We start from the raw sequence: 124,171 nt of genomic DNA on the forward strand, positions 1-124,171 counted from the left end.
ACGACCCTGGACCCACTTGTCCATGGATTTTATCGTAGATCTTCCGGTCTCCCGTGGCAATACAGTCGTTCTCATGGTTGTTGACCGATTCTCGAAGATGTCGCATTGCATTCCCTTGAAAAAACTACCAACTTCCCAGGAACTTGCAACAATTTTTGGTCGGGAGATCTTTCGTTTGCATGGGTTACCCAAAGTGATAGTCTCAGATAGGGGTAGCCAGTTCGTGTCCAGATTTTGGAGAGCTTTTTGTACGCAAATGGGAATTCAGCTTTCCTTCTCCTCGGCCTACCACCCGCAATCCAATGGTGCAGCGGAACGAGCTAACCAAACACTGGAACAGTTTCTGCGTTGCTACATTTCTGACCACCAGAACAACTGGTCTGATCTGCTACCCTGGGCAGAGTTTGCCCACAATAGTGCGATTAATGCCTCCTCCCGGCTATCCCCATTCCTGGCAAACTATGGGTTTCAACCGTCCATGTTGCCTGATACGTTCTTGCCACAGGAGATACCGGCATTGGAGGAACATCTCAGGGAACTCCGTTCCACTTGGGTGCAGGTTCAGAGTTCTTTGCAACGCGCAATGCAGAACTACAAACTCCAGGCCGACCGCAGACGCCTTCCTGCACCTACCTATCAGGTCGGAGAGAGGGTCTGGCTGTCTTCCCGCAACCTACGCCTCCGTGTTCCCTCACAAAAACTGGCACCCCGATACGTTGGGCCATTTCGTATACTTCGAAGGGTTAACCCTGTAGCTTACGCACTTGACCTTCCTGCTAACATGCGCATCTAAAATGTTTTCCATGTTTCCCTCTTGAAACCGTTGGTTTGTAATCGCTACACCACCTCAGTGCCACGTCCACGTCCTGTTCTGATTGACAATCATGAGGAATATGAAATACGCAGCATCATTGACTCACGGGTCTTCAGAGGACAGATCCAATACTTGGTGCACTGGAAAGGATACGGTCCAGAGGAACGCTCCTGGGTTCCAGCCTCTGATGTCCATGCACCATCCCTCCTTCGTTCATATCACGCCCGCTTCCCCATGAAGCCCGGACCCACCAACAGAGATGGGGGGAGTCGTTGAGGGGGAGGTACTGTCAGGGTTTCTTTGCTGTTTTAAACAGCAACCCTTTTCTGTTTCAGTGATTGAGTTTCAGCTGCAATTACTATGAGCTCCTTCTGCTTGTTGCCACGGTTACTCACCTGTGAGTAGTAATCAACCCTGCTGCTAATCAGTTCTGCCTATTTAAGCAGCTAAGCCCAGAACCTCCTTGCCCTTGCGTGTTTCCTGTTTCCCAGAAGTCTCCTTGTTCCTGTGTTTCCTGTTTGCTCCTGGTTCCTGACTCCGGCCTTGTTCCTGACTCCGCTGCTCTCCGTGCTCCTGATCCTGGCTTGTCTGACTACCCGCTCTGGTGACTGACCCCTGCTTGATTCCTGGACTTTGCTTTTGTTTATTATTTGTTATTTATTAATAAAGGTGTGTTTGCATCTACTTCTGTCTCTGTCTGGTTCCTGGTCCCTGACACCAGTGGAGTTATCACTAGGCTGTAATGTAAACAATGCATTTTCTCTGAAAAGACAGTGTTTGCCGCAAAAAGCCTGAAGGTAATGATTTTTGTCTGAACTGCAATTCTTCCTAAAACAAATGTCCAAGTCTATAATTCAGTTATTTATTTGGTTAAAATCTAGGGGTTTTCACTAGATGGTTCTAGATGGTCCGCTTTGAAAAAATTACCTAATTTCACTGTTAACATTCAACCAAATTTACAAGAGTATAAGCAAGGTTTGTGAGGCAATAGTAGCCTAGAATGGGCAAAAGGAGGTCTGTCCTGCCCTGTCCCATGACTCCTCCATGTTTGGCATCAGATATATTGCCATATCCTAGTACAATCCATGTAATACTCAGTAGAGAACTCTAAGTACCTCAATAATACCATGAGGATCAGGCAAGGGAGTTGCTAGGTGGCTAAAAGACCAGGAGCTTCAGCCCAAGAATATATTTTATGGGTGCTCTCACATATATTAATGTAAGCCCCTCCCAAAACCCTAAATGTGTGTTATGAATCACATTCTGATCACTGAATGAATCAGCAAATTATTTAGTGAAGTCAGAGAATGATATATAAAGCATATATGAATATACATTTTTAAACCTCACACCTGCGGTATTAACTCCACAGCATGCTGTATTAACCCTAAAGGCACAGCATTAACCCCAAACTTGCTGCTTTAAACCTGCGCCCTTAGCATTAAACTCTACCCCACCAGTAATACCTCCACATTGTGCTGTGTTATTAACTCCAAATATAGTTTATTAAAGTAGCTCTACAACAAATGCTATAATCGAAGGAGTTATTTCTCTCCCTGAATATCACAGGGGATTCAGGACTTACAATGAAATCAGACACCAGGTATTTTAGGAACCCACTTAAGGGCTCCAACCAAAGTCACTGACTCCCCAAGGAATGCATCTTGGGCAAGAATTTAAAATATATGCTCTATTAACCACATGGCATTGGTAAAAGCTTACAAATGTTCCTCCTCCATTATCATATGTCTCATCCATTTATTTCCATGTTACATAACTGTTGCAATCAGCTCCTAACTCAGCTCGTTGACAGATATCTGACTGTGATATGGATCATGAAGAGTCATCTCTGGTCAATAGATGCATCTTACAAAATAAGGGAAATTTGTGTCTGTTAATACAGGATGGCAAACCACAGGTTTTAGCTAAAACTTGCTAGCTCCACAAAGATTTTCATCTGAACAAGAATCAGTTGCTCACACTACTTTGTGAGTAATGGTTTCAATAATGAAATAAAATCATCCGTTTCCTGTTTTCATCAAACAAGCAAAAGGTTTCCACTAAAATTGTATTAACAAGTTCTAAGAGGATCAAGTGCTTTTGATCAAATCTCTCTTTAAAAGTCTTTTAAATATAATACGTACTGTGGTGTATATGTACCACCATGTACAACTCATGCAAACTCAAGTATATATTATAGCAAGCCTTTGTTTATATTGCCTGGTCCCTAGTAGACGGGGGTCTAAGCATTTACTGTATGTCTCTTTACTATTAGTCAACAGATCTGATACTCATACCACTCACGTTAGAAGGATGCAAGGCCAAACAAAACTCTGGGTTTTAAACCCATGATCTTTTGACTAAACACCAGCAGCAGATGCTCCACAATGATATCTCATCTGAGGGTAACTTTGGATTGATGATTTTCAAACATAAATACCAGTCTGATTATGTGTGCCCATCGCATTTTACACATTGGAAACATTGGACGTACTTGAAAACCAGAGTAATCTGAATGTACCTTTCCTGGTTAAAAACTTTGTTAATATTATTGTTTTCAATGAAATGTATTGACTGTAAGAACACATTGGCCCCTGGGGAAAAAAATAAACTGTTGCGCAGAACAGTCTTTGAAGACTGTCTACACTCATTACACAACGCGAACAACGGAAAAGTGAGAAAAGTAAGGACTGGTCCTAGCTAGGTGACTGTATTCTAGACCAAATCATAGTTGTTCCAATACAAAAAGAGAAGTCCTGCGCTTAAGCTGCAAGGACTACAACACACATCAGCCCCAATATATAGTAAAAACCAAAGAAAAGAAAATGTTACTTGCGCTTTTTCCTTAATCCCTATGTATATTTAGACAAATGGAGGTCATTTAGTTGCTCCAATGGCCATTGGAGGGATGCCCGCCTGCCAACGTCAAGGCAGACCCCCCCTAAGCGGGTCCTAACACTGACCCTTCAGCCTGCTTCCTTGAGCTTCTGGCAAAGATATCTCTAATGAGACAGAAAGGGGTATTTTTTATATACACCCCTTTACTTATTAACCCTTAATAGGGAACACATGGGATGGGTAGCAGCATTGTAACCAGGCTGTGTGATACAAAGTAAATACAAATACAAAAAGAGAAGTCCTGCGCTTAAGCTGCAAGGACTACAACACACATCAGCCCCAATATATAGTAAAAACCAAAGAAAAGAAAATGTTACTTGCGCTTTTTCCTTAATCCCTATGTATATTTAGACAAATGGAGGTCATTTAGTTGCTCCAATGGCCATTGGAGGGATGCCCGCCTGCCAACGTCAAAGCAGACCCCCCCTAAGCGGGTCCTAACACTGACCCTTCAGCCTGCTTCCTTGAGCTTCTGGCAAAGATATCTCTAATGAGACAGAAAGGGGTATTTTTTATATACACCCCTTTACTTATTAACCCTTAATAGGGAACACATGGGATGGGTAGCAGCATTGTAACCAGGCTGTGTGATACAAAGTAAATACAAATACAAAAAGAGAAGTCCTGCGCTTAAGCTGCAAGGACTACAACACACATCAGCCCCAATATATAGTAAAAACCAAAGAAAAGAAAATGTTACTTGCGCTTTTTCCTTAATCCCTATGTATATTTAGACAAATGGAGGTCATTTAGTTGCTCCAATGGCCATTGGAGGGATGCCCGCCTGCCAACGTCAAGGCAGACCCCCCCTAAGCGGGTCCTAACACTGACCCTTCAGCCTGCTTCCTTGAGCTTCTGGCAAAGATATCTCTAATGAGACAGAAAGGGGTATTTTTTATATACACCCCTTTACTTATTAACCCTTAATAGGGAACACATGGGATGGGTAGCAGCATTGTAACCAGGCTGTGTGATACAAAGTAAATACAAATACAAAAAGAGAAGTCCTGCGCTTAAGCTGCAAGGACTACAACACACATCAGCCCCAATATATAGTAAAAACCAAAGAAAAGAAAATGTTACTTGCGCTTTTTCCTTAATCCCTATGTATATTTAGACAAATGGAGGTCATTTAGTTGCTCCAATGGCCATTGGAGGGATGCCCGCCTGCCAACGTCAAGGCAGACCCCCCCTAAGCGGGTCCTAACACTGACCCTTCAGCCTGCTTCCTTGAGCTTCTGGCAAAGATATCTCTAATGAGACAGAAAGGGGTATTTTTTATATACACCCCTTTACTTATTAACCCTTAATAGGGAACACATGGGATGGGTAGCAGCATTGTAACCAGGCTGTGTGATACAAAGTAAATACAAATACAAAAAGAGAAGTCCTGCGCTTAAGCTGCAAGGACTACAACACACATCAGCCCCAATATATAGTAAAAACCAAAGAAAAGAAAATGTTACTTGCGCTTTTTCCTTAATCCCTATGTATATTTAGACAAATGGAGGTCATTTAGTTGCTCCAATGGCCATTGGAGGGATGCCCGCCTGCCAACGTCAAGGCAGACCCCAGAAGGGTTAATAAGTAAAGGGGTGTATATAAAAAATACCCCTTTCTGTCTCATTAGAGATATCTTTGCCAGAAGCTCAAGGAAGCAGGCTGAAGGGTCAGTGTTAGGACCCGCTTAGGGGGGGTCTGCCTTGACGTTGGCAGGCGGGCATCCCTCCAATGGCCATTGGAGCAACTAAATGACCTCCATTTGTCTAAATATACATAGGGATTAAGGAAAAAGCGCAAGTAACATTTTCTTTTCTTTGGTTTTTACTATATATTGGGGCTGATGTGTGTTGTAGTCCTTGCAGCTTAAGCGCAGGACTTCTCTTTTTGTATTTGTATTTACTTTGTATCACACAGCCTGGTTACAATGCTGCTACCCATCCCATGTGTTCCCTATTAAGGGTTAATAAGTAAAGGGGTGTATATAAAAAATACCCCTTTCTGTCTCATTAGAGATATCTTTGCCAGAAGCTCAAGGAAGCAGGCTGAAGGGTCAGTGTTAGGACCCGCTTAGGGGGGGTCTGCCTTGACGTTGGCAGGCGGGCATCCCTCCAATGGCCATTGGAGCAACTAAATGACCTCCATTTGTCTAAATATACATAGGGATTAAGGAAAAAGCGCAAGTAACATTTTCTTTTCTTTGGTTTTTACTATATATTGGGGCTGATGTGTGTTGTAGTCCTTGCAGCTTAAGCGCAGGACTTCTCTTTTTGTATTTGTATTTACTTTGTATCACACAGCCTGGTTACAATGCTGCTACCCATCCCATGTGTTCCCTATTAAGGGTTAATAAGTAAAGGGGTGTATATAAAAAATACCCCTTTCTGTCTCATTAGAGATATCTTTGCCAGAAGCTCAAGGAAGCAGGCTGAAGGGTCAGTGTTAGGACCCGCTTAGGGGGGGTCTGCCTTGACGTTGGCAGGCGGGCATCCCTCCAATGGCCATTGGAGCAACTAAATGACCTCCATTTGTCTAAATATACATAGGGATTAAGGAAAAAGCGCAAGTAACATTTTCTTTTCTTTGGTTTTTACTATATATTGGGGCTGATGTGTGTTGTAGTCCTTGCAGCTTAAGCGCAGGACTTCTCTTTTTGTATTTGTATTTACTTTGTATCACACAGCCTGGTTACAATGCTGCTACCCATCCCATGTGTTCCCTATTAAGGGTTAATAAGTAAAGGGGTGTATATAAAAAATACCCCTTTCTGTCTCATTAGAGATATCTTTGCCAGAAGCTCAAGGAAGCAGGCTGAAGGGTCAGTGTTAGGACCCGCTTAGGGGGGGTCTGCCTTGACGTTGGCAGGCGGGCATCCCTCCAATGGCCATTGGAGCAACTAAATGACCTCCATTTGTCTAAATATACATAGGGATTAAGGAAAAAGCGCAAGTAACATTTTCTTTTCTTTGGTTTTTACTATATATTGGGGCTGATGTGTGTTGTAGTCCTTGCAGCTTAAGCGCAGGACTTCTCTTTTTGTATTTGTATTTACTTTTTATCACACAGCCTGGTTACAATGCTGCTACCCATCCCATGTGTTCCCTATTAAGGGTTAATAAGTAAAGGGGTGTATATAAAAAATACCCCTTTCTGTCTCATTAGAGATATCTTTGCCAGAAGCTCAAGGAAGCAGGCTGAAGGGTCAGTGTTAGGACCCGCTTAGGGGGGGTCTGCCTTGACGTTGGCAGGCGGGCATCCCTCCAATGGCCATTGGAGCAACTAAATGACCTCCATTTGTCTAAATATACATAGGGATTAAGGAAAAAGCGCAAGTAACATTTTCTTTTCTATAGTTGTTCCAATGTTTGTCATCAAGTGTGAAATCTTACATTACTTTCAGCCAGATAAAATAAATACCAGAAACATTATTGTTAGGACGCAAACCAAGAACGTACATGATTTCACAGTTTAAAGGGACACTATAGTCACCCAGACCACTTCAGCTCAATAAAGTGGTCTGGGTGCCAGGTCCCCCCAGGTTTTAACCCTTCAGATGCAAACATAGCAGTTTCAGAGAAACTGCTATGTTTACATTTGGGGTTAATCCATCCTCTAGTGGCTGTCTTCCGGACAGCCACTAGAGGCGCATCTGCGACGCTGGAGGCATCTGCACCTCCATCGCGCCGAGCGTCTATAGGAAAGCATTGAAAAATGCTTTCCTATGGACACTTTGAATGCGGGCGCGGCATTTCCCACGCATGCGCATTCGGCTCCACTGACGTCGGACGGGGGAGCTGACGTCCGCTGGGGAGGAGAGGTCACCAGCGCCAAGGGAGCCCGGCGCTGGAATAAGGTAAGCTGCTGAAAGGGTTTTAACCCCTTCAACGCCATGGGAGGGGGACCCTGAGGGTGGGGGCACTCTCAGGGTACTATAGTGTCAGGAAAACCGCTTTGTTTTCCTGACATTATAGTGATCCTTTAAGAATTGTGCTGCTGGAGTCTAACTGGGCCAAACTTTATTCATTATACACACATGTGGCTTAACACACACAGAAAAGGTTAAGTAGTTTGTTTGTTTTTAAATTATTGCTTCAAGGCTAGTTTAAATGTGAGGACTTAGTCTCGCCATTTGGCCACATCCTGTTTAAACCTACCAGACACCACTACTCACAACGTGTCACAATATCAATAAATCCTAACCTGCAGTTTTAAATTTTTAATGCGGTGGGTGATTTGGATGGAAAATTAGTCATTCAGATAAAGGTAAGAGGGCAATGAATTGTGATTATAGTGATGGGGTGTACTGTGATCTTCCAATATGAATCACAAAACTTTGTTGCAAAAGTAAATCCATAACTTAACATCCACAAGATTCCATCAAAACGTCAGAGGCCCAACAGCAATAAAAAAGGAACTTCTTATAAAGATTAATTACCACTGCCGATGCTATCACTCCGTAGCCCTATTAAGTCACACGTTTCTCCTGCCCTAGGAACACTTGCATAATTTCTTTGGAAATATCTTTTTCCTCACTTATTTATAGTAAAATAAGTCCCCAAACAATACATTGTGCACATTTTCTGCTGATGTTCCCAAAGAAAACCTGCAAAAATAGCTTGTGTGTTTCAATGCGTGTGCCATTTGATCAGTGTATGGGTTACAGCCAGCGGGCGATTGTATGTGACGTAACAACAACTGTTGGGTACAAGTCGATTCAATCTCTCATTACTCAGGTAGAGAAGATTCAGGAATGGGATTTCCAGCAAGACGGACCTTATCTAAACTGCACCTCAGGGTTAGAGGAGTTATACCCCAACAATGTTTTTAAATGACCTCACAGAGTTTGCGCCATTCTCTGATTACCAGGGCTGGATTTATAAGCACTCACCCTGGGGTATTAATGTGCAGTTTATTTAATTTTTCTTCAATAGTTGTAACGGCTACCCAGGTAGTGAGAGGGTATCAGCCGTTGGAGACGTCCTTTTTCCCGGCAAGCTGTTATATAGTAATGAAGTTGCTTGTTCCCATCCACAAAATCCAAGAGGAGAGTCAGGTTCAGCTGTTAAAAAGCAAGGTAATAATGCAGTAAACCCCCTTCCAAGAACGAGACGAGGCTACGTTTTGTAGGGTCAAGAAGAACTAAATTTTAATGACAGGGATTCTCCTTTTATGTGATTCTGCCCATAAAAGGGAGAACCCTACATAATTAGGACAGTAACCAATTACAAACATGGTACATCCCACACATTTCCTCCCCTCAGATAAACAGTTAACAGGATTAACAAGCACACATTTTTACCCGAGTTTTGGATGTACCCCAAATACTTGGAGTACATCCATAAATCCAGTATCCCCAGATAGCCCCAATCTGGGGGAACAATATATTTAAAAATCACCCCATTCGGTTAAGGGGTTCAGGAGTTATGGGACTTTAAAGCTTTGTTCGTGTGGTGAAAAGGCCATCCGTGCATTTCCTGATGATCGCTAAAATCCCTGTATGTGGTATAGTCCATCTACCGAACGGCAGCACGGTCTGTGGTTCCAGCACAAATTTACGGTCTTATGGAGGTCTCAGCGGTGTTCGCCTACTCGAGTGTCCGATTTTGGTTCCAGTCACTCGACGGCAAATCACCGCTGTTCGTGAACTAAGATGGCTGCGAACACGTGTAAAAGTCCCGAAATGGCGGCCACCTAGGAACTGAAACAAGGAGTTTGTGCGTTTCATACGGATGATAAGTGCCGATCTGGGAGGTAAAATACCACATAATTAAATAGCAGGGTGGTCCGGTGTTCGGTAGTTTGGATTCGTTTCTATATATACTGAGTCTCTGCCGTACGGGTTGTATAAATAGACAAATCCTGTTTAAAAGTCCCGAACTGTGAGGCAAGTAATCCACATGAACCAGGCAAGCACATTCCACTGTGGTTATAGTCTTTGTTATTGGACATGTACCTGGTTAGTGGTTAAAAGGGCCGATTTAGCAGTACGTATTCCCAGGTAAAGGTAAGGTTCTGTTACAATAGTCTCCATTTCTGCAATGTTGTGATGCCCCAGTATACACAGCACAGTGATGTCACCATTTAAAAAAAAAATTAGTTCTACAACAGGAAGTGAGAGGATGGAGGACGTAACAGCCCTACAGCTATGGCAAAAACTGCAGGTGACTACTGTATCTAATGTTTAGAAGTGTTCTGCAGAACCTTACAATATATTGACTCTTTTCAAACACGACTTGGAATATACCTGGAGGTACATAGTGCTATGGGGAAAATGGCCCTAGATATATTTTTATTTATTTATTTACTATGAATTGTTTATAAACATAAAATTGCCTCCTGATAGATTTTTGGCATGGCTATCCAGTTCCAGACTGGCTCATAATATTATTATCACTATTATTGGCATTTATATAGCGCCAACTTCTTCCACAGTGCTTTACAGTACTATAAAGGGGGGGGGGGGGGTGTAACTATATATGAGACAATAACAAAATGTTACAGGAACAACAGATTGTTGATGAACCTGCTCAAACGAGCTTACAGTCTACTGCAGCCATTGCACAGCACTCAAGACTGCCAGAGTCAAGCAGGCTCTGGGCTATCGGAAGTTTCAGTGGGCTTTTGGAGATCTACTAGTACAAACGAAGCAGTGAGGTCAAGTGGTGAGGGACAGTCTTCAATTTATGCATTGAAGCACTTAGAGGAAGTGACCTCAGATCACTTCCTACCAGCACTTGTGAACAGGAATCCTCACTGTAGAGCAGCCTGCAGCAGCTATTGCAGCTCCTGCTCTTGACCTGTACTTGGTCAGCCCACACTTGACCCTAGGGAAGCCAAGCACCTTGCTCGATATACATAGAGCTGCAAAATAAGTTCCGCCTTGTACAAAAAAATACAAACAGCCCACACACACACAGACATACAGTCCCCACAAGCACAACACTGCTAACAATTCACATACACACATACAACCCCACAAGCAGCCTTTCTCATGCAATACCACAAGCAGCCCCACACATACTACACAACAAAACACACAGTGTGACATATCATCCACACACAAAATTCCCCCATACGCAGCCCACATTCACATTCACAAACTGCACATAAACATATACAATATAAGATACCCACATACACACAAATACAGCGCTACAAGGCAACTGCAGCACCCATAAATAACGCAAGCAGAATATAGGAACATACACACGACAATATTAAAAAAATAGAACTGGCCCGCCAAGGGACTTCAAGATCTTGTTTTGGCATTGTACTATGTAAAGGTTGTCTACCCGTGGTCTGGAGGTATCTGATTTTTCCAGTTTATTGAGTGCTTAGCAACATCTGATATTTAAAAATTATTTAACATCAATTGTCAAGTTTCAAATATAGCTATGCAATTCTCAATCCACCTGCAATACAATGTAATTACTCATAGACACATAGTGAAAACCACCTAAAATGTATGGTGTTTCACGAATCACATATAACAGATATAACCGAGCTCTTTACAGGAAATTAGACATATTTTATTCCCATATGCCATCCGTTATATAAATAAGAAGTTTATTTGCAGAAAGATGCACATAAAAAAATACATTAACGTTTATAAACCTTGACATCACTGAGAGATAATATGAGGTTAAAAGGAACTGTGGTGGAACCAGTATATAAAAAATGTGGCCCTATAAAAAGTCTGGTGATAAGAATCTAACTGTCATAGGTTTTAGTAACATGAAGATTTCCACACACATTACGGAATTTCTGTTTCATATTAAAAGATTTTGTTTGCAAACAGATAACAGCCAGATAAGCAGCAATTTCATACTTCCCAACAGTCCCAGATTTGGCAGAACAGTCCTGATTTTTTGGCACAAGCTAAATTTAACCAATAAGAGATCGTTTTGACATTGCTACAAGCATTGGAATCTTGGTGTGCATGCAGCCCAGGCTGCAACCATTCTTGTGCAGCCCTAGTCTGACCATAAAACACCGGTAAGTTGATGTCACTGGCATTCTCCATTTAGACCCACTTCTCACTGTTTGGTTTTTTTCATTCATATATTTAATTTCTCCTACAATGATAAAGTAACTATATGATAACTTACTAATATAGTATATTCATTCAGATAGGCAAATAATTGACATAAAAGTTATAAAAAACCTGAGTACAGACTAACAGAGGGGCAAGATACTGAGTATTGCACATTCTCAATTTTCTCATAAATTCCATTTTGACACATTTAACATGCAGCATGTCAGTCTAAGACTTCGTCTTTCTATCTTACTTCTCAGCACTGGTAACAATATTCTGCAAATCAAACAAATGTGGTTCAATGTTAAAAAAATAACCACTTCCTCATACAGAGCAATGTGTACAACGTATAAGGGTTGCTATGTGTAAATAAGCAGAATATGGAATCAGGAGCATTCTAAAATTGTTCCATTGATACGTCTTCCATGTCACCTGAGGCCAACTGTTACACTCCAGTCAACTCATTATATAAAAGGACAGGGCCTCTTCTAATATAAATAGGTCATTCTGTATGGGGCAAATCACTACTTATAATCCCTGCTTTACGCACTCACTACTCCATCGCACAGTCAGTCTGGATGTGAGTGATGGTATTGGATCCCTTTCTGTCACGGTTTCTGCAATTTACATATAGTCAGCGAAGGGGACAAAGTTAGTGTGCACGCTTTTCATCTGTATGGGAAAATGAGTCTCACGGGAGGACGTGGGGAATCACAGTCTGTGACCGGCTGACCTGCAGACGTCTCATTGAAGACCATTTTAGCACTGTGTGATAACTTACCATATAAAGAGTTTCAAATAATGTGTGTACATGCAAGGATAATAACCTTAACTTAAAGCATGATTGTAACCCTTTTAAAAACGGATCTTTCTCTAATTGATAATGCCCTACTGGACGTTCCTAGACTTAAAACTTAAAGGAAAACAAAGTTGTTTTCCTGGCACTATAGCTCCCTATTGTGCCCCCTATCTGGTGGCCCCCACCCACAGTGCAGGAGGGGTTAAAATTGAAATGTACACTCTAGTCACCAGAACAACTACTGCTTAATGTGGTTGATCTGGCAAGTGTAGTCAGTCCCAGCAAGCTTTTTAATGTAAACACTGCCATATCAGTAAAAGGGCAGTGTTTACATTACAGCCTAGGGAAACCTTCAGTGGCAGTCACTTAGACACTTGAGGTGCTTCATGGGTCAGTGCTGCACAATGTGCGACACTGAAATTCAGCATCTCCACACTCTGTGTGGAGGCACTAAACTTTCCCCCATAGAGATGCATTGAGGCGTTTTGCGTGATAGCTTTTCAATGCTTCTCTATGGTAACGCATTGGATTGGCTGAGATCATCAAGTTTGCTGATCTCAGCCAAGGGGGCAGAGCGTGGGCAGGGCCAGCCACGACTTATCGCACACAGCGCTTGAAAACAGTGAATAGATCATCTTTTTTTAACCGCAGGTAAGGGGCCTAAACAGCTATTTAGACCTATAGAGTCATAATAATCCTTTAAGGTCAGAGTAGGCATTGCCAGCTTACATGAAATTTAAAATTCACTTAAAATTCTTAGTTTAGTAAATAACCCTGAATATAACACTCCAACAATTTTAGTTTTCTGAGTTTTAAGATTTGGTGTTGTGTTTGATGTGAATCAGCCTCTTAACCTTGTTTAGATTCATTGTATTGTAAGAAAATACACACAAAATACACCCGAAAATGCTGTCTAGTTTACATTTATTTTATGTAATTCCCTATATTTTTAGCATGATTTATTTATACTTGCTGTACTTGATTTTGATTTTATTTAGAATTACCTGTTTACATTGCTTCATGTAGCGGTTCGAAGTAAGTAGACAGATGAGTAATACAGGATGTGATATGGGGACATCCAATCTACCACAACACAGCACAGGCCTAATGGCATAATAGTCTGGTGAAATGGTGGTGATATATCAGAGGCATGCAGGTATGCTATCTAGGACATTGCTAAGATACTCTGCATATCTTACTTATGATTGCCATGGTAACATTTTAGCCATTCACACTTGATATAAGCTCTACCATTGTTGCCACAATTGTAGAACATATTTAGTCATTATAACTGCTTCTATTTGGTTATTTTTGGATGTCAGATAACGTTTTTTTTTTTAAAAGACTAAATACCACTTGGGACCAGGTGCCTCCGCCAATCAATGCTCCTAGTGCTCGCAGAGGACTCCAAACACTCCACCAGACACCATCAGCACCGTAGACTCCCACAAACTGCCACAGCTTGGTTGGGAATCTCGCCGCCCTCTACCCATCCTGGACCCAAGACCAGGATCCAGCTTCCAGTGGGTGAACCTCTCCTACTCCAGAGAGCGTAGCAGGAACAGTTCTTATAAGAGCTAGTGATTAGAACCATGGGGAGTATAATGAGTATAGCAATCCCCAGAGTAAATATAGCTGTCCCCTCCACACATGAGACGAGGCTTTATGTTGAGGGTGAAGAGGAACTGATTTTAATGGTGCCACAAATGGCCTTTTATGACAATCCCAATGCAAGGAGCACTCCCACATGGACCTTGGGGGGAACTCTGTTACAAAGTCACAGACCAATAATACCAGTGTTACAATGCATGACACTCCCATATACAATACAATAAGCCTTCCCCTTTACTTAGGAGATAATTGAGTCAAGCACTATACTAAACTCAATTATCTCCAAACACAAAAAACACAAATTTTTACAAAACCCCATAAATACCTTAAAACGCATAACATCCCCACAGTTACATCCCCTGATAGCCCTGATCTGGGTGACCAACATATCCTAAAATCACCCAGATCAGTTCAGGGGTTCAGGAATTTCATGGAAGTCATAGTTTTTACTGACCACATGGATGGTCCCATGCCCAAAACGGTTTAGTAGAATCGCGGGTAAGTGCCAATGGGGGCCCGACCGGGAACCTCAAAGTCTTCATGCCGAAAATAGTTCTAGGACATTCGCAGCTAAGTCCCCCTGAAGTCTATTTGCGGTTTTGGTCCATGCGAACAGCCGCCAGGGAGCTAGTGTTCGGTTCTATGTAAAGTGCTGAACCAGGGGATCCAGGGGGTATAAAACTGGTGACCAAATATTCATGGTGCGGTCTTACCATTGATTTGTAAATAAGCAAAATTATATTTTGATCACATTAATCATTACCTTTTTATACACAAAAGCACCTTACTAGATTTTGCAACGGCATTCCAGGATTGAATAATGTTACCTAGTTTGTGATTTGTTAGTTATTCCCAAGTCCTCTTCATTTAATGTTATGCCTAACTCTAGGTCTAATCTATAAGTGGCTTGTGGCTTCCTTATTCCAAAATGCATGACTACAAGTATCTGTATTGAATCGCATCTGCCACTTGCCTGCCACTATGAGCATTTCATTTGCAATTTTAGCCCATCTACTTGCACCTTTGCAAGCCCTATAGGCGTGCTTTTATTTGTTATAGGATGCAATCAACCCCTCTGATTTAAATGTTCTGAATGGCCTTTTTTCTCTTGTATTATTTGACTGATCCTTGTACTAAGCCACATTGGTTTCAACATGCTTCTTTTATATTTATTTCCCAATTATATGTATTACTAAATGTACTTTTGTAGAATTTGTATAAATACCTTCCATTTAATCTCTGTGCTTTTGCCAGTGAATGGTTCCTGCCAGTCAATTAGTTGTAAAAAAAAAAAAGCCCTTGCCCTATTCTAAGCATTTTTGTACAGCCCATATAAATTAGTTTTTTTGCGTTAATCTCACACAATGACACAATATTACGGACACCATTTCCCAAGAGCTCTCTAACTTGAATGTTTCTGGTTCTAGGTTATACTTCTGAAATAATTATTTAGACCTGAGGTACAAAACGTTGGCACTTCAAATGTTTTAGACTACATCTCCCATAATTCTCTGCTGGCAAAGCATCAGGGCAGATGTAGTCCACAAAATCTGAAGTACCTAAGGTTGACAGTCAAGACTTCTCTTTGTTGCCTGTGCTGCAATCTGTTTATGTAACAATTTATTACGTCCTCGGCTGTCATTTATAAACCACTTTCCATCTGTTCAAGTATATAATGCTAACGGACAGTATACTTTGTTACACTACTAATTCCTGAACCTGGGTTTCCATCATCTCTGCCAGCCTTTGGGATGATGGGAATTGCATTTCAACAAGAGCCAAAGTGCTGAAGGTTGCATACCCCGTAAAAATGAAAGCTTCTTCATTACAGTGACAGAAAAACTTTGGTAGATAGTTCAATATTTAAAAGTAATATTCCATTCTCTGTTTAAACCTCTGCTCTAAAATCCCTCTCTGGGGCGTCACAATTTATGGTTTATGGTCTCTTTTAAACAGCTAATATTGATGACTGACTTCCCATGCTAAAATTGTTAGGAAAGTGGACTATAAATGAAATGCTAGATTATCTCTTTATGCTAAAATATTGGAGACTTTCATATACCATTACGTTTGATAAATCTTACCATCTCAGACATAAATTCTCTACTAATCATTAGCTTCACGTTTTCTCCCCTGCTGCCTCATCTTATTCATCGACCCCTTTCATTATACAATCTTCTGGATGGGTGGTTTGATCTCTCCCTGGGTATCCCGAGTCTTGTACACTATGAATATGTCATTTTTCTATAGAGTTTTACTTGTCTTCACTTCCTATTAATTACACGAGTTTTAACCCCTTCACAGGGTTGATGCAAAGCTTTTTTTTTTTACCATCAGTTAAAAAAAAGTCACTTGTTTTGTAGAAGTTAAAGATATCCTCCATTTACTTACTGTTGAGCATATTCTGCTTTTCTATAGTACTTCACCATTTTAATAAATACTGTATTGGTCCATTTTAAAGAATGCTGTATTGGCCCATTTTAATGAATGCTGTATTGGCCCATTTATGGTGTTTTACCATAACGTAAATTAGCAAAAAACTTTTTTATCTTTTTTCAAAAGCGCCAGTACTCACTTAGTGCTTCCACTCGCTCCTCTCTGTGAAATCATCCTGCAGGCATCGCTTCATGGAGAAGTATTGAGAAGTGAAGTGCATGAGTGCCGAGCACCGCACATGTGTGTGTCGAATCTAAACACCAATGTTTTAGATTTCAGCATACTGCAATGTTTTAGATTATGGACACTTCATTGAGATGAAGTGGTCTGCGTGCCTTTAGTGTTCCTTTAAGGGCAATGAGAACAATGAACTATGTCAGACATGGCAATGCAGGGCGGTGACCACAGACACTAATGGGAGTAACAAAAGGAAGGAACAAAAACACTGACCAATAATATTATTATATAAGAGGCTTTTCCTCCGACTTCAAAACGTAAATCATTTTATGAGTTATGGTAGTTTTAGTGCCTCCTAGTAAATTCCCACTATAATGATAGAAACCAAAGTACATTATGATTTAACAGAAAGACAAAAATTAAAATCAAAAGGTAAATGTATTGAAAGGTTTTAAACTTAATAACAAACATGAAAATGGCCCTGGATGTACATGCCTAGTGTACAAATAAGTTTGATATCAGCTCACAAGGAAATAGCTCCTCTATAAAGCCTCTTTATCTAGTTGTGGTATTACCTTCATTTAGTCTATTTAATCTGGTCTTGATAAACTTAATGGGGGTTTCACAGTCTACCAGTCATTAAACTGCTGTAATTGTTAAAACTACTTATATGCAAACATTATATTTTTTGTCTGATGGCACTATATATTGATAAAAGTAACACTACAAGTACCATTACCACTACAGCACACTGACATTTTTTGGAAGGTTATCTCCAGAATACCTTTTTTCATATTCTTATCCTCCATGTCTTAATTTTCAATTGTATTCCTGTGTACCCCACTATTAACTAAAATCACAGCTAGTGATTTTGCATGTCAAGTCTTTCTTTATGCCCTCCAACACACTGCTTCCATTCTGTTCCCTATTCCACTCTTAACTTCTTCCCCTTTCTACCCCTGTGTCTGAACAAAGTCTCTATACTTTTTCTCTACTCTTGCCCCACTACCCGTCCTCTTGACCCCCTCCCCTCTCATCTTAAATAGTTACATAGTTAGCTGAAAAGAGACTTGCGTCCATCAAGTTCAGCCTTCCTCACATATGCTTTTGCTGTTGATCCAAAAGAAGGCAAAAAACCCAGTCTGAAGCGCTTCCAATTTTGCAACAAACTAGGAAAAAATTCCTTCTTGACCCCAAAATAGCAGTCAGATATCTCCTTGGATCGAGCAGCTATTACCCCACTAATTAGAAATTATATCCCTGTATGTTTTGTTTTTGCGAGTATTTATCCAATTGCAGTTTAAGCATCTGTAAGGACTCTGATAAAACCACCTCTTCAGGCAGAAAATTCCATATCCTTATTGCTGTTACTGTAAAAAATCATTTTCTTTGCCTTAGATGAAATCTCCTTATCCAAGCTCTTTCCCCTAGTCTGACCCCATCCCTAACACATAGTTTCAACCTCTCCCCCCAACATGCAACCATCAATCCCATCCTAAAAAGGGATCCCACTTCTTCTAACTATTGTCCCATATCATTACTCACCTTCACTTCTAACCTTCTTGAGCAAGCTTGTGTTTACCCATCAAACTCTAATGACATGCCTATACCATACTGACTTACAACATGATCTCTGCTAAAGGTCTCTCTTAATTCCCCTCTACCTCTCTGCTGCCTGTTGATCTTGCTCTATCAAACACATTTGGACTAAAAGTTTCAGTTTTTTTTTTTTTTTTTTTTTAGATTCTACAATAAAATTATTATGGTAAGTACCAACAGTGGCATTTATTTATTCTGACTTAATTATTCTGAATCATTCACAAGGATTGTAAGAAACATGACACATACATCCTAATATTTTTGCAAGGGATTAAATAATTAACAAATTATTCATCTTTATTTCTATCTGAATTTATTGTGTTCTTATCTCTGGAAAACCATTAATGTAAGCAATTGCTATTTTCTTTCTTCGTTTACTTCCTGTGCTAGATGTATAGCATGTGTTTAAATGTCACTCTTTTTTTCCATGACACCAGGAAGCCAGGTTCAGTCGAGAAGTCAAGGGATTAAAACCGTGCAGTATATCTGTGTGGGTAACAAAGGTGAAAAGATGAATATTACCGTTGAACAAAGATATATGGCTATATTGATTAGTGAACGGATAAATGACTTGCAAAGTTAAGGTTTAAAAAACAAAACTTACATTGAAAAATTCTCCTAATCTGCTATTCCTGATCACTAAATTTTACAAGTGTCACTCAAAAAGAACTTAAAGGGACACTATAGTTACCAGAGCCACTACAGCTTAATGTGGTGTTTATGGCATGTCCCTGCAGCCTTAGCACTATAAACACAGTTTTTTTCAGAGCTTATTGGCTAGTTATACCTCACTGCCGGCTAGTTACATCTCTATTGGCAGTCACTCAGATGGCCACTAGAGGTGCTTTCTTTGTCAGTGCCGCACTGCATGGAGAACCTGCACGTTCCCCATAGAGATGCAATGATTCTATGCATCTCTATGAGGAGATGCCGATTGGTGCAAAGAATTAAAGGGGAGGGAGGTTTAATTAAGGGGGGGGGTGTATTAATTAAGGGGGGGTGTATTAATTAAGGGGGGAGTGAGTATTAATTAAGGGGGTTGTATTAATTAAGGGGGGTGTATTAATTAAGGGGGGAGTGAGTATTAATTAAGGGGGTGTATTAATTAAGGGGGGTGTATTAATTAAGGTTTGAGTGAGTATTAATTAAGGGGGTTGTATTAATTAAGGGGGTGTATTAATTAAGGGGGGAGTGAGTATTAATTAAGGGGGGTGTATTAATTAAGGGGGGAGTGAGTATTAAGGGGGGTGTATTAATTATGGGGGGTGTATTAATTAAGGGGGGTGTATTGATTAATTAAGGGGGAGTGAGTATTAATTAAGGAGGGTGTGGATTAATTAAGGGGGGTGTATTAAGGGGGTGTGGGTTAATTAAGGGGGGTGTATTAATTAAGGGGGTGTGGATTAATTAAGGGGGTGTATTAATTAAGGGGAGAGTGAGTATTAATTAAGGGTGGTGTATTAAGGGGGAGTGAGGATTAATTAATGGGGTGATTGGATTAATTAAGGGGTGAGTGGATTAATTAAGGGGGATGTATTAATTAAGGGGGAGTGAGTATTAATTAAGGGGGTGTATTAATTAAGGGGGTGTATTAATTAAGGGGGAGTGAGTATTAATTAAGGGGGTGTATTAATTAAGGGGGTGTATTAATTAAGGGGGGAGTGAGTATTAATTAAGGGGGGTGTATTAAGGGGGAGTGAGGATTAATTAAGGGGTGATTGGATTAATTAAGGGGTGAGTGGATTAATTAAGGGGGATGTATTAATTAAGGGGGGAGTGAGTATTAATTAAGGGGGTGTATTAATTAAGGGGGGTGTATTAATTAAGGGGGGAGTGAGTATTAATTAAGGGGGGTGTATTAATTAAGGGGGTGTATTAATTAAGGGGGGAGTGAGTATTAATTAAGGGGGGTGTATTAATTAAGGGGGGTGTATTAATTAAGGGGGGAGTCAGTATTAATTAAGGGGGTGTATTAATTAAGGGGGGTGTATTAATTAAGGGGGTGTATTGATTAATTAAGGGGGGAGTATTAATTAAGGGGGGAGTGAGTATTAATTAAGGGGGGTGTGGATTAAGGGGGGTGTATTAAGGGGGTGTGGGTTAATTAAGGGGGGTGTATTAATTAAGGGGGGTGTGGATTAATGAAGGGGGGTTTATTAATTAAGGGGAGAGTGAGTATTAATTAAGGGTGGTGTATTAAGGGGGAGTGAGGATTAATTAAGGGGTGAGTGGATTAATTAAGGGGTGAGTGGATTAATTAAGGGGGTGTAATAATTAAGGGGTGTGTGGATTAATTAAGGGGGTGTATTAATTAAGGGGGTGTGGATTAATTAAGGGGGTGGAGTAATTAAGGGGGGTGTATTAAGGGGGAGTGAGGATTAATTAAGGGGGTGTATTAATTAAGGGGTGTGTGGATTAATTAAGGGGCTGTATTAATTAAGGGGTGTGTGGATTAATTAAGGGGGGTGTATTAATTAATTAAGGGGGTGTATTAATTAAGGGGGAGTGAGGATTAATTAAGGGGGGTGTATTAATTAAGGGGGGTGAGGATTTATTAAGGGGGGTGTATTAATTAAGGGGGATGTGGATTAATTAAAGGGGGCTGTGGATTAAAGAATTAAAGGGGGAGGTTTAAATAATGGGGGTGCAGGTTTTTTTTTATTAAGGGGGTTGCAGTATTCTATTTATTAAGGGAGGATGTGCACTGCAGATTTTTGTTTTTTGTTAAGGGGGTGTGCAGGGTTTTTATAAGGGGGGTGTGCAGATTTTTTGTTATTAAGAGGGGTTGTGCACGTTTTTGTTTTTTATTAAGGGGGTGTGCAGGGTTTTTTATTAAGGGGGTGTGCAGGATTTTTATGTGTAGGGAGTGAATGAAATTTATGTGATCGGGGTGCAGGGTTTTTATGTGTAGGGAGTGTATGAAATGTATGTGATCGGGGTGCAGGGTTTTTATGTGTAGGGAGTGTATGAAATGTATGTGATCGGGGTGCAGGGTTTTTATGTGTAGGGAGTGTATGAAATGTATGTGATCGGGGTGCAGGGTTTTTATATGAAGGGCGAGACAAGGGGCTTTGTAGAAAGGGGCAGGGCAGGAGTTTTCTAGAAGGTTCTCACCAGCCCCTTTCTACAAACTGGTATTGAAAATATTGAAAAAATATGTGATTGTTTTCTTACATTTTTATTATGGGGGGGGGGGGTGCCACACTCAGGGTCCGCCCCGGGTGCCAAATGCTCTAGGTACGCCCCTGGCGCCATGGCATATTAGTCTAAGGAACACTACAAACATGTATGTGTAGCGGTACTTACCTTATCCGGGGGCCGGACGCGGTCCTCTCTTCAAGCCGCGCGCGGTCCTGCGGCTGCACGAGCCGCGCGCGGCTCGTCCGACTGTTCAGACAGGAAGGCGGGCAGTGACCGCGAGAAGCGGTCACGTGTCCCGCCTGCAGCTAAGAGCGCGCCGCGAATCTCGGGCGCGCTCTTAAAGAGACAGTGGGAGCCTAAATTGCAAAAAGGCTCCCATTGGCTCCTGTCATGCCAATCACCCCATACACTTACCTGTTGGGGGAGTGGAAGTGACAGGAGCCAATCACATTAGTTTGAAGGCTACTTATACTTACCCTTTTCCCTTAGTTCGTTGCCCTATCGTGGTTTCTGCTACAGTTCCCTTTAGTGCTTGTTGTGTTCAGTTGTGTTTCTCCGTATTTGACCTTGGCTTTGTATTCTGACTTCGTTTTCGCTTTATCCTATTCTGTACTGTTTGCCGGCTTGCTGATTCCTGTGTACCAGTCCCCGGCTAGTTTTCGTTTACGCTGTCTCTTTGTGCCCTTGACCTCGGATCGTTCCTGACTCTGTCTTATCCTATTACGTCGAGTCCGGCCACTCTAAGGTCCGGTAGACGTATCTCTCCTCTGTACTGTCTTCTGTTAGGCTGGATCCTGCGTGTAGGGGTATATACTCGTTACATTACGATAGGGCCATGGACCCCGCAGATTTAGCTCAACAGATGGCGACCCATGAGGCTAGATTTGTAGAGCAGGATCACCGTATGGATCAAATAGCTCAGGCTCTCCAGACGCTCTTAGCTAGAACCATTCCAGCAACCGCACCTAACCCTCCTGCACCCCTGCTTCCTGAAGTATCGACTATGCCTAACGCTACAGCACATTTAACGCCTCCTCCTAGGTATGGAGGGGATTCTAAGACATGCAGAGGGTTCATTAACCAAATAGAGTTTCATTTTGAAATGTATCCACGTTCATTTCCCACAGAGAGGTCTAAAGTTGGGTTCTTTATGCACCAACTTACCGACAAAGCACTTGAATGGGCAAACCCTATTTGGGAGGCTAATGGACCTATGGTGCATAACTTTCACAGTTTCCTAACAGCTTTTCGCAGAACTTTTGATACTATGAAAAGGTCTAAGAATGCCGCTAGAGCATTAATGAGGGTTAAACAGGGTTCTAGGTCTGTGGCTGATTACGCTATACAGTTTCGTACCCTTGCCTCACAGGTCGATTGGACCAATAATGGGTTAACTACGGCCTTCATGGAAGGTTTATCAGACTCTATATTGGATGAGGTAGCAGCTAAGGAGCTTCCTATTGCCTTAGAGGACCTTATTGACTACCTCATCGATATAGATAATAGGATTCGTGACAGGCTCTATACTAAGAACAGGAATAGACGTTTTGTTACACCTATTCAACCCAGAGTTAATATACCGGAGAGTGTTAAAGTATCTGAAGAGGAACCTATGCAATTAGGGGTTGCCAAACTCTCAGATACTGAGAAATTACATAGGAGAAGGGAGGGACTCTGCCTATATTGTGGTAAGAGAGACCATATGGTAAAGGAGTGTCCTCTGCTCCCGGAAAACTCTCGCACCTAAGACCTTATAGGGGACTGGCCTTGGGTGTGATTTCTAAGTCTCCTACATTGCCTCCTAACCGACTGCTTCTCCCTGTTTCTTTACATATGGGAGAGAGTTGTATAGTTGAAAACATAGACGCCCTGGTTGATTCTGGGGCAGCCGAGAACTTTATAGACTCTGGTTTTGTAAAGAGAAACAATATTCCCATCAGAGAGAAGGAGATACCCTTGGCCGTTGAGGCCATAGATGGTAGACCATTGATATCTCCTGTTGTCACTCACGAGACTGCACCGCTACACATGTACACAGGGGTTCTACACTATGAAACCATTCGGTTCCAGGTCATCACCTCTCCCTCTTCACAGTTGGTGTTAGGGTATCCATGGTTACGTGCCCACAATCCCATTTTTGACTGGGAGACAGGGCAGATAAAATCATGGAGTGAAGCCTGCCATGAGTCATGTACTATTGAAGTCACGCCTGTGAATTCTATTAACGTTCCTACTGTTCCTCCTTTATCTACGACAATACCCTCTCAGTATTTAACTTTAAAGACTGTCTTTGATAAAAGAGAGGCTGACAAATTACCGCCTCACAGACCCTACGATTGTGCTATTGATTTGTTGCCTGGTACTATACCTCCTAAGGGCAGGGTGTACCCCCTATCGGTTCAAGAAAACCGTGTCATGGAGGAGTACATTAAAGAGTCATTAGACAAGGGATTTATTAGAAGATCCTCTTCTCCGGCTGGAGCGGGGTTCTTCTTTGTATCAAAGAAAGAAGGTGATTTAAGACCTTGCATTGATTATAGAGGTCTTAACAAGATCACCATCAAAAATGCTTACCCTATACCTCTAATAACAGAATTGTTTGACAGGCTCAAACATGCTACGGTATTCACCAAATTAGATCTTAGAGGAGCATACAATTTGATACGTATTAAAAAGGACCACGAATGGAAGACAGCCTTTAACACTCGGTCAGGTCATTATGAGTATACCGTCATGCCATTTGGGCTTTGCAATGCCCCAGCAGTGTTCCAAGAATTTATTAATGATGTCTTAAGGGACTTTATTCACTCATTTGTTATTGTGTACTTGGATGACATTTTAATATATTCTACTGACATTCACGCTCATCACAGACATGTTACAACAGTTCTGAAGACCCTTCTTGCTAATGGTCTTTATTGCAAATTAGAAAAATGTCTATTCGACCAGTCCGAGGTCCAGTTTTTAGGGTATTTGATTTCCGCCGAGGGTTTTCGGATGGATCCCCAGAAGCTCGCTGCAGTCATAGAATGGCCTCTGCCGCAAGGTCTGAAAGCCATCCAGCGTTTTCTGGGTTTCTCTAATTATTATAGACGTTTTATCAAAGGTTTTTCGTCTATAGTAGCGCCTATTACTCGTATGACTAAAAAGGATGGCAATACACGTGTCTGGTCTACTGAGGCACTTCAGGCTTTTGACTTTCTTAAAACTACGTTCGCCTCTGCCCCTATTTTACAGCATCCTGTCCCCTCATTGCCATATATACTTGAGGTTGATGCTTCCGATATAGGGGTAGGTGCTGTCTTATCCCAAAGAGAGTCTCCTGACAAGCCATTGCATCCTTGTGGCTTCTTTTCTAAACAAATGTCCAAGGCAGAGAGGAATTATGATGTGGGTAATCGCGAACTCCTTGCTATCATTTTAGCACTCAAAGAATGGAGACATTTGCTAGAAGGAACTAAGGATCCTATTCTCATATTTACAGATCATAAGAACCTATCCTACCTTAGCGAAGCTAAAAGATTGTCTTCAAGGCAGGCTAGGTGGTCACTGTTCTTGTCTCATTTTAATTATATAATCACCTATAGGCCAGGTGACCGGAACACCAAAGCGGACGCTCTGTCCAGACAATTCGAGACTATTGACAAACAGGAGATTGATGTCACTCCTGTCATTCCCCCAGACAGGATAATAGCAACTACTATATTGTCTATTTCCTCGTCCCTCTTGCAGGCCATACAAGCGAAACAAGGCATGGCACCCAGCGAGAGGCCTAATGATAAATTGTTCGTTGACATTCCCGAGAGACGGGATATTCTGTCACTTTATCACGATACTAAGACTGCTGGACATCCTGGTATTTCCAAAACAGTGTCAGCCGTTTCTCGGTATTTCTGGTGGGATACCTTACGTAAGGATGTTACTGACTATATAAGTGCTTGTACTACTTGTGCATGTATGAAAACCTCTCGTAGAGTTCCTTGTGGGCTGTTGCATCCGTTGCCCGTTCCCGAGAGACCTTGGTCTAATCTATCAATGGATTTTATTGTTGAATTACCCCCTTCGAATGGTAACACAGTCATCCTAATGATAGTAGATCGGTTTTCCAAAATGGCTCACTTTGTGTCTCTTCGCAAGTTGCCCACTTCCAAGGAATTGGCTCTTATCTTCGCTAGAGAAGTGTTTCGATTACATGGTATTCCCTTATCTATTGTATCCGACAGGGGTAGCCAATTTATTTCCAGGTTCTGGAAAGCCTTTTGTTCGGAGATGGGTATTTCCCTCTCATTTTCTTCCGCTTACCATCCCCAGTCTAATGGAGCTGCTGAACGTGCCAACCAGTCTCTTGAGCAGTACCTCCGTTGTTTTGTGTCTCACCATCAGGACAATTGGTCTGACCTGCTTCCTTGGGCTGAATTTGCTCGGAATAATGCCACTCATGATTCTTCTGGCAAGAGCCCTTTTTACGTTGTCTATGGCCAGCATCCCGTTGTTCTTCCGGCTGCATTCTCCTCTCAGGGCATGCCAGTTCTGGATGAGCATTTGGCTGGTTTGCGTAATACTTGGGAGCAGGTTCAGCGTTCTTTGGTGGACTCTGCTGCCCGCCAGAAGGCTCAGGCTGACAAGCATCGCAGAGCGGCTCCTTCCTATGTTGTGGGGGACAGGGTTTTGCTTTCCACACGGAATATTCGCCTCCGGGTGCCTTCTATGAAATTGGCTCCCCGCTTCATTGGTCCTTATCGCATTATACATAAGGTTAATCCCGTTTCTTATGCCTTGGGTCTGCCTAAGAATCTGCGTATACCCAATGTATTTCACACCTCTTTGTTGAAGCCTTACGTACGCAACCGCTATACCCGGCATACTCCCCCTCCCCCTCCTGTCTCTGTGGAGGGTCATGAGGAGTTCGAAGTATCTGCTGTTATTGACTCTCGTTTTCTTAGGGGTCGGCTTCAGTACTTGGTACATTGGAAGGGTTATGGGCCTGAGGAGCGCAGTTGGATTTCTGCGGATGCTGTTCATGCTCCCCGCCTTGTACGTTCTTTCCATTCGCGTTTTCCTGCCAGGCCTGGTCCTGCCCGCCCGGAGGGCGTGTCCTCAGGGGGGGGTACTGTAGCGGTACTTACCTTATCCGGGGGCCGGACGCGGTCCTCTCTTCAAGCCGCGCGCGGTCCTGCGGCTGCACGAGCCGCGCGCGGCTCGTCCGACTGTTCAGACAGGAAGGCGGGCAGTGACCGCGAGAAGCGGTCACGTGTCCCGCCTGCAGCTAAGAGCGCGCCGCGAATCTCGGGCGCGCTCTTAAAGAGACAGTGGGAGCCTAAATTGCAAAAAGGCTCCCATTGGCTCCTGTCATGCCAATCACCCCATACACTTACCTGTTGGGGGAGTGGAAGTGACAGGAGCCAATCACATTAGTTTGAAGGCTACTTATACTTACCCTTTTCCCTTAGTTCGTTGCCCTATCGTGGTTTCTGCTACAGTTCCCTTTAGTGCTTGTTGTGTTCAGTTGTGTTTCTCCGTATTTGACCTTGGCTTTGTATTCTGACTTCGTTTTCGCTTTATCCTATTCTGTACTGTTTGCCGGCTTGCTGATTCCTGTGTACCAGTCCCCGGCTAGTTTTCGTTTACGCTGTCTCTTTGTGCCCTTGACCTCGGATCGTTCCTGACTCTGTCTTATCCTATTACGTCGAGTCCGGCCACTCTAAGGTCCGGTAGACGTATCTCTCCTCTGTACTGTCTTCTGTTAGGCTGGATCCTGCGTGTAGGGGTATATACTCGTTACAGTATGCAAACGTGTATTCCTAACACTATAAGTGATTGTTTAAAATATATTCTCAGGGAAAACTACATTAATCTTAACTAAAAAATATGTAAAAACCTTTCATTGTAAAAAAATGTGTAAAGGGGCTTAACAAAGTTTTGGTTGTAGGCGTTAAAATTGACATATTTTTTTTCTCATGCTCAGATAGAAACAAAAAATAAGTAACGTCTTCTAGATAACATATTTAGGAGTGTGCTGCTGTCTGATTGTAATATCTCAACAACTGAACTGCAACATGTATACTAACAGCTCAGTTAGGAAAAACAATATCTTGAACTATGCTATTGTTTGCAAAATTTGTATTATTGCCTATATGTTGCAGTTTAGAATTAAAATGATGTACGAACATTCTAATAAGTGTGGGAGGCTATTAGCTAGATTGCTACAGCAGAAGAGAAAGCAAAACCACATACCCAAGATCCGATGTGGAGCCCGGGGACAAGATCCGATGTGGAGCCCGGAGACACCCAGACGGCATACTCAGGGCATTCCAAGCATACTATACCAACCTTTACAACATAACACAAGCACACCATGGTGAGGCCTCGAAGCAGAACCGTCAGCGAATCACATAATTTCTAGAGCAGAATGTATCGCGTAAGTTGTTGCCAGATGTGTCCGAAGAGCTTGAGCAACCCTTGATTATCAAAGAGCTCAATGCAGCTCTTAAACTCTTCAAGTCACACCGAGCACAAGGACTGGATGGTCTCCCATTGTTATACATCCACACCTACAAGGATGTTTTACTTCCGAAGCTTCTACTAGGACTGAATTCCATATGGTCTGATGGCCAGTTCCCTACTGACTCACTGGCTGCAATTGTGACAGTCATTCCCAAAGAAGGAAAGGATCTGATGAGCTGCTTGAGCTACAGCTCGATCTCTCTCCTAAATACAGATATAAGGTTGTTCACCAAAACCATGGCACTACGAATGTCCTAGATAATCCCAGACCTGGTCCATCCTGAACAGGTCGGGTTTGTCCCGGGTAGAGAGGCAAGAGACAATACAATCAGAACTTTCAATGTGATCCAATCCACATGGTCTGCCGGGAGGTACTCCTCCTCTCCACAGATGCCGAAAAGGCTTTCGATCGTGTGGACTGGGACTACCTTGCTGCAACCTTGCAGCACTTGGGTGCTCTCATTCTACACTACAAAAAAAGGCAAGCTTACTATATAAGGAGTGATATATGGGTAAATACATATAACCCATCAAATGGAACCCAAGTAATAACTGGATCAATACATAAAACATAGCTTGTCTTTTTAAAAAATGAATATTGATGGGGTTATCCCCCAATTCAGGAGTCATACAGTGACCAACAGCCAATTTTTATTTTTCATTCTATACTACACCTACGGCATGTGTCCAAGTAAACGACTCACTCACCTCTCCATTTCCCATCCGAAGCGGCTCCCATCAAGGTTGCCCCCATCCCCTCTCCTGTTTGTCTTATCTCTAGAACAGTTTCCCCTAGACCCAAATGGTCAGCCGCCCTACACTGCTGGTACACAGACTTAAAATTGAACCATACTATTACAGGTTTTGGGACATGTCACAAACTGAGGGTCCCCCTCCTACTTTTTTTTCTTCTCTCACATCTTCTTACCTGTCCCCCCAGCAGATCATTTTGATTGAAATGAAATATCCTTGATTTACTGATCAACGATAGGAATCTGTATTCTAATGCTACCTGAACTATACATTGTTATGCTTTTACACAGCTTGAACGTATATCATCTGTCGATACCTATGAAAATAAATAAAGAATGTCAAAAAAAATAAATAACATAAAGTCTAATGGTTTATTCACTAAACCTCCAACTCCTCCAAACTATAAATTGTTAGAATACAACTCCCATTAAGGTTTGTCAGTTGTTTTGGCAATTAAAGGTTCAACATATATGAATAGTAGTAATTTTACGCAATGGGGGTAAAAAAATGTAGCCACTGTTACCAAAATAACCACAACTCGCTGAATGTTATTAACACTATGTCAATTTTAAGACTATCAATTAAAATGCAAACATTACGAAGACGTCTCATTGCTCTATGTGATGGAAACATTTATTCGTTGCTAGATGAGCCTAAATTTTGGGTGGGAGTGTTGAGAACATTTGAAAGCCTGGTTTCAAGAAGACACTATGTGAACATAAAATTGTGGTAAAAACCACATAGCAAGTGCAACATGTCTCATTAGTTTTACAGAAAAGGCTGTTTTGTTTTACGGAACAGTGTAATTCTCTTACAATAAAACCAGAAAGAATGATTTAAAGCACGTCCTTGACATACTTTAAAATAATAATTGGAAATTGATCTTGTTTAAAAGACTAACTTACCTATAAGAGATTATTATCTACTAAAACAGATAGATTTACTTGGTTATATGTTCCCTGGAAGCATGCAGACTGCTATAGCAGTACTATCCTAACAACGTTATAAACCAAACTGGATTGTCCGAATTCTAAGTAAATTCCAAGTGAATCTCAAATTGTAGTCCTAAATAGTCCCAAGTGAATCTCAAATTGTAGTCCTAAATAGTCCCAAGTGAATCTCGAATTGTAGTCCTAAATAGTCAAACTAAAAATGTACCGTATATACTCGAGTATAAGCCGACCCGAATATAAGCCGAGGCCCCTAATTTTACCCCAAAAAACTGGGAAAACTTATTGACTCGAGTATAAGACTAGGGTGGGAAATGCAGCAGCTGCTGGTAAATTTCTAAATAAAATTAGATCCTTAAAAAATTATATTAATTGAATATTTGTTTAGTGTGTGTATATAATGAATGCAGTGTGTGTATGAGAATGCAGTGTGTGTGTATGAGAATGCAGTGTGTATATGAGTGCAGTGTGTATATGAATGCAGTGTGTGTATATGAATGCAGTGTGTGTGTATGAGAATGCTGTGTGTATGAGTGCAGTGTGTGTGTATGAGAATGGTGTGTATGAGTGCAGTGTGTGTATGAGTGCAGTGTGTGTGTATGAATGCAGTGTGTGTGTATGAATGCTGTGTGTGTGTATGAGAATGCTGTGTGTATGAATGCAGTGTGTGTGTGTATGAGTGCAGTGTGTGTATGAATGCAGTGTGTGTATAAATGCAGTGTGTATGAGTGCAGTGTGTGTGTATGAGAATGCTGTGTGTATGAGTGCTGTGTGTGTATGAATGCAGTATGTGTGCATGAATGCAGTGTGTGTGCATGAATGCAGTGTGTGTGTGTGTGTGTGTGTGTGTGTGTGTAATGCAGAGTGTGATGCAGAGCCTTGGTGGGGGGTGGGCATTTTTATTTTTTAATTATTTTAATATTTTTTTTGCTTCATTACATTTTTTTATTATTATTATTTTTTTATTTTATTATTATTTTTTATTTTATTATTATTTTTATTTTATTTTTTTTTTATTTTATTTTTTTTTATTATTATTAATATATATAATTTTTTTTCGTCCCCCCTCCCTGCTTGCTAGCAATTAGTTTGAAACCAAATGCATAAGTGGTGCAAATTGAATGAATAATTTGAATCATGTAAGTGGCTCTGTCACCTTAACCCCTTAAGGACACATGACATGTGTGACATGTCATGATTCCCTTTTATTCCAGAAGTTTGGTCCTTAAGGGGTTAAACTTAATTTTCTCCTTTGTTTAACTCAAGGCCATCCATTGCATTTTTAATAGAAAATATTGAACATCATCTGAAAAGCAAGAGTTAATGACAGCTGATTTAGCTTAAAAATAACAAAGCCTGGAATGTGGTTGACATGAAACTTTTTTTTATTTAAAATATAATTTTATATTTTATCGAAAAACACTGATATGAGAATTGACTGTAGTTGCCACTTTACAAAACAATACATGTTCATAAAAATAATGTATTCAAAATTCCAGCAATTAATAAAAGCCATGTTCAATATGACAATTCTGTTGCTGCAAAATAAATATATCGAATGTAGTAGTGATTAAACTGAATATATATATATATATTTGTATATATCTTTTTCATCAAACAGATATGTAAAATATGTTTATCTCTATATCACAATACACTAAACAATGTTCTAGATAGCATAGATAAAACATTTGATGTGAACATCATCAAAGTAACTTTTCATTTTTTTGTGACGGATTATAAAAATGTATGTGTGTGTATGAATGCAGTGTGTGTGTGTGTGAGTGCAGTGTGTGTATGAATGCAGTGTGTGTATGAATGCTGTGTGTATGAGTGCAGTGTGTGTGTATGAGAATGCTGTGTGTATGAGTGCTGTGTGTGTGTATGAATGCAGTATGTGCAGTTGTATGAGAATGCTGTGTGTATGAGTGCTGTGTGTGTGTATGAATGCAGTATGTGTGTATGAATGCAGTGTGTGTGTATGAATGCAGTGTGTGTGTGTGCATGAATGCAGTGTGTGTGCATGAATGCAGTGTGTGTGTGTGTATGAATGCAGTGTGTGTGTGTGTGTGTGTGTGTGTAATGCAGAGTGTGATGCAGAGCCTTGGTGGGGGGTGGGCATTTTTATTTTTTAATTATTTTAATATTTTTTTTGCTTCATTACATTTTTTTATTATTATTATTTTTTTATTTTATTATTATTTTTTATTTTATTATTATTTTTATTTTATTATTTTTTTATTTTTATTTTTTTTATTATTATTATTAATATATATACATTTTTTTCGTCCCCCCTCCCTGCTTGCTAGCTGGCCAGGGAGGGGGGCTCTCCTTCCCTGGTGGTCCAGTGGATGGGCACTGTGTAGGAGGGGGCTGTGGGGGCTGTGGGGGCTGCAGAGAGATGTTACTTACCTTTCCTGCAGCTCCTGTCAGCTCTCTCCTCCTCCGCCGGTCCGTTCAGCACCTCGGTCAGCTCCCAGTGTAAATCTCGCGAGAGCCGCGGCTCTCGCGAGATTTACACTGTGAGCTGACAGAAGAGCTGAACGGACCGGCGTAGGAGGAGAGAGCTGACAGGAGCTGCAGGAAAGGTAAGTAACATCTCTCTGCAGCCCCCACAGCCCCTGTCTGTATTATGGCAATGCAAATTGCCATAATACAGACAATTGACTCGAGTATAAGCCGAGTTGGGGTTTTTCAGCACAAAAAATGTGCTGAAAAACTCGGCTTATACTCGAGTATATACGGTAGTTGACTTTGAATTTTTTTTTCCAGTGTGGCTACTGAAGCCTAAAATTTAAAGGGAAACTATAGTGCCAGGAAAACAAAGTTGTTTTCAAATAAGCTGCTGATCTCCTGGAATTCAGACAAAGGGCAATTAGTTTGAAACCAAATGCATAGGTGGTGCAAATTGAATGAATAATTTGAATCATGTAAGTGGCTCTGTCACCTTAACCCCTTAAGGACACATGACATGTGTGACATGTCATGATTCCCTTTTATTCCAGAAGTTTGGTCCTTAAGGGGTTAAACTTAATTTTCTCCTATTTTTTCCTCTTCCCTTCGTCTTTCAGAATCTATTCTTCTTTTCTCAATTTCTGATCTATTTCTCTTAAAACATAAGACAAAGTAGGGACTGTTTTGTCCTATTTATTTCTCCTACGCTTGACAAATGTGACAAGAGGATGGAACTTAAGGCAAGCTTTACTTCCTTGGTCAAGCTAACAAAGGGTGAAGCTTGCCTTCAGCTAAACCTTTAACCTGAAAGTGTTAAACCCACCCATCCTCTCCAACATCATTGAGGGTTATCAACAAGGAGCACTCCAATTGTTGCTGAACTATGGTGCCCATGATTCCTGGCAGTAAAAACTAGTGGAGCGGCATGATAGTTACCAACAGGCTTGCTACCAACTGGCTTGCTACCAACTGGCTGCCAAGCGTGTCGAGGTTCAAAAAGTTCCTGGAACTAGACGTACATGAATGTAAGTTTTGTTCTTCCTGTGTACACTTAACTTACTACTTTGACCAGACGAGATGCCAGTAAAACTTGATGGACAAAACTTTGTTTAACTCAAGGCCATCCATTGCATTTTTAATAGAAAATATTGAACATCATCTGAAAAGCAAGAGTTAATGACAGCTGATTTAGCTTAAAAATAACAAAGCCTGGAATGTGGTTGACATGAAACTTTTTTTTATTTAAAATATAATTTTATATTTTATCGAAAAACACTGATATGAGAATTGACTGTAGTTGCCACTTTACAAAACAATACATGTTCATAAAAATAATGTATTCAAAATTCCAGCAATTAATAAAAGCCATGTTCAATATGACAATTCTGTTGCTGCAAAATAAATATATCGAATGTAGTAGTGATTAAACTGAATATATATATATATTTGTATATATCTTTTTCATCAACCAGATATGTAAAATATGTTTATCTCTATTTCACAATACACTAAACAATGTTCTAGATAGCAAAGATAAAACATTTGATGTGAACAGCATCAAAGTAACTTTTTATTTTTTTTTGACGGATTATAAAAATGTATGATATGGCAGCAGCAATGTTTTAATGTGCCCCTCTTACAAGATTTTCACCAGGCCTTTTAAAATATGGACTTATCAGTCTTCTAGCATTTTGATAAATAATGGAAGCTAAAGGTAAAAACACAAATATTTTGCTTAGTCGAGACTTCTGCCTGTGTCTCCTGCGCCCAAAGTGCAGAAAAAAAAGTCTCTTAATAATTCACGTTATCGACATAAGAGTACAAATGACAAAACAATCACTTTAATAAACTGATAATACAATATTATACTAAAACTACTGAATGATGGGAAATGTGCATCCTGACACCAGTCAACAGTGATTTAAGCAAAAAACGGAATATTGATATGACTCGGGTGAGCAGGGCACTCATCAGCCTTTACCAAACGTACTTGATCATAATTACATTTTTATGTTTGTTTGTCATTGTATGTTGGATCTTTGTAAATGAAAATAAAATCAATATAACAGAACGGACTCTATCACACACAATAAAAATCAGAAGTTCCACTTGACAGAAGTTAATTCCTCGACTCAAGCCAAAGGATTGGTCGGTGTTCCTTAACTCAGATTCAAAGAAAAATATCCATGTTATCAGTAAACTAATACAAATATATCGTTTAACAATGAATCTGGGCCCTTCCTGCACACACCCTGTACTACAGCATGGAAGAAATAAACAAGAAATTAAATGGAAACATTTCATTCAAGTTATTTTTTAAGATTTTCAAATATTAATAATATAGTGTGCCTATTTGGCTGTACATGTTTGTAATTGCTGGCTGAGTGTGTAACATATCTGTACCTGCCTTTATCTGTAGACAAATTGTATTGTATTGGAGTATTGGAGTATTGTACTGCAAACGTGATGACATCACAGGTGACATAACAACTCACGTAGATGTCTGACAGCACACACTACCCACCAGAATACCTGCTACTGTCATTGGAACTTAGTACGAGTGTGCATCTACGTGGCAGTTAATTATATTGAAAAGAGGTTATATTGGATGGTGAAATATAGCCTACATAATTGTTTTAACACTGAATGTAGCATATAAGGTTTGGCAAATTCAATGTAAAGTACATATCCATAACATGAGTGTAAGATCAATAGATACACCGTATTGTGATGTTTGCACATCCGTAAAAAATTTTAAATTGATATTAAATCAAATAATGTAACATTTAGACTACCGTGACAAATGGGATGTGTTTTAGTGAATGAATAGGCTTTAAAAGAACACTCTGGTCACCATCAACACTCAGGTAAAGTAGTTGTGGTGTTTGGTGTCCCTTGGAGCTGTGCGTTGCAAAACACAGAAATAGTGTCGCAGAACACACTATTTTAACATAAAAACAGTGTCCCCTATCACAGGCCGCCCTTCACTTGTGCAGATTAAAAATTATATGTAGGTTTACTATCTATGAGCAACCAGTGGTAGGCTGAGAGTGTTAGCGTCATTTAAATTAAGTAGTTATGGTTATCTGCAAAGTGTTCAGGAATTAGCTCTTTTTTTTCTTTTTCTCTTGTTCTCTACACCCTTCCACCTTAACGTCTATTCATATTTTTTTTTGTTTCTTATCTATACTCCCCTTCCTCCTTCCCAATCTACCCTTCCTCCCCAATTGCTAAAGGCCAGAAGATTCCCCACAACCATTTGCACACAGGGATCCCCACGACCTTTTTTCATTGAACATTTTACAGATGGCAGGTGGTTCTGCATGGCATTCGCCCTTTTCATTGACCTTCCCCCTTCCCTTGGACTTTTGTTCCCTATATTTGTATTGGTACTTTACAGAATCTTCAGAAATTAGCTTTGGACTTTAAATTAAAAAAATATTAAATCTGCAAGCATTACCATTAGCTGATCTACGTTTTAGCTTTTACTAAACATACTCACAATGTTATTACCAGCATCGCAAAATCTAAAAAAGCAGTAATTAGGTAATATAAAACATTACATTATATTACTGTAATTATCCTCCTCGTTCTAACTCCATCATCGCGGAGTCTGTGTCTCTCCCATTTATACTTTAATTCATACGTCTCCAATTATGACAGCATATGTAGAAATAATTAAAAGGATTGCGGTCTCAGGTATTTAATGCAACTGATTGGTTTAATTTTCCTGATATAACAAAGATAATTAAAAGCTGAAGTATTAAGTCAGTAGCTTCAGCAAGCATGGAAAAGGTGAGACACAGCATGAGCAAGATTAAAAAGTATAAATTGCAACAGATTGCATACATATTTAAAAACAGTCGCAAGGTTGTTTGATAGCAACATTTCATTTATAAATAAATATAAATTGAGTTTAATGAATACACAATTACCGGCTTTGGCTACTCTCCCCGGGGATATGTAAAACACATCACACACAAAAACTGGATACATTCTAACACAAAATAAAGATTAACAAGTGCAATATTAAAGTACAACAAAAGCAAGCGAACAAAAATATATTTTTAAACTGATATACTTAAATATACATATATTATATATAATATTTTACATGTAGATAAATATGTTTATTTGAAAGGCATCATTATGTAAGAAAGCTATTGTCTTCTTCTTGTTTGAAGCCTTTTCAAGCCCTCCTCTTCTTCCCAGCCCTGACTTTTTGTGGCTGTCCAATCACAGACTTCCCAATGCAGCTCAATGAGAAGTCTTTGCAAACCAGGTGCTCTTCGGCAATTGTCTGCTTCTTGCTGCCTCCACCGAGCTAAACAAACCAGAAAGTAACAGGACCAGTTATCTGATTAATAGCCAGGTTAATTTATGAAGGGTCAATTTATGTAGAAATATGCACCTTTTTTTAAAATAAAAAAAAGGACCCACTCATCATGCATAAAGCATTTTAGCAAGCTAAAGTGCTTTAGTTATCTGGATTGTCCCTTTAAACAGGGCACACAATAAGCTTCTATATATTGCTTACAATAGTCTTCACAATAGTCCCCACAATACCTGTGGTTAATTGCACTATGGCTCTAAGGTATCCTAGAGAATATATTTTAATTCCTCATAGTAAGCTTTGGTTAAATCTTTGCAATGGTTCTGCAATGTTGCACCAAACTTAGGCCTCAATCTAATAAGCTTTCCAAATGATTCAATACTATCAGAGAAACTTTCCAAATTATTTATCTACAGAAATTTCCATAGCCTTTAATGGTGATTTCTGGCGAAAAATCATTTGAAACGTTTGCATTATGAACTATACTATAAACTCAGTAGAATTATTTTTTTTTTTTACCATCATCAAGTGAAAAATGTAAATACAACAACACCTGGCAAATCGCCTGGCAAATCTGTGTGTTTTTATGACGATAAAGGAAAACTTAAAGCATCACAACCACTTCAGCCTGCTGGAGTGTTTGTGGTACCAGGAATGCCTTGGAGTAATTTGTCAAACCATTTTACAGTTGTTTGAAAGCTTAGCTGGGTCCTCTGGGCGCCTGCGCCACATCTGGTGTCTACAGGAGAAGCTGGATGTCTAGCCGAGACCTCTGGGCTCCCGCGCCACATCTGATGTCTACAGGAGAAACAGGATGTCTAAACTGAGCTAAGCACGGTCTGATACGGGACCACGATCATTTGCGATCATATGAATTTAACAAATAATATTGTACCTTTCAATGTCTATTAAATAAGCAGGTATATAACTTTGGGCATGTTAGGAAGGTCTATACATTAAAAGCGGTCTTTATACTGAAAGTGTTAGCTTACGTAAACATCATAGCGGCTTACTTATAAAACAGCAAGATGTGCCGAGCTGGTAACATTTTATAGAAATTAGGCCGCAATAATCTAAGTGCAAAAAAAACAAAACAAAAAAAAAATTCGAACTGAGCTCAATGTCTCATTAAATTAATAGTAAGTCAGTTTGGCAGAGTTTTGAGAAATTCAGTTCAATTGCTTAAAGTCTGGGTTTGATTAACAGGATCTTAAATAGATTGTCACAAATTAATTATCTGAATCCAGTTGCACTCTGGAACTTAGGAAGAACAATCTGGCCAGTTTACCACTAGAGGGCAACACGAGAATTAGTTTTGACATTCAAAGTTAAAACAGAATTGCCAGCAAATAATTCTGAGATTTTTCATATTCAGTTTTCGTTGAATGCCATTTACAATTTGTAAATATTTCTTATGCATTGCGAAACAAATTGTTCCATTATTGGATATCACTTCTTTACATTACCAGCTAAGATATTTGTCAAATAGTGAGTGCAAGCTCTGTGGGCCAGATAGATAATTTATCATTTAATGATTTTAAATGGTTTTATTATTAGTTTATATTAAAGATGCATAGTATGCTTTAAGACGTCATTGTGCTTTCTTCACAGAACACGTAAGAGTAGGAATATATCTTCCAAGAAACCGTAAATATGAATTAAATGTTCCCCACTAATTAGACATTCTGTGTAAATCAAGCATTAGCAATCTTTGATGCGACAGCAGCTGCTGCTAACCAGGTTTTTTTTTAGCTACACTGAGTTGCTGAGTTAACCACCGACCCAGCTTACTATATTTTGGAGACTGGTTGTCAATTCCATGGGGTGTATTCACTGAATTGGGTATTTTTGGAGAAATGATAAGGGAAATACAATTTGAGACCTGACAACTTTGGCAGGTGTGATACCTGCTAGGTGGGACATCATCGGCAACAGTACATAACCATGATACAATCAGCATCATAGCTAATATCCTCACCCACAATGGGGGAGTATCAAACCAGTCGCATGCATGCTAGTATGAGAGCCAGCATAGCTAGGCAGCCCCACGGGGCTACCCATACACAGAACACTGCTTTAGCGCTGGTGTATGGGCGTATATTGCCCTGAATTTAACAGCAAGCAAGCTTATACATGTGCTCATTGTGCAGTTTCTCTCTGCCATGTGACTTGCTGGGTCTGCAATATGTACGCTAAAATATCCAATTTCGGGGGAAATTGGTCATCTATTTTCTAGCTGGCCTACTGTGGAGTAACTTTTGCAATTCCGTTTACAATAGACCTTGTGAACAAACTCAACCATTATAAAAACAGGTTGTCCATTAAGAAAACTTTAACTATATAAACTACAGCAACACAGGTAATCTGCTTCAGCATTAATTCACAGTGTAGTTCCCACAGATAACAGCAGTGTCAGAATCCGGCCTTTTTTATCCTCTGTCATTCACCTCTGCCTGCTAAAACTGCACAATATAAGCTTTGAATTTCTGTGAAATCAGCAAATTGTATCATGAGTTTAGCATCTGCAACATGTACTGGTCCTTGGCCATTAAATGGCTCCCATCATCTATTACAAATTTTCTAGTGACACAGAGTTTACCAATAGACCAAAATAAAATGGTGACAATCCACTCTGGACAGTGACACGCCTGTTTCCAGCAATAATGCAACATTGTATAAAAAGACATTCAGTAAGAGTTCCATTTGCATTCGCTCATCCTGCCGGAATATTGCTTTAGCTTTGGGTATACATTTATAACATTCAAAGCGTATTTAAAAAAAATAACGGATAGCCCAAAATAAAAAAAAACATCCTTAAATAATTGACAACAGATGTTGTTTATATATTTGTAACTGTAGTAGTGCCAGTGTTTTGTTATTTTTTTTATATTTACTGGTTTTACCCTCGGCGTAGCAGAAAGTTCATAGCTATGGGTTTCACAGATGCTCGGCACTAAGAGGGTAAATAATTCAGAAAATGAACACATTTATGTGAATGGTAATTTTCTTTCCTCTTAAAAAAAGGCAGTTTGATGAGTAAGCTGCAGACTACTGTTGCCAAGAAGCTGCCGTTGAATCTCTTTTTCTTTTCTCCCAGCGCACGTTTTGTGTTCGCCATTATTGAGGTAGAGCAAACACAGTCACAACCAAAACCCACAATAAAAAAATATTTCAATCTTTTTGCAGTCTTGCAACTATCCATTTACACTTTGAAATCTTCTTCCACGCAGAGCTGAGAGATAGTCTTCTTTATACGGAGTGACGTTAAGCGGGCTTTTCCATTCGCGTACCAACACTCGCGCATTATTCTTCCCATAACTCGGAGAACCTAAACAATACATATTTTAGCATTCGAGTATTTGGAAGGCAATTTAAGTTGTGCATATATTGGGAACAGATTATGCAGAGACAGACCTATTTGCTATTCAATTTTCTTTTCAATACGAACAATTATTCTAAAATATACAACGAATAGTTCTATAGGTCTGTGAAATTTTTTGTATGTTCAAAATATTTTCCCTTTTCCGTTTCCTGCGACACTGCACTAGCTTAACTTTCGGTTCCCTGAAATGTCTCCTTGTGCATATGTGTTTATTTGCCATAAAAATATATGTATGTCCTATGTTTTCCACGCAAAATACATTGAGATTTCTCTCGTTTTCTAAATGACATGCTCACATTTACGGGTTTACCTCAAAACTTTGCCACTGATTTGGAATGTTAGGTCGAAACTTTTGTTCACACACAACTCTTCTCATATCTTCCAAGGAAGGGTCGGGAGGAACCATATCAAAATAAGGCAACTGGTACTCATCAACAACTCCTGCGGTAGATAAATGGGTTGAAATATATAAAATAAATATTTACTCTGGATCAGAAAAAAAGGTAATAATATTACAAATCTAAACTAGAATAATACAAAAAAAAAGCAATTGAAAAAAAAAAGCCAAAACAAATATAACTGTGTACACTTTAACATGTTTCGCTGTTCATCCTTTCTTGATTACATTTTTTTTATACATCACCAAGATATTCAGCATCGTGACACAGGAAGGACTGCTACATACCAGTTTACGATGATATTAGCACACTGCATCCGGACACCCTTGTATTAAAAATTCTATGAACTATCTAGGGTTAAATTTTTATAAAAATGTCTCAGTTGCCGTGAGTGGAACCAATGCCTCAGGTAACATTTGCTTTCAGGAAGTAGGTACCAATTGTGTCTTTCTATATATATTTCCTAAACCAGAGTGTAACATGATATCTGTGGAGCTTAATATTCTCTCCTATTCTGAAGATTAATTTGTGATATATAATACTGTCTGCACACTCTGTTACTACTTCTTTTCTTAAAGGGACGCAAAGCCATATAGCTACTGCAGGACTTTGTAGTATTTAGAGTGCTAAGAGTTTTTGAGAGGTACCCTTTAAAATTAGGGAGAGCCTACGTATATGCATTGCAATAAATACATAGAATATGAGAACTCTGAGAACGGGCAAAAGATCAGAGAAACCTCAATAACTTGCTTCTCGGTTAGTCTCCGCTGATGTCTCGAAAATATTTTTGCTCACTTGTGCTATTACAGTAAGACCTATACCATTTGCATATTGGACTAATCCCGCCTATAAAGGCAGTCCAGATTCGAAATGGTTATTCTGCCACCAACAGCGGAGCTAGTTTTTTCTTTTTTTCCGTGAAAGTTCTTTCAACCTTGAGCATCAGCATTAGATGGCTAAGTTGGAGACGGAGTAAGCTCTGTGCTCCCACATTATCATTGGCCCTTAACCCCTTAAGGACACATGACATATGTGACATGTCATGATTCCCTTTTATTCCAGAAGTTTGGTCCTTAAGGGGTTAAAGAGAATCTATCATGTAAAATGTACTTTCCGTATGTTGTTTCATATAGTAATATAAACAAGTTTACCAGCAGATTATCAGCTGATGTTCTGGTTTATGCTGCGGTGCTTCCTTTCAATCATTTTTAACTCCCTACACCTCTGACTGACAGGTCATCACCGCTTATACCAGGTCCTGTGTCAGGTACGTGTCTTATTACTCAAACATACTCATCACAGTGTGATGATTCACCACACCATACTTTTGTTTCATACAGTAAACAAATGGCTACCCACCTCCGACGGAACATCTCCTGGCTATTTCCCAGTATACTAAGCCTAGAGAGTATATATCTGCGCATTTAAATGACTCAAAGTGAAGTATGTTTATGGAATCATCCAACAATTCAGGTGCCATGTACCTTTAATTAGGAGAGAAAAAAGATGTTAATAAAGATTATGTTGGAGAGACTCAAGGGATCATTGAAAAATAAATTGAAATATCAGTAATACATGGTTTAATGACTAATGGAATCAATGAGAAGCTGAACACAGTGTTTATTAAATCCATTGACCTTTAACCCCTTAAGGACCAAACTTCTGGAATAAAAGGGAATCATGACATGTCACACATGTCATGTGTCCTTAAGGGGTTAAAATACCACTTTGTTTACAGTTAACATGCAACCCAGAGTTTTATTCTATTACATGAGAGAAACGTACAAGGTCATTTATTAAGTGAAAATCCAAAGTGAATTTCAAATTTAAGGCCAGAGTAGCCAGACTGAAGGAATAGCTGACTTAGAGAATGTTAAACTAAAGCCTTATTGACCATCGATTTTAAATTCACATTGAATTCACAGTAAATTCTTACTTTATTTTCATTTTCAGTCAACAAACTTAAAAAAGTCTGTGAGTGTCCAGAATGATTCACATGATTCAAATACTAAGAGTGACCCTGCACAAATACTAACAAGGTTACTTACTAAAGTGAGAATTGCAGAGAATTCAAAGTGAAAAGATTTAAAGGCCAAAGTAGCATAAATTGCGAAATTTTCCATGTCAGCTGTGCTTCCAGTTTGGCTACTGTTAACCTAATATTTGAAATTAGTTTTGAATTCACTCTGAATTCCTTGCAATTCTCAACTTAGCAAATAACCCAGCACAAATACCAGCGGTGACACTGTTTTTATAAACCTGGAATCGGCTTGGTGCTTCCGTGTTCTCCTGCCTTCTCTCAGTAGAGCTTTGGGTTAGGCTACGCAAGTTTAAAGTTTTAGGATTTCGACTTTGTTGTGTTGAGAAGGAGGTAATTGAGAACCCGATTTAGAAAGATACTGATATTGAGAAGTGGTGGAGGATGCCAAAGAACGCACGTTATTTTTAACAGGAAAGGTTTATTATTTTTAAGAGTAGCAATAAGAAGAGGGTTTGATGCCAGGACTCAGGGAAGTGAAGACATTTTCTGGTCTACAGACCAAGTATAGATAGATAGATAGATAGATAGATAGATAGATAGATAGATAGATAGATAGATAGATAGATAGATTCAGTTTGTTTGACAAAAAAAATGTTTCGGTTGCGTTGGATTTTGTTAATATGGCATTTTGATACAGATGAATTTTGCCCATGCGATCACTTTAAAGAAAAGTTATTTAGAAAAACCAAAATGGATGCGTATTACGAATATATATAAATGATAAACATATTATCTACATATTTTGCAGATGAAAAAAAGAGGAGAAGCAGTAAAATATTCTTCATTCATATATTATAAATTTATAGAGATTTTTTTATTGCACCTAATTTTTTCCCTCTCCCCTAGCCATCAATCATATTTTTTTCCCATCGATTATCACTTTTTTGGGGGAACTCCGAATCCTGAAACTCATTTAATTTGTTTAATGATTCAGTCGAATCGCGCAATTCGGACACCTTGACGATCGCCCAAAATTCAGACAAATCACGATTTGTTTAAAACCAAATGCCCAAGTCTAGTGTACAATGATAAATCCCTATAACAAATAGGACCTGCATAGCATGAAGGGACATTCCCAGAGATCTGTACGTGCCGTAGATGTCATGACTGGGTTCTCATCTCACCTTGTGGTCATTGACAAACACTTCCAGGGGCATCATACTCATTTTAATCTGGCAGCCTGGTGAGCCTCAGATACAGCAGTCCACTGGGAAATATACCGCGGGGCCAGGCATGGCCAGGATTTAATTTTCAAAATGGTCTTAGGCTGCAGCCCGCACACCCCTTGCTAGCCCTCCCATGCTAGGACAGATGGATCGGATTTGTTAGGATGTTTTGGTGAATAATGTGCACTCAATTCGATTTTTATTTGTACCGACATTAGTACTGCAAAAATAACAGTGAATGTATACATACCTCCTATATAGAATATTTTTAGACCCCATGGATCATTGCTAAACAGAGGACATTGGTGATAGCTTGTCTATTCATGGGTTCTGTGAATCTCAGTTCTGTGACTAACTTGTTATTCTACGTATCTGCTCACTATTAGGGTCAGACAAGAGGGGGACATGCTGGGTTGCTCTAATTGCCCCATTACCAATGATGACATTGCCAGAAGCCTAAAAGCAGAGTTGGGCCAAGATAAGAAACTCTAGATTAGGGATACCCAAAAGAAAGATCGCCAGATATAGAACTGCAAATCCCATGATGCTATGCATGGCTTTAGAATGCCTTTAGATTGGAGGCTGTAGTTTGTAAATATCTGGGGATCTACCCTTTGGACACCCCTCCTCTAGATCATTCTACATAGGTTTTGCAACAATAGTAATGGCCCCATCTAACAGAGTGGCATAAACTGATCATAAACTGATGCCCAGATGTCGCCAATCTAGATCAGCTGGTACAAAATACTCTTGATGTCAATTGTCTCCTGCTTTAACAGGGTGTTCAAGTATAACATAATGAAACATTACATAGTCCTGAAAGGTTTAATAAATCAACCAAGTGATTATTACCGTATATACTGGAGTATAAGTCGAGTTTTTCCGCACATTTTTTGTGCTGAAAAACCCCAACTCGACTTATACTCGAGTCAATGTCTGTATTATGGCAATTTACATTGCCATAATACAGACAATAGGGCTGTGTAGGAGGGGGGCTGTGAGCGTTTACTTACCTCTCTTGCAGCTCCTGTCAGCTCCCTTCTCCTTCGCGACGGTCCGGTCAGCTCCCCTGTCAGCTCCCAGTGTAAGTCTCGCGAGAGCCGCGGGCGGGGTCATAACGTGGGAGCTGACCGGACCTGCGCGGAGGAGAAGGGAGCTGACAGGACCTGCAGGAGAGGTAAGCGCTCTCTGCCAGCCCCCTCCACTGAACTGCCAATGCCACTGGACCACCAGGGAGTGAGAGCCCCCCTCCCTGCCATGTATCAAGCAGGGAGGGGGGACAAAAAAAAATTAAATAATCATAAAATAATAATACTTAAAATATAATAATTACAAAAATGTATTAAAATAATAAAAAAAATAATAATAAAAATGTCCACCCCCCACCAACGCTCTGCAACACATACACAAACACACACTGCATCACACACACACACACTGCACTCATATACACACACACTGCACTCATACACACACACACTGCACTCATACACACACACACTCCACTCATACACACACACACTCCACTCATACACACACACACTCCACTCATACACACACACACTCCACTCATACACACACACACTGCACTCATACACACACACTGCACTCATACACACACACTGCACTCATACACACACACTGCACTCATACACACACACTGCATTCATACACACACACTGCATTCATACACACACACTGCATTCATACACACACTGCACTCATACACACACACTGCATTCATTATATACACACACTGTAAATAAATATTCAATTAATATAATTTTTTTAGGATCTAATTTTATTTAGAAATTTACCAGTAGCTGCTGCATTTCCCACCCTAGTCTTATACTCGAGTCAATAAGTTTTCCCATTTTTTGGGGGTAAAATTAGGGGCCTCGGCTTATATTCGGGTCGGCTTATACTCGAGTATATAGTATGTTGGTCTACACAAAGTTTTACAGATGCTGGGAAAATCACTTGTTAATCTAACTCAAGGGATATTGCTTGGTCCTTACTAGCCAGCAAGGTAGGGGTCTCTTCCACTTGTATTAAGTTTAATATAGCCCAAAATATATAGTCAATTTCAAACATACTTTGTTGAGTTGTTTTTACTTTAACATAAACAATTTTATATTAAATAAACCTTTAGAAGCGCAAACACAAAATATTTGAATCCAGACATTTTTTTACCTTTTTGTCCCCACTCTTGGATTCTGTGGTATATCTATTGTATTTGTTATTGAATCATGTTTCACGGCGAGTCCTAAATCAGCAATAGCACACGTCTCATTTCTTTTCACTAAAATATTTTTGGACTTAAGATCTCTGTGTGCAATGGCTGGTTTCCCTGTGAACAGACAAATGATTTTAGAAAGCATTCTTAGAATTCCCAAGGTTTCTGTGGAAATCTAAAAACAATACGTAAATATGTCTACAAATTATCAGGCAAACAGACAGGAAAAGCCTTTTGAGAAGATCATAGGGCTTGTAATAACATTTCTATAACATATAAACCAATGGGATAATACCTGGGCCTTTGAGATTCAGGTATAACTTGTATTTTGCATAGCCTCAAAAATAACTGCATTATAAGGGTGTGACAGATAAATTGCAGGACCTCAGAAGTCAGATATATGACCTCCAAGCTATTGGTATAGCAGATAACTGTCAGGCCTCTAAGATAGGGGAACAACACATAACGACCAGGCCTCAGAGATACAGGTATAACAGATAACAGCCAGGCCTCTGAGATACCAGTATAACAGATAACTGCCAGTCCTTTTAGAAGGGGGTACAACTCATAATGTCCAGGCCCAGGCCTCTGAGATACAGGTGTAACAAATTACGGCCAGGCCTCTGAGATACAGGTATAACAGATAACTGCCAGGCCTCTGAGATGTGGGTATATCAGAAAACTGCCAGGCCTCTGAGAAAAGGGTATAACAGATAACAGCCAGGCCTCTGAAAAACAGGTATAACAGATAACTGCCAGGCCTCTGAGATACGGGTATAACAGATAACAGCCAGGCCTCTGAAAAACAGGTATAACAGATAACTGCCAGGCCTCTGAGATGTGGGTAGATAACGACCAGGCCTCTGAGATGTGGGTATATCAGAAAACTGTCAGGCCTCTGATATACGGGTATAACAGATAACAGCCAGGTATCTGAGATACAGGTATAACACATAACGGCCAGGCCTCTGAGATGTAGGTATAACAGATAACTGCCAAGCCTCTGAAATACAGGTATAACAGATAACTGTCAGGCCTCTGAGATGTGGGTATATCAGAAAACTGCCAGGCCTCTGAGATACAGGTATAACATATAATAGCCAGGCCTCTGAGATACAGGTATAACAGATAACAGCCAAGTCTCTGAGATACAGGTATAACAGATAAGTACCACACCTCTGAGATGTGGGTATATCAGAAAACTGCCAGGCCTCTGAGATACGGGTATAACAGATAAAAGCCAGGCCTCTGAAAAACAGGTATAACAGATAATTGCCAGGCCTCTGAGATGTGGGTAGATAACGACCAGGCCTCTGAGATGTGGGTATATCAGAAAACTGCCAGGCCTCTGAGATACAGGTATAACATATAATAGTCAGGCCTCTGAAAAACAGGTGTAACAGATAACTGCCAGGCCTCTGAGATGTGGGTAGATAACGACCAGGCCTCTGATATGTGGTTATATCAGAAAACTGCCAGGCCTCGGAGATACAGGTATAACATATAATAGTCAGGCCTCTGAGATACAGGTATAACAGATAACAGCCAGGTCTCTGATATACAGGTATAACAGATAACAGCCAGGTCTCTGATATACAGGTATAACAGATAAGTACCAGGCCTCTGAGATGTGGGTATATCAGAAAACTGCCAGGCCTCTGAGATACGGGTATAACAGATAACAGCCAGGCCTCTGAAAAACAGGTATAACAGATAACTGCCAGGCCTCTGAGATGTGGGTATATCAGAAAACTGTCAGGCCTCTGATATACGGGTATAACATATAATAGCCAGGCCTCTGAGATACAGGTATAACAGATAACAGCCAGGTCTCTGAGATGTGGGTATAACAGATAACTACCAGGCCTCTGAGATGTGGGTATATCAGAAAACTGCCAGGCCTCTGAGATACGGGTATAACAGATAACAGCCAGGCCTCTGAAAAACAGGTATAACAGATAACAGCCAGGCCTCTGAAAAACAGGTATAACAGATAACTGCCAGGCCTCTGAGATGTGGGTATATCAGAAAACGGTAAGGCCTCTGAGATACGGGTATAACAGATAACAGCCAGGCCTCTGAAAAACAGGTATAACAGATAACTGCCAGGCCTCTGAGATGTGGGTAGATAATGACCAGGCCTCTGAGATGTAGGTATATCAGAAAAATGCCAGGCCTCTGAGATACAGGTATAACATATAATAGCCAGGCCTCTGAGATACAGGTATAACAGATAACAGCCAGGTCTCTGAGATACAGGTATAACAGATAACTACCAGACCTCTGAGATGTGGGTTTATCAGAAAACTGTCAGGTCTCTGAGATACGGGTATAACAGATAACAGCCAGGTATCTGAGATACAGGTATAACAGACAACGGCCAGGCCTCTGAGATACAGGTATAACAGATAATGGCCAGGCCTCTGAGATGTGGGTATATGGCCAGGCCTCTGAGATGCAGTTGTAACAGATAACGGGTACGTCTCTGAGATACAGGACAGATAACGGCCAGCCGTCTGAGATACGGGTATAACAGAAAACGGTAAGGCCTCTGAGATACGGGTATAACAGATAACAGCCAGGCCTCTGAAAAACAGGTATAACAGATAACAGCCAGGCCTCTGAAAAACAGGTATAACAGATAACTGCCAGGCCTCTGAGATGTGGGTAGATAACGACCAGGCCTCTGAGATGTAGGTATATCAGAAAAATGCCAGGCCTCTGAGATACAGGTATAACATATAATAGCCAGGCCTCTGAGATACAGGTATAACAGATAACAGCCAGGTCTCTGAGATACAGGTATAACAGATAACTACCAGACCTCTGAGATGTGGGTTTATCAGAAAACTGTCAGGTCTCTGAGATACGGGTATAACAGATAACAGCCAGGTATCTGAGATACAGGTATAACAGACAACGGCCAGGCCTCTGAGATACAGGTATAACAGATAATGGCCAGGCCTCTGAGATGTGGGTATATGGCCAGGCCTCTGAGATGCAGTTGTAACAGATAACGGGTACGTCTCTGAGATACAGGACAGATAACGGCCAGCCGTCTGAGATACGGGTATAACAGAAAACGGCAAGGCCTTTGAGATACGGGTATAACAGATAACAGCAGAATTCTGACTATGCATAAAAATGACTACCAGGTATGGGTATGATAGATACATGACATCAAAGCTACAGTTATAACAGGTAAATGCCAGGCCTCTGAACTACGTGTATACGAGATAACTGCCAGGTCTCTATGTTATGAGTAGAACAGATAAGGGCCAGTTATGGTATGGCATATAAAAATATGACATTTGAAGTACAGCTATAACAGAGTATCTCAGGTAGAGTTACAAGAGATAACAAAAATCCTAAGTAAATATATCTGAAACATTTTGGAGAAATTATAGATAAGTATTCTAATCAGTCTTCCGACAAATCAGATTCTGCATGGTGATTTAATTTAAGCACATGTTAAACGTTCTAACATTTGATAATAATTCCCACAGTAGTTGTTCTCTGTGTTTAACATTTCTGCTCTCAGATAATTTATCGTGATAATTTGTACCCCATCTGAATTAGACAATGAGAATAACATACATTATACTAGTTCTGATTGCGGGTTTTTTTATATAAATTATTTAAAATTACAATAAATAGCATGTTTATAATCTGGTGTCTAAACTCCTACTGCAGAGTTTTGACCTTCTAGACAAGAGCATAAGTACCCTGAGTGCCAACGATTTCCATATGGAGATGTGCCAGCCCACTGGCAATTGATAATGCCAGCTTCAACATGCCTCCGATGGTCACAGTGGTGCGATTTAGATAGTCATAAAGGGAACCTTGATCGTGGAATTCAGAAACAAGCCATAGCTGGGTCCAGGTACCATTATCTACATGGAAAAAGATAAACCTTTACAGTCAATGTAAGAGCATTCAGCACAATCAGCTGATATCCACATAATCCTTCTCTCTTGCTCAAAGAAAAAAAAAAGAATCCCTAAACATTTTTAGCAAATTTAAAAATTATACATAGAGAATGGACTTCTTGGCAACCGCTAACACCATTTTAATGAATCTAAAACAGAAATAGGCAACCTTCAGCACTCCCGATGTTGTGGACTATATCTTCCATAATGCTCATACAGCCATAACACTGGCAAAGCATCAGGTTAGATGTAGCCCACAACATGTGCCAAAGGTTGCCTATAGTGAGCTAGAGCATCTCGGAACAACATCTTGTAAAATCCCAAAAATGGACATTGGCGCCGGGAAGTGCAAAATAGTCTCAAGATTAAGGGGTTTTAAATCTGTTCCCAAAACCCATTTATTTGAGAACAAATTCAAAACAATTAAACAAATTAGCCACGCCACATTAGACATGCTGGCCATGGCTCATTGGCAAATTAAGGCCTCAATTTCATGTTTTTGCCTAAACTTTTCAAATGATTTAATATTTTTGAATAAACTTTTTAAATTATTTTTTTCAAAATATAAAACTATATCATATACAAAAATGAATATAGAAATATATAAAAATATTTAATATATATTCTCTTTGAGCGTGAGTGCAGGGGAATATTGCTTTTTTAAAAATATGTTGATATACAAAAATATATAAATATATTGCAATATTTTTTAAATTTTTAAATAGTTTTAAAGTTTAGCCAAACATATTAAACCATTTGAAGAACGTATCCAAGAATTGGGGCCTAAATTAATGTTATAAACTGCAATAATTACATGCTCGGGGTTAAGGGCAGGGCCGGACTGGGGTTACAAAGCAGCCTTGGAAAAAAATGTGTGCCAGCCCCATAAGTCATTGTGACATGTAGTGTGAGTGTATTGTGTGTGTATGTGTATGTGTATATATATATATATATATATATATATATATATATATATATATATATATATATATTGATAGATAGATAGATAGATATTATTGGTATGTTTATTTTTCTAATTCAAAACATTGGTTCTGTCAGTGTAAAAAAAATAATTATACAGTAAGCATACTCACATGCAGACAGACAATCTCACTGACACAAGCACACAGACTCATTGATACACAGCTTCACAGACCGACAATCTCATTGATACATATAAGCTCATTGACATAAAAACACAAGCTCACTGATACACATTTATAGGCTCACTGACAGACAATCTCACTGACACACACAGACAAGGTTGCTGGTACACACACACACACTTAGTACAAACTGACACTCACACGGTTACTATAGACAAACTCACTGGTATACAAACACAAACTTACTACAGACAAGCCTACTGTCACACACACACAAATGCTCACTACAGACAAGCTCACTGACACACACATGCTCACTACAGAAAAGCTCGCTGTTACACATGCTCACTACAGAAATGCTCTCTGACACACACATGCTCACTACAGACAAGCTCACTGACATACATGCTCACTACAGAAAAGCTCACTAACAGACATATACATGCTCACTACAGAAATGCTCACTGACACACACATACATGCTCACTACAGAAACGCTCACTGACACACATGTCCACTACAGACAAACTCACTGACACACACACATGCTCACTACAGAAAAACTCACAGACACACACAAGCTTACTTACAGACAAGCTCACTGTAGTGGGGGGGGTTGGGGCCAGTAGTGCGGTGGGTCTGGGTCTGTAGTAGGGGGGTCATGACCTGTAGTGTGGGTTTAAAGGCTGAAATTGGGGGCAGGGGGATCAATAGGAAGGGTGAGGGGAAAGGGGGGGATCAGGACCTGTGGTGAAAGGTGAGGGGTAGTAAGGGGGTCAGGACCTGTGATGAGGGTCAGGACCTGTAGTGCAGGGGTCAGGATTTGTAGTGGGGGATCATAGGCAATAAAAGGGGATTAGGGGCTGTAGTGGGTGCGTAGTGGCAATAGTGATGGGTAAGGGGCTGTAGAGGGTGCTTAGTGGCAATAGTGTGGTCTTAGGACCAGGTGAGAGAGCCTTGGACTGTGGCTCTGCCTCAAACTGAACATAGCCTGGTTCACTAAACAGGGAACTGGGCTATGTGAAACTGATAGCTGCTGTGGTACTGTGTGGTAAATATATTTACAGAATGTGAGTATTTACCCCACACACCTGTCTTTGTCACCACTTACTTTCTCACTACACTACACTACACTACACCCCCAGCTGTACCTCTGCCTCCATTAATCATGTATTAATCTCTTCCTTCTCAAGGCCCCACTTTTATTTGTTTTAACTTACCTATTATGTGAGTCTCTTCTCTACACCAGCCCCTGAGCAGCATGCCTCTGCAGTAATGCTGCCCACAGGGTTTCCTCCTGCAAGCAGCTCCTCCTACACGTGCTGGGAGCACACAGCGTGCTGCAGAAGGAGGAGGGGATGTCACTCCCTGTCTCCTCCTCGTATTCAGCTCTCAGCTCTCCTCCCTGCACACAGAGAGCAAGACCTGGCAGGGAGATTTCCCATAATGGCGGCCACAGGGGAAGCTCTTCTGGCGGCCGCTGGGGGAGCAGGCTGTTCTGTCTCTGCTCCCCCTCCCTCGCGCACTAGAAAGAGACCGGGGCCGGAATATGACGTCATATTCCGGCCCCGGTCTCATTAAGCTGCGCGTGAGGGAGGGGGAGCAGAGACAGAACAGCCTGCTCCCCCAGCGGCCGCCAGAAGAGCTTCCCCAGCGTCCGCCATTCAACTTCTCCCTGCGGCCGCAGGTCACCCCAGCCCCAGGTGCCGACGGCCCACCAGGAAATTTCCCGGTATCCCGGTGGGCCAGTCCGGCCCTGGTTAAGGGTGATGGGAGTTTGCACCCAGAACACGTCAATGGGCTGAAGTTGTCTTGGTGCCTACAGTGTCCCTTTAAATCCATACCTAGTGAATTTTTACAGAGCTCTGCACATGTGTTGCCTTGAGTAGACAGGCTGCCAAATAGCATACACACCAGCCTGATAACCCCTTATTTGAGCAGATCTGTCCCTTTCCAGATAAGGCTGCCCATTTGGGGTGCAATACCGCCTTAAGATGAGAGTCAGATGCAATAGATGACTGCAGTTTTCTGACTTGGAGAATTACCAGAATCAAGTCTTTGGTAAATAAGTTCCAATATATATATATAAAAGAGTAGGTAATTTTCCGATAAACATAAACGATGACCTTATAGGACCGATTACCTTTATTGTCAGCTGCGATAAAACCCAGGATGTTTTCATGTCTCAGCATAACCGTCTGATAGATCTCAGCTTCGCGAAACCAGGACCTTTCATCTCTGGAGGAGAAGATTTTTACAGCCACGTCTTCCCCACACCATTTTCCACGCCACACCTCACCAAACCGTCCCTTTCCTACTAACTCCTGAATGACGACGGTCCTTGCAATAGTTCTCTGAACAAGCAAAGGTAAACCTGGATATATGAAAGGATTTGTTAGTATGTTAAAGATGGCACGGACAAACAAATAGGGATGCTGCAAAGCATAAGCATAATGATCCCAACATCTACATTTTCTACTAGTGCATATGTGAAAATCCTAAATATAAAATAATGTGTCATAGTTACACGTAGCTATTCTTCAACATGTCCAATGTTCATTTCAAGGATACAAGCATGTAAAATACTGTATGTACATATATTAAAATTATGGTGAGACCAAAAAATGGGGAGGTGGAATCTCTATGGAACATTTTTAAAGTAGATTTGTGTTCTACATCTACATATCAAAGAAGGAATTTTAAAAACAAACCTGCTCTACTCATAAGGGCAACAAAATACTATGTTTCTAAATCTCCAAAACATGTTTATAATGAGGGTCAGATCGTGTCTAACTAAATTATTTATAGATAAAGATCAAGGATGTGCAGTGTGGATATAATATATTTATAGTTTGGCAAGCATTTTATCCAGCTGCATCATGGGCGATACAATACAGAGGAACTGTTTAAAGTTTTAAGGTGCCTGTGGATAAAAGTGGTCAGTAAATTGTTCTTCAATGATAGTTCTCTCTCTGATTTGACACTCGAGTGTTGCAGGTTTCTATCCTCAGTCCACCCCTCCTTTATTGCTAAAGGGACATTGAAAGAACATTTCATTACTTGGAGATGACGTTCATTTATAGCAAGATAATAACCTGAAAGAATGATGATACTTCTCTAAAGTGGGATTTGGAGAAACGAGGGGTCTGGGCAGAAGAATGTTAATTTTACCAATCCAGCCAAGACAGAGGCAGTACCTTAACTACTGGAAATTCTTACATAATTTAATAGTGAACCTGTCCATTTAATGCTACACCTTATATCACCATTCATGCAGCCATGTATTTTAAGTCTAAGGAAACGTATAGAGCAAATAAATGAAATATGCTGCATGTACCTGATCCTGATCCCGACGTAGTCATATCATAGATCAAGTCTTTCAGTGATTTCCCGTCACTATCTAAAGTGCAATCAGCCAGGGGCTCTTCAATACATTGTCTCCTTGTCTTTCTGTAAGAGCAATGCCGTCCTTGACAGGTATATACAGTGAGCATGATGGCTATCGACAGCAAACATATCGGCACAGTGACTAGTATCGTCAACTCCACATGGCTCATAGGGGACGTACTTGGAGATACTGTCATTTAAGAAAGAAAAATGGAATTAAATTAAATTTTGTCACCAACTGCTTAAAACCAGAGTTACTTTACATTGCACCAAGGTAAAAACATCCATGACATAAACCAGCTCTTAGTCTACTGGTAGACTGCACACACCATATGGAAATATGTACAGGTTAAGTCAACACCCGAGAGCTACATACATACCATACTATTGAACAGTTAAAGTAATTTTAATCATAAGCATCATGTATTAAACCAATAGCCTTATCTATGATACATATTAACCTTGCCTAAGCAAGCATTTATCACAATACCAAATTAGACAAATGAAACATAAATTACGTATTCTACAGACAAAAACAACTATCCTGCTGAACATAGTAAATCTATTGGTTCCAATTTCATAAATGAGGAGAGTCCACTCTGTTGAGATTAATATTCTCCCTCGTGTGTTCCTTTTTAGGCCCTTCCTACTCCTATATCTGAGAGTGACATGGATGGGTTGCAGATATCTCTCAGGATCCTATCCTGACAAACAAGACTTTTTGTTCCATTTTATTCTGTTTCTTTAAAACCAAGTTCCTGCACAGATTATGTTTTACCTTCATCATCCTCACCTGCCTGCACTAATTAGGAAGCTACAAAAGGCTACACCCAACTCACCACATGGCCTTTACATTGAAGTTGATGCTCATCCTGTAAGACTTCTGTTCCTGGCTCCTGTAATCCTACCTAAGAACCTACGCCTCTATCCTACCAACCAGCTTTATACCGACCTGCTCCAAACCAACCTAACCTACGTTTCTATCCTGCTTTATCCTGCCAACCAGCCTTATATCAACCTGCTCCAAACTAGTCTAATCTACACTACTATCCTCTCATCCTGATTCCCATCAACCTGCATAACACCTATCTGGACATTTCTGCTAACTATTATAAGGTGTTATTTTCCAATATTATCAGTGCTCCCACTAACAGGGGGGCTGATTCACTAAGTTTTGCTTTCCTATTTTCCTGAAACCTTGTTGTTCCATTCTGTTCTATTCTTTTATACTTGACCCTTTACATTCAACGTATACTTTTATCTATAGGTTCTCTTATTATCTTTCTACATCCTGTTTATAATTTATATAAGGCATATTGCCTAAACCTTTGTTTCTCGTATTTTCCTTCTCCCTATTATTTCATTTATAAGCTATCTTGTTGTTTTCTATTATGTCCAAGCCCACCAATAAAGCTTTCAAATATTAACTCTGGCCAAAGTCTCTTAACTGGCCTGCTCAAGATCATGACAATAGCTATTAATGCTTTTAATTTAGGTCAGAAAAGATACAAAATAGCTAGGGAATTAGTTTTGTCCAAAACTCCACTATTTACTTATGTATTATATTGATGCCCAATTAGCACACTTAGCTTTAAGACAACTCCCTCCAGGAGAAAGACGAAGGGTTGATTTAAAGGTGAGCTTAATGGGCTCAGATTTGCTGAAATTTTTTATGTGGTTGGATAGACATCAGAAGACTCTCCTTTGGACTACATGTCCAGCCATATTAGATTCCAGAGGAACAAACTGAAGTATAAATTTGGTGCCCAATCACCTTTGTCCTCTATGACATCTTTGTTATTGAATAGGGGATTCCTCCCAAGTACCCGAAGATTTTAGAGGATTGGAAGAAGATGGATTACAAAGCTACTATAAGTTGTATAAAGGGTGCACTCTGACCTATTTTGCTGGCCTTTAGCATGCCACTGTCAAAAAAGATGTTGCTCCTTTTCTGCAGAGAGGGATGATGCTTGTCAGGAGGTTGACTCAAGCATAGATAACTTTCTTTAAAGCACTTTGTGATAAGGAAGTAGGACAGAAAGGCCTTGTTACCCTTACTTATGGGGCAAGGTGCTTGTGTGAAGAAGTCGGGGGGGGGGGGGACCTCAATTATTGCCAACAATGGGAACACAATTGTAATGAAATGTTGGAGGGGATAAGTGGGGAGACATTTGGGACGCCTGTGGTAGAGTATCAGTCTGTATACATCTACAAGAACAAATGCTCAAGATAATGATGCAGTGGTAAACCATCTAGTGAAATTGTCATATACAGTCAGGCAGGTCCATAAATATTGGGACATCGACACAATTCTAATATTTTTGGCTCTATATACCAACACAATGGAGTTGAAATGAAATGAACAAGATGTGCTTTAACTGCAGACTTTCAGCTTTCATTTGAGGCTATTTACATCCAAATCAGGTGAACGGTGTAGGAATTACAACAGTTTGTATATGTGCCTCCCACTTTTTAAGGGACCAAAAGTAATGGGACAGATTAACAGTCATAAATCAAACTTTCACTTTTTAATACTTGGTTGCAAATCCTTTGCAGTCAATTACAGCCTGAAGTCTGGAACACATAGACATCACCAGACGCTGGGTTTCATCCCTGGTGATGCTCTGCCAGGCCTCTACTGCAACTGTCTTCAGTTCCTGCTTGCTCTTGGGGCATTTTCCCTTCAGTTTTGTCTTTATCAAGTGAAATGCATGCTCAATCGGATTCAGGTCAGGTGATTGATTTGGCCATTGCCACATTCCACTTCTTTCCCTTAAAAACCTCTTTGGTTGCTTTTGCAGTATGCTTCGGGTCATTGTCCATCTGCACTGTGAAGCACCGTCCAATGAGTTCTGAGGCATTTGGCTGAATATGAGCAGATAATATTGCCCGAAACACTTCAGAATTCATCCTGCTGCTTTTGTCAGCAGTCACAACATCAATAAATACAAGACAACCAGTTCCATTGGCAGCCATACATGCCCACGCCATGACACTACCACCACCATGCTTCACTGATGAGGTAGTATGCTTTGGATCATGAGCAGTTCCTTTCCTTCTCCATACTCTTCTCTTCCCATCACTCTGGTACAAGTTGATCTTGGTCTCATCTGTCCATAGGATGTTGTTCCAGAACTGTGAAGGCTTTTTTTTTTTTTTTTTTTAAATCTTTATTTATAAGTTCATGCATGTCTATTTGATATAACATACTTATAGGGTATATGCTTGTATGGTTATACAGACAAAAATTACTTGCCAGTGGTACAAATATACAATGATCAATGAGGTATTCCATACCAGGTTACACAAGACTGATCTAGCCAATTCAATTATGAACAGTAATGGGGGTTCATCCTTCAATATACATTAGTTTACTGTCCTTGTCTTGTGAGGTAGGGACAATCGGTCTCTCTCGAGGATATGTCTTCGGCCTCTGTTCCAGCTCAGATGCTAGTTGCGATCCACGTGGAGGCCTTTCCTTATCTTTGTGTATCAATATACTCTATACCTTTGCGGCCTGTGGCCTTGTATCTTTGTCTTATACACCCTATCATGACATGAACAATTTTATGATATGACCCGAGAGTGGGTTGGGGTGAAAAAGTAGAGAAGTGTGGGAGGAGAAGAGAAGGGAGGGGAGAGGGTGGGAGGGAGGGGAGAGGGTGGGAGGGAGGGGTAGTACAGGGTTGCGTTCATGCGGAATGGGCATCCATGAGGTCCATGAGATCGGGGTGGCCGGCACCGGTGGCCATCTCCAAAACGTGTGTTCCTGAAAATTCGTCACTGTGTCTATGTCATTCTCAGCTATCAGTATAGTCCTCCCACGGTTCCCATGTTTTGATGAATTGAGGATATGTGTCCCTTATTTGTGCTGTCAATTTATCCATAAGGTGTGCCTCTTTGATGTTGTGTATGACTTTTCCTATTTGTGGCATGTCGGTTTGTAGCCAGGTATGCGCCAAGGCTCGCCTTGCGGCCAGGGATATTTTGTTGAACAATCTTTGTTCTTTGTTGGTCAGGCCGTCAACTGGTCTGGCTATCAGGAAGGACCATGGGTCCGGGGTCAGTGTTTTGTGTAGTACTTCTGTCATAAGGCGGGCTATTCCTTCCCAGTATGTCATTGCCTTGGGGCACGTCCACCACATGTGTAGGTACGTACCCTTCTCCCCGCACCCCCTCCAGCATGTGTCAATGGGTGTTTTACCCATGCGGTACAGTTTAACCGGTGTGGTGTACCACCGCATAAGAGTTTTGTAGCATTGTTCTTGATGGAGTACACAGATGGATGTTTTTGCTGCTGCTTCCCAGATATCTTGCCACTCTCCCCCCTCTAGTGTTTGTTGTAGATCGGTTTCCCATTGTGTGACATAGGCGGGAGTGTATGTCTTGTCTGTTGGTGCGCTTAATTGGGTGTAGAGGAGGGTGATTAGGCCGGTACGTGGCCCTCCGGATATGCACAATTTTTCAAAGAATGTTGGTCTGATATGGGCGGCCTCCCTCACCTGTGTCTTGCCCGCAAAGTCCCTGAGCTGAATATATCTGAAGTGGTCCTTTGTGGTTAATGGGGCCAAGGTGGCGAGGTTTTCGAAGGTTCTGAGAGTACCTGCCTGGTATAGCTGGTGATATCTTTGGATGCCCGTGTTCTCTATTCCCTGAAAATCTCTAGCTGTCAGGCCAGGTGGAAAGGCGTTATTGCGTAGGTACGGTGTTAGGGGTGAGATGGGGTGGGTTAAGGCGTGTTTTTGTGCTGTGGCGTCCCAGATCCTGATCGAGTTCAGGATTGCTGGGCAGGTCGTAGAGAGAGCCGGTCTGTCCAGCTTGGGGACCCAGATCCAATATTGCGGTAGGTCCGTGTTCATGATCATCGTTTCTAGATCGACCCATCGGTGGGTGTCAGGTGGCGAATGCCACTCTATTATTTGCGCTAATTGTGCGGATAGGTAGTAGGCGTGGAGATGGGGTAGCCCGAGACCTCCCCTGCTTTTGGGTGTATACAGGGTTTGTCTCGCTATCCTGTGCCTCTTCCCTGCCCATATGAAGTCGTCTATTGCTGTTTGAATTGGTTTTAGGTCTCCTTTAGTGACCCGTACCGGTAGGGCTTGGAAGAGGAACAGGAGGCGCGGCAAGATATTCATCTTGACGCTGTGTAGTCTGCCTATCCATGAGATGGGTTTTTCATGCCATTTGGTAATGTCTTTGATCAGTGTGGTTATCAGTCTTTTATGGTTTTCCGCATACAGGTCCTTAGGGTCGGGGGGGAGTGCCACTCCTAGGTATTTAATTGGGCGGCTGCTAATGTTCAGTGGGTATGTGTTGGCCAGCCATGCGATGTCTGAGTCTGGGAGTCCGATGGGCATGCCCACCGATTTGTCAACATTTATCTTGTACCCTGAGACGCGGTTATATTCGTCGAGTAGATCAAGAAGGTTTGGCACTGAGTCTTTCGGGTTGGTGAGGGTCAGCATGATGTCATCGGCGTAGGCCGAAACTTTAAACTCCTCTGACGCTACCCTGACTCCTCGGATCCCCGGGTGATCCCTAATGAGCCGCAAGAGCGGTTCCAATGCTAATATGAATAGGAGGGGGGACAGGGGGCATCCCTGTCGCGTGCCGTTTTTAAGGGCAAAGGGGCATTGTGTTGTTCCTGGTACTAGTGTTTGTGCTCTGGGGTTCGCATATAGGGCCTGGATCGCGTTGATAAATGTGTCTGGTAGGTGCATGTCGCGCAGTAATGTGAAGAGAAAGGGCCAGAGGACCCGATCAAACGCCTTCTCCGCATCCAGAGAGAGGATCAGAGAAGGCGTCTGTTTCTCGCCCGTCCTCCATATGAGGTCCACCGCTCTTCGTGTGTTCTCATATAACTGTCGCGTGGGGACGAAGCCCACTTGGTCGGGGTGTATACATGCTGTGAGGAGCGGGTTCAGCCGGTTGGCTAGTAGTTTTGCGTAAGCTTTGAGGTCAAAATTTATTAGGGATATGGGCCGGTAATTGGTTATGCTGGTGGTATCCTTATCCGGTTTGGGGATTAGGGTGATGTCTGCTGTCGAGAGGTCTTGGTGTGGCATGTCGCCTTGTGTCCAGCATTTGTACATGTTGGTTAGGTATGGCATTAATTCGTCCTTGAATGTCTTGTAGTATGTGCCGTCAAATCCATCAGGGCCTGGGGCTTTGTTCCCCTTAAGCCCTGCGACAGCCGCAACTACTTCGTCCATTTCTATTGCGTTTCCCAGGGGCTCTGTCAGGTCTGTGGCAAGTTTCGGGAGTCGGGCCCTGGCTAGGAATGCCTGAAGCTCCGACATGTACTCGGTATTGGACTCTGTCAGGGTGGGGGAGTGGTTGTATAGTTGTGCATAGAACTGTGTGAATTCATCGTTCACCTCACTGGGGTTGGTAAGGACCGTTCCTTGTGCGTTTTTGACGATGATTGTCGTGGTTTTATGTGCTCTAGGTCGTAGGGCTCTTGCGAGAAGGGTGTCCATTTTGTTGGACTTCTCGTAGAAGAGTCTTTTGGTGTGGCGCATGTCATTGCTGACCTCGTCCACCATCAGCTCTCTGATCATCCGTCTTAGTTCCTGTAAATCTCTATATGTTGTGGGTGTAGCGTTTTGTTTATGTTGCTGCTCTGTTCTGCGTAATTGCTTGAGTAGGTCCGTAAGCTTATCGTATTTCTGCTTCTTGTGTTGTGTAGCTAGCTTAATAAGAAGGCCTCTGATAACGGTCTTATGGGCCGCCCATAGGGTTGTGGGCGATATGTCCGGGGTGTCGTTGGTTTGGAAATATTGTGTTAGTTCGCGTCTAACACTCTCTTGGACCTGTAGGTTCTTAAGAAGGGAGGGGTTCATTCTCCACTTCCATGGTGTGCGTGCGCCCGCAGTTTTAAGGGTTATTTCAATATCTGCGTGGTCTGACCAGGAGATCAGGTTAATCGCAGAATTTTTGACCCACTGCATGCCCAATTTGTTGGTGAGAAATAGGTCGATGCGCGAGTAGGTGGCATGGGAGGCGGAGTAGAACGTGTAATCACGTGTACTCGGGTGGTGGATACGCCAGGGATCTAGTAGTCCCGTGTTGAGTATGAAGTTGTTTAGGAGTTTGTCCTGTCCCCCTCTGTATTGTGATCGTGGGAGGTGTTGCCCGCCTCCCCGGTCCATCGCTGGACAGGGTGTCGCATTAAGGTCCCCCCCTAGTATCACTATGCCCCTTGGGAGGGTGGAGATCCTTGTCTCGAGTTCTGCCCAGAACCCTGGTGTGGGAGTGTTCGGGGCATATACGTTAATTAAATGATATGTGTTGGAGTGAATTGTGCCTGACAGGACCACGTACCGGCCCTCTGTATCAGTTTGTGTATTTGTGATCTGTATGGGGCATTTTTTATGGATGAGTATCTCTACTCCGTTTTTCTTCCATGGGGCTCGGGATGCGAATGCCCTTGTATATACGTGATCAGTTAAGGCTATGTGGGAGCCGTTAGGTATGTGGGTTTCTTGTACGAATGTGACGTCTGCCCTCTGTCGTCGCACTTCTCTAAGAAGTAGTCTTCGTTTATTGGGTATATTTAACCCATTCGCGTTCAGTGAGGTTATCTTTAGGTCCATGTCTGTGTGTGGGATATGGTGCGTCCGCTTACCTGACCTATAGCGAGGTGTCAGTCTATCTCGCGCTCAGGTCGAAACCGGTGCCGTCCACCCCAGCCGATGCGTCCCCAGGTGCCAATCTCTTCTAAGTCGCTTGTGTATGCGTGCGGAACGGGGGAAAGGGGAGGGTGGAGAGATTGAAGAGGGTAGGTAGAAAGAGGAGGTTGTAGTGAAAATACAACCTACGAAGAAGCAAATGAATAATTAATTAAAACAGTACAATATGCAGTGTGAACCAACCAAGTTCACAATGAGTGTAATATAGTGAAACAATAAATTAAATTTAATTTATCCGGGTCTTACCAGTCGCCAGGAGCTATAGGGGGTGGGCATCCACCGCGCTGAGGGTATCTCCTCTAACGGGGGGGAAACTCAGCCGATAAGCACCCTGCCGAGGCTCGGCCATAGAATAAACAACCTGTGTCTGCTGAGTATCTCGGGGGGGGGGGGGGGGGGGATGGGTCGTCCACTCGTATATTCCTTGCCTGAGCAAGCCCTTTGCGCTCTGCGTTACTACGCCTTATTTCGGTTTTCTGGTCTGGGGGGGGGGGGGGGATACCTCAGTCGCAGCTTGGAGTAAACCGCTTATGTATTATGGTGGAGGGGTGGCGTCAGGGAGTGTGCTGCCTTGTGCGGGTTCAGAAGTCCCCCGGGTTCTGGCTATGTACACCACCCATGTTTTGTCTGCTACGTTGCGGCTAACAGGGATCCTGATTTCTGCCCTCCGAGAGAGTGCGGTCATGCAGTATGGGGGTGGGGAAGAGGCACCCTGGTAATGTTTGGTAACGTCCATTCCTTTCTCTTATCCTTACATTCCGGTCTCCGATTTAGGCGGGAGCACCAGGTCACCTGACCCGAAATTCCCGCTCTTCGGACAGCGGTCTATTGTAGTTACTGGACACTGTCCTGCCTTCCCGCCCAATTCTTCCCTGTAAGCTTGCATTTCCCTCCATCCCATAAATGCAGTTTATTTTTATTACAGTTATTAGTATTGTTTTTCAATTTTTTGTCTTTTTATGCTTTTTTTCAATATTATCATTGGGGTTTTTTTTTTTTTTTTTTTTTTTTTTTTTTTTTTCCCCCTCCTGTTGCTTCTTACCCCCCTTTCTTGTCCCAGTTATGGCCTATCACAATGTGTGGTAACGTATTGCCTGGGGCCCCGTTGGTCGCCCCCTCCCACCCATGTTTCTTTAGTTAGTGGATCCCCCTTGTCACCCTCCCATACACCCCCTGCCTCAGCCTCAACCCCCGAGGCCAAAATGTGACCTCAAAACCCTTTTAACTTGCTCTAACCGTGAGCGATTAAATTGCATTTAATAAAATGGTTGCTATGATGCGTATGCAAGTCCAGAGTCAGTTAATACATTACTGGTTTGCTACAGTCCGATCACTCAGTCCACTTGGGAGTCGCGATCTTCCCAGCTAGCTGGCAATGGTGGCAGGTCCGTGGTGCCCGTCACTGGGAGTTGTAGATCCTCTGGGAGCAGTATATCCAGATCTTTTAGAAAGTCTCGGACATTTGTTGAAGGTAGCAGTATGGATGGTGAGGGCCCATGAAAGACGATGATCTTGAAGGGGTACCCCCAGGCGAATCTGATTCCCTTCTGGCGCAGCAGATCTGTGACTGGTTTCCATGCCCGCCTTCTGAGGAGGGTTGCAGGCGCGATGTCTTGGTACAGTTGCAGTTCGGCGTCTTCATGCTGGAACGGTTTTGTTCTGCTCTGTTTAAGTATGGCTTCCTTTGTCTGGAAATAGTGCCATCTGACAATGACGTCCCTTGGCGGACTGGACTTCGGGCCTTTGGCCCTGAGGGCTCTATGTGCTCTGTCAATCAGCCAGAGATAGTCCGGTATGTTAGGCAGGTGCTGTTGGAAAGTTTGTAGTAGTACCTGTTCCAGGTCTTCGTCCCTCACAGCTTCTGGTAGGCCTCTAACACGTAAATTATTGCGTCTTGACCGGTTAGATATGTCCTCCAATTCGATCTCTAGGTCAGTAATTTTTTGTTTGAGGGTGTTGGTGGCCTTAGCGGTGTCGTTCTGCGCAGTGACCATCTGGGCTACTCTGCGCTCCGTTTCGGTTGTTCGGGCCCCAATGGCGGCAATCTCTGCCTTCACTTCCGCCGCTGTGCGGCTGATTTCAGCTGCGAGATATCCTTTTACCTCCGCCAGCGATTTAAGGATGGCGCGGGAAGAGGCCTCTGGGGCTGTTAGTGCGGCAGTGGAGGCTGCTTCAGGCTGGTGTGTTTCACTGGGGCCTGTGTCGGTGGCAGTGCCACGAGGCGATGGTCTCTGGGCCGTGAACATCTCCGCCACTGATGGCGCTTCCTTTTGGCCCTTTTTGGCGGGTTTGCGGCTGGACATCCGCGATCGGTGCGGGCTGGCAATTTAGGGTTCGCTGGGCTGAGTCTGGGCGAGTTTGGATCAGGTTGGTGCTGATTATAGTGCTAGTTTACGAGCCTCTGGTGCGGAGCTCCGGCTTTAGGCGGCCATCTCTGTCGGCAGTCAGACCACGCCCCTCTGTGAAGGCTTTTTTGACGTTGTTTGGCAAACTCTAATCTGGCCTTCCTGTTTTTGAGGCTCACCAATGGTTTACATCTTGTGATGAGCCCTCTGTATTCACTCTGGTGAAGTCTTCTCTTGATTGTTGACTTTGACACACATACACCTACCTCCTGGAGAGTGTTCTTGAACTGGCCAACTGTTGTGAAGGGTGTTTTCTTCACCAGGGAAAGAATTCTTCGGTCATCCACCACAGTTGTTTTCTGTCGTCTTCCGGGTCTTTTGGTGTTGCTGAGCTCACCCGTGCGTTCTTTCTTTCTAAGGATGTTCCAAACAGTTGATTTGGCCACACTAATGTTTTTGCTATCTCTCTGTTTTTTTGTTTTTTTCGCCTAATGATGGCTTGCTTCACTGATAGTGACAGCTCTTTGGATCTCATATTGAGAGTTGACAGCAACAGATTCCAAATGCAAATAGCACACTTGAAATGAACTCTGGACCTTTTATCTGCTCCTTGTAAATGGGATAATGAGGGAATAACACACACCTGGCCATGGAACAGCTGAGCAGCCAATTGTCCCATTACTTTTGGTCCCTTGAAAAGTGGGAGGCACATATACAAACTGTTGTAATTCCTACACCGTTCACCTGATTTGGATGTAAATACCCTCAAATTAAAGCTGAAAGTCTGCAGTTAGAGCACATCTTGTTCATTTCATTTCAAATCCATTGTGGTGGTGTATAGAGCCAAAAATATTAGAATTGTGTCGATGTCCCAATATTTATGGACCTGACTGTACGTGGAGGAAAGATGTATATCGGAGCTTCTGCAGTCTCAAAGATACATACCTCCAAGTGGGGTTGTTCTGCCACTTCATGTTTCTGTTTTGGCATAACATTAAGAGACTTTTGTCTGATGTCTTTCATGGACATTTTGTATTTCTATTATCTAGACCTCTGGATGATTTGACATGCCATCTTCAAAGGCTCTATAAAAACATTAGCTGCCTGTAGGGTTTTTGATTCAAAATGGTTGAATGTTACTGTACCCTCTATACAGGGCCGCCATCAGGGCATGACAACCATAATGGTTGTCATGGGCCCGGCGATCCTGGGGGGCCCGGACTACTCTGGCAGTCTGAGCCCCACATTCCTTATGTGCATATATATATATATATATATATATATATATAGCGATTTTCGCTATATATCTGTACACTGAGGGCCCCCTGCTACCTGTACATTGCCGAGGGGGCCCAGCAGCACAGTCGGTCCTCCTTTCCAGCTCCTCTCTGTAACTTTCCTGCGGCCGACAGAGTGTTTCCACGGGTTACCATGGCAACGCTATGCACAGCACGCAGGCCGGTCTTGCGAGAGTTCGTCAGAGAGGAGCTGGAAAGGAAGACAGTGTGTGCTGCTGGGCCCCTTCTCTGCAATGTACCGCGGCTGGCTCCCTCCACAATGCGATCTATCACCCTCCCTGGCACGGTAAGAAGCAGGGAAGGGGGAATCAAATTTAAATACACACAAATACATATTTTTTAAATACTCCCCTCCCCCCTATTTTACACACACACTGCATCCTTACAAGCACACACTCTGCACTACATTCACTAAACACACTCTGCACTACACACACACATACTACATTCACTAAACACACTCTGCACTACACACACACACTACATTTACTAAACACACTCTGCACTACACACACACACTACATTTACTTAACACACTCTGCATTACACACACACACTATATTCACTAAACACACTCTGCATTACACACACACACTACATTTACTAAACACACTCTGCATTACACACACACACTACATTTACTAAACACACTCTGCATTACACACACACACTATATTCACTAAACACAATCTGCACTACTCACACTACATTCACTAAATACACTCTGCACTCACTACAAACACACTACATTTACTAAACACAGTCTGCACTACACACACACACACTACATTCACTAAACACACTCTGCACTACTCACACTACATTCACTAAACACAATCTGCACTACACACACTCACACTTCATTCACTAAATACACTCTGCACTCACTACAAACACACTATATTTACTAAACACACTCTGCACTACACACACAAACTACATTCACTAAACACATTGCACTACATTTACTAAACACACTTTGCACTCACTACACACACACTCTGCATTCACCACACTCACAGTACATTCACTATATGCATTATGCATTCACTTCAATCACACTACATGAACTATACACATTTTGCATTCACTACAATCACTATACATACTTTGCACTCGCTGCAAACACACTACATTCACTATACACATTTTGCATTCACTACAATCACACTACATGTACTATACACACGTTGCACTCACTACAAACACACAACATGAACTACAAACACACTACATGCACCATTCACTACAAAAATACACACTCTGCATTCACTGTACACACACTACATCCACTACAAAAACACACACTCTGCATTCACTGTACACACACTACATCCACTAAAAAAACACACACTCTGCATTCACTGTACACACACTACATCCACTACAAAAACATACACTCTGCATTCACTAAACACACCTGCATTCACTACACACACACTCTGCATCTAATGCATGCATACAAACATTACATACACTACACAAAACGTACATTCTACATCCACTACACACATCCTACATCCACTATACACACTGCATCCATGACACACATTCTACATCCACTATACACCAGGGATGGCCCCGGGGGCCCAGATATTGAGCTGTGTCAGGGGCCCTAAAATGTATGATGGCAGCCATGCCTCTATAGAAGGGGTCATAGCTAAAATGAATGATAACTGATTAATGGAGCGACTAATTGCAATTGTATATAACTTCCTGGCCTACGTGAAGACCAACTTCACTGCTTAATGCTGGTATATTTGACAATATATGATGACATTGTATCCTTAGCTTTTCCTATGGTGGATTATTGACAAGTTTATTTTATGAATAGTAAGGGGATGGAATTTTGGCGCCTGGGCTTCGTATGTATGGCAGCTTGGTCTTCCTTAACCAGAGTCTCTTCTTTCTGGTGGTGTAGTTGGATTGCAGAAAGGGTTGTCGGTAGACAGCGCCTGTAGAATTGTTCTCAGATCCAGTGATATATAGAATGAACAGAAAAACTTAATATAGTGTAGTATATTAAAAATCCTGGTGGAGTATAGATAACAGAAATGCATTTACAATTTTCTGGAGCTTATGTTCAGCTCCAGATTGATACGCATAAAAGGAACAATCCCCGTCTGTGGATATAATAGTAGGTCCAGGTGCTTCTTGGTGAGTTTTGTTCTCAGGCTGTGAATTATTGTACCACTGGTCGGCAGTCAGATGTCCTCAGTATAAAACAGAGAGCAAATACAGGTATGACTCAATCCTATAATGCTTGGGTGGTATAATCCCCACCGAGGATGTTCCTGTGAGAATCTTCAGGATAAAATTCCAGGAAAAAAATATATTTTCAAAGATAAGTCTGGAGTCTCCATAGCAGTATAAAACAATAAGCTTTATTTGGATATAATAAAAGGTATAAAATGAATAATAACACTAACGCATTTCACCTTTGACAGGCTTTTTCAAAGTGTTTTTAACCCCTTAAGGACCAAAGTTCTGGAATAAAAGGGGATCATGACATGTCACACATGTCATGTGTCCTTAAGGGGTTAATATACTACACTATAAAAAAAATTCTGTTCATTCTATATATCATTGGATCTGAGAACAATTCTACAGGCGCTGGCTCCCCGCACCCCTTTCTGCAAGTTTATTTTATATTCATGTTTATGTTACTCTATATGCCAAATAAAGAAAAATTATATATTGCAATTCATAAATAAGATCTGACCAATGATATTCAGGGATATCTTCTTAAACATTCATAGGTGGAGTCTATTTATAATGATACATGGGACACTGCTTATCTATCTGTCTGTCTGTCTGTTTACCTGTTTGTCTATCTAATGCAGAGACATTCAAAGCAATTGCCAATCTATAGTGATTGCATTAAACCGGCTAATAATAAATAGTCTAAATGAATAAAGCACTGTGCTGTGGAACCATGGTTTTATATATGTACTGTTACATTAGCATCCTCTACTGGATTCAATTGGGAAGTGCATAACACAATCACACTCGCTCGAACGCCCTTGAACTCACAAAACACACAAACATATTTTAATACATTGACAATCACACAGCACAACCCTGCATTCAGCCATAATATTGCTACAAACTTGCATTCTTTGGATATCACAGCTGATTCTCACTGAGTTACCTTTTCCCCAAATAAGGCAGATCTCAAAATACAGACATATCAAAACAGACTTTACATTTCTCATCCTCACTTAGTATAACTCTTATCTTAGATTGTATCAATATGTTTTCACTGAAAGTAGACTTTATGTCAGTGAGGAGTAATTTAGAGCATGTCTCGGCTGGCAGATATTTTAGTTTGTCTTTAATAAACCTTTTTACCTCCTGGTATGAACTTGGATTCTGGAGGACAAAACATCTTCATTAAATTGCGTAACATGAGTATATAGACATCCTATAATCATAAATATGTCTAGAATAATACATATACATATCAGAATGTTTCTAAACAAAGTAAATCTTCTCCAAATCGTGTGATGACTTTTTTTTCTACAAATTCAACCAAAATTGCTCAACCCAAAAAAAGTGTTAGTGAGGTCACAGTCTGATGGAGACATTACATAAGGTTAGAATGACAGGATGAAACATTTCAGACAATATTCTTGCTAGATTTCTTTACAATTTTTCTAGAAGAACAATTATTACGAACCTGGATACAATTATTCAGTATATGCAGAAAGTATGCATAACAAGGATGTGTAGTAGTATATAAAACTCCTAGCCTGATAACTAGTACAAAAAGTTTATTTAAACATAAATTTAAAATCACTGGATGTGAGGCTGCTTACAAAATATAAGTAGGTGAGTGTCTGCGGGCTACTCACAAAAGCCAGGTATTAATCACCAAATGTAACAGGATTTTCTGGATAGATAATGGAACCCAAGGTCTCTGTTATCAACCGTTCTGATATTTCTCTCTCCAACTCGATTGGCAGCCAACAGTTTCTAATTTGAATTCATTGCGGCATTCAAGCTCCACCCCAAAAAGTGATGTCAGTGAGTCGTACGTCTATGCGTTTCGCCTTCCGGCTTCATCAGGACGTTAGGCGAGACCGGACAAACGAGCATACGAGCATCAAACTGACTGGAATTCAGATCGGATGCTCGTTGTCTGGTCACACTTAATTTACACTTTTAATCCAGGTATAATCCAGATTAGTTAGGAAGTTAGACTTAGACTTACTCTTTATCTCTCTTAATGATAGGGGCCCACAAAGGCACAGATATTCAGTAGTTTAGGAGTCTAGTCTAAGCCTTTCTTTGTTTATATGACACTTGTAGTTCCGTACGTTTCTATATAAGAATGCACTCTATAGACGTCTAATTTATTTCTTTTGTACTTTACTGTTCATCAGGGTATAGCCTTGGTTAATATATGTATGTCTATCTATACTTAGATTTCTTAGTTTTGTCTTATCTTTTTATCTCAATTTAGATTAAAAAATATGTTTTAGCATTTCACTATTTTGTATCTTACAAGAACTGTCTCTCTTTCTGTTTGCATATTCCAATGTTAGGTTTACCCCCTATTCTGTCCTGGATTTCTCTCCAAGCTATCAGTTTCCACTTTCTCCTTTTTGGCTTGGATAAAATAATTATTTTGTCTTTTCATGCCTACTGCATAAAATTAAAGTAACTTTACTCCTGTAAGATGTCTAAAGCAAACATGGTTTCATAATTTTTGGGGTGCATTTTGCCACAGATTTGTAGCCATGCCTACTCCATGTTTAATCTCACCCACCTCCTTGTGTTTAGTCCTCACCTGCTTTTCACAACTCTCACTCACTTTCTGCCTTAAACCAGAAAATCAAGCTGAGAGCCACAAATCAGGAGGTTTTTGGATTGCTGATCCACAAGTCTTAAATGGGCACTATAGGCACCCAGACCACTTCAGCTCATTGAAGTGGTCTGTGTTAAATCTCCCATGTTCCTTAACCCTACAGTGGTAATTTTTGCAGTGTCTGAGAAACTGCAATAATTACCATACAGGGCTAACTCCTCCTCTGGTGGCTGTATACTAGATAGCCACTAGAGGGGCTTGAAACAAACCTTTGGTCCGTTATCTGATGCTGGACGCCCTCACGCTCTGCATGAGGATATCCAGCATGAGATTTTTCCCCATAGTAATGCATGGAATAATGCTTTCCCAAATCCTAATGCGAACGCAGCCATTGCCACGCATGCACATTAGATCTCCCCGATCTGACGTCGGAGGGAGAGGAGCGTGGGTGGAGCTGGAATACGGTTTTAGCCCCATCAGGCAAGCAGGAGGGGGGCGTGAGGGAGGTGGGCACTGTAGAATTCAACAGTGCCAGAAAAACTGTTTTCCTGGCACTATAGAATCTCTTTATTGATGACATTAAGAGTTGTTTAATATCCACATAACTGGGTCAAAATACTTCACTCAGTTTCTTATTTTTATTTTATTTTTAGCACGTTCTTGCTCCATCTATGTCATTATTCACCATAGGGTGATGCCCTCTCTCTCTCAACAGTGGACGAGTTACTGAAATATTAACTCAAGTAGACTAGTATATATCAAGATCCCCTACCCCAATGATTGAAACGGTCTCCAGTTATTTAAAAGCATTAAAAACCTGCTAGAACATGGTAATGGCCACTATTGTAGTAGGGCTCAAATGGATTTCTATTCCTGCTTTATTAATACAGTACAGAATGAATGTTCTATTTAAGGAGGGATACTGGCATCATATTGCATTGGAGAGATACTGACATCAAAGAATAAATATAATAAGCACAGTCTGTACATACTCAACTCCTTGCCCATCTCTACTAGGAAAAGATCTAGAGACATTAATAGAAGAGAATGCTATGCCTAAATTAAAATGAAAACAATCATTTTTCAGGTTGAGTACCATCAAAAGATGAGCAGACTTTTATAGATTCCCAAGATACTCCTAAGAACGCTAATTTAAAAGTGGGTGATCACTTAGATAGACTACCCCAAAAAGCTAACTGACTATAAGGCAAAAATTATAACTTTTTTTATTCAATCACCATAAATTTATAATTAATATTTTTGACTGGAGCATCAAGTGAGTAATATTCATATGAGGATTATCTGACTACAGTACCCCCGAAACAACCTTCAGTATGAAAAAGGGTTTAGTAATCCTTCAATCAGGCCCCTAGGGATCTCTAGCTAATTATGGGACCAGGTGTGAAGTATTGTATTCAATGACCCACAATTTTGTCATCTTTCACATAGCATGGGGACTCTTAAGGGTCTTGAGCAAATTATGTTCCCTTGTTGGCGTTTTACCTCCCAAGTGCTGCAGATTTATTTTGCATTAGAGATTATTTTAATAATTACAAATGGCTCAAATTTGTCTGAGCAGAGATAGAACTAAACTCTAGACATAGGCTATTCATGTAACTGACAACAATTCATGCCATAAGTATCCTAGATACTAAACATGTATATACATTTCCTATCTTATCTTACTTCCTGAGCCTGGTACATTAATTTAAATGTATGTACGTACCAATGAAAAGGCCAAAACAATATGCTCCAAAATGAACAATTTGTTATGTGTAGTTTTGGGCTAATTTTGATTCTAAAATAATTCTATATCTGATAATTGTAGAAGAAATTGTAACGGTTCCTGATTGCATGCAGTGTCAAGTTCTAGAAATTTGGAACCACTTTATCCATGGGATGTAAAGATAAGTTGTCATGTATTTAATGTAAAACAACAGAATGTATTGGTGCTCAATATCAGACAGACAATGGCAGCAAATCACCAACAAGGGGTTCTCTCACCCTTGTGAAATGTATAGCGAGATAAAAAATAGAAGGTAATCAGCGCAGAAAAAATTGAATATACATTCGATACAAAGGCAATTTCTGGTATATAAATTTATGGATACAAAATAAAAGACACATTTTGGTGCAGTACAGTAGATAAGTTAAGAGGAATATGTATAGATCAAGTGCAAACTCACACTTTTTAGAGCTGTACGAGCTCTGTTTAGCAGGCGTGGACGGAATAATCCCTGTCTATGGATATATGTAGAAGGTATTCCCAGCTTAATTCTAAAGTTATGGAGACATCATGTAAGAAAACACAAGAAAAAATTCCAATGGTATGGTACATAAACTACAGTGGTATAAATGGAGGAAATAATCCTACTTACGTCACCTAGAGCAATATCTTGCTCTGGTGTGGAGAGCGTGAGGTGGAATAATCCCCACCTGAGGGTATAGGCAGGAACTGGATAAGTTGTAGCAGCTATATAAATGGATACTCCACAGATAGCTTTGTATAAAAGGTACTTTATTTATATTTTTTAAAAAAAAAGGCTGAACTTAATAGCTTGAAAAAAAAGAGTAAAATATACTATAAAAACAAATCTGTGGGTAAATAAAAAGAAAGAGTCCTCATTTAACGCGTTTCACCAAAGCTTTCTCATCATTCAATACCTCAGATACCTTGTTACTAAAAATGTATACCTTTACTATCTTATTTCTCTAGCCAGTTATATACATTTAAATGCAAATATGTTAAATGGAAAATAATGAAAAAGAATGTGATCCAAAATGTACAGTTTCTAAGGTGCCGTTTTAGGTTCCTGATACCACCTAGTATAAAAAAATGCATCACAGTACATGCGATACAGTTAATATTTGCGCCATGCATGTGCAGCAATCAACCATGGCACATTCGATTTTTTGTGTGAATGCACAGACATTTAGGCACAGACAACGCTATACATCAAAGCGTCTCGGTTATTTCACAGGACTGAAACAAGACCTTTTAACGTTATATTGTATGGAGCTTATTCAAGTGAAGTATTTTTTAGACACTTTGATCGATTAATTTCACAGTAAAGGGAACGGGTATGACTTATTTCTCCAAGGTGAGTCAAAAAAAGATCTTTTGATGAAAAGATTTAACAGAAAAAAAAAAAGAAAAAGAATAAAACGGACGCTGGGAAAAGGCTGTTAGATATGTTTAGAACAAGATAATGAAATTTTGCATTTCTGTTTCATATCTACAAATGTGAAGAATGACAACTGGCCATCCCACAGTTGTGGACAATCTTTAAGCTAAGTCAGTTACGTAAGTAGGGAGCACCAAATGCTCAGAGGCTATTTAGTCTGAAATTCATAAGAAATGTAGTCTAAAATAGGTGTCTTGCCAAGGTATCGCTCTATTCTAGGCACAAAGTCCTTTTTTTTTTTCAGTTCTGTAATTTAGGTCTAAATGCTGCAAGTCAACCGCAGCTCAGCTCACTGACTTGTAATAAAATAGAATGTATAGACCTTTCCGAGAAAAGAAAATATATATTAAAAAAACAAAAATAAATACACATTAACTGGTGATCTAACTGTATTTTTTTTTTATGAGCTGCTAGAATTACATTTGGGTTTTTCATATATATAGTGACTTCTGTAGTACTTTAATAGGTGCTCCAGAATTCAACAGACCCAAGTATAATGCTTTTAAGAAAAAGTGAACTCACGTCCTTCTGGTTTCACACGTCCCGCAATGTGCTCTGCCCAAACCAGGCAGTGATCAACCAATTAGGATTCTCCAAGAGTTCTATGAGCTGAATGGGTCACATAAGTCCCTGTTCAACTTAGATTTATTATCAGAGCAGGGATACGTGGAGTTGCAGTTCAGCTTCCCACATTTGAAAGTAGTTAGCTGAACTAACTTACTTATCTTAAAGATACTCCACAACTGTGGGGTTGCCAGGGGTCATACATTGATCTCTGGCTTTAACTCTGGCTTAGAACATGGCTCATCTTTTGCATCACCTTACAAACCTATCAGAATGATCTCTGGCTTTAACTCTGTCTCTGGACATGGATTTCCCCTGGAATTGCCCCTTCTAGAAGGTTATCAGAACCTCTGAAGGCACTGTCTCTGGCTCAGGAGTCAGATCCCTCTGCAAAAGTCAATACACCATAAAGTTGCTGACTGTATTGAAGCTTGCTCATCTTTGAGTAGTTGCTCAACTCTCAAAACCCAGTTTAGTGGTTACACCCCTACCACTTGTAAAGTATATGAACTCAGGGTGTATAACAGTTACACCTCTAGATCCCTACAAGGAATAAACTACGGGCTCCAATCAATTCTCTGCTGGTGCTGAACTTAACCAGTTCACTCTCAGCCCACCTCTGAAGCTCTTCTTAAATCAGTTTAAGGCTCCTAAGGCCTCCAGTAACCAACAAGGGGTTTATTTCTGTGTTTGAGGTCCTTTGACGTACCGTACTTGTTTCAAATCTTTTCTGTGTGTGTCTTATTGGCCCATGATTCTTTCTCTGCTAATACATATTGCCAGTAAAGAATACTTTATTGTTTAAGAATTGTCTAATCCATATTGGTTTGTGCTACAGCAGAACGAAAGTGTGACAATACATAAAATGTTGCAAAAGCGCTTTCGTATAAAGGTAGATATTTTCATACTTCACTTATTCAAACTCGAAACACAAGATTATATTTTTTTTCACGATAGTCATCTTTAAATTCATTGCTGAGTTGTTTATTTTGTTTCATGTAGCAACACACACAAAACAACAAAGCAAACCCTCGTAAGGGCCTCTTTTCACTTTTACCCAAATATAGCTTCTTGTGCAACCGAAAACCTAAAACCAGAGCAAATTAACTTTGGCATCAGTGACAGCCCCACTGGGAATTTCATCAATTGAGTAGAGCAAAGACTAAGGCCCCAGCCAAGGACAAGAAAATAATTAATAGGTGTATAATATTCATATATAATTCAAATAATATCCAAAGCATGGAAAGCAGCCTTGAAAAAAAAATAAACAAACAAAAAATGTAATTGAGAATATGGTAATTTCTACATATACTACTACAGGTCAATGGACACCTGGTCATCTCATCTCATGGAAACATTAATGACCTTAGCATTGAGTTGATCCCCAACCTCTTTGGTTCTAGAAGATTTTTCCTGGATGACTTTTCACCGTATGTTGAATAATTGGTGTGGGGAATTACTTGCATCCAGCCATGAGAATATTAGTGAAGTAAGGCACTGATGTTGATAAATTAAGCTGGCTCACAATCCATGTTCAAATCCATCCCAAAGGTGTTAGATGGGGTAGAGGTCAAGGTCCAGAGAAGGACTGTCCAGATTTTCTACACCGATCTAAACAAGAAAGCCTATCTGGATTGTTCTTATTGCGTGAACATGCAAATTATCATGCTAAATGTGAAAGAAACTCTCCAAAATCTGTTATTACTTAGATCAAGGGTAGGCAACCTTTGGCACTGCAGATATTGTAGACTATACCTCCCATAATACTCTTGAAACCATAATGCTGGCAAAGCATCAGAGAAGATGTATGTAGTCTACAACATCTGAAGTGCCGATGGTTGTCTACCGTGCCATAGACCATTATTCCTCCTCCACCAAACTTTATACTTCTGATTCTGTTCAGTCAGGCAGATAGAAATCTTATAACAGATGTCAAACCTACAGTTCTCCATTAGATGGCGAAATGGTGACATAGGATTCGTCACTCTACAGAATATAATTCCACTGCTCCCGAGTTTAATGGAACCAAACAGTCAACATTGTCCTCTGTAAAGTGATCTTAATGATTTGCTTGTATGTCCATAACAAGTAAGTAAACCTTATTACTGCCATTAGACTGGAGCACCAGTTCACAGAACAGAGCGGAAGTAATGAAAAGGTAATATAACAAAAAGAAGCAAGAACACTTGAAAGTCAGGAAAACGTCCATAAAAAGCAGCAGATTGCACCGTCTCAATAAAAGGGTGTCTTTTTCTAATTGTGCCATAAAAGTTACACGCACCGTTTTGACCCAGCAAAGGCCTTTCTCGAGAGCTTGAAAAAGGACAGAGGAAAAACCTATATATTTGAAGGTGAATATCACAAATAGTTATTAAAAATACAGCACATTTTAGACATATATCATGTTATTAACTAAATAATTATCTGACACATTTGATTCTAGTACAACATATCTGAAATTGTTTAGAAATAAAAAGGAGACAAAATGTACAGTCACTCTACAAGGCCAGTCCCATTCGAACTGGTGGTAACTTTACGAACTGGTGGCTGATGTGGTACAGGGTGTGGACAGCCAATGTTCAAAGTCCTGAATTGGCCAGGTTTAGCTCAGTGAAGACACCCAGCTTCTCCTGCTGGGGAAGACTGGATGGGGCACAGGTAAGATGTCAAACCATTCTAAAATAAATTGAGAAATTACACTGGTATGGTGCCCTTGCATTCCTGGCACCATAACCACTACAACATGCTGCGGAACTTATGGTGCTTAGATTGTTACTTTAAATAGAACATTACGGTAACAGTTTCAGACAAGGTAGTTTAACTTACTTGGTGGTAGTCGGAGTGTTACATTGTTGCAGTAATCTGACTGGCAGCATTCTGTCCTGGTAATGTTATTTGAGCTGTGACAATATACCTGCGCTTTCAACTGAGGCAGAGAGATACAAGATTTGGCAATTTCTTCTTTGCCATTTGTAAGAAAAACTGATGTCCAACAGGCTCCTTCCGTTTGACAGGTATAATTTGTGTGCTCACACAACAGACAGACACACTTGAGACCTGGAGAGAAAGAGATACATTTAGGCATGATTATGGAAGCCATGTTTTTAAATAATTGATAACCATCTGAGTTGTTTCATTGTTTTAGTACCTTGAGGTTCAAACAGCATCTTTGTTAATTGATTCTTCAGGATATAAAGAAAATATAAAACATATAAATGCTGCAAACGTTTGGCTAAAAGTTTAACACGGGTGTCCAAAAGCTGTGTCCCCAGATTTTATGCATACAAAGCATCATGGGAGTTCTACAACATCTGGGGACCTACCTTTTAGTTACCCCTAGTTTAACACGTGAATTTGATTTGCCATAGTTATAATTAGTATGATTATAGCTAGATTTAAATCTATGAGGGAATTCACATGTGTCCGAATACAATGTCGTACTATAAATTCAAGTCTTTGCCTGGTGGGCTCTCGGTGATCCTGGTAGACAGTTAATGCACGCTAACCATTATTAGATCAGGAATTTTTGGTTCATCAAACCAGGATCCTGAGCTACGATACATTTATTTTACCGAATATTGGTCTGTGCTGTAGTGATTTAGGATATAGTTATTAAGTAGCCAGACCAGTTCACAATCCAGGATATGTGCCCTCGAAGGCACAGAAGCAGTTTGATCTTGATTCCAGCAGCCTATCTTTTTCCTCAGAATATCGATCCGTACTGTAGAAAACTAGGAGACAATCAGTCCGACCGGGTCACTATCCAGGACCCGATCAGTATGTTCATTGTAGCTGCCCTCGAAGGCACAGAAGCAGTTTGATCTTGATTCCAGCAGCCTATCTTTTTCCTCAGAATATCGATCCGTACTGTAGAAAACTAGGAGACAATCAGTCCGACCGGGTCACTATCCAGGACCCGATCAGTATGTTCATTGTAGCTGCCCTCGAAGGCATAGAAGCAGTACCATCTAAATCTTAGCACCACGTTGACTAGGTTCACTAGATTCCTGTCAATATTGGGCTGACTTTCTATCTTTCTCCTTAAATCCTTCACTCTACATAAAACGTCTTTAATGTGATAATAAATCTATAATTTATTAGAAATGAGAAAATATTTATAAGACAATGGACAGCAGACCTTACCAATCGCGCACAGATCAAAATGTATAATTTAACAACCTAGGCATGATTTTGTATTATGAATAATAAGAATTGTGTTATCACTACCTAGGTGACCCTACTAATTGTATATCGACACATTTTTCTAACTGACTTGCCAGCTATACTTAGATACTGAGCAGGCTAGTAAAACTCCCTAATTGAACATAGATCAAATGTATCATTAGTCAGCATAACAATAATTCCTTTGTTCTCAATTCTCACTTTGAGCATAAAAAGCACCACAAGAAATTGAATGTTTTCTTTTTCGTTCATTTTTTATTTGGTAACAATAAAAGTTATGTTTTTACTTCTATTAGGGCACTCAACTCTTGTCTTTTATTGAAACTTTCCCTGGCAGAAGTTTGGGTTTTCTCAAGGTGAATCTTCGAGGGAATGTACAGACATACTGGTAGAATGTTGTATCATTTTGAGTTATGTCTGAAAGGGGAATACTCATTTACTCTGATAGAATGTTGTATATTTTCCATATATGTCTACAAGGAAGATGCACATATACCTTGTATAGTAGAATGTTATGTTCTTACAACATAAATCTACGAGGTAATGTATACATAGAATTTTGTACTTTCTCCTTTCCATTTCTCATTTAGAAAGAGAACACACATTTAGGTCTCCATTCTATATTTTTAAGTACGGTAAGCTTTCCAAATGATAATTTTTTTTTTTTATAAACTTAAAAATGGTTTCTTCAACATATTAAAATATCCAAAATCAATTGTTTTAAAAATTTATCGAAAATTCCAAAATATTACAAAATTAAAGTATTTTTCATAATATTAAATAATCTACAAAGTGTATACAAACAAATGAAATCATTCAGAGAGCATATGCAACAGTATTAAATTGAAGCCTTAAAATGGGTAGAATTTTGTAATTTTTTTATTTAAGTATACAAGGAGAATGGATATGCATTGTGGTACAATATTGTCCTCTCCCAATGCACGTTTATGAGAAGAATGTACATTTGTCCTGAAAACCTGAGGTTGAAAGCTTAACACGCTTTTATTTATCTTAGCGATAGCATTCTTTATTCATCTTAATGCTTACTTTTTTAACTCTATAAGTTTCTTTGCTGCGTAGAACTTCACAGAACATTTTACCACAAAATCTTGTATCTTTATTACTAATTACATTAAAAGTGGAAGCGCCATTCAACTACGTGATTTCTGTAGGGCAAAAGGATGCATGTCATTGGGCAGAAAATGATGAGACAGGGTGCAAACAGTGTAAACAGTATTGTAAATTGTTTACAAAATTGTTAGTGGTTAATGGTAAAAATGTTTGATGGTATTTTCTACTTTCCCCAAAGACTAATAAGAACAAGGTGAGACTGTAAGGAATCAGGGAACATATTGTGACAATATTCTGCAAAGCACAAGCAGGAGAATAACAAGCAACTCATTAATTCGTTTTTCTGTCTTTTAGTCAGGCTTTGATTCCAAATCTTTTGTATAGGAAGATAGGGATTTGGGAATATCGCTGAAGTGCCTAGAATAAAGAACGAAAACGTAGTGTAATATTGTCTGAAACCAATATAAAACAGGCTATTACATTACACTCACAAAATGTGAGCGTTTAAGGCGTGTTAGAGGTGCCTCCCCACGATGGGGGGTTTATGATAGAAATCCTCCTTCAATAATGACCGCAGGGTGCCCCGGTTGCTAGGATGATCCAATGATCCAGCCTCACCAAACAGCTCCCAGAGAAACAGTTTAATTGATAAATAAAATCAAAAATACAAAATAACCAATTGTATCAATATACATATGATAATATAAAATGTAAAAAAGTCCACAGGTCCAACGCGTTTCGTTCTATGTAAGAACTTCCTCAGGGACCAAGTAATAAAATCCAATGATCAAAATATATTAATCAAAAATATAATAATTATAATAATAATTCCAAATCTTTTACTTTGCTCAACTTGGGAGACAGAAAAGACTAAAAGACTATGATTATGATGATTAACGCAACATTTATTTATTTGTTGCCATTTTTGTGTAATTAACATAAAAGGGATAAAAAGGTTTTATTGTGAAATTGTCTGTGTTGTGCTGCTCGTAACACAATGTATGCAAATTTTCCAAAGTGAGGGTGAGGATAAAGAAAGCACGCTATTACTGTGACAAATTAAATATAATTGTGTTAGGCTTTAAGCAGCACAACATTTGCATTTTTCATTTTTCTTTTTAATTGTGTTAATTAGTTCTGATGGAAAATAAAATCTTATTTTATTAAGCATATTAAAGGGACCCAAAAAGTAAAAAGATAATTTAAAGCATTAACCTTTATATGGTTTGACCTAAGGCACAACTAGTAGGGAAACGTTTCTAAGAAAAATATTTTTCTTGTAATTTACTCTGAACACTGGAAGCCTCAATTGCCTGCGGACACTTGAAAAGTAAGGAGAATAAACTTTTATATTCTGTCCAGAACACTAGTGCATTATATTTGGTGTACAGCATGAGCCAATGGTATTTTGTGTATTCCTCATTCTTGGCTACTCTACCACGGAGTCTGGGTGTCTTAGCTGTTCCTAGAACTGCACTCTTCTGGACAAAGATCTCAGATGTTCCACCTGGTATCTACTGAAGCCACTCTTCCATCTTTGGGGTTACAACTTCGAGTGCTTCTCCCTTAACTGGGAATATTTTTAGCTCGTCTTCCATCCTTTGGTATTCGTGCTTCTTCTCATGTTCCTTCTTCTCGATGTTATGGATACTGGGTATTGCCCCATTCACCACCACTGTAGTCTTCCGTTCATGGAATCTTATCCCAGTCATTCTAAACTACCTATTGTGGCAACTAACTCCTATCTAGACTTAGGCAGGTAATACAAATATATATTATAACTATTCTATATATACTGCAGTTTATCTGCTGTTTTTATATTTTTAGGGTTTGTTTTTTTTAATGCATTTTTACATTGAAATGTGAGAGGAAAAGTAACTACCGTATTTATCGGCGTATAACACGCACTTTTTTCCCCTGAAAATAGGGGAAAAATCGTGGGTGCGTGTTATACGCCGATATCCCATAATTACTTACCTGTCCTGAAGCGTGGGCCGGCTTCACAGCTTGCACCGCGGTACAGGAACTTTAATTTCATGTTCCGGTTTCCGGCGGGACTGAAAGGAAGTGTGCACAATAGTGTGCACACTTCCTTTCAGTCCCGCCGGAAACCGGAACATGAAATTAAAGTTCCTGTACCACGGTGCAAGCTGTGAAGCCGGCCCACGCTTCAGGACAGGTAAGTAATTATGGGAGGGGAAGTACACTATGGGAGGGGAGGGGAGGGGAGGGGGGGGGAGTACACTATGGGAGGGGAGGGGGGGGAAGTACACTATGGGAGGGGAGGGGGGGAAGTACACTATGGGAGGGGAGGGGGGGGAGTACACTATGGGAGGGGAGGGGGGGAAGTACACTATGGGAGGGGAGGGGGGGAAGTACACTATGGGAGGGGAGGGGAGGGGGGGAAGTACACTATGGGAGGGGAGGGGAGGGGGGGGAAGTACACTATGGGAGGGGAGGGGGGAGAATACTATGGGAGGGGAGGGGGAAAATACTATGGGAGGGGAGGGGGGAGAATACTATGGGAGGGGAGGGGGGAGAATACTATGGGAGGGGAGAATACTATGGGAGGGGAGGGGGAGAATACTATGGGAGGGGAGGGGGGGAGAATACTATGGATCCTATGGATCCTATGGATTTAAATTCTTACCTTTCCTGTTCCTCTCTGCCCTGTTGTGGTCTTTGCTTGCTAGTACTGCTACTGAACTTGTGTTTCTGGTTACGTACTCTCTGGCTTGTTAATCTGACTTTGTGACTTTCTCCTACCCTATGACCTCGGCTTGTTTCTCGTTATTCTGTCTTCTGGTTCCCCTTACTCGGCTTGTCTCCTGACTATTCTTTGTGTGCTTAGCCCGGCCACTCTAAGGTCCAGTACTGCACCTTTTCTGTGTGTTAGCGTGTTTGGTTCCCGGAATCGTGACAGTGACTCTCTAAAATACAAAATGGAATGGATACGCTTTAATGGTAAGTGTCCCTTTCCAGGATTGCTATTATTTGATTCACCTATTACCCGCATTTAACAAATATGTATTTGTGAGGTGTGAAATTAAAATTAAACGTTGAAATCCATACCTCCTTATCCTTCTCTGAACTGGAATGTTATGCCCCTTCCCAAATCTTTCATATAAAAATTAAAAGCAAATGGAGCAGCTCAAGAAATAAGTTACTGATGAATTTGAATGTTTTACTCAATGTTGTACTATCCAAAAAAGTGACACTTCCTCTTTAAAGACCTATACAACTCTTTAACCAATTTCCCAGTAGATGCACCCATTTTTATATCTAAAACTTTTAACTTGCCTGTTTATGCTTCATCAGCACCAAGTTCAGCTATGCCTGATAGATGTATGCATGTTGCATTTCAGGATGGCTGCAGGTATATTGTGCGTTTAAACATATGCACCAGAGGAAGACCCTTAATTTGGTGGAAACGTGTTGTGCAAGTATCTTTGTTTTATGTGCAATAGAAAGTTTTTAACTTCATCTTGTTCCTGACTACATTGCTGCTTTCTGATTGACCTGGCACTTGAAGTATACTACCCTGCATCAACCTGAGATCCAGAGCCAACTCCTGACTGGCTCTTTAATTTGTGAGTGATCCAAGTAATCTCATCATTCTGATTTGTGTTTACAATCTATACCAGGCTTGCCCAAACTCTGGCTCTCCAGATGTTGCTGAACTACAACTCCCATGATTCTATTAATTAAATAGGCTGAGAATCATGGGAGTTGTAGTTCAGCAACATCTGAAGGGCCGGAGTTTGGGGAAGCCTGCTCTATACCATGATATTTTTATATTTCATATTATATAGGTTTTAATTACCATTACCAGCTGCGGGATTTATTTGTAACCACTGTGCGGAATCCTCTTGTTCCCTGTTTGATCTACGTATGTATTAGGTGTGAAAGTGACATTGCACTTGGGTGATTTATTAACTGCAATAGATTTTATTTATAGCACCATTGATCCTTAAAAGTTTTTAATTATTATATTGTTGGATGAGCCTGTGTACTCATTGGATAGCATACAAATGTTGGCATCGATTTAAATGACTTCAGTGTCTCTGTTGCACTTAATTCTGCAATGTAAAACATTGCAGTTCCAGAGAAACTGCAATGTTCACATTGCAGCACCAAGTCTGCCTCCAACGGTTTTTATTTCAGACAACTCTGCATAAGGACATCCAGCGTCACATTTTTCCCCATAGGAAAGCATTGTTTTCCTATGGGGAAAAATGTGACGCTGGATGTCCTTATGCAGAGTTGTCTGAAATAAAAACCGTTGGAGTAGGCTAATGCGCGCGCTGTATTTAGGGGCATGTACATTAGTGCCCACTCATTGCAAGACGCTGAAGCTGCTACCCAGCACCGAGGGGCACTGGGATTAGGTAAGTAAATATATGGTTTTAACTATAGTGCTAGGAATATAGTGCTTCACTTAGTATCCCTTTGATATTCTTGGATAAGTGTTTCAAATGATTTAATAAATATTTTTCAAAACATTAAATCATTTTAAAAGCTTATTCAAAAATATTAAGTTAATGGCATTTTTTTTGTATTTTTTTTTAAATACATAAACACAAAATGTAGTCAGTAAGGACTACTGGTAACTGGTAAGTGTGTGTTGGAAAAAACCACGTGTCTGTCATGATATCTATCGTTCCCATTTTTAAATAACTATAGATCAGCTGGTTTTCAAACCGGGCATGGCATCTCATGGGGTTAAGTGTGAGGGCAGCAAGTCTTTAAACTTCATCAGCCGTTACTGGTCATTTGTTGGTGACAGTTCACTTGTGAGTCCCAAGTACAGGATTCCAATGCTTTAACTCTTTACTCACTTGGATCTCTGATTTTATATATATATATATATATATATATATATATATATATGTCTGTGTTTTATGGGCATTAGCATATATGCCAATTTTATCTCACTCAGACCTCTTACTGCAGAGTTAATAGAAAAAAAGCTCATATTATTATTATTATTATTATTATGATATTTATAGAGCGCCGTCAAATTCCGCAGCGCTTTACAATGGGTGGACGAACAGACATGTAGTTGTAACCAGACAAGTTGGACACACAGTAACAGAGGGGTTGAGGGCCCAGCTCAATGAGCTTACATGCTAGAGGGAGTGGGGTAAAATGACACAAAAAGGTAAGGATAGTATTAGACTAGTGACAGTTGCAGAAGAGGAATCAGTCGGGAGCTATTAACAGTTTAATAGATACGCTTTTATGAAGAAGTGGGTTTTTAATGATTTTTTGAAGGAGTGGAGACTGGGTGAGCATCTAACAGAGGAGGGAAGGGACACATCAACCATAACCTTCAGACAGCATAGGCATTTAGATATAGACATTGCCGAATGACAGTATTGTGGCAGAGAGTCGCTGGCAGGAAAGTGGTGGCCGTGCATAACCTTTGAACCATGAAAGAATTATAGGGATATAGGCCGATTCAAATGTGGTTTCTTCATTAAACATCAAAACAGTGAATTGTAAACTGAATTGCAAAATTCAGGCAAATATAGTGGATTTGTTAAAATTCTCCAACTAACAATGTTGCAATTTGATTTTCAGTTCAATAAAGTTCTGCAATTAGTTAATAAAAGTGCAGAAGACTCCCCATACGTGTATATTGACAACGCAGCAAGCTGCTAAGAAACTTCTACAGAACTTTAAGATGCTTAGAGATTATTTCGATTTAGGCCAGGCTTCCCCAAACTCCAGCCCTCCGGATGTTGCTGAACTACAACTCCCATGATTCTATGAATGAAATAGATAGGCTGAGAATCATGGGAGTTGTAGTTCAGCAACATCCGGAGGGCCGGAGTTTGGGGAAGCCTGATCTAGGCTAATCTTGGGTCACCCCAATTACCTATTTAGTAAATAAACCCTAAAAAGTCCCTAAAAATTCCCTCAAGAACATGTTAAATCACAGCAGCCTACCCAAATCGAGATCTGCAGTTACAGCACTAACATGACAGATTGATTGATCTGATTGATTATATATACTACATGATACATTTATTGTTGAAAACTATTTATTGTAATGGAGTGCTGTGTATTAATTATTATATTAGGAGGTGAGATGTACTGTCAAAATAATACCATAAAAAATACTTAAAAAAAAAACAAAAAAAAAAAATGTTCACCGTTCCTTATTAATTCATAAGGAAAGTGGAAATTAAGCATTTTGCAATATAGAAGGAATTTGAAGATATTTTGAAATTCTGTGGTACGTTCAGTGCTCTGCAGAAAAAAATAGGTATTTATAAACCAGTCACAAGATCCGGAATCCTGTGAATAAAAAAATGACTACATGTCTGTCTGCATGAGCCACAGGTCACTATTTAAAACCTTAATCCCAAATCTGTTCTGTTAAATAAAATGAGCAAAGAAAGATATCTAAAAACAATGTTTTACTAGGGATGACTTTGGGATTATAAAGCCTACGCAAAGTATACAAAATTGTGTGTAGAAATATACAAATCACGTTGAAATGGTACAAGAATACAAAATGCTATGAGATTCATTTCATTTAAAGTATCTATGTTAGATGTGGTCAGATGTTCTTCCATTTAAAAAATCTTTGTCTCCGAAAAGTAAAAAAAATAAAGTAATAATTGATATTACCAATATATAGGTATTTAACGGCTAACTGCAGTGTAATAAAGCTGCCACTGGCTGATTTGGTATAGTCCATCTATTATGAACTGTATGGCCTATTTTGCTGGCAGTAGCGAAACCAGTAGCTCCTATTCGAAATATGGGAGTTCGTCCGCAGGCAACGAATAAGCCACACCACAGATTGTGATGTCCTTCTGGCAACATCTGTCTTTCAGTCGATCCACCCTCATCGCAAGGCTAGAATGCAATGTTTGCAATTGCTGCGCAAATTCGCCTACTCCCTGTAGGGCTTTCAAGTCTAAGGTCTATGTCTCCTGTGAGTGTATTTTATCTGTTTTATATATCAATAAAAGTTTTTACAGGGAGCACTATGTCTCTGTCTTTTGCATTTTAGGTCCATTGGATCAGTTCTCTACCAATATACAGCACCTTGACGACCACTCAAGAATTTATATTATTTATATGTATATATTCTTTATCCACATTAAAGATACAGTGATATACTATACAATCTCAGCTACCCGTAATCTCCTGTCTCACACATTATAGCAGGAGTAGTCTGGGTGCACGTGTGCAAGCTGATACATTGTGGACATTTTTGGACATTCACATTGATACAATTATTTATGTACTATTGGACATATTTGGATACATTAATTATCAGATACTGACATTGCTTTGCATTTGAATCACTGTTATTTATGTATTTTTTTACCCATGTCTTGTATTTGATCTTTATCAATTTTTCCATTCACTAATTCACTGTTTAGCTAATCAATCATGGTGACCATATTTATTTATCAACTAATGGTCTTAGGTTTGAGAATTTATTCTCTTTGCCTAATAACTTCATTTTTTATCTCTGAAGCCCAGTGTAGGAGCTTTCTAGACTGGTAGTAGTAGATTTATATCACCATTTAGCTTTTTCTATATTTCCCCACTTGCAAGAGACCGAACGGATTCAATATAGTTTATATATTTGTACTGAATTTCATTTTCGGCTTCTTGCATCCTTCTGTTAAGGTCCATGTTGTCTTCTTCAGAGGCTTGTATGCGGTTTGTCAGCGCCTGCATCTCTGCCTTGACTTCATTGAGCTCGACTCGGAAGAATGCTTTGGAAGTGGAATTAATAAGTCTTGCAAGTCCTGCTTTGTTGTCGGAGCATCGCCACCATTATCCGCTTGGGTCACTACCACAGGATTCTCCACCAGTGGTGGGTCTTGGGTAGCCTCATGTCTCTGCGGTGTCAGCTCCTGGGCCCAGGATGTGGAAGCCAGCATCTGGCCAATGTTGCGGATTTCCCTATGTGCAGGTTGGGTCGGCTTTTGTGACTTGCGGCCCATGGTCGTGTGTGAGGTATTCTGGAAAATCTTACAAGGTGAGTAGGCCTGGTCTGAATCCTCTCTACTCCAACAGACATCCCAGGCCCAGGGTCGCTGCAGTAGCTCTGTGTGGTAGGCCCAAGGCCTCCAGTCCTGGACTTTGACACAAGTGGTGTAAAAGAATGGCATCCACCTATTCAGGGTAGGTACCACAGTGCAAGTGGGGTGTTTTCACCCTCACGCCCCCTGTTCATTCTGGAATTAGCATGTAAGGGGAATAATTCCCCAGATACTTGAGGAACCAAAGGAGTGTGAGTCCGACTCCGCTCACTGCTCGGCTTTGCTTCATGTATATAAATATATATATAAATGTCCAAACTCTGGCACTATATATATTATATATATATATATATATATATATATATATATGATCTCTTGTGCTACCTCTGTTCCTCTGTTCTATATCTATCTTCGCCCCATTTGTCCATTTGTGCATATGCTGTAATCACTTTCTCCTTAAAGGAAAACTGTTATGTTTTATAATTATATAAAATAAAACAGGGCATATATTTTGACTTCTGTGCATATTATTTAACATGCTTACATCTAAGTAGACGTGTGGATTTGGTTTCCAATAAATTAATATGTATTTGCTGTATATTTGGGGGAGGGGGGTTAAGTGTCAGGTTTAAATCCTGTAATGAGAGTAAACGATTGCTATAAGCAGTTTAGTTTGCCACGATGGCACAGTGGTGTGAGCTGTATAGCTGTATCTCCTCCTGTTCAATTTAGTGGTAGGGAAAAATCTATACTACAATATATATACTTCCAAGTAGGGTTGTGTCAGACACATTGATTCCAGCTATGAAGGGAGACAGACAAGCATTTGGTGATTGGTTTTGCCATTGTTGTATCTGTGGGAAGGTGGGAGATAGCCTATGTCATTGATCCGAACATGAGACTAGAAAGGTGGTTAGGTTGCTGTGAAACAGCCTTTACCTAATTTAGATCACACTATTCACTGATTTGCTTTTTTTTCTTGAAAGAGACAGATCATTTTATTTGCAGCCACAAGAAGCATAGTATGAGCATGCACACAGTGAATGGGACTTGGTGTACCCCAATGGCCAAAGCAGTTTTGTTTCACATCTCTGGAGCACAATCCAGTAGGGGGGAACCGCAAATCCCCACAATTTAACCAAAACGTGTGGAAAAAAATCAACAGGGGGTGCAGGGCAATTAATGCCCATATTTTATTGCTTTAAATGGCTTTATATATGATTAAGGCTACGGCCAAAATGTGGTTGTAGTATTATCTGGTAATACCTCCCTAAATCGGACCTAATAAAAATATAGCCTTTTAATTGCACTTACTCTTTATTTTATTTGCAGTGTGCTTCAGTGCCACTACCTTTTCTTTGCAAATAACAATACCGTTTACTGTACAATTTAATGCAACACTGAGTGTGGAAGGTTTTATTTTGTTTAGTGTTTTTGTAGAAAGAAAATCTTTTTTTTCAGTGTGTGCAAACCAGTGTGTGCTGTGCAGTGTTCAAACACATTGCAGTGCACTGTGCGCAGTGTAGTGTTTCTTAAAGTAAAAACACAATAACGTTACAGTAATAGTAAATCCACCAACTTACTTTTTTGCCCAAACATATATTTAGGTTTAATAAAATGATGTTAGTTTACACAATACACATTCATATCCACATTATTATTGTAATAATAACAAACCCATCATCAATGGTATGTCCTAATCTGAAGAAGAAATTAAGGGAGGGCACTCTGACCATTCTGTAACTGATGCAATGCACGGCATGTCCTGATACTTTTCTGCCATGGCCAGCATTACGTTTTTCAGTAGTAGTAGCTCTTCTGTGTGGTCAAACCAGACAGGTTAATCTTTACTCCCCACATGCATCAATGAGCTTTGGGTTCCCATGACCCGTATGCCAGTTCACTGTTTGACCTTCCTTGCATCACTTTTGGTAGGTACTAACCACTGCATACTGGGAACACCCAACAAGACATGGATATGGATCTTGTCAAAGTCACTCGGATCTTTTTGCTTGCCCCTTTATCCTGCTTCCAACACATGAAATTTCATGACTTGCGGTCTAATATATCCCATTCCTTGATAGGTACAATTTAAAAGATATATGTCAATGTTCTTCACTTCACCTGTCAGTGCTTGTATTATTGTGGCTAATAAGTGTATATAGTGTGTGGCAGTTTACTACAAAAGTTATTTTTAACTTTTTATAGACAAAAAAAAGTATTGTAAAATGTAGTGACGATCGTTGTAATGGTTTAAATTGCCTTTCATTGTAGTGGTTTCAACCTGCTTGGCTGAGTTTGGCAGTGTGGTTACACGTGTTACGTCTGCAGATGCAATTGGTGTAAGCTGATAGGACACTGTTTATTTCTGCACTGAAGGATGGTCACTCACGCTGCACACATCTTTTTCTCAGGAAACCGTGAGCGGGCAATGAACCCGCACTCACTCCTTCCACCCTAAGAAGAACAACGCTCTCCCACAGATCCAGTCTGTACCAGGAGTGACAGCCATTTAGTGTGGAAAACAACAGTATCCCAGCTTATACCTGAGTTTATCGGGTAGCAGGTGTAGTCTTTAGTAAAAGGCATTTTTAAAAAGAGTAATTTATTTGTAAAAATTGGATTTAAAAAAAAAGGAAATTAAACATTCAACCCCCTTTCATTTTTTTTACAAATATTATTATTTTTTTTAATGAACGGCTTAAACACCTTTGGTGGAAAAACAGTTTACAGAATAGCACCTTTTTTTGCATTTGTTTGCTTTTCCATCACCATTTCCAGACCCCATAGAATACTTGTCAATTTACTAACTCAATGTCACCAGTCATCTAGTGATCGAGATTACAGGGCTAAAATGGATTATTGCTGATGATGTTATCGTGTTCCAGCTTCACAAACCCAGCGAGTGAACTGTGAGACAAGGTCTCAGATAATGAGAGGGTAATGAGTGTAACTGCAAGAATTAATGTTTAACTTTCCGTGCTGTGCATACACACTTATAAATAGAGATACAAATGTATTTACAGTATGCATTAAGGCAAGAACCAAATTAAAAAGCACATTTAAAAAAAAGCAATAAAAACAATCTTTTTATTTCAGGTGAATGGCAAGTTCAATTTAGAAAGGGTTATATTACTGCTAAAATCGAATGAATAGATTATATTAGTCTAAATTTTGAAGACGAATGGTTTTGCCCTATTCGGTATGAAGCCAATCAGACTTTTATTGAACAACCATGTCAATAAAATCTTCTATAACTTGTGTTGCCCATTTTGATAGGATACTTTTTTTTTTTTTTTAGTTTATATGAGAGATTTATTTATATGGATGACATTATTATCCAGTTCAGACGTGGAAAAGTCAAGACAAACATTGCAGATGAGGAAGAGAAATATAAACATTGCTACATTTCCCATCTTCAATATATGCTTTCTATATGATGACTGCCAGGTGTAAAGGATAGAGTGTAGCGGGAGTAGGCAACCTTCGGCACTCCAGATCTTGTGGACTATATCTTCCCTGATGATTTGCCAGCATTATTGCTATAAAAGCATTATGGAAGATGGAGTCCACAACTTCTGGAGTGCCGAAGGTTGTCTATCCCTGCCTTATAGGGTCATCGGCGCCTTCTGTTCCTGTAATCCAACTTGCCTTGTTCCAAATACTTGTTTGTTGGTCGACCTGTTGTCATATTATAAATAATAATAATAATAATAATAATAATAATAATAATAATTGACAGGGGCTAGGATGGAAGCCCCCAGTTGCAGGATAAATGAGTATGGATTTATACATCAAATTTATTTATTTTTTTACCACACAAATCCCTGCACGTAGGGATAAGTAATCATAGTATTAGTAAAATCCTCAAAGTGACAGTTTCCCTTTAAGGCCACATGGATCAGGAAAAGGTCAGGGAAGGCTGAGAATCAGCATAGTTCAGATTGCAAGCCAGGGGTCATGTAGCTGGCTAGCTGGAACAATAGGAGGTTACATATTGGATGAATAGAGCAGGATGGTCTCTAGATAGGGAGGCAATCATATTTCACTGTTCAGTCTGAAGAGCCTATAGGAAAACCATATTATGGTTCTGTGTTCGGTGACATGAATATCATTATGCATGCCTATGGCCTCAATATTTGCTGATGTACTGTGTGACAAGTGTAACAAAAAAACACCAAAATATAAAGTGTAAGAAATAACATCAATCAGATTCAGGGATGGGAGGTTTGGAGTCTCATAGTGCCATCGGACAGAGATATATCTCATCACACACAGAGATAGTTGTGATGTGCTGGGCAGGGCCGCTATCAGGGGGTGACAACCATGACGGCACCTTCACCGGGGTCAGCGCGCTAATAGGTCCAATCGGGTGGCCCAAGCATTTAGGGTCACCTGATGGGCCCTGTATCTTCAGGGGCCCAGTCAGCACTGCGGTCATGTAATAGCGCAACCGGGCGCTTTTACAAAATTGCAGACGCAAGTATTGCTGGGAGGAAGTGACGGCCAGTCTGGTTTCACTTTCAAACTGATGTAATTTACCTTAAATAATTGTATCTCAATCTCTAAATTGAACTTTAATCACATACAGGAGGCTCTTGCAGGGTCTAGCAAGCTATTAACATAGCAGGGGATAAAAAAATCTTAATTAAACAGAACTTGCAATAAAGAAAGTCTAAATAGGGCTCTCTTTACAGGAAGTGTTTATGGAAGCCTGTGGAAGTCACATGCAGGGAGGTGTGACTAGTGTTCATAAACAAAGGGATTTAACTCCTAAATGGCAGAGGAATGAGCACTGAGGCTGCAGGGGCATGTTCTATACACCAAAACTGCTTCATTAAGCTAAAGTTGTTTAGGTGACTATAGTGTCCCTTTAATAGCCCTTCAAATATCTTCCCAGTCACAGAAGTTAAGCTCACAGGTCTATAATTTCCATGAAATGATGTAGAACCCTTTTTAAATATAGGAACGACATCTGCCTTCCTCCAATCCTCTAGTACAATACCTGAAACCAGGGCCGCCACCAGAAATTTTGGGGCCCCTAACTCAGCTCAGGGTCTGGGCCCCCTGGGGCCCACCTCCAATCCCGCCCACCAGGTCTGCCTCCAAATCCCGCCCACAGGAATACACACACAGACACAAACACACACACTGATACAAAAGGACACAGATACACACACACAGATACATACTAACAGACATACATGCATATAGGCATACATACTGACACACACATACTGAAACATACACACATATACAGACACACGGGCATACATAGTGACATACCTACACATACTAACATACATACAGACACACATGCATGAGGACATACAGACACATACATACACAATGACATATATAGAGACACCGACATCCATACACACATACATTCATAATGACCTACAGACATACATACACTGACATCCATACACACATACATTCATAATGGCATACAGACATACATTCATACATTCAGACTGACATACATGCATATATACAGACATACTGACAGACATACATACATACATACTACCATACATGCGTACAGACATACACACAGATATACGTTCATAATGACATGCAGACATACATTGATACTGACATACATACATATATACATACATACTGACAGACATACAGACATACATTGATACTGGCATACATACATACAGACATACAGACATATATACATACATACATAATAACATACATACATGCATACATAATAACATACATACATAATAACATACATGCATACAGACATACAGACATACATAATAACATACATGCATACATAATAACATACAGACATACATACATGCATACATAATAACATACATAATAACATACATGCATACATAATAACATACATGCATACATAATAACATACATGCATACATACTGACAGACATACAGACATACTGACAGACATAATAACATACATGCATACATACTGACAGACATACATAATGACATACAGACATACATTGATACTGGCATACATACATACAGACATACATACATACTGACTGACATACATGCATACAGACATACTGACATACATTCATACATAATAACATACATACAGAGCTCATTTTCCAGCCACCCTCCTGTTTCTTACCTTGTTTTTGCAGGAGGGTGGCTGGGGCTGATGGGACTGGGAGTCGGCACGGCTCTCCCTCACTGCCGGGCGCACGCTCCTCCCGTGCCGAGTGAGCTGGAAGGAAGTGACCACTTCCTCCCAGCAGCACTTGCTGTGGCTGCGGTTGTTTTTTTGTTTTATTTTTTTTAAAGGGGCACGGTCGCGCTATACCACGGCCACAGCGCTGACCGGGCCCCTGAAGATATAGGGCCCATCGGGTGGCCCTAAGTGCGTGGGCCACCTGATGGGCCCCATCAGCATGCGGGCCCTGGTGGAACTGCTCCGGTGGCAGTTCCGGCGCTAAACGTGGGGCCCAGACGGCCGGGCCCCCCAGGGCCGCCAGGCCCGTGACAACTGTTATGGTTGTCACCCCCTGATAGGGCCCTGCCTGAAACAAAAGAATCTTGAAAGATTAAATGCAGAAGTTCACTTATTTCCCCACTTAGCTCCTTAAGTATTCGTGGGTGAATACCGTCAGGCCCCGGAGCTTTATTTACTTAAATTTTTTAAAGTTATCTGCAAGTTTTTTTGCTGCAATCATTTGCATATCTCTTGCCATAGGGACCTCATTAATATATACTGAAGAAAAATAGTTATTTAAAATGTCTGCCTTTTCCTGGTCTTCATTAACTAACAGACCCATCTCTGTTTCCAGTGATACTACACTTAAATTTTTAGTTTTTTTTAGAATTGATGTACTTAAAAAAAATTGGGGGTTCGTTTTGCAATCTTTGACTATAAATTTCAGATTTTCTAGTATAGCCACTTTAATTGCCTTTTTGCAAGCATTATTGGCTTTTTAGAATGCTCTGATTTGTCAAATTTAAATGCATTAAATGCCCTTTTTCTTATTTTTAATCTCTTCTTTTACTTCTCTACTAAGCCACATTGGTTTCAATTTGTTTATTTTATATTTATTACCCAATGGTACATACTGAGAAATGTACCTTTCTAATATTTTTCCTTTATTCTTTTGTATCAGTGTGTGTGTTTGTGTCTGTGTGTGTATTCCTGTGGGTGGTATTTGGAGGTGGGCCCTGGATGCAGGCTTGGAGGCAGGCTCCCGGGTGCCCAGACCCTGAGCTGTGTTAGGCGCCCCAAAATGTCTGATGGTGGCCCTGGTGCTGGGATTCTGGGAATCTGCATTCCCAAACCCAGGTTTAAATCCTTCGAAATACCTGTTTGTAAAATATGTGAACATATTTAATTTGTTTAAAAAAAAATAAAAATCCCAAGGCATTTGTCAGCTGTACATATATGTACATATATCAGTAAATGGATCATTAAGCAATACAATATAATTGTTTTAAATTCATTTGAACAAGTGCATGGAGCCCACTTGTGCTAGTGTTTCTCTTTGATATTTTTCTGTGAATTAGCTGTTGCTATGATGGAACTGTATGCATTATGCTCCAGGTGAGAAACCAATAAATTAATCACATCCATATTAACCCATGTGATGAGTTACTTGAATCCCACATACCTCCAGGCAATACTTTATGCCCAGCCGGACAGAAAATACAAGGGGTTCCGTAAAAAAATTGTCACGTTCATTTTCTCGTTTGTACCAGTTTTGTGCAAATGCATAATTATATTATGTATAAAACTGTTACTCTGCCTTTATACATCTTAAACATTGTTTTCATCTTTTCTGGAATGTGCCAAAATAATCCATGTTTCTACTACTTTTTTATGTTCGCAATCTTAAAGATTTTTTTTAGTCCTTAAAACAAAAGGAAGACCATGGAAGATGCATATTTGTCACAAAGAACCGTCACTCTGGCAGTAGCAGAAAAAGTAGTGTTGGGGGGAAAAAGGTGTATTCTTGCATTTGTTTTGTTTTTTTACAGTAACAAAGCCAGAATTAAAGACAACAATAAAGTGCAAGAAAAAACTGTCAGGAAGAGCGAAAACAGAAAAAAACAACGTCGCAAACAGAAAACGTGACAAAATATTGGTGTAAGAACAAAACCGCTAAACCAACAAAGTGACAGTATGCATTAGGCATACGTGCGTGTCCCACAAAATATGGCAATATTTCAACTCTGTACAGAAGCTCGTTTTTAGTTTTTTTGCTTTTGTTTTTTTTTTTTGCGTATGTTTTGCCAGAATCTGAACAAATATGAACATGTATTCTATGCCAAATAATTTATTTAACCGTTAGTTTAATGTAGATTAAGGCTGGCAAGGTGCCTATAGTGTTCTTTAAAGTAAGGTTTGTCATGGTGATAAATTGTCCCTTTATAGACAGTTTACTAAATAAATACAATTGTGAAAATTCGTTTCAAAATCAGCAAATGTATGTTAAAGTTACAGGGTTGACAGACTGATAAGTTGTTGCAATTTATTACTCTACCAAGAGACTAAAAGCTGGAGTAGAAGGTTAAAGGTCCGCTGTGTACATAAGACACATTGCATACATTAGAAGTATTGCAACAGTTTCTCCTGTTACCTAAACAAAGGTTAAATATATTTTTTTTTATAATGCTATAGAATTTATAGATTGTTTACAAGGGTATTTTATTATTATTATTTTTTTTTTATTTATTGCTTTCTATGAACTATGAACACAGAATTCTCTCAAAGAATTACTGCTCTGGAAACAAGAAGTAAAATAGCTGATTACTCCCCTTTTCTAACCTTAATGAAATATATATTGTGTATTTTAAAATGAGTTAAAACAATAAACTCAACAGCAGTAAAAGAATAATACTGACAAATGGTCTGGCAGAAATAATATCTTAATTTTATCTTAATAGAAAAAGTAAACACTCCAACAGAATCATGGTTACATGGGTAAATATCGTATAAAACAAGAGTGTATAAATAGTGTGATATACTCTTGATATTATTATCAAGAGTGTATCAGTTTGACAATTGCTATAAAATTGGATCAATGTATCTCTGAGTTAATTTGCCAATTTGATTATATCCATACACTGTTTGATTGCCCTTGTGGAGAAGATGTATAAAAAATAAGATAACTATTATTTATCACTGTAACTAACCCTCGTATCAGTGTAAGGGATAACACCCCCTGTATGCTCCCAATCCCCATGCCTTGGGTGGAGACAACTGTGCATTAGGTGGAGGCTGTAAGTTGAATAATGGAGAGTGGACAGATCACTGTTCATCCCCCTGTCCCATCCATGGCCAGAAGGTGAGGGCTATCAAACTAAAAAGGCAGGGGTGCATCCTAGTGTCACCTGCGTCCACACATGGCCACCAGGTGGGGGTTTGAATTAAATAATAAATGGGGGTACAATATTCCCCCAGTCCCCACGCAAAGACAGTGGGTAAAGATTAACAATAAATAATAATCAGAGGGAATATCCTAGTGTCACCTACTGGCCCCACGCATGGCCAGTGAGTTGGGGCTCTAATAGAATAAAAAACAGGGTGTTACATGGTATCCATTTACAGCCTCACCCAAAAGCTTCCAAGGGGTCTCTAATGAAATAATAACCAGTCAGGGGACATAGTGCCCACTCCACCTCAATCATAGGCTTTTGGCAGGGCCTCTAATAAAATAATAACCAGCCCGGGGACATAGTGTTTCCGAGCCCCAATCCATGGTGGTGAATGGGAGTTCTTAATAAAATAAAGGGTGATGGACCACAATGGCCACTTACTCTCCTGTGGTGGATAGTTGTCCGCAAGCCCAAAGCCACCCCCTTAAAAAAATATTGTTTTCCCCCTCATCCTAATGTCAATGTTTTCCAATAAATTGTATAAATGTAAAGAAATAAAAGTGTTATACTTAGTATCAGATGTCTTCTTTCTTGTTAAGCCTTCTTTGCATCAGCCCCACATAAAGCTACCCCCCCCCCCTTTCCCCTCCTCATTAATTACTGTAGCTACTTTCAAAGATGAAAAAAAAATCTCAAATAGGCATTTACAGAAGGAAAGCAAGAATAAAAGACAGGGGAAGCCACACACCAAGATAAAACCTTCTAACGTGTTTCAGACTTCTCAGTCCTAAATCATACAGGGTTATTCATTTAAGTGAGAATTCCAAATACATTTTTTCACTTTAGTGAAAAACCCTGTTAGTAAATTCAGGTAACTAATCATAGATAGATACACACCTGACTAACTGGGAGGGATTTAATTAGGAGGAAACACAATTAACACTTTGCATGATAAACAGATACTACCACCATAAACACACTGTATATGGTTGATTAAAATGAGTGAAATGCAAATATTCTTTCACATAACATCATATATGTGACAAAAGGTATAAGAATATATGAAAAGTTGGAGGGCGTGGCCTGGGCCCTGACGGAAATGGCTGCCTAACCACACAGCTCCGCTCCCCGTCAGCACTATAATCAGGGTACCACACACCTACCTTACCCAAATGGGACGCACTAAACATGCTGAACCTCTGCAGACCCCCAGAAGTAACCTACCGGGGACGCAATCGGGCCCCATGGATGAGTACCTCCACACGGCGGCAGGGCCTTCTTACAGGTTCCCGGCCTCCAAAATGGCGCCACCTTCGCCCGCATCCACGTGCTCCAGCTCGGAACACACCACCCTGTTGAACATAGGGCTGACCTCAAAAGAATGGCTATGTCAATGGTCACCAAAGAGGACCTGCAGCAGCTGTCAGTCATGCTGTATGAGGTGATTAAATCGGAGGTGACAGGGCTGGAAGACATTTCATCCCTATTCCGCCTGATCTTAAGGGAGGAAATGCCGGCCCGCATCAAATATGACGGGGCGCACAGAGCGCTGCGACCTAGGCCCTCGGACGGGGTGCCTAGGGATATAATATGTTGCCTCCACACCTTTCTCCTGAAGGATTTAATAATGACAAAAGCACGATCAAGGGCCAACTGGAACTACAGGGTTGCAGAAATATCCCTCTTCAACGACCTTTCACCTATGACCTTAGAAGCTAGACGTGCTCTGCATCGGTTACCAACATACTACGTGAGAAGAATATCCAGTATAAATTGGGCTACTCCTTCAGCATACTTGTCCAGCATAATAATGAGTGGATTTCAGCTAGATGGCCTGAGGAGATCCGCCAGTTCCTAAGGCGGCTTGATTTACCACCGATCCCAGTACCAAACTGGGTCCTGCAACCACTGGAACTGAGACCCCAACCACAGCGACAGGTCCAGAGAAGACAATGGGCTCCCCAGGGGGTCCCCCACCTGACCGCCGGAGGAATTCAACAAACCCGTAGGAGTAGCCATCCCACCATTGGATGGTCACAGTCTACGAACACCCAGAGAAGGCACCTCCATGACCACCAAACTAGCAGAAATTCCGGGTGGGATTTCCTGAAGGACTCACCATTACTACATGGTGGAAGGTACACAGGTAGTGGGCAGGGAGGTGGGGAGGCCATAGGGGCTCTGTATGATATTGGGCACCATTCCGTGGGGTTTCCTGGTACCCCCTCCGTAGATATGTTTCCCAACCAAAACGGAATACAAAAAATAAAAATACTAAATATAATATCAAAATAAATTTTACAAAAATAACCATAATGCATACAAAAAAAGGGGGGGGTAAAAGAAAAGCAAACAAAGTTGATTTTTGGGAGGGGTCGAGAAGGGGGACTAACCGGGACAATTGTCTACTTGCACGGGCGCTGTTGGGAGGGAACATAAGGGACACGACTTAAGTTGTCAGGGGCTATGGCTCACATGAGAGAATACAATAAAAAAAATAAAAAATAATAATAGTAATAAAAAAAATTCAACCTGGGAATATGATGTGGTTTGGCTCCTTGGGACACTCAGGCGATGTTGGGAGGGAGTGCATGGGGTTCTATCACGCAAGTGCACAGGAAGGGGTACTCTATGATACTGCACTTTAACCCGAATGCCTAGGAAGATATCCAGGAAGATAGGGGGGAATGTAAAATTATATGTATATCTGCATGTGTGCTCTGCTTTACTACATGTGGTACTGCCCGCGTTTAACCACCTTACTGAAGCACTCGGTGGTCTGCCCGCAATGGGTAAACACCTGGCTCTACACAGCGTTCCTATATGTATGTTACTGTTGATTGGGTTGGAGGGGAATGGGGGTGGTAGGGGATAAAATGGCAAAAAGAAAAAAAAAAGACACGATGCCTGGGGGAAGAATACAAGGTTTGAATGCAGATTTGGGATGTTAGGGGAAACAGAGGAATGATACCTCGAGTTGGTGCAGTCTTTTATAGTTGTTATTATTAGTTATAGTGTTAGATACATCCAGTTAACAGGACCGGTGAACGATGCATTAATGACTGATCTAGAAATTAGGGAACAAGTCTCCCAGACACTTACATTCTATTTCAATGAAAATGACACGGTGTGGGAAGCCCATAAAAGCGTGCTCAGGGGATGAGTTATCCAACCTGCCTCACAAAAGAAGAGAGAAGCTTGTAGACACATGATTGAGGTAATAAATAACATTGCCACATTGGAAACTCAACATAAACGCCATCAAGTGGATGATATATACAAGGAACTCCTGCAAGCCTGAAGGGAGCTACAAACTCTACCAATCAAAAGACACTTTCGAAATCTCCGCAGATCCAGGATAGATCCAGGATAGAAGGTATGCCATTTAAGGGCATACAATCATCAAGGAGCCAAACAGTACAAACGATAAAGCACACATCCAACCCAAACATGATGGCTCTCACAGCGAGGATGACCCCGAATATGGCAACTAAGGTTTAATGTCTGCTTCTGTTTCCCACGAGTGATGTAATTTACAAAACAAGACGTAGGAGGAAATCATTAATACTCATAACCTATCTTTAACTAACAAGGCCCACACTAACCCCTGTCATGGGGGACCTATAGATATGACGAGACACACGGATTAAGAATGCTGATGTTAACTGTTTATGCAGAGAAGCTCTGTACTATGTCATTGATATCGGTATTTTCATGGCAAAGCCCTGAGTGTCTCTTCACTTACTTTCTCTGTTGTACTATTGTAACCAAAAAAAAAAAAAATCTATCTTTAAAAAAAAAACTAAGGATAGATGAAAAATTATTCGATATCGGAATATATAAATTTATCTAAACAAAAAAATTGCAGTAATACTTTATGTTGTAGATTTGAATTTGTTGACACCTATTAAATGTAACTGGGCAGCATACCAAATTGTGAACAAATTCTGAGCAAAAGAATTGTTTTAAAATGGTAATGAGCAAATTGTAAAACATGACCTGCAACTGGCAAAAACCTAAAAAAAATATAGGTACTTGTGGTATTGCCAAAATCAGGCAAAATGAATAACTGGAAAACTTCGAGCCATAATTATTTTTCAAATGTCCATTCACTTGGATGAATAGTAGGTTTATTCATTATTTCATGTCAATGAAGAAGCTGTGGAAAACTGGCAACCCAATTGTGCACATGCAAAAGTTGTCTAGCTAGTTCCTGAATGATGCCAATAATGTGAGTGTTCGCAGTCTCCCTGCCTGCGTTATTTCATAATTGTCTGTGCGTGGAATTTGTTTAAAGCAGATCTGTCACCAGAGAAAAACTTTACATTAATCAACAGAGCATGGAATCTGTCTAGAAGTTATGTTAACATTTTCTTTTAAGAGTAAACAATATATTTACTCTTACATTTCCGGTATCTTGTACTGAAAATACAGGTCATATTTTAATTACATTTTAATACACACATTATTTACTAAGAGTAAATAATAAGAGTAAGACATATAAAGGAAAATTGTCAACAAGTACCCTCAGACACTCAATGTCTCAGATGTAGTGGATTTGGTTCTTAGACTGGTCCTTTAAGCCTTCTTGAACTGACCATGTCTCACAGTACAACAGGACTAAACATGCAGAACTTAGATCACAACTGACTAAAGTAGGTATAGAAAGAGACAGAGGCATATTACTGGACCTTAGCGTGGCCAAACAGAATTTTCAAAAACAAGCCAAGGTCAGAGAAAATTGAAAGGAGCATAACTGATTAAACAAGCCAAAGTTCAAGGATAATGGAATGGAGAATGGTCAGAGTACTAACCGGGGTCAAAAAGCTAAAATTCAATTAGACAAATAAAGCGCTCATGGATCACCACATAATGCCTCGTGTTAAAATCAGTAATCAAAGACCAATAAAGAAGCAACAAGAGTGCTGATTAGTTAAGCAATAACAAAGTAATAATAACTGACTACGATATCCATTCCTTCTCCCAATTCATGCAGTTAAACAATTAGTCTGAGTGTGCTTATCACCCTGGTCCATATAATGACTCAAACCTCAAATAGCGCACCATGGGCCCCTCAACCTCTATGGGATTCTAGTGCCATGATTTTACACCCCCTCCACAAAGTCCTCAATCTGTTTAAGTATCTTTACCTTCTCCCAGTCAAGACAGTTATCCTTTAATTACTGTGTGTGTCAATGAGCCAATGCCTCTCTGATATTGCACAAATTAATTAGAAAGATCTCTGTTCAAGTGAATGGATCCATGTGTGCCGGCATAGCGAATGAGCAAGCAGGTCTGGTTCACTATCAAGTCATGTCAACTGCTTCACTTATTAGTTTAATATGAAGCAGACTTATCCAGAAGTATAATTAACAAACCTATTCTTTATAGTGCACTAACAATATGATATAACACACATACTTTTAAGGACATACCTTAAGGACACAACTTCTGGAATAAAAGGGAATCATGACGGAATATTTCCGTCATGTGTCCTTAAGGGGTTAATATATATGGCGATAAGATTTTCCTGGGACTGTCTCTATACTGCCAATATATTGCAATTGTATTACCCAATGGCAGCTACATTATATGAAACTCTTTGAAAGCAATGCTTCGTAGGCTTCTAAACAATTCAATATTCATTCACTGAAGTGAGAATTTTGGCAAGTTGGAAAAAGAATTAGAAATTAGAGCCAAAATAGCTGATTTGGAAAAATATTCCACCCTATATATTTTTCTGAGCTTAAAATGGAGAGCACAAGCGCTTGTATGCGTTATTCTATATTCTAGGTTATACCAAATTTCCGTAAGCTGCTATATCACCGTGTTTATCTTTCTATCAGAAATTGTGGAGAGAAGGAATATCAGGTGTAGTGCTTTAATAATAGTGGATATACTGGTGTGAAGGAAAAACTGGATATACCTTAAGGGATCGTATACACTTATATGTAGTCCCAATATTTTTAGATAAACCTTAAATAAGAAACACAAATATACAGAACATAGTGTAACCTGTATATAAATATATAGTAAAAATAAATGTGTAAATTGCTAACTCACACTTTTCTGAGCTAAAACACTAGCTCAGGTATATGCGCCTTAGGGTCTGTTGAGACGACCCTCACCCTCCTTTAGATCCAAATTTCTCCAGGGGTTATATCCTAGGTAATAAGTATAGGAGGAATATATAGCGTAGTACAGTTGATATACTGAGTATATATTATGAGATAATTCGTATATACTCACAAACCCAGAGCCAATAAATCGGCTCACTTCATGAGATGTATGTGGTTAAGGACCACATTCCTTTTTTATAAAAGCAGGTAAAAAAGCCGTAAGTGTAAAAGATATAATATAATTTATCATTTATAAAAAAGGGTATAATATAACATATGTAAAAAAATATATATATGTAATAAAAATAGGCTTCCTCAGCAGGAAAAATTCTGTGATCTCTAAGGACTCCTTCCTGCTTTAAGTATCCCTGTTGATTGCAGCTCTGTCTCTGGGCTTGTGATTTTCGCGGGCAATCTCTATGGAAACAGAGACGCCCTGTGATTCAAGCCTCCTATTTATCCGTTTACTTCCGGGTATATGAAAAAATGATCACTTCCGGTTTCGGCTCTTTCGGCGTCATGCGTTCCACGATGCGTTACACAGTGCGTTCCACCGTGCGTTCCACAATGGAACAGTCTCTCAAAGTCCTTGGTGGATTAGGAATTGGATTTCTCGGAACACTCATTTCAAATACATAAAAATAATCATGTTAGCCCACTTATTCTATGACAATTTATAAAACTCAATTTAAAAATGTAGTTTTGTATTTTATTTATTTATTTTATTTATTTATAAAATATTTTACCAGGAAAGATACATTGAGATTTCTCTCGTTTTCAAGTATGTCCTGGGTCCACTTATAAAGCAACTGAGTTTTTATTAAATATCTATATTGAGATGTGATATTGTATCTTTTATGCAGTTTTCTCTTTTTAAAGAGGAGTAACTAAAAACCAAGAACGGCACAAGAATAGGCAAGGGTAAATTCAAGAGGAGAATAATCCAATAATTGAATATATTAAATATATAAAAAACTCCATCACGCAAGAAGTAAACCCCAATGTTAAAAGAACCTTCTGTAGGGCTTATAAAACTTAAAAAATATGTGTAAATATATACCAAGTGTGCTCTTAAAAGGCAGAGAGGTAAGGAAATACGGTTATAATAAATATAAAAATAAGAAATAAATTAGAAAAATATATAAATAAGGGATACAGTAATAATAAAAAATATATATTAGTAAGAAATATATAAAAAATATTTAATCATAATATATATGTAAAAGTAAAAACACGGGAAAGGTGAATTTTCAATGTATTTTTCAATTTGCCACCATCCTCAGTTTAGGCTACCTCCATTCTAGGCTATGAATACATTATAAATAAGGCAAACTATTATGATAACTTTAATATCAGAAACATATATGTGCATTAACAGTTTGCAAATGGCAAGCAGAAATGTGAGAAGCAAACTGTAAAACTAATTTAAACAGCAGAGGACACATGAGAGAACCCAGAAAAAATAATTTAGGAGGGCCATTACATTCAACAGAACCAGAATTTAAGCAATCTATGAGAGATTTATTGTGAAATACACAACTCAACAAGACTGCATGTGAAATTTATCATGTCACATTGGCCAGCACTTTCAAAGATTGCACCCTACACTCCCCCCCTACCCCCCCCACACACACACACATTGCACCTCTCATGCACATTGCAACCTTCATACACTGCACCCCTGACAAACATTAAAACCCTTACACACACTGCACCCCTCACATACACTGCACCCTTCACACACACACACATTGCGCCCCTCACACACACACACACACATTGCACCTATGACAAACACACTTTGGATCTCCCATGCACACTACATTCCCTAAACACACAAGATCTACATACCATACACACTACATCACCTATATACACACATACACTACAGCCCCTACACACACTATGCACCCTATACACACACACTCTGACACTCTCCACAGCCCCTATACACACATATTACACCACAAACACAATACAAATGAAACCGACCTAGTTACACAAAAAGCCACACCACAGTCAGCTCACTCTACACACACACACACACACAATCCCACGAGCATCCTCCAAACACATGCACTATAAGCTATCCTGACCCTTCTGTCCCCTGGTACCCCACTTATGGAGACACCAGAGACAAGTCACAAGCAAATGCAGCACAATCGTGTCATTAAATTTGCTTGCACTGCACGAAAGAAATACAAAGAAAGACCTTTTCTCATTGGTGATGACAAAACATCCCTTCCCTGGCCCCGCCCCTTCTCACTGGGCCACTGTGATTAAAGGGATACTGTAGGACCAGGAATACAAAGCTGTATTCATGGCACTACCAATCCCTCTGCCTCCCCCCTCCCTCGCGCCCCCTCCTACCCAGTAAATAAAGGGTTAACAACCCTTTATTTACTTACCTTATCCCAGCACTGATGTCCCTCTGCACTGGGTCGGAGCTCCGCCCCCTCCTCCACGAGTGGGGTCTTATGCGCATGTGCGGCAAATGCCGTGCGCGCATTAGAGCTCCCCATAGGAAATCATTAAATCAATGCTTTACTATGGGGAAAAATCTGATGCTTGAGGTCCTCATGCAGAGCGTGAGGACGTCAACGTCAGATAATGGACCAAAAGTCCATTATGATTCTGGAAGCACCCCCAGTGGCTGTCGGGTAGACAAAATATTGCAGCACTAGGTGCAAAAGGGACACAGCACCTAGACCACTTCAATTAGCTGAAGTGGTCTGGGTGCCAACAGTAACCCTTTCAAAAATGCCTAAACCATTTTATTTCCCAGTCTGGCCCTGCCAGGCACCCTCACCCCTGCAGTGTCTGATTCACGTACTATGTACTTGCAATTACAATCGAAAACTGGACAAAAGTGTTCTGGCACTCTCCTTAACTGGAAGATAAGTTTGTGCTTTCCTCGACTTCTAAGAGGTTTTGGTTATTTTCCAGACTGTGTAAAAAATAAAAATATTCAACTGATAATATGATTTATGATTTTTCTGCAACCAGGGTCGGATTTACCCTCCTTGCTGCCTGCTGACTAGGTTCCCTACTTCCTTCATTTATACCTGTATATTAATGTATGTGAGTTATAGTAATTTTATATTCTGCTTAAAATATCCATAGCTGCGCAGTACACATATATAAATATTTATATAATACACATAACTAATATACATGCCTACATATATACACATTCATGACATTCTCCCACAGATTAAAGGTATAGATTTTTTTATGAAAATATTGGCCTTTATGAAGACTTATGTACACTCATACACTCACTAACCCATGCAGACACACATACACATACTGACCCATGCAGACACACTCACACTGAGTCATACAGACACACACCCTGACCCATGCAGACACACTCACTGACCCATGCAGACACACTCCCACTGAACCATAGAGACACACACTAACTTATGCAAACACACTCACACTGACCAATGCAGACACACACATATACTGACCCATGCTGACACACTGTCAGGATCGGGACAGGGATCCAACACGCAGAGTACAAACAGTAGCCAGATACGTATACCGGACCTTAGAATGGCCGGACTAACGTAAGTAGTACAGTAGAGAATGGTCAAAGGCAAGCCGAGGTCGAGGGTAACAGAAGACAGGTAAGCGAGAGACAAGCCGAATCAAGGGTAACAGAGATAAGCAGAGTAGAGCAAACAAGCCGGGTCAAAACCAAAAGGGATAACTAGAAAACACGAGCACTGAGTGACTAGAACAAGCTAGAACCACGACAGGGCAATGAGCTAACGAAAGAAGCACTGTTAAATGCCCTGTTCAGATAAGTAGACACACCTCCGACGAGTCCTGATTGGTCCTGAACCAATTGAGTGACAGGTCGTTCCGGTTTGACGTCCTGACGTCGACTTCCGGGCGTCATGCTATAAAAGGGAGTCACTCCCTCGCGGCCGGCTTTGCATGACCGGATGGACCGCGAGGAAGAGGGAAAACGGGCCGTCCGGATGGATGAACGACTAAGTCTCTACCTCTCTCGGAGGTAGAGACCTCAGGTACCCTGACAGTACCCCCCCTCTCAGATACGCCCACCGGGCGGAAGGAACCAGGACGAGAAGGGAAGCGAGAGTGAAATGCCCTGCGGAGACGGGGAGCATGAACATCCTCCTGAGGTACCCAACTTCTCTCCTCAGGACCATATCCTCTCCAATCGACCAGATATTGTACTTTCCCCCGGGAGATTCGAGAATCGACGATGGAATTGACCTCATACTCCTCCTGACCCTCCACCTGAACAGAGCGAGGAGGGGCGATCGTGGAGGAGAATCTGTTACATACTAGTGGTTTCAGCAACGAAACATGAAACGAGTTAGGAATGCGTAAGCTAGTAGGCAAAGCTATATGATACGCAACTGGGTTAATTTGAGTCAACACCCTGTAAGGTCCAATATACCGAGGAGCGAACTTCATGGAAGGCACTTTTAACCGAATGTTTCTAGTACTTAACCGTACTCTATCGCCTGGAACAAACACCGGTGCTGCCCTTCTACGTTTGTCAGCGTGTTTTTTAACCAGCATAGAATTGTGCAGAAGAATTTGTCGAGTCTGGTCCCACAACTTCCTTAAATTGGCAACATGAACATCAACCGACGGTACCCCTTGGGAAGAAGCCTCCGAAGGCAGAATGGAAGGATGAAAGCCATAATTCATGAAGAAGGGGCTAGAATGCGTAGAATCACAAACGAGATTGTTGTGTGCAAACTCCGCCCAAGGAATCAGACCGACCCAATCGTCCTGGTGTTCAGAAACGAAACAACGTAAATATTGTTCAACCTTTTGGTTGGTGCGTTCAGCAGCTCCATTGGACTGAGGATGGTAGGCAGAAGAGAAATTCAATTTGATGCCTAGTTGAGTGCAGAAGGATTTCCAAAAACGGGAAACAAATTGGGAACCTCTGTCAGATACAATTTGGGAAGGTATCCCATGTAAACGGAAGATCTCCCTAGCGAATATCTCTGCTAATTCGGGCGAAGATGGGAGTTTAGGTAAGGGAATGAAGTGAGCCATCTTAGTAAATCTGTCCACCACAGTGAGGATAACAGTCTGCTTTTTAGAGATAGGCAAATCAACAATGAAGTCCATAGCTAAACAGGACCATGGCTTTTCAGGAACCTCTAAAGGGTGCAGAAATCCGCATGGGAGCGAATGAGGTTGCTTAGTCTTGGTACAAACCTCACACACCCCGATGAATTCTTTAATATCTTTCCGTAGATCAGGCCACCAGAAATCTTTAGAGATCAAAGCATACGTCTTGCGAATGCCAGGATGCCCAGCCACCTTGCTGTTGTGGAAACAGCGTAACACTTCTAGTTGGAGAGTGCCGGGAACGAAGTGTCGATCCCCAGGAGTCTGTTTGGGTGCAAGATGCTGTAATTTCATGATCTCAGCAAGCAACGGAGAGTGAATCCTGAGACTCGTGTTAGCGATGATGTTACCCTTAGGAACTATCGAGGAAAGGACTGGCTCAGTTATAGTGAACGGTTCATATTGACGAGACAAAGCATCAGCTTTAGAGTTCTTAGAACCAGGTCTATAAGTAAGTACATAATTAAAGTGAGTGAGGAACAAGGACCAACGAGCTTGCCTGGCGGACAGGCGCTTAGCCTCCCCAATGTAAGACAAGTTCTTATGATCCGTTAAAATAGTAACAGGGTGTAATGTCCCTTCTAGTAAATGTCTCCACTCCTTTAAAGCCTTAATGACCGCTAACAGTTCCCTATCACCGATGTCATATCTGCTTTCAGGACCAGATAATTTCTTAGAGAAGAACCCACAAGGGTGTAACGGTTTGTCCACCCCTAACCTTTGAGACAGAACAGCGCCAACTCCCGTCTCAGAGGCATCGACCTCGAGTAAGAACGGCAGAGTCGTATCAGGATGGACTAGAATGGGAGCAGAAGCAAAAAGTTCTTTGAGAGTCTTGAAAGCAACAAGAGCCTCCGTAGACCAGGTCTTAGTGTCAGCCCCTTGTTTGGTCATATTGGTAATAGGCGAAATGATAGAAGAGTATCCCTTAATGAAGCGCCTATAATAGTTGGAAAACCCAATAAACCTCTGAATAGCCTTGAGTCCTTTAGGCAACGGCCAATCTAAAATAGACTGGAGTTTGACAGGATCCATCTTAAAACCTTCCCCAGAAATCACGTAACCAAGAAAGTCTATCTGAGACTGGTCAAAGCTGCATTTCTCCAATTTACAGTATAGACCGTGTTGCAGAAGTTTGTGTAGTACCTTTCTGACTTGTCTATGGTGAGTCTCAATCTCCCTAGAGTGTATCAGTATGTCGTCCAGGTAGACAATAACACAATCATGTTGAAACTCCCTAAGTACCTCATTAATCAAATCCTGAAATACTGCAGGAGCATTGCAAAGTCCAAATGGCATAACTGTGTATTCATAGTGGCCATACCGAGTATTGAACGCCGTCATCCACTCGTGTCAATGCTGGATTCTCACCAAATTATATGCCCCTCTGAGATCTAATTTGGTGAAGATTTTGGAGCCCTTAAGACGATCAAACAACTCGGTAATCAATGGAATAGGATAGGCATTTCTGATAGTTATTTTATTCAAACCTCGGTAATCAATACAAGGCCTCAGCATGCCATCTTTCTTTTTAACGAAAAAAAAACCAGCCCCGGCAGGAGAAGAAGACCTCCTAATGAATCCTTTTTCTAAATTCTCACGAATATATTCCTCTAGAACAGAGTTCTCCTGAACAGATAAAGGATATACATTACCCCTCGGGGGCATAGTACCAGGTAGAAGCTTAATTTTACAATCAAATGACCTGTGTGGAGGTAATGAATCGGCATATTCTTCTTGTCGAATACTGCCTTTAAGTCTTGGTACAGGGACGGTATCTGTCTCTCTGTGGACTGAGTAGAACTACCTGGTGTGTTAATATTAGCCAATGGAGAAACCTTGCGTAAACACCTCTCCTGGCAGCTCTGACCCCACGAGAGTATCTCCCCTAATTCCCAATCGATAATAGGGTTATGTCTCTTCAACCATGGATACCCCAGAACTATGGGAACAGAAGGGGACGAAATGAGCATAAGAGATAAATTTTCCACGTGTAGGATCCCAACATTTAAGTTAATGGGTATGGTCTCACGAAAGATAACGGGGTCCAGTAATGGTCTACCATCTATGGCCTCAACGGCCAAGGGTGTCTCCCTTAACTGGGTTGGGATATTGTGTTTAGTGGCAAAGGCTTGGTCGATAAAATTCTCAGCAGCTCCGGAATCTATCAAAGCCATAACCTCTATTACTTCCCTCTCCCAAGTTAAGGAAACTGGTAGCAGAAGCCTGTGATCTTTATAATTAGGAATAGAGGACAAAATAGAAACACCCAAGGCCTGTCCTCTAGAGAAACTTAGGTGCGAGCGTTTCCCGGGCGGTTAGGACAGTTCGAGAGTAAATGACCTCTGGCTCCACAATACATACATAACCCCTCCCTTCTCCTGTACTGTCTCTCCTCCTCAGAGAGACGGGTATAGCCTATCTGCATAGGTTCAGGAAGCAATGAGACCATGGAGTCAGGACTTAGAAATGCGGGAGCTAACTTAAAGGAAGGTCTCCGGTTCCTCTCTCGAGTGTTCTGTCTCTCTCTTAAACGTTCATCTATACGAGAAATGAACGAAATTAAATCCTCTAAATTTTCAGGAAGTTCTCTAGTAGCAACCTCGTCAAGGATTACATCTGATAGCCCATTCAAAAATACATCCATATACGCCTGCTCATTCCACTTGACTTCTGACGCCAGAGACCTGAACTCTAGTGCATAATCCACAAGTGTTCGGTTCTCCTGTCTCAGGCGTAACAGTAATCTGGCTGCATTAACCTTTCTACCTGGAGGGTCAAAAGTTCTTCTAAAAGCAGTTACAAATGCGTTATAATTGTATACTAACGGGTTATCGTTCTCCCATAGTGGGTTGGCCCATCTCAGAGCCTTCTCAATGAGTAAGGTGATAATAAATCCCACCTTTGCCCTATCCATAGGATAGGAGCGAGGTTGCAATTCAAAGTGGATACTAATTTGGTTTAAAAAACCACGACACTTCTCAGGGGCACCACCATAACGTACTGGTGGGGTAATTCGAGAAGAAGCACCTACAGTGGCTACCTCTAGGCCTGAACTTACAGGAGAGATAGGGGTAGTACGTAACTCCTCTGGTGGATTATTGGCACGAGATAATAACGCCTGTAGCGCTAGCGCCATCTGATCCATTCTGTGATCCATGGCTTCAAACCTAGGATCAGGAGAACCAAGCTGACTGTTTGTACTTGCAGGATCCATTGGCCCTGTCGTAATGTCAGGATCGGGACAGGGATCCAACACGCAGAGTACAAACAGTAGCCAGATACGTATACCGGACCTTAGAATGGCCGGACTAACGTAAGTAGTACAGTAGAGAATGGTCAAAGGCAAGCCGAGGTCGAGGGTAACAGAAGACAGGTAAGCGAGAGACAAGCCGAATCAAGGGTAACAGAGATAAGCAGAGTAGAGCAAACAAGCCGGGTCAAAACCAAAAGGGATAACTAGAAAACACGAGCACTGAGTGACTAGAACAAGCTAGAACCACGACAGGGCAATGAGCTAACGAAAGAAGCACTGTTAAATGCCCTGTTCAGATAAGTAGACACACCTCCGACGAGTCCTGATTGGTCCTGAACCAATTGAGTGACAGGTCGTTCCGGTTTGACGTCCTGACGTCGACTTCCGGGCGTCATGCTATAAAAGGGAGTCACTCCCTCGCGGCCGGCTTTGCATGACCGGATGGACCGCGAGGAAGAGGGAAAACGGGCCGTCCGGATGGATGAACGACTAAGTCTCTACCTCTCTCGGAGGTAGAGACCTCAGGTACCCTGACACACACACACATACTGACCCATGCAGACACACTTACATTGAGCCATACAAACGCACACTAAACAAATGCAAACACGCTCACACTGACCCATGCAGACACACACACTGACCCACACAGACACACACACACTGACCAATGCAGATACCCTCACACTGAGCAGTACAGACACACACACTGACAAATGCAGACACACTCACACTGACCTATGCAGACACAAACATACACTGACCCATTTGACACACTTACACTGACCCATGCAGACACACACATGCACTGACTCATGCAGACACACTCACACTGACCCCTGGTACGGCAGCTCAAAAGCCCACCGAGAAGGAGAACAAGGAGGTCACACTGCCACAGCAACCAGCCCCAGCAACTGCTCCCTCGGCATAAGAATGGCCTGGCCTGTGAGGGAGATCTTCCCCCCGGTCGTGCCTCCCCTCTCATGCCTGCCGCCACAGCCTCGGTGGACCTATGGGAAACCCCATGCCTGCAAGAGCTTTTATTTTATAGTCACTGATTTAATTTTAATGTTTATGGAATACATTGTTTGTATATGATGATAAATGTCAGGTGCTAATTTTAAGCAAAATGTTTTTTTTCTGCCTTGATGCATTTTCTAATAAAAGTTAGAAAGTGATTGGTGACAATAATAATTATATCTCACTCCCTCCGTCCACCCACCCCACCCCCTTTTTTAAAGCTTTTCTTTCCTTGTGTTCCTATACCTCATCTACTTTCGATTGTAAGATAATTGGGCAAGGCACTTTTCACCCTCTGTTCCTGTTAACACTTTTTGTTTGACTCTTATTTGCTGTTTATATCCAGATTTCAGATTTCATCACTTTAAACTTTCCAAGCAATTTTGGGACATTTAGACAAATTCCAATAACCCACAGATTTTGACAGAGTCACAAGCTATTTTGATATGATTCACCAGACAGAGGCAAAGATAATATTAATTCTGTTGAAAACAGACTTTACAATAAGGAAATAATTTGAAGTTAATTCTGCAGCCAATTAGGAAACAACCATCATAACACATCTAAATGGCTCTCTAACCACACTGAATTGTAAAGAATTATAAACTGACTTATATTGCATTTTGTTTTTTTCACTACAATTCTTTGTTTAGTGAATACACTCCATAGAGTTTTATTGAGAATTAAATATAACTAATACACCTTTTTATACAACAAAACAGGTGCTTTTCTGAGGGGAAACAAGCTTGTATTGTTGGTGTTTCTGAGTATATAACAGAGCTCCACAACAAAAAAATACCCAGTAATGTGTCTTTAAACTACAATAAATGTGCTTAGAAATCCATCTGTGTAAAAAGGATACATTGTTCTTGTTTCAGATTACATTTTATTTGTATAAATTATTATTAGTAACTCCCCTAAAACTTCTCAGAACAGCCGCGCCCATAACCACACTAACATTCAAACTCCAAAAATGACAGTGCCCCTTTTTGTCCATGTGAAATGTTGGGAGGTATGATGTAATGGCAGTACTAGGACATATCCAACACTGCCAAAGATTAGTGGGAGTTACAGTCCAAGGGGGCAGTTCTTTCAGCTGGTTCTGTTCACGATAAGGGCCCCTAAACAGCATTTAGGTTATCTATCTATTATTTCCTGTTGATTATGGGGATAATTGCAGGGATGACACCCCTATCTGTGCAATACGATATGGAGTACGCAAGCATGATATGCACAGTAAAATAAACACATACATATATAGAAGGGGCATTAGTGGAGCAGATGCCCTAAGCCTCCTCCATTCTTCCGATAAGAGCAGACATTTGTCAGCCCAGCTGTGTCAGAGGTTGAATCCTAAATCAAGTAGGTGAAATCAGGATCAAAACGATGATAGACACCCATCAACCAGTCAGTGAATCACATGGACGTGGCAGTAATGGGTTAGAATGGACAGAATTCAATGCTATGTTCCAGAAAACAGAGCTATCACCCATAGGCCCAAAAATCAGCAGCCACATTTCAAGTCCCCGTGGCAATCTACTGATCTCACAGCTATGCCTAAAGACACTTTTTTGAGCCCACCTGGAGCAGACTAAACGTCTCCGAGCACTGAGAATAATAGCAGGATTGTGAGCACACTAATCATACCACAATTATTTTCGATTTTTAGATATTTCATTGCAGCCTTATTTTGGTAATTTTGCTAATAAGATAACTATATAAAAAAATGTGGTGACTGCGCACATCAAAAGGATGTGAGCCACAAGACATTATACCATGTTTTAGCTAATTACACCTAATTTAATTTTGTAGTTTCATTTGCCTCTAAAGGTTCTATGTCATCAATCTATCTATCCGTAATAAGAAGCACATTATAATTGGCACAGGCTGTATAATTTCTAAGTCACAGTAACAGGCGTTAGACTTTCCTTACAGACAATTTACTTAATTCGAATGCACATCCATCAGGTATATATCCTCAGAGGGTTGTTTTCTGACCTTTTTTTAGAATCTCTCTCTGTTAAGAAGATTAAAGTAGAACTCAGAGTTTACCCGGCAGCAGAACTAATCCCACTCTCTAGAAAAGCCTCATGCCCAGTGCTTTAACAGCGCCACAATCAACTTCTGTAAAATCTACTTTGAATTTAAAGCAAATTATATTTTTTTGGTTTTGTTGTGGTTTTGTTTTGGTTTTTTTTTTGTTTTTTGTTTTTTTAAAAAGCTCTGGAGTTTGTCAAGGATAATGCCATTTTTCATTCTCTGTCAGTACAAAAATATTACAGGGACATATTATATAAACATTACCAGGGCATCTGTAGATAAAGTATTTCTAACTAGCCTGTGCCAGTCTGCACCACCGTATAAGCATGTTTTGCTCTGATGTGATATTTAAAGTTTCTAGGAAATAAATTATCAACCAGGATCACACCCTCTACTCAAGGCCCTAATTTACCTAATGCCTTTAACGTTGCTCATCCATGGTGCACCCAACTAAATTACTTTCAAGTTATGCTGATCTGGATAAAGGTATGGTTAATTATTCAAAATTATTAGATAGACTATAAACATCCTTTTAACATGAAAATGGTCAGTGAATAGACAGAGAATAGAATTTTTGTATTTTTGATATCAGGGAGCAATAGCAGAGCGAAATATCAAGTTTAAAATTATACGTAGGTTTTGTTTTGTTTTTTATATGAGTGCACCTGCAGAGACGCATTGTCACACAATGCAACAGTGATGATAACTCATCTTGCAACAATAAATAAATAAAAGTGAATTACACTAGTATGTACACTACTGTACACTACTGGCTAAAACATAAAACCGTCACTTCTCTGAACGTGCTAGTTCATTAGAGAACACTATGGAAGCTTTTACTAGGTTAAACAAACCAGCAGGGGAAAGTAAAAATAAACTCAATGCTCTCTTGTTGTGCTCATGGTGCGAACATTAACAGGGTGATCCGGGCATGCCATTGCTAATGCCCGTTGTGGAGTTAAACTAATTTAAATGGCATGCTGTGGATATGCCAGGACAGTCTGATATGCAAGCCAAATTAGAAAAAGTAAAGAATTGTGATTGTAAAAAGAGCAAAAGGCATAGCTAACTTGTTGGTTTAGATCACAACCCAACTTCTGCTTTCGAGTGATAACATTTTCTGAACTTCGGCTGCTTTTGCATGAGTGTTTTTCAACAAGATCACATTGCTAGAATTACAAACCAGTTTTCTGCCGTTAGAAAATATTATCAACTTTCAACAAGGCATAACTTTATGGCGACAAAAAGAGATTAGGAGTGTGGTTACTGCAGTAGCCAAAAATGTATACGGATGTTTTGCCCAGCGATGTCCACATGCAAGAAACCGCCTTGGTCCTGACAGTGACATTAGGGACATTAGTAAGCTAAGGAACGAGCACAGAGCGCTACTTAGAATGCAAGGGCGCACTAGTGAAACCCACATTAACATTAACGAACATGCAGAGTTTTACTAGTGGGTACTTTATTCTTACTAGCACTATGTGCTGATACACTTAGTAACTCATTCCTTTGTATGCATATTTACTGTGTTATTGATTTTTTAACCCTGTTGATAATTTCTTCCAAACATCATCCATTCAGGGTTGGTATTTTTCGTGTTTGTTCGGCACATGCGCGAAACTATTTGTCTAAGTCACGTTATTGGTTAATTAGTTAAAAAGTGTTTTCAGTGATTTATCAAGTCCTCATGGCTGTTGAATTTGTTAAGTGAAAAATTGTTCCATTAACGTGTTGATAAATTGTGTTAACACTGACATGACTTATAAGCGGCCGTTATTAAGATGTCAATAATTACTAGTCAATAGATTGATGTCAATAGTTTTGTGCTAAAAAAAATAAATCACACTTCATTAGTAATGATAACACCAGAAGTGTGATTGAATGTGGGACTTTGTCTGTACTATCTACACTATCTAGATACAGTAGCACTTTCAGCACTACACACAACTAATCACTAAGTTTGAGCTACTAAATGTGGCCCCAGATGACCGGGAGAGATCTCAGACATTGATAGATACATAGAAACCTACCCGTATATACTTGAGTATAAGTCGAGTTTTTTGGCACATTTTTTGTGCTGAAAAACCCCAACTCGTCTAATACTCAAGTCAATGTCTGTATTATGGCAACTTACATTGCCATAATACAGACCAGGACCGCCGGGCTCATTACATGCCCGGCAGTCCTGTTGGGGGCTGGCAGCGAGCTGTAACTTACCTTTCCTGCAGCTCCTATCAGCTCCTTTCTCCTCCGTTACGGTCAGCTCCCCTGTCAGCTCACAGTGTAAGTCTTGTGAGAGCCGCGGGGTCAGAGCGTTGCCACGGGTTACTGTCCAGAGACTTACAGTGGAGGAGAAGGGAGCTGACCGGATTGCAGGAGAAGGGAGCTGACAGGAGCTGCAGGAAAGGTAAGTTACAGCTCGCTGCCAGCCCCCCTCCTACACAGCCCATGCCACTGGACAACCAGGGAATGAGAGCCCCCCTCCCTGGCCATGTATCAAGCAAAAAAATATAAATTAAAATTAAAATAATAATATAATAAAAACAAAATTTAATATTAAAATATTAATAATAATTTAAAAAATAATAAAAATGCCCCCCCCCACCAAGGTTACACACACTGCATTCACACACACACACACTGCATTCATACACATACACACACTGAATTATATACACACACTACACACACACTGCATTCATACACACACACACTGCATTATATACACACACACTACACACACTGCATTCAAACACACACACACTGCATTATACACACACACACTAGACACACTGCATTCATACACACACACACTCTACATTATATACAAAAAATAAATATTCAATTAATGTAACTTTTTGGGGATCTAATTTTAGTTAGAAATTTACCAGTAGCTGCTGCATTTCCCACCCTAGTCTTATACTCGAGTCAATAAGGTTTCCCAGTTTTTGGGTAAAATTAGGGGTCTCGACTTATATTCGGGTCGACTTATACTCGAGAATATACGGTATATCGCCACATTACCAGTAGACTATCTGCAGTGTTGAACATCGTTAGAATATAAAATAGTTAACCCCTGGCTTTAAATTCTACTTTATTTTTATAAAACGTATAGTGTTATTTATAATGATTGTCACATTGTTTGGTCATAAAGTAGATCTCCAGCTGCTGCAGGACTACAACACCCAGACGGAAGGCTGGCTTAGCATCATGAGTTGTAGTTCGGCAACGGCTTGCGATTTCCTTCTTTGACACCTCTGGCATAAAACTTAGGGAGTGAAAGCAACTTTTACCTCCAATTACATCCCGGGGACCAAAAATAATAAAAACTGTTTCTAGTTCCATCGTTTATGCCTCTTCTCTCCAATGATCATTTTTCACATTATAAGAATGTGGTGAAAATGTATTTAGATTCAGTATGCAACAAATTAAAGGGTTTTCTTCCCTGAAAAGAACTTCATTTCAGTGAGGTTGTTTTAAAGCAGGCTTCCTCAAACTCCGGCCCTCCAGATGTTGCTGAACTACAACTCCCATGATTCTCAGCCTATCTATTTCATTCATAGAATCATGGGAGTTGTAGTTCAGTAACATCTGGAGGGCCGGAGTTTGGAGAAGCCTTTTTTAAAGGCTAGAGTGCCTAAACACCTTATTACATTAACTTATTAAACAGATTTATTTTCAAAAAGTTTTTATTGAAAAGTTGAAAATGTTACAATATAATGATCCATGAAAATGAAACACATTAAAGAATGAAACAATATATTAAAAAAAAAAAAGAATGGGGCATAGTGGTATAAAACAATCATTATTATTGAAGTATTATGGTACAAAAATGTCATAAAATGTATATGACATCTTAAACATCTGTACCTGGTCAAGTGGGGTCACGAGTGTAAGTTATACCTTTGTCTGATATCTTTTTCCCAAATATCCCATTCATATAGTAGAAAATGAAGTGTATCGGATGGTGTTCTAAGTGCTCTTAAACAGTTTTGTAGTGGTGAGATGTTCCCCACGCGCCCATTATTATTATTATTAGCATTAATATAGAATATTCCGCAGCACTTTACAATTATAGAATGGGGATATTTAGAGGTGAAAAAGGCCCTAACAATCCATGATTTTAGATAAGCAGATATATATCAATTGGTGTCTTGCCAAGGACACTTACTGGTGAGGTGGTCTGACTGGGATTCGAACCCGGGTTTCCCAATTCCAACCAGCCCAGTTCGAACCCGGGTTTCCCAGTTCCAACTCAGCCAACTATCAGCACCCAGTGCTTCTCAATTATTCTCTTTTCCACTCAGCACAGCAGCAAGGCAGAGAAGTAAAGAATCAATGTGGATGGGCACTTGATGAGCATCTTAGGTGTGTTTAACAGTTTCAACCATCACAGTACCCAAAGGACTCAAGCCCTTAAAATGACTTCTTTAAGATGAAGTTGTTTTGAGGGTATAATGTCCCTTTAACCAGCAAGTAGTCACAATTAGCAGTCACTGATCTTGTACATTAAACGGTAATCTTTTAAATATGGTCAAAAAATCACTCCGAAAAATATATATTAATAACACATATTTACAAATCATGCTAACATGTGCAAGAAGGGGAATACATTATTTGGCCTAAAACTTGCAATTCAGTTTTCGGTTACAAATCGCTGTTTAGTGGATAAATGCTATCAGTGTGTTAGAGTTTAAACACAAGAAGAAAAAGTTGTGAATAGTAAGGAGTAGTTTTGGACTATAACTTTTTTATAACTTAATCATACATCTGTTTAGTTTTTTGTTAAGCAGGAAGGGTACTTTGTAAGGCTATTCTCCCACACCCAAATTATACCTAAACATCCCTGGTGGGTTTTTAAGATGAGCCTTCACTGATTTTTTTTTTTTTTTTAAATCATCCACAGCTCAACTTGAGGAAAAACATAAAGGTCCCAGTTTCTAGAAGATTTTCTTAATTTTCATATCCTGGGAACATTGCAATGTGTTGACATTGGACTTGAATAGATCAAAGGTTTCAAGAGTTGAAGTTTAATTGATTAAACCATGTGAATATCTCACAATTGATATTTTTGATCATTTTTATTCTGCGGTAATTCTTATTTCACCACGGCCCTTATTTTTGTCATTAGTCCCCTTTTTGTGACTATAACAAAGACTGACGTGGGACTAAAATTACTTTTCCCAAACTTTTTGTTTTGCATCTTTGTCCATTAATATATAATTATAATAACTAAAAATCCATAGTGGTGAAATATCAATGCAAAACAAATGCTATCCTGGGTGCAAAGTGCTAAATTCTGAGATATTCCTTCGGTTTCCAAGGTGATTTCTTCTTATTTGAGATTTTGCCTCAGAATAAAACCTGCTTTGACCTTAATAAATCTCCTAAATATATTTTATTCCAATACTTTTATAAACATTCAGCAAACATGGAATCAACTTGAATTTCTAAGCACACCAGAAAGTAAGCCAACAATAAATGGGTCATCAGCTGAGTGAACTATTACAATGAACTCAGAAATTCACAGTGAACTGATTTTAAACTTTAACTGATAACATCAGCTGATATTAAACTTTTATAGGAAGATGATGTATGGGTCATGTCAAATACCTTTTTCCCTAACAAAACAGGCTTTAAAAAAAAAAATCCCGTCCATCAAGGATTAAAGCACTTTTGAGAATTCTGAAGGATGTTACTGAAATTAGTTCAATAAATCCAATCGAATTCCCTGACAATATTAAACCATAAACCCCTTGAAAATCTACCTGAATCCCAAATCAAATACTTTTGATCACTAGCCTTTAATGACTGAAACACGTGCAGCTTGCATCAGAGAGAGGTAAATCCCTCATCTAAGCTAGTCACTAATCTTCCAGTGCTGATCGGGACACAGTGTGTTAGTTTGTCATGCCCAGAATCCGCAGGGATACATTGTATCAACTCACACCTGCATGGCAAGGGATGCCCAGGGGGGCACTGTGTGAGGGTCTGTGATGGCATGCCAACCCAGGATGGGGGCCGCCACCCTGCTGGTCACTAAAAACAGCCCTAGTCACCCGGGTGATGGGAGTTGTGGTAATAACAGATGAAGTGCTAGATGTAGCTTTAACTCAATCTCAGAGCAGAACCTGCAGAACTTTATCAGTTTGGGTCCATTCCAATGACAGCCAAGCCCCCCGCAGCCCTGCCATGCCCTGTGAGAGTGAGGACAGGGGATTAACCTTTGCCTGTGTTCCGTGGAAGTTTAGGGAGGAGGGCTGGGAGGTACTGTACCTGTGCACGGGCTGGCAGCTAGCAGCAGGAGCAGCGCGGCGCCCGGGGGCAGCAGCCTGGCGAGCAGCATGGCGATCCAGCATCTGCGGGCGCCTGTTCGCCCCGGGCTGCAGGCGGCGACCGGGCTCCACGGATGGAAGGTGTGCAGGGAGAGAGCGCAGGCACTGGGAACACTTAGCAAGCTCTGAGCAGAGAGAGACATCCAGCCAGCCAACAGGAGAGACTCCACCCCCTCTCACTGCTGTCACATGAGAGAGCTGGGCTGTCACTCTGCTGGAATGCTGTCACTCACTGGGCATACCATGGCTGTCTTATATCTACATGTCTAATCTGGATCATTGAGTTATAGCCCAGTTCTATGTCATTACATTGTATCATTGTAGTATATCAATGAATTCTATCTCAATTCTATATCACTGTATTATATTATATCTCAATTCCATATCAGTGTATTATATCACTGAATTCTATCTCAATTCTATATCACTGTATTTTATCACTGAATTCTATCTCAATTATATATCACTGTATTATATCACTGTATTATATCTCAATTCTATATCACTGAATTCTATCTCAATTTTATATCACTGTATTATATCTCAATTCTATATCACTCTATTATAACACTGTATTCTATATCACTGTATTATATCACTCTTTTATATCACTGAATTATATCTCAATTTTATATCACTGTATTATATCACTATAGTATATCACTGTATTATATCACTGAATTATATCTCAATTCTATATCACTGTATTATAACACTGAGTTATATTCCAGTTCTTTACCACTATATTATATCACTGTATTATATCCCTGTATTATAACACTGAATTATATTTCTGTATTATAAAACTGAATTATATCCCAGTTCTACATTAATGAATTATTTCACTGTATTATAACACTGAGTTATATCCCAATTCTATATCACTGAATGATATAACTGTATAACACTGAGTTATATCCCAATTCTATATCACTGAGTTATACCCCTATCTAGTATTATATCTCTGAATTTGATATGGCAAGACAGGACGCTTCATATTTGCTTTACTTTCTTTACTCAAACCTATCAGCATCAAAGAAATGGTTAACAATGTAAAGTAATATCCCTTATTCCCACCCCCGGCAAATTTTGCGGCGGCCATTTTAAAGGGCTTTTGCCGTCGCGAGTTTCCCGCCGTTTTCCCCCTGCTGATAATCTGAGGCGTGCTGAACAACGGTCCTAGCATTTTTCTGGCTCATCCACGGGTAAGTACCTAATACTCCATCACTTCTATTGATTCTACTGTTTGTGTCCCTCAGTAGATCAGTTATTATTTTCTGCCTTCTTTTGTTTATTTATTTATTTTAACAGATTGTCAGGGCTCTCCCCACTTATTTGCAAACTGTCTAATACCCCCAAAAATCCCCAATTTATTTTTAAGATCTCTGTCTCAGCATCTATTAGTAGGTGACCCCCACGGTTAAATTTACAACCTCTGCCGTGGGTGACCCCCACCTTATATTGTAGGCATGTGCATGGGGAAAATATTTGGCTCGGTTCGGCATTCCGCCGGGTGAAGAAGGATTTTTTTTTTTGGCGCTCGTTTTTTTTTTTTTTTTAAGTGCGTTGGTTATTATGGCTTTTTATTTAGCGTTTTTTGGGGCTGAAAAAAGAAGATTTTAGAAGAAAGAAAAAACATCAAATGGTAAGTTTTATTAATTTTTTTCAGGTACTTAGTTAAATGGTCCCCCCTCATTATTTTTAGGGTGAGGGGGGTAGGTAGGGGTAAAATGTTCGTGGGGAAGGGGGTGACTAGGGGTTTGGGGACCCCTAGTCACCCGGGGGAGGGGGGTTATTTATTATTATTTAGGGCCCCCACCCACCGCTCAGGGGTGGGGGCCAGGGGGGAAGACATTAGGCCCCCCCTAATTAGTATTTTAGGGCCCCCACCCACCGCTCAGTGGTGGGGGCCAGGTGGGAGGACATTAGGTCCTCCCCCCCTCATTCTAATTTAGGGACCCCACCCACCGCTCAGGGGTGCGGGCCAGGGGGAGGACATTAGGTCCCCCCTAATTAGTATTTAGGGCCCCCACCCACCGCTCAGGGGTGGGGGCCAGGGGGGAGGACATTAGGTCCCCCCCTAATTAGTATTTAAGGCTCTGAGGTGGGGGCCAGAGGGGAGGACATTAGGTCCCCCCCATTACTTTACTTTAGGGCCCCCACCCAACGTTCAGGGGTGGGGGCCGAGGGGGGGGGCAATAGATCCCCCCTTCAGGTTAGGAGAGGGAGGGGGGACGCTTTGTTTTTGTTTGGCTTTACAGTGGGCAGCCACAGGCTGCTCACTGTTTAATAGACATGCCCCTACTCGCGGTATAGCGAGTAGGGGCATAATTTACTAATACTAAGTAATCTTTACTTAGTATTAATACATTTGGCTGAAAGACCTAAATTGGTCTTTCAGCCTTTTAGTAGATAGCTCCCTAATACCGTGGGAATTAGGGAGTTATCTACTTATTAATTCCTGTCATTACACTGACTGGCCAAGTAACTTACATTTTATATGAATGTATGTTACTTGATTGTTGTAAGTGTTGCAAATGCTTACAGCTGAATCCTGGCTATGTTTGTAAACTTTTTATTTAAAATTGTATACAGTGCAACATTCTTCCACTGGGTAAGTATATTAGTATTTAGGCAATTCGGCACATCGGAACTTCGGCAACTTCGGCAACTTCAGCACTTTGGAACTTCGGCACTTTGGCACTTCAAAACTCCGGAAATTCGGTAATTTCAGAACTTCGGGACCTCGGCAATTCGGTACTTCAGCTATTCAGACATTCGGTAGTACCCGAATGTCCGAATTGCCCAAAATTCGTCCGAATTCATATTTCAGAACTCCGTAAATTCGGTAATTTCAGAACTTCGGGACCTCGGCAATTCGGCACTTCAGCTATTCAGACATTCGGTAGTACCCGAATGTCCGAATTGCCCAAAATTCGTCCGAATTCATATTTCAGAACTTCGTAAATTCAGTAATTTCAGAACTTCGGGACCTCGGCAATTCGGCACTTCAGCTATTGAGACATTCGGTAGTACCCGAATGTCCGAATTGCCCAAAATTCGTCCGAATTCCTATACGGCCCGAAACGAATTGCACATGTCTATTATATTGTCTTTATATTAAACTGGTAAAATACCATTTGTAATTTGTCTGATATATCTTTACTTATCTATATATATAAGTGGTGACCCCATTTTATTTGAATATATACTGACAGTGGCTAACCCCACTTAATTGTTTAGTGAATAAACTCCACTTCTATGTTGTTATATCTTTGGGTTATTCTTCCCATGTATTTTTCAGTAAGGGTGAACCCCTGCTGAATCCAGGCAAACCCCGATTATCTGTGCACATACTACCCCGGCTGAATGTCACCGTCCAATCATTCCTGACAAGGTCGCTCTCACACCTAGAGTTCTGACCAGATCTGGTAAAGATCCTTGTAAAGGCATTGAACAAGGCTTCAAGGCTGCCCAGCAGGGCCGGACTGGGAATAGAAAGCAGCCCTGAAAAAAAATAATTCCAGCCCTCTAATTCATAGTATGCTTGTATTGTATATATATATGTATGTGCTTTGGGAGAATTGTGTCTTATGTGCAGCCCCTCGCTCCAGATGAACCATGGGTG

At 40.5% G+C, this 124,171-nt stretch overlaps 1 protein-coding gene across 1 annotated transcript; it reads right to left on the minus strand.

The window, feature by feature from the left end:
- Positions 1-37,077: 37,077 nt before the first annotated feature.
- Positions 37,078-120,675, minus strand: ACVR1C (activin A receptor type 1C). The gene is made up of 9 exons (XM_063429624.1): positions 120,485-120,675; positions 76,869-77,099; positions 54,100-54,339; positions 52,906-53,136; positions 49,453-49,620; positions 45,685-45,841; positions 41,644-41,768; positions 40,197-40,327; positions 37,078-39,832 (listed from the first exon to the last, which is right to left on the minus strand). The coding sequence occupies exons 1-9, from the start codon at positions 120,552-120,554 to the stop codon at positions 39,707-39,709; spliced, it is 1,479 nt and encodes a 492-aa protein (XP_063285694.1). The 5' UTR covers positions 120,555-120,675; the 3' UTR covers positions 37,078-39,706.
- Positions 120,676-124,171: the final 3,496 nt, after the last annotated feature.

Source organism: Pelobates fuscus, chromosome 8 (genome assembly GCF_036172605.1).
Source record: "Pelobates fuscus isolate aPelFus1 chromosome 8, aPelFus1.pri, whole genome shotgun sequence".
Lineage (NCBI taxonomy): Eukaryota > Metazoa > Chordata > Amphibia > Anura > Pelobatidae > Pelobates > Pelobates fuscus.

Bases quoted from the DNA above. Each gene is read 5' to 3' on its own strand.
- ACVR1C (XM_063429624.1), bottom strand. From the start codon at position 120,554: ATGCTGCTCGCCAGGCTGCTGCCCCCGGGCGCCGCGCTGCTCCTGCTG. The intron at 45,842-49,452 runs GTACTTATGCTC...GTCTGTTCACAG, and splicing joins GGAAATCGTTGGCACTCAGG to GGAAACCAGCCATTGCACAC. The intron at 39,833-40,196 runs GTAAACCCGTAA...TGTATTGTTTAG, and splicing joins ATCAGTGGCAAAGTTTTGAG to GTTCTCCGAGTTATGGGAAG.